This window comes from Mauremys reevesii, linkage group 2 (assembly GCF_016161935.1).
Source record: "Mauremys reevesii isolate NIE-2019 linkage group 2, ASM1616193v1, whole genome shotgun sequence".
Classification (NCBI taxonomy): Eukaryota; Metazoa; Chordata; order Testudines; family Geoemydidae; genus Mauremys; species Mauremys reevesii.
This window is the reverse complement of record NC_052624.1, coordinates 285,036,449-285,174,883: the sequence shown is the minus strand read 5'-3', so window position 1 is coordinate 285,174,883 and position 138,435 is coordinate 285,036,449. Positions and strand designations below refer to the sequence as shown.

At 57.2% G+C, this 138,435-nt stretch overlaps 5 protein-coding genes across 14 annotated transcripts; 2 read left to right on the top strand and 3 right to left on the bottom strand.

The window, feature by feature from the left end:
- Window positions 1-1,818: 1,818 nt before the first annotated feature.
- CYHR1 (cysteine and histidine rich 1) lies at window positions 1,819-47,023 on the bottom strand. Of its 5 annotated transcripts, XR_005594767.1 has the most exons (5): window positions 46,702-47,023; window positions 14,821-15,059; window positions 12,387-12,598; window positions 8,308-8,850; window positions 1,819-7,668 (listed from the first exon to the last, which is right to left on the bottom strand). XR_005594767.1 is itself a non-coding variant. In XM_039526637.1 (4 exons), exons 1-4 carry the CDS (start codon window positions 47,014-47,016, stop codon window positions 8,459-8,461), a joined length of 1,158 nt encoding a protein of 385 aa, XP_039382571.1. In that variant the 5' UTR covers window positions 47,017-47,023; the 3' UTR covers window positions 1,819-8,458. The 5 variants fall into 5 exon arrangements, 4 of the variants coding, with proteins under 4 accessions (XP_039382571.1, XP_039382574.1, XP_039382573.1 ...); XM_039526637.1 differs by having other exon boundaries at window positions 1,819-8,850; XM_039526640.1 differs by lacking the exon at window positions 46,702-47,023 and adding an exon at window positions 44,078-44,110 and having other exon boundaries at window positions 1,819-8,850.
- A 16,287-nt stretch (window positions 47,024-63,310) lies between these two features.
- On the bottom strand, window positions 63,311-72,542 carry LOC120398885 (ras-related protein Rab-30-like). Of its 4 annotated transcripts, XM_039526642.1 has the most exons (5): window positions 72,086-72,542; window positions 70,436-70,766; window positions 69,680-69,842; window positions 67,213-67,332; window positions 63,311-64,173 (listed from the first exon to the last, which is right to left on the bottom strand). In XM_039526642.1, exons 1-5 carry the CDS (start codon window positions 72,289-72,291, stop codon window positions 64,049-64,051), a joined length of 945 nt encoding a protein of 314 aa, XP_039382576.1. In that variant the 5' UTR covers window positions 72,292-72,542; the 3' UTR covers window positions 63,311-64,048. The 4 variants fall into 4 exon arrangements, with proteins under 4 accessions (XP_039382576.1, XP_039382575.1, XP_039382577.1 ...); XM_039526641.1 differs by lacking the exon at window positions 63,311-64,173 and having other exon boundaries at window positions 66,840-67,332; XM_039526643.1 differs by lacking the exon at window positions 63,311-64,173 and having other exon boundaries at window positions 66,840-67,332; window positions 72,233-72,542.
- An 8,961-nt stretch (window positions 72,543-81,503) lies between these two features.
- LOC120396466 (flap endonuclease 1-like) lies at window positions 81,504-89,951 on the top strand. 2 transcript variants are annotated; one of them, XM_039521383.1, is made up of 12 exons: window positions 81,527-81,562; window positions 81,618-81,771; window positions 82,107-82,197; window positions 82,634-82,736; window positions 83,130-83,175; window positions 83,712-83,797; window positions 84,225-84,361; window positions 85,877-85,937; window positions 87,620-87,751; window positions 88,137-88,288; window positions 88,982-89,135; window positions 89,467-89,951. In XM_039521383.1, exons 2-12 carry the CDS (start codon window positions 81,690-81,692, stop codon window positions 89,551-89,553), a joined length of 1,131 nt encoding a protein of 376 aa, XP_039377317.1. In that variant the 5' UTR covers window positions 81,527-81,562; window positions 81,618-81,689; the 3' UTR covers window positions 89,554-89,951. The 2 variants fall into 2 exon arrangements, with proteins under 2 accessions (XP_039377316.1, XP_039377317.1); XM_039521382.1 differs by having other exon boundaries at window positions 81,504-81,771.
- Window positions 89,952-103,190: 13,239 nt separating this feature from the next.
- On the top strand, window positions 103,191-132,134 carry KIFC2 (kinesin family member C2). 2 transcript variants are annotated; one of them, XM_039527681.1, is made up of 19 exons: window positions 103,191-103,212; window positions 110,123-110,204; window positions 110,495-110,673; window positions 113,008-113,260; window positions 117,216-117,412; window positions 117,829-117,894; window positions 118,436-118,573; window positions 119,293-119,490; window positions 120,019-120,192; window positions 120,566-120,713; window positions 120,961-121,091; window positions 121,471-121,582; window positions 124,046-124,227; window positions 127,264-127,368; window positions 127,794-127,924; window positions 128,603-128,726; window positions 129,060-129,189; window positions 130,014-130,243; window positions 130,699-132,134. In XM_039527681.1, the coding sequence occupies exons 4-19, from the start codon at window positions 113,035-113,037 to the stop codon at window positions 130,822-130,824; spliced, it is 2,418 nt and encodes an 805-aa protein (XP_039383615.1). In that variant the 5' UTR covers window positions 103,191-103,212; window positions 110,123-110,204; window positions 110,495-110,673; window positions 113,008-113,034; the 3' UTR covers window positions 130,825-132,134. The 2 variants fall into 2 exon arrangements, with proteins under 2 accessions (XP_039383615.1, XP_039383616.1); XM_039527682.1 differs by lacking the exon at window positions 113,008-113,260 and having other exon boundaries at window positions 103,192-103,212.
- Window positions 132,135-133,002: 868 nt separating this feature from the next.
- Window positions 133,003-137,437, bottom strand: FOXH1 (forkhead box H1). The gene is made up of 3 exons (XM_039523038.1): window positions 137,315-137,437; window positions 134,306-134,410; window positions 133,003-133,914 (listed from the first exon to the last, which is right to left on the bottom strand). The coding sequence occupies exons 1-3, from the start codon at window positions 137,435-137,437 to the stop codon at window positions 133,003-133,005; spliced, it is 1,140 nt and encodes a 379-aa protein (XP_039378972.1).
- Between the last annotated feature and the right edge of the window lie 998 nt (window positions 137,438-138,435).

Here is a 138,435-nt window from a genome sequence, read left to right as displayed (position 1 = left end):
CTCCAGAATGCCCAATTCTGGGATAATCTGCTCCTAGTTCTTCCTAACTCCCGGACATTGAGCTAGGATCTGAAACATCACGATCTTGGCTATTTTAACTACAAACATTGAGAGGCTCAGTCAGGATGAAGGCTCCAGTGTGCAGGTGTTGTACAAACAATTACAGAGATACAATCTCAACCCCAACAAGCCATTTTATTTTTAAATTGTGGGTGTTCCTGGTATCCCTACAAATGTCCAGTACTTTTTTGAATCCTGCTGAACTCTGGACTCAGATATCTTGTGGCAGTGAGTTTCAGAGACAATGCATTGTGTAAAAAAGTCTTTATTTTTTTCATTTTCTGTTGCCTTTCAGTCTGTCCCCTTGTTCTTGTATCAGAAAAGATAACAGCGCTCGAGTCACTTTCTCTATTTGATTATTTTGGACACCTACATTAGTCCTCTTCCTCCCCCCAGGCCTTTCCACTTCTGCTCGTCCAGAAGTCTCTTCCTGCCTCTAACCGTTTTCATTGTCCACCCCGTAACCCCTTCGCTTCCTGTTGGGTCATTAAGGGGATGGGGTGACCCACCCTGAACACAGCATTTGGGTTGAGGCCCCGCCATGGAGACATACAAAGACCTATGTTATTACCGTGATCTCTCTGCCATTACACGGCCTATCCACTTAGCTTTGGGTTCTTCACTCCTGCAGTCCTATTCTCCCCCAGACTTGGGCTGTGGGGCCTAGGACATGTTGTGATTCAGAGCCCCGGACCCTGGGCAGGTGAAGCAGGGATGAGAGGGGAGTGGCCATATTTGGGCTACTGGGTGGCATGGCTGTTAGTTCTCCAGACCATGGTGCCTCCATTCGGCCCTGTCAGGAACGTTACACAGGGCTGTCACTGGGTGAATCTGGCTGCTGGGGTCCAAGCCAGGTGCAGAACTGGGCCATGCCTAGCAAGCTTAGGGTGGGATTCCAAGACGTCCCTTTCCAATGTTCTCACCGTTCCTGGCTACCGTAACGGCACAAGTGGAATCAACTCCTTTGATAAAGTATGGGACCTTGTGGGGCTCGTTTCCTCCAGGGAGAGTCACAGAAACGTGGGGCTGGAAGGGACCCTGAGAGGTCATCTAGTCCAGCCCCCCACGCTGAGGCAGGCCCAAGGAAACCATACCTAGAATGGTCAGGAGCTGCCCCTGCAGCAAAGCTGATCTGCCCTGCGGGCCTGCTCCGTGGAACAGAGCCCTTGCACCCCAGATCTCCTGGAGTGCAAGGAGGATGATTGGCAGCACGGTTTGGTCAAGTAAACACAGACACAAGTGGTTTGGTTTGTTTTTTTACTACAGTTACATACAGAAACTATTCCAACAGAATGCAGACCACAAAAGGAAGAGAAGAAATCATTCCCGACGGCGTCAGAACCAGCCCTCTCAAACGGTGTTCCAGCGTGTAGTGCTCTGGCACTGGGAGGCGGCGAGCGGTAGCAGCAGCCAAGCCAGGGGCTGCACGTGCTCTCTTCCCAATGCTCCTCAGCCCTGACTTGCAGCAGTCCCCGCTACTCCAGTCCCGAGCCTCCCTGATTCGCCTGCCAATTGTGCCACATTGGGGGTGGTTCTGTGAGACAAGTGTCCAGAGGCCAGACTGACACCCACCCACCCTCACCTACTGTGAACACCACCCTCAAGCTGAGTCCCAGGCTCCGGCGTTGGAATTAACCCTCTCACCCACCCCCCGCCCCGCCCGTTCTATCCCCGCTATAGAGAATGAACTAAAAGAACGAGAACACAAATAAAATCAGGCCAATTAGAGAGAGGACGTACGATCCCGCAAACAAACCATTAGCTTTTAAATTATTTTAATTCTACATTCACTAGTTAAATAAATTACCCACAGTAAATACTGTAAGGAGGTTTGTGGTCTGCCAGTCTTCAGCCCTGGCATGAAGAGACATGCTACAATCTTTATTTGTCTAGTACTGAACTAGACACGTAAGGCTCAGCTATTGTGTATGAATTTTCCAATGTCCAGGAAGGACGGGGTGACCTATGCAAAGGAGTTGAGGGACGGGGGCGAGGAGAGAGAAAACAGCTTTGCAAAAAATTGATTATTTAGAATGTTTTGACCATCACACCCAGGAAATCCATTCAGTTGAGTCTGGCTGGCAGCTGGCCAGGGACTCCTGGACACAGACACTGATTCAGGAAAGATTTTAAAACCGCGACTCCAAAGGGAGCAATGGACACAGCTCTTATGGAACGCCATCTCTAGCAGCTGGACTCTGATGAGTAACCCCAGCTGGAGTCCCCACTTTTCCAGGTACTCCCCCTCACTGCAATGTGCCTTTCTCAGGCTAACGCTTCGGTCAGATGTGGATATACAGTTGCTCCTCCCTTCACTTTACACTGTTAGAACTAATACTAATATACAAGAACTTTTGTAATACTGTACAAGGGCCCTGTCTTTTGGCTTCCAAAGAGACTACCTGCCATTGTCTTAGTGAAAACAGTAACCACAGGGGAAGCTTGTGCAGTCAGTCCCATTCAGACACAACCTGGTCACGTCACTCCCCAGGCCTGGGCCACAAAGACTGGCCCAGGCTTACGCAAACTTAAGTCTGCATCTGACCAATGATCTCAGTCCCACCTTTCAGGAAGGGGAACACGTGGCTACTCCAAAGCACAAAGGAGAGAGGAATCTAGAGGCAAAAAAAGGGGACAGAAATATTCAGTGGCAACAAGAGAAGAGACAGAAGAGTGGCGGCAGCAAAACCTCTTCAATGAAAACCCGCAGACGCATTCATCCAACTAGCATCTGCAGAGGAACGTTGCTGGGAAAGGAACGGGTTCCACTTTTCCCAGAGCCATCCTTTGAAAACAATGGCCGGTATTAAAGGCACATAGCAAACAGTATGACACAAAAGAGGAGTAGGGAGAGGTCCACACACACGGGGAGGATCAGATGACAGTAATGGGTCTCTGCCCAGACAGGTTTGTCACGTGCAGCCCATGGCACTGTGCATGCTATTGGGAAGCACCCTATGGCGCAGGAGATGCAGAGTTGCATTAAATCACAGCTGATGGGCCGGATCTCAATTTGCTTTAATATCGGGAACTCTCAGAGATCGTGCCCGTTTCACTCGTAGTTGCTGTCTGACGACATCTTCTGCTCAACTCATGCAACTATCGCACAGAGAATAAAGGAATCTCGTTAAATGTGCAAAATGGAGGTTCCTGCCTGAATCTATAGAAGAGAGTTGCACCAAAAAAGTCTGTTCCATCTGAATTCAAGGCCTAACGGAGTTGTCTTTGGAGAGAAGACTAATATTTCGACATTGATTATCCCTGTGTTGCATAAAATGCCTGTGGCTTCCCTTATCTTCATGGGGAAGACGGGCCATGGAGATTACAGGCCTCTGGATGCAGAGCTAGACTTTGATCTAAGCAGCAGCGCTGTGTATTGGCAACCATCCTACCCGAGCTGCATCCCTCAATTAAAGGGATACGGATGGCTGCAGCCGTTTTAAGATTAATTAGGTGGGGCCCCCAACCCCTGCAAAGTAGCCAGTGTGTCACGCAGCTGGGCAAGCCCGGGGGCACCCCCCTTTGACAGCAGCACAGGAAAACTCCACCGCCACTGTGCATAATCTAAAACAAAGTGCACAAAACCTGCCAGATTCTTCCCATCAATCAAGTGAAGATAAGCAAAGCTAGCTCCTGCCATGGGACAAGAGTTACTAACCACAAAACAAGTTCCCTTCAGAAACGCACCAGCATTCACCCGACACACGCAGGGAACTGCAGGAACACGCTCAGAGATGAAAACGTGGTAACCTGGACTAGTGTGCTAAGACTAGGGCACAAACAAGTTCAGAGCTGCAGGATTATACCAGCTTTCAAATCACAGGGGGCGGGACGGGGAAGAGGAGACCTGGTAAAATTATTCTACCCTGAAAAGTTTGCAGGTTGCCACAAATTCTCCTTAGGTAGCCCAATGTACTAGAAAATGAGTAAGTCCACAGGACACTTGCTGAAAGGAGAAGCTGGCGTGGGGAAAACCCAGCCTGCAAACTACACATGGATCGAACCCAGAAGCGTCAAGAGCCGGTATTAAGAAATATCAAATGAGTTTTTCTCTTTAGGGGCACATGGGGGTTGAACATTTCCCATTTTTTAAAATGTGAATCATTAAAACAAAGCTGTACAAAGATCTCTACACCTGCCCATCCCCTATGCAGCAGAATGAACACTCCAGAGGATTTGCCTGAAATTCTCTAGGAGGATCTTCAAAGCTTCCTAATGGAATGACGTCTCTTTGCCATCTCTTGATGGGTTCTCGAGCCTCCTGGGAAAGAAGCTCCCACTGAACGAAGCCCCAAGTTGTTCTGAGCTTTCAGGATGGAAGGGGAACTCCTCGGGAACAGGATTTCTTCTGTTGAAGTTTCTCATAGGCTCCATTTAATTTGGAAAGATTTTACCCCTTAATTTAGGTCTTGGAGGGAGGGTGAGAACTATGCATGGCTTCAATAGCTCCTATTAATGCAGAGTGCCTTTGTGTTTCAATTCTGTGCTTATCAGTAGCCCGTTCCATGAAGCTGTTACTGAAGTTCTACCACTAGCATGGCTGATGCCAGAATTTGGATTTCTTTGGTTACCGGGTTCAGAAGCAGTTGCCTCAGTAGAAAGCACAGGAACATACCAGGTGTATTAGCACACCAGTGGTACTGGTTATAGAGTGATCAATGCTTTCTAGTCTATACTAAATGGAAAGTGTCAGATACTGCAGAACATGCCTAATGTGACCTTTAATGACTCTAGAAAATACTCACCCTCCTGCCTGTGCAACAGTGGGAAAAGGGCATTGGTACAAGAGAAATATACCTACCTTGCGCACTGATTAGTTTGCAAGGTGGCTTTAACTAAATTCTCATACTCTCAGGATTTAATGTAGCAACTCCTTCCAGATACATGCACTGTGCTTATCTGCCACACGTGGTATTTTCCAGTTACACTAGGACAGGCAAATCCTTCTTCAAGGTGACTCAACTCTTCACTCATGTGTGAGCCTCTTAGAGCCTTAGGAGAAGGCAAGTCTAAGTTTCACAAATGCCAGGGCTGGTGGTCTTCACTTCCCAAAGGTTATAGCTGAGACACCTCCAGATCACTGCTGGTCATTCCAACGATGCTACTCTGCAGATACCTGCCACAGTGTCGGTGTACTCTGCATAAAGTGAACAGAGGTCTAAGTGTCCATATAATCCAGCAGGACATGCTCTGTCATGCTGACATGTTACCCACATCTAGCCACCCTATGTTATTCTCATGGAGGGTCTGCAGAACATCGGAATCCCCGATACTCCAGTAGGATCAATAATCCGGTGGGTATCTAGTCCCGTTCAAAACAGTAAGTGTTAACAAGGACAGGCTGAAAGAGCTACTGCTGTTCACAGAAGGAAGTAGTGGCCTGTACCAGACTGCACTGGAGTTCTTGCTCCTCATAACAAAACAAGCTCTATTCGTGTGGCACTGCCTGAGCCAGTGAGCGATCACACAACGGCCCCCAGTGAGGGGAATTTTTGTTTCCTTGACAAGCCTTTGTGCATTTGACACCAAGGAACAAACTGGGCTACAAACTGAACAACTGCAGGCTGCGACAATGGGAAGACACCTGCATTGCAAGTTCCCTTACCATAACCAAGGGGAAGCCTCAGTCTGCCCCTGGTGTTTGACTCCACTCTAGACTTTGCCAAGCAAGGACTATGATCTTGGCCAACTTGTTCTGAATGGCTCCTCCTGAGGGGCCCATCTTTCCTGAACTGGCTTCCAACCTATCCTGTGAGTGACTAGATCCCAGGGAACAGCCCTAAATGGAGTCAGCCTTTGGTGATCCCTTCACTGTTGCTGAACAGAAGACAGGCAACCCCGAGACTATCCGTTTAGAAAAAATGTACATTCATCACCAAAAAAACCCGTTCCTCTGACGTTTTACAAGGTGGGTCTGTCCTGCCCTCCAGGCCCTGTAGTGTTGGGGTCATTCTTAGACACACAAAACCGTCACCAAACATAGACTGGCCTTTTGCAGGCTATTTAGTCTGTCAGTCTAACATGTAGCATGTGACAATAACGAAGCGTAACGGGGCTAACGGGAAAATGGCTCTTTGGTATTCAATCACAAGAAAGCTATAACAGATGTTATTCCTCTGACGCAGCGGCAAAGCCTACATACAATGACAGCTCACAATTCTAGCAATCAATCCGCGTTAGACATTTCACGCACCTGGAGCTCTAGGAACGGAGACTCTCAAGGTAAGGGAGGGGAGAAGTGAAGGAAGGGGCTGCGCCTGTCGCACTAGCTCAGGCTCCAGCCTCCGCACTAGACAGTAACAGCAGCAGCGAATGGAAAGTTATTTGTCCTTTGCAAATCTCACATCCATTCCCATTGGGCATTTTGAACAAACATCTTTTAACCTGGCAGTAATACCCTTCAGCCTATGAAACTCTAGGCCTCTTTAAAAGACAGACATCACTAAGATTTCAAGACACTATTAAGACTATTAACTAGGCTTCATGCTACAAACATTCTCCTATTCCATGGGGCTCAGCAGAAAGACTCATCAAGTTACCAATCAAAGGGCTCGAACTCCCATTGGCCGCTGCCTTTAGAACGGCCAGTGGGAGGTGAGAAAGCTGGGCTGGAAAGCTGACATGATTCAGAATGAAAACCCAGGTGGCAGAAAAAGCTTCATTACAGAAAGTAAAACAGTAATAGCTTCACTGTAGGCAGCATCTGCGAGAGGTTTTCACGACTTACATCATACCCAATCCAGTTATTCCGTAAAAATAAAATTAGATAGCCTGACTTCCATGGGCATATTTACTGGGTGGCTGGTCTTGAATACACTGCATTAATGAGCTTGTGACAGTTTTCATCCACCACCAGTAATACCCCACATTTACATTTCTTAAAAATAGTGTCAAGTGAAACATCCCTGTAGATCTCTTCACAATTTGGTGACTGGCTGCACTATCCCTGTCCTTAAACATGCTGTATATATTTCATATATAAAAAATATTCTCACACTGTAAAATTGCATAATTACTAGAAGAGCCTGCAACTCGTTTCTTTTTTCTTGTTTCACAAGAAACTCAAGTTTTGGCAAAACTGCAAAGGGACAGAATTTCACCCTGCATTCCGAAAAGTCTGCAAGAATTTAGGTTTGGTTTCTACATAGGTCCTCATCTTGTCTAGATAAAATCTCAACCTGTGCTATATTGCAGGGCTGGAGGAAGCATGAAACTGTAAAAATGACCTTGGGATTGTTTCTTCATGATGTGCAATACAAAATGAACAAGAGATACAGTATTTTGTCTGCAGCATTCCAGGGTGGTGTTTGTGGGGGAAGGGATGAAGAGGGGACAATGAACCGTTCTGATCCATTCGCCATGAGCACAGTCCTGACAAAAAATGCTCCACTAACCCGTTCTAAGTTAGTCAAGAACAAGAGCATCTTCGCTTGGGAATTACCAGGAAAGCCCACTCAGTCCAGGAGGTTCACGTCACAACCCCGTGAGAGATCATGCAATGCTCAGCGTCTCCGCTTTTCATAATCCTCGCCCTGCATCTTAACCGTCCATTTACAAACCATGGCAATGGTTAACTCCACCGGACCAAAAGGCTGGGGCGAAAGGAACCTGGAACGAAGGGTTAGTTTACACACACTGTACACACGTGGGAGTCTGGTTCTTTGGAATGCTTTCATAGGTAATGCACTACAGCGCCATCATTCCTCCCCACCTCCATCCTTGTCCCACAGAAGAGTGGAACGTCAGCCCAGCCCCCACAAGTTCCACAAACTCCCCCAAACACCTCATTAGTGTTTTCAGGGCGAGAGGGGGCCCCATTTGTTTTATTCTACTGATAAAATAGACAGAGGACCGGACTGCACAAGTAATAACGAACTAGGCTCTCCCAAGCCCTCGATCGCAGCTACACTTGTCTCTGTGCGCCCCACCCCAAAGCCAAAACAGGAAACTGAAATGTATCTGGTTCATTCAAGCCACGTGCTGCCTGAAGGGAGGGGCCTCCCTTACAGCCCCCCACAACTGCCACATGTAGACTGCGCACTTTACCATGACAACATAACTCTGTCTATTCACAATCTACTGAACTGCCTGGATCGCTGGCTCCCCAGCATGCCAAGGAGCTCCTGGTATGCTGCCAGCACCTGCAGGCTTCCCAGCTGTCACCCCTCGGCACGGACCTGGCTCCATTCTTGTCTGTCCCTGGGGAGGATGGGGGAATGGAAGGGAAGGAAGGCTGGGACTGCTTACGCTGTTGCATACACATGCAGACGTTTTGTTGGTTTTTTTCCTTTTAAAATGATCAAATTACTGTGAAATCACGACGGGCACAGGCAGCCGTACGAGGTAACTATGGTTCAGTGGTGCTTTCTTGGTAACTTCCAGCATAACCCAGCCTTGCCTATTTCTGTATCTGGAATATAAAAAGCCGCAAGTTGATGTTCTTGGCAGCCAGCAGTTTGTTACATTCCACAGAGTCGATGATGGGGAGCGGCACGTACTCCGTCTCATTGTTCTCATTGGTGAAGACAAAGTGATAGATCACGGGGTTGATTTTCACGTCGTCGTAGGGTCCCTTCAGGAGCAGGAAGGAACATTCCATGGGGGAGCTGATCTTGCTTTTCAGAATGAGCTGGAAGGAGAGGGTGCGCTTGCAGGACAGGTTGGGGTTGCGTTCGGAGTCGTTGACGCGGGCCTTTAACACCCAGGTCTGGTTGAGCACGGTGAACCTGGGCGTCTCGTAGTACAGGCGGGTGATGAAGTCATCAGTTCGATAGGGACGGAACTGAACTTCTGCAACACAACAAAGGAGGGCGGGGGAGAAAACACAGACAGACAATTAACCAGAGCAGCTGGCAGCCTGCGCAATCGAGCTCAAGTTACCTGTAGCTACTGTGCAGGGCCTTCTTGACATGGCATAAGGAGGCAATTGGGGTTGGGGGTGACCACTCAAAGCCAGCTAGTGTCAGGAGAAACGGGACTTCTTGGGAAGGAACTCAATGCACTTTAACAGTCCATCGAAAACCGTAAATATAGGAAGCACTTTCAAGATGCATAAAATTGAGGGGAGGGGAGAGGGAGGGGAATAAAATACAAACAAGGTTAATCAAATCCACTGAATACACCACTTTGTAAACAGAGGAACTGCCAAACTGGGTCGGCCCATCTAGTCTAGCACCCTCTCCCCGACAATGGCCAGAATCAGATGCTTGTGAGGAAGGCTGAAGAATCCCCAGTCTCTGGTGGGTTTAGGTCTGGAGGCTTGAGGGTTTACATGCCATAGATATTTGCGTATTTAGTGTAACTGTAGCTATTCTGAGTATCAGTGTCTCATCCTTTTCTGAACTCTTAGCCTTGTGGTAGAGTCTCACAAGTCAACTGGTTGTTGGGTAAAGAAGTATTTCCCTATATCAGTCCGAATTTGTTGTTACAAGGTAAACGACTCGCTAACATTAGCTTGTGGTGGGTGGGTGGTGCACACAGCACACAATTACAAAGCATCAGTCAGCTGCCTAAGTGGGTCTGACTGATGCAAATGACCGACATTAATTTGGTTATAAACCATGCCATCACGAATGGGCCTTTGCCACTTGTTTCTTTGTGATCTGGTGATGGAGAAGGAGCAGGCGGGACAGGCAATAAGCACGGAGTGAGGTCAGTGTTGTGGGAAGCTGCAGCTGATCCTAGGTATGAGGTCTGGAGTGCATCAAAACAAGCATCACACGCAGACAGGATACAGGTCAGATAACAAAGCACCTTTTATTGGGATTATCATACAAAGCTGTAATCAAGGTAATAAGGCACAATTATGCATTACCACAGTGCAAAACCAGAGAACAGGGCACGTGAAACACAGACCTTCAGGTTTGAAAAGTACAGAAAATTCCGGGTTCAGATACATAAAGAAATAACAATACATTGGGTAGAAGTGGTCCAAATTTCCTTTTGAAAATGCACTCTACAATCTGAAATCCAGCCCCGTTCAAGGCACAGTCCGCTGTCAGTCCAATAAACTCTTTGCCAGCACACAGACTTTGTCAAATCTATCACTTTCGAACAAGCACATAGTTTCAGTGATGTCTTTAGTGTACAAACCATGGAAGCTCACAGCATAACTACAGGTACAATGAACCTTTGGGTGCATTTCACACAGGGTTACATATTCTTCAGTTTCCAGAAGAATTAGGAAAGCACAAGAGGCAATACCTGGACAAAGGAGGTGAGCAGTTATTCAAGCTACACAGCATTTGTAACTCAGCACTTTGACATACACCATCATTTTACTACCGAATGCTACAGTAAAGGAGCTCAGAGTCCAGCTGTATCTTCAGGGATCAAGAGGTATTATTGCTAACACACATCTCTACCCAGAGAAGACGTTTTTCCTAGGCAGTAACTGCTTTAGGCGTAGGGGTGCCATGGAGAGCTGCTGAGCAGTGTTCTGCAGCACAGAATGCTGCTGCTCTGCCTCGCTCTCAAAGGTGCCCGCCGGAGCTCGCTTATCCTACCCGGGCTGGACCCGGAAAGCAGCATCAGGGCCGAGCTTGGGCTATCTCACTCCCTAGGCAACGGTTCTAACTCAGTCTTGTGCTCAAAGTGCAGACGCTACCATGGTGCACCACAGACCTTTGCTCCCCTCCTCAGCACCAACTACTTACATGTATCCGCAGGCAGCAACGGATGTAATGCTGGATCAGCTAACAAGACTGCTCCATTTTTCATGAGCTGAGCTCCTAGCACAATCCATTTGCCACACACCGGCCTAGGTAAGTTTCACTAAGGACTCAGCTCCAGATTTAAAAGCAAAGTAATCAATGCAGCAGGATGCTAGAGGGGCTATCACTGCAACTACAAAAATCACCTTTCTGCCTCACATGGGACAGGCAAGCAGAGACCTTGAACAGTATGAGGTTATCAGACGCTTCTGCTTCCAGCTCCCTTCTGGAACAGCAGAGCATCCATTGCTCCTCAGAGTGGAGGAGGAAAGCCAGCCGAGACCAGGAGATCTTCCCTCTACGCTTCCCTCTGTGGGGCTGCTAAATATTTATGGTAAGGGAAATGTGTTTTCCCCACCCACACCCTTCCCCCTCCATACCCGCTTTAGAGTTTCTCTTCCATATTATTTGCCTGCAAGTACCTCAAGCACAAACAAATCTTAAAGAGCAATTCTCAGGGCCAGACTTTAGCACTGATGTGCCAACAGATTAACCAGCTTCCCTGTGTGTTTCATTGCATTGGTTAGTTGTGTCAAAGGTGTTAATTCAAAGTTGATTTTCATTCCTCTTTTCCCCCATCCCCACCCTCACAAGTTGCCATTTGAGGCAGACAATAGATAGCTCTGCACTGGGGCTTTTCTTTACCCAAAGGAAAAGCAAGAACAGGAGACTCTCAAATATGAGAAATGACTACGTATTACGAAGAGCTCTCTCCAGGAGATGGATACAAAAGCACAGAGACCCCCGTAAAAGATAAATTAAGCTTTCTGACTAGCTCACTAAGTGTGTGACCCAAGAAGAGGAACCAGAACGGAATGTGAGGAGCTGTAATTCCCATGCAGTGGAAACGAGAGGCCTATCACGTAGGGTCAGTGTGTGTGGGCGGGTCACTTCAGTTATTAATACACTGGACTCCAGCTGGAAGGATGCATCAGATGACAGATAAGGGGTCTGTTAGCTGGACACTGTCAAATTTCATTTTCACTTGCAGTAAAACAAAGAAACATCACAGGCAACACTGGTTTTATATTCTTATTATTCTGGTCTTGTTCGTCAATCCAGTGGATGCAACTACAGCACCTTACCTGCAGCTAGGAAGTGGCCTTCCTCCACACTCGACACAAGTGCAGCTCCGTGGACTAGCCATCAAGGGAAGCAGTGCCATAAGAACTGAGGTCAGCTACTGTCCAGAGCCCAAGCACATAACCTGTGAAACAGGTCCAGTCTTCACCAGTTCCGAGGCCCTGGAATCCTGCATTCGCCTCCTGAATCCAAATCCCACCTGACGCCAGGTCAATGAAATCTGCTGCTGCTGAGCCAACTCTTAACATGTCTGACTACCCCATCCATCTCCGCCCAGCACCAAGCAAGGAACAGACACGAGCTAACCCAACTGCCAAGCAGACAGGGGAGGTTTCTCGGAGAGCACTACTGGGACAGACGCACTGCAGCTACTGTCTGCTCAGCAAAGCCCAGGCTCTTCTGATCTACAGACCGGCACTGTGCATTACATAAGAAAAACAGGCTTCATCAGTACGTAAATAACATGACTGCCAAAAGCAAGACACTGAAAATACTGGGAAGCGGCTGTGTTTGCCCTGGCTGAGTGATTACCTGTATAGCCAATCTTCTCAAAGCTGAGCAGGCTGAAGATGCTGTTATACAGCTGCATTTCTTTTTTATGGGTTTGGTCCATTTCATCCAGAATCTCCATCAGTTCATTCCCAGTCTTTGTGGGGTGAGTGCACTCCGCTTCATGAACTGTCAGCTCATGGTATGGACCCTGCCACGGGCACCCAATCCGCTTGTACCTGCACTGAGTCACCCTGTTACAAAGAGAGAACAAACAGGAGTACTTGCACCACGGAGTGAGATGCACGAACGGCCAATGACACTCCAGGAATGAGATGATTTATTGTCTGATCAGAATACAGCCTCCGAAAGCAAAACCCGACCAACCTGGTGGAACAGTAACGACATCACCAGCTACCTCTGGGCCTCGGCATCCCAGAACCTTCATCCGTGCCAAAGAGGCCTAGGCTTTTGCAAGCCAGCATGTTTGGCTGCAGTCATTAATGCTCCAACTAGCCAGCTGGTCCCAGCAATGGTGTTAGTAACCCTAATCTGGGGTGGCATCTTAGTGTGTCACTTGTACAGCACCTGACTCAGTGGGGCCTCTGGGCGCTACTGCAGTATAAATCTTCCCCAAGATTTATTGAGCACCTGTCATTTTATGAGATGCTAAAGAACTCTATGGACTGTTTGCAGGGCTCTCTTCACCCACCACTGAAATGCGGCACCCTCTGGGGAGCAGTAAAGTAGCAACTATCCCATATCAGCAACACTCCCTTTTAAAAGCACTGGTATAAAGTACAGAGCGTACAACTGAAGTGACGGGAGGTGCCTTTCCGACTGAATTTGAAATGGGGAGGGCACACACGTGGCTTCCCGCCAGGGGCCTCCCAGCCAAATCCTGGCACTCAACCCTGACTGGTTTATTAGATTTCACTAGATCGCAGTACTAGATAGTACAGCTGAAGCGCTCATGTGGCCGGGCAGGACAGTAAGTCTGAATTCCCAACAGCGCTGGGTAACCGGAGCTTCTGCCCCAGCTGACATGCTGCAGTCTAGCCAGTGCTCTCTGGGCTAGTGGACTCTGCCTGAGAGAAGCATCCCGCAGGCTTTTGGCGGCTCAGAACTACACGAGATAAGTAAGGGAGGGAGGGTGCATGCAACAGGCTAGGATGATGCGCTGCCTCTGCCAGTATGCTGCTGGGAAGGCTGCGAGACAGGAGCGACAGAAAGGAATCAGGTGCAAATCTCTGCGGTCTCAGTGCCGCTTTACAACTCTAGGGAAGTGAAGTAACTTGCGGCCAAGCCAGCCACAAGCTTCACTTTCCTGTCTCACCTAGCGTGACCTGCACCTTACAAACAACAAACATGAGAAGAGGGAGCCTGTTTTCCTCCAGCCCCACATCATGGGGCCAGCACACACTGTCTCCTTGTTTCAGATGCCTCAGTGATAGAGCTTCCACAGCATCTCTTTTGAAGACTATTCTGCAGCCTACCACATCTCACTGGTGGGGTATTATTGTTCTGATGTATTTTTCACACACGGAATCTCATTACACTTGCTGCCCATGTTCCTATTCTCTGTCTCTCCATTTTTCTGTCCTCCCTGGGGTTTTGTAACATCTGTCAGTTCAGGGTTACCTACATTCAGTGTGTTTAGCCCACCATGTCCTTAAGGAAGATGGTCTGTAAGACTGGAGTAACCGCCACTCTTTGTGGCAAAGAAATCCCCCTCCCCACCTTGCCACGCACCCAGAGGAGACACCCTTCACTGAACTAGGAAGCAAGCGAGAAATCTCAAAACAGCCTCAGCTGTAAGCAAGGGACAGTTCAGCTACCTTTTGGCCTGACCTACAGCAGTGACGATTTATCAGGAAAATGCAATTCTTGCTGTTTTGCAAGCTTTGGAAGGCTATTTTCCAGCAGACCAAAGGCCATGTGGGCCCTTCCTCCTGCCTTGTGCTGCTTTTACATTCGTCATTCAGTTCCCTTTAAATACTATGGAGGGGCAATCCAACCATTTAGTAGGGGTGTTCTGAATCTGCCCGCGCTAGTGTCTCTGGAAGGTCAGGAGAAGGTAGAGAACTGTCATGACTGGTTACGTGAGGGTTCGCTTGATGCCCCATATTCTTGAAGTGGGACTCAGTTTCTGTAGTGTGGAATGAGGCAAGTCGGCCAAACCCATTAGCTGAACCTGCTGCCACCAATGCTAACACTCCTGCCAGAAACTCACACGGCAGGTTAGTCTTGTTCACTAGTGTTCGGAATCACAGTTCAGAAGCACCATAAAAAATTCACACGCCAACTAAGCCAGGTATTTTAAACCACACTCTCTTGCTCTGCTTCGGACAATGCCGTCTGGCGAGCAGCCCCACCCTACCCAGCGGAGAAGGCTGCAATGCGCTAAGATGGGTTGTCCTTGCAGCGGTTATGAAAGCATCTCGTGCCTCACTGAATGGAAGGTGAGACTGTTTACCTGTCCTGGCACTCCTCTTTCTGGTGTCTCTCCAGAAGGGAGCGAGGAAATTGCCGCATGCAGAAGCCACACTCTGATGGCAGCTCACTCACTGCTTTTTCCACAGCCAGGTTTCGGCAGCATAGGCTCTTACTGATCTCACAACGGCAATTGGGGCACGTAGCCTGTTCCTCCTTCAGCCGGGCATCTGCTAGTAGGTGGATAAAACAGCCAGCGCACATCAAGTGACCATTAGTACACTGTGAAGAAGGAAAGGGAAATGAAGCTACAAAGACCTTGCGGGAAATGACCTACCAGAGGTTCACTCGACACCTCCGACAGGCTTGCTCTCTAGTCTCCCTTATATTTTGATTATAAACAGCTGTAATTTTGGCTGCATACATATAGGTACTGTTGCTCTCTGGTCCACTGACATGTTAGACAAGAGAGCAACACAAGGAGAATTTTTTTTTAAATGCACAAATGTGCGAAAGGTGTCAGGTAAACCAGAAACAGACCTAGCCACTTACATTAACACTGCAACATTTAATCTTTATATAAAGCAAAGGAATCTGGTTTGTTCCACTGTAATCTTGAGGGAGACACAGAAACAGCAATTCCGTAATAAGAGATGGGAGCCCACATTGCAAACTTGTCAAAACTCTTCCACACTGATAAGAACAATGCTGGACTGTACCCCTGGCAAAGATCAGAAACTAGAGAGTAGGAGACTTTCACTTCTGACTCATCAGCATCTGGGCTTCAAACCGACCAATGGGGACGGGAGGGAAAGATGTTAAACAACATTAATTTGTGACTCGGTGGTGCTATTATCCTGGATCTGCCCATCTGTTTACACACAGAGGATAGCACGTTAGGGGCTAAATGCCAAGGCTGGATTTCCCCCCACTCAGATAATCCTGTGGCCTGGCAGAAAGACTTACTGCTTTCGCTTTGTTTAAACATGGCGCAGCTTCAAAGCAGGAACAAACAAATGACTGACCAGCCAGAGACCAAACATGCTGAAAAAGGCACCTGGGCTCCCAGGATTTGGCCGGCCAGCCAGCCAGCCAGCGCCATTTTCACTGGCACTGTTCTTGTAGCTCCACAACAGAAAGTGAATGGCACCCCCCCTTCCGACTGCTTTGTAACAGCCTTGCGGGTGACACCCCCAGCCCCGAGGAAGGCCTGCGTTCTCCTCTGGCACAGCAAAAGGACAACAGCTCATTTCAGAACAGACAATTTTACTCTTCCTTTACTCAAATGTAGACTGAATGGAATCCAGGCATATGCCATTCCCAACCAACCTCTGTAACGCATGCTTAACTCACAGCAATTTATGAGCCTTGTAAGACAGAGGAGAGCTCTGGTCAGCTTGTCTACTGAAGCCTGTTAGCTGTGGACTAAACAGCACTCCTGACCACTGTCACGTTTCGGTTCACACACTTTCCAGCACGCTGGAGCCCTACTACGCCAGGAGCCAGCTATTTTAACTACTGGTTTCCTTGCACTGATGCTGACGACAATTTCACTGCTTGCATAGACAGGATGAAACTGGTTTCAACACCTTCACAAAAAGTGTTTTGGAAAATAAAGTTTCTTGAGTCTGAACCCAGCCAGAGAGCTTCCGATAAACTGTCCCTTTCCCATGTGACTAGGAAAGTGAAACCCGCAGATTGAGCCATGCGCTGCAACAGTTACTATACAAATCACACACAGCACCAGAAGAATACTGGTCCTTACATCAAAAATAAAACCCCACAGGCTTCTACCCCTGAAGCCAAGGAGACATCCCTCGGCCAGTCACACTGAGCCCCTTATCCTCGATGGGTGATGGCAACATCCCAAAAGCAGAATCACACCCCACCTACTTGTGCAATTCTGCACAATGGGAGGACGTGTCTTCTTGACCTCATTTAGCGCTAAACTTATGCCCCAAGGCATGAGGGCCATACGGCTGCATTGTTCGGTCTAGCGCAAGCCAGATTGCCACCAGTGAGTCCTACGATGTCCAGAAGAGCACGTCAATTACCACCAAACAACCAAAAGAAAAGTGTATGTTAACGTGTTAGCTGGGCAAGGTGAACCATGGGGGGAGTCTAGTTTTCACCTCAGCCTGCAGCACTTGGAAAGTGAGAACACATTAGTTAGAATGGGATAACAACACTTCGTAACACACCTTCTATCCCTGCCCAGGAAGGACAGCCTCTCCTGAGGAAGCCTGTGTTCCAACTCCACTTACTGAGTCTCTGAAGTGAGCAGTTTCCACATTTTCACACAAGTGTTTATACTAGTGTGACGCTGCACTCCACATGTTTTATGGAAATATGCTTAGGAGTGTGACTATGATGTAACTGGAATATGCTTTATGCAAAAGGTCTCTTGTAAGGTATCATAAAGGTTCTAACCCACTGAATATATTCCTCCTATCTGTCTGCATGTATCCTTCTTGTATCTGAAGCTAGAAATATGAAGTATAACTCTGAGGTCCTATTGTCATTATGCAAAGCGGGGGCCACTAATGGTGGTTTAGAATCTTGATGGCTCCCGTTGACTAGGACAACTGGTTGTAACTGGTTTATTTACCTGCAAGCCTTCCTGTGTAGGTGTGGGCCAACCCGGGAAGAATGGAGACCAGGGGTCTTACAGTGACATACGACCATGTCACCCAATACTGGAATCCATCTTAAACCTGGTACTTTTCCATTTAGAAGGAGAGGTGGGGACCCAGAGAGACAAATGATTCCCACCTTGTGCCAAAGCTGGGGGGGGGGGCAGGACAAAGGAGGCTGCCAGTCATGAGAAAACCCTTGCTTACCACCTGAGATGTCTGCGGGAACTAACAAGGACTGTACCAGGGGAAAGGATCGGGTCCAGACTAGGAAGGAATCTAGTCTGTGAAAGAAGCTTATTGGAACATCTCTGAGGGTGAGATATTACCTGTAAACAGTTTCTTAATGTATTAGGCTTAGACTTGTGTGTTTTTGCTTGATTTTGCTTGGTGACTTACTTTGTTCTGTCTGTTATTACTTGAAACCACTTAAAACCTACTTTTTATACTTAATAAAATCACTTTTGTTTATTAATAAACCCAGAGTAAGTGATTAATACCCGGGGGAGCAAACAGCTGTGTGTATCTCTCTGTCGGTGTTGTAGAGGGTGAACAGTTTATGAATTTACCCTGTCTAAGCTTTATACAGAGTAAAACGGATTTATTTGGGGTTTGGATCCCATTGAGACCCGGGTGTCTGGGTGCTGGAGAAAGGTACCCTGCTGAGCTGTTTTCAGTTAAGTCTGCAGCTTTGGGGGCTTGGACCAGACCCTGGGTCTGTGTTGCAGCAGGCTGGCGTGTCTGGCTCAACAAGGCAGGGTTCTGGAGTCCCAAGCTGGCAGGGAAAACTGGCTCAGAGGTAATTTCAGCACATCAAGTGACAGTCCCAAGGGGGTCTCTGTGACCGAACCCGTCACATCTAGAATGTGGCATTGTTCTATGTAGCAGCAAATCTAATTGGCTATTTCATTTTTGCCAAGCTACTCTGGAAATCAGACTGGTGCTGTGTACTTGACACTGGAAAGCTGCAGTAGGAGAGGGTGGCTACGAGCTTCCATGGACGTCACCTTTCCCTGAACAAGCGTATCATTAATCTGATCCATTTTCAGAGACATATCACCAGCATGGCTTGCAGCAGCAAGACCTACACTTCCTCTTTGCTGGTCCTCTGCTAGAGATCTGAATTTCAGGCAGAACCACAGGACTGAAATAAGCACCAGTAAAAAGATTAGCAGGAACCAATATAGACAGCACCTTTCTGAGAGACAAGTAGAGTAAAAAATACTGTCCCCTTAAAACACGTACGTTTGAGCCATTGTGTCACTTCCAAAGTCAAACAGCCGGAGGTGATCCCTATTCATGAACCAACAAGGCACCAACATTCCCTTTAGGCAGGCTCTAGGATCCCGCAGCTGGTTTTATGTTTGGCTACAGAGTCTAACGTGCTTCTGTCCATAACTGGACTCTTATTTGCAAGTTCCTGCTGGTTCTTTCCTTCCTCTTTGCCTTACGTGTAAAAGCTTATTTGTAAAAAATAAAGTTTTACCAAGTCCAAGACAATTAGAGAGACTAAAGCCTCTCACATGCAGTGATCCCTGGAAAGCTGAGGAGGGAATAACATAATTGCATCTAGCGAGGGCACAATCGTATTCGACCCTGACCATTGAGATTTAGAGAAATTTTATTAGTGCAAGTCCTAGTGTAAAATTCCTCAGAGTAGCAGAGTTGTGTTCAGCTGACCCGTGGCTAGTACTCGGAAGGCTGAAAGCTCTGGTGGAGAGAGCTGTCCTGTACAGAAGTTAAACGGAAGAGCTACTACAAAGCAACTATTCACCCATCGTGTAAAAACACACTGGAAAACAACACAATCCAGCTAGTAAGAAGCTGTTGCACTGCTAGTGAGCCAGCCTCTGTCCCAGCACTACTGGAGAGCTGCCACGTTACAATTCTCTGTTTTCCTTCATAAGTCAAATTCCCTTAGAGATTTAGCCTACGTGGAAAATTATTTAGACAGGCCTCCAGCGCCCAGAGTTACGGCTAGGTAGGATGTCAAGCAGTCTCCAGAGGAGGTTCTCACCTACCCCTTGCTCTTACGTGTTATTTATTATCTGACAGGCACCTAGAGGCCCCAACAGAGATCAGGGCCTCAGTGTGCTGGGCACTGCACAGACAGAATACAAGATTGTTCCTAATCAAAATACACAAGACAGATATGGAGTAAAAAATGGGGTGTAATCTACAAGCAGAGGGAACCGAGTGACAGTTCAATGGCATGTTACTGCCATGATTTATTTTTATATAAAGATGAGTGGGCTTACTTTGTCCCTTTATTTCTCTTTATTATATTAAGTTTTCGCAGGGGGGTTGAGAGAGGAGGGAAGGCACAAAGGGGTCAGCTGAACGGCAAACACCACAAAGGCAGGAGGAGTGGGCACTGAGGCCAGGGAAGGATGGAGGGGACCCACGCAGGGCAAAACGAGGTCCGAGCAAGCAGCCCATCAGCAGAAGAGAAAGACCGTCCTTTTGGGTAGCACTGCAGCTAACAGACTCTGGAGCTCCGAGAACCACCAGCTGACACAGCCCTGATTCTATTCCCCCAGTGCAAACCAGGTCAGAAACTAGCAAGTAAAGGTCACAAGAGACAGAACTGGTTTCTGCAGGGTGCCCGGTGCTTACTTTAAAGCAGACACATCTGACTGCATTCTAGCCAGGCCGTGGGTGCTTGGATTCGGCAGGTTTGTAGTTTAATTGCCTGTGGCAGGGCAACCCTTACTTACCGCCCACCCCTAGCCAGGGAAGAGAGAATGACTCCCAGATAATTGGTTTGGGGGGGTGGGGAGAAGCAGCCTGTTTTAACATGCTTGTAAATGATCAGATTACCAGTAGCACTGGAAGCCTTGCATAGCCTGAGAGCTAGTGCTGAGTTCTTGCCCACAAGAAGTTTCCTTGTGGTATAAACAATATGAAATTCACTAGTCTTTGTGAGTTTCAATCTTCAGCTGCCTCTATTATCAGAAAACATTAATGCAGGGGAACAATGGCACAATCAAATGGACAGTTATTACTTTGCAATTTCATTATCCAGGCTCATTTATATGCAGCTGCAGAAACTGATGGCTTAGCTACTCCTCCCCCCTCGGCAAAGCATCCCAATTTCCAGCAACCAGGGCGTTTTTAAAACCTGCTCCATCCTGTGTTTTGCATCATTGCCCTTGGAAAGATGAGTGCCACAACCAATGACACCGAGTGACCAAATTCTAAACCCCAGTTTGTCTGCCTCTGGCTAGTCCAGGTCTAGAGTATATGGACTCTCAAATGAGGGCTCTCCTCTGATTGTCAGGGTGCTGATGAGGAAGTCACAATGTTTCTACACAAAGTTTAGTTACAGATTTACCTTTGAGGGTCATTTTTCCTCTCTGCCCCGACTTTCCACAGGAAAAAGTACCTGTTTCCTAGGCTCTGCTCACTATAACCTGCTGCTGGCTTGTTCCACACTAAAGGCAGCAAAGACACTTCTCAAGCCATGGCCCACGCTCCGGAAAACATAAGGGCGTAACTATGGCAAATGTTCTAAAACTGCCGTCCACAAGAGCTGAGGAGGTACATGCCAAAAGTTGTCAATTGCAACAGAAATAAGGGAACACAAAAACTTTCCAGCCAAAGCCCCCAAATTTCCATTGGGGCTAAAAACTGCACAAATTCATCTTTCTCTGCATCAAATGGGAACCAATCGACTATCCGAGCCCTGCTCAACAGCTGGTCAGTTTTGCATCAGGTCTTAACATGCCCTACCTCACCTTCCTTAATGTACTGGCCTGTTTCAGCCAGGTGCTTCTAGGCACTCGTTCTGCTGTAAAAGTGACCTACAAATGCAAGTCGCGCCTGTGACCTTTTTGCTCCTGTGTGGTAGATAAACACTGAAACTTTTCTGCTTGTTTCTTACATTAGAAATATGAGGAGTCACCATTTTCTCTAATCCGTCAAATCACGGCAGATTGATTTAAATCAAGGTGCTTTAATAAGCAATTTAAATCATGATTTAATCACCAAGTGGAAAGCCTCGATTTAAATCATCCATTTGAATCAATTTTTCCATTTGTACTTTGGTTATTTTCTAAAGAAAGGTGCATTCTCACTGGTTAATATAACCGTTAAACCACGCTGAATTACAACTAAACAGAGCCTTTACACTAGATTTGGTACATCCTTTTATTACTAGGAGGGTACATTAGAACAATATATATTTAAGCAATTTTATAGCTTAATATTTTCAGATTCTTATTAACTAATTGTACATTTTAGTATGTTAGAAAATAGTGAATGAGACATTGCTTATTAACTAGATAATTAACTTTTTGCTCATGACTTGTGTCAAGCTGCAGTGGGATGGTAACTAGAATTTAAACAAACACACAAAACAGCGTATACAATTTATTTTTGTTAAACAAAACAAGCTCTTAATGTAGTACATGACCTGCTGTGCCATATTTATAAAGACTGACTTCAAACGTTACATGTTTTTCCCCCATTCTTTCTTTATATAGAAAAGCAGCCTTTAACACAAAGGTTTTGATAGAGGCCCATGTATTGAGCATGTTCATTTATTTAACTGTTTTAAGAATTATAATAAATTAGGGCCTTAATGTATTTTGAATTAAATTCAGATTGCAGTTTAAAACACATTTATTTTTTAAAAGGAAAAAACCTTAGAATTTAAACAATCAGAAAATCTAATTTCAATTTTTTTTAAAAAAATCTGAATTTATTTTTTAAAATCAATGATTTTTTCCCACCCTGCTCTAAACACTCTTTCAACAGAATGTTGGTGGACGTTTTCTCAGCACTCACAAGGGAAGGGGGTTTGGATCTTTCACAGAGTTTTTCTCCCTGGGGTTGTTTTTTTGTTTTGTTTTTTAACTTGTGAGCGGCCTGACTAAAAAACCTAATTCTCTTCCCATTACCCTGAGTTCAGTCTCACCTCGTAATAACCCTCATTCCAATTCTGTAGTCTGCCAGCAAAACCAGGGAAGCCGAAGCGAAGTGCTGACACGTCTAACACAAAAAGACTAGAAAAGGACCATGCTAAGCTTCAGAGGAAGCAAACCAAGGTAGGTGAACGCACAACATAATGTGAAAGAGTCCAATATTAATAAACGCAATGTAAGGCACATTGGAGGGGAAAAAAAAATCAAACTACTCACACACCATCCAGGGTTCTAACCTATCAACCAACTCAGGAAAGGAACCTGAGCATCAAGGAAGAGCTGAGCTCAAAACCCCCCAAGATACTAGCATGTACAAGGAGTGGGATTGCATATAATAAAGATAACGTTATAACGCCTTTATATAAGTCAATGGGGAGGCCTCGTCCGGATATTGTGTGCACTATGGGTCATCCCATCTCAGAAAGGATATTGCAGAGCTGGAGGGAGTTCAGGGAAGAGCAAAAAAACCGTTCAAAGGCTGGAAAATCTCTCCTATGAAGAGTAGCTGTTACCTCCGAAAGGAGACTAGTAAGAGGGGACGTGATAAAAGCACGTAAAACGAGTAGTCTAGAGGAGCAGTTATCAACCAGAGGTCCAAGGCCCCCAGGGGTCCACAAGCAGGTTTCAGGGGATCCGCCAAGCAGGGCCGGCATTACACTCACTGGGGCCCAGGGCAGAAAGCCAAAGCCACACCACCCTGAGCCCCGCCACCTGGGGCTGAAGCCAAAGCCTGAGCGGGGCTCAGGGTGGCATGGGGCCCTGGGCAACTGCCCTGCTTGCTACCCCCTAATTCCGGCCCTGGCTGTTATATGCAGATTGTGGCACAGGTGGGCCATGGAGTTTTTATAGCATGTTGGAGGGGCTGAGAACCCCTGCTCTAGCGGGTAGACCAAGAGCTGATGGGCTCCATCTCAAACACAAGAACAAGGGGACATCAACAATTTTTTTAAAAAGGTGGGAAATTCAAAACCCATAAAAACTCATTTTACAGGATAGGGCCAAGAACGTAGCAAGGTTCAAAAGGGAGTGGACAGTCATACGCATAACACAAGTATCCAGAGTAATAAGAGTTAATGCTTCCACGTTTTGGAAGAGATTAAAACTCACACCAAAATGGATCTGTAACTATTAGGGATTAGGACAAGACCTAATGTGGGGAGCAAGTTATCCCACACCTGTCTCATGGGAAGTTTCTTGCTCCTTCCTCTGAAGCATCTGATACTAGCCACTGTCACAGATACGTACTGGACTAGATGAGCTCAGATCTCATGCAGTCTGGCAACTCCTACATTCCTAAAAAGGTGACCCCATCAGGCCTTACATGGCATAAATCAGAGAGGGGAAAAAACCACTATTTTTTGCAAGCCACTTTTGGGTTCACTAATACAGAAAAACGTGTTTCACAAGTCTCTGCAGCTCCACTGTGTTCAGAGACAAGATCGTGTAACATAATCCAGCTTCCTGCTTTCATGAAAAGCATGTAGCATCATGACCTATAACCGCTCACATGATCTTCTCAGTGAATGGAGTCTGAGTGGAACCAGCGATGTGGTTACTCTAATCCACTAGGAATTCTACACTGAAGCATTCACAGGCTGAGAAACAGGATACTGCTCGGCACGGCTTTGCTCTAGCTGGCATCACTCTTCTGTCTGTGACTTCCGATTAAACGTTGTCAGGAAATAAAGACAGAACAGCCATGCCTGTGTGGAAGATTGATCCCCAAGCACAGAACACGGTGAATGTATCAGAACTCTTACACACACACACCACACAAATGGAGAAGATCAAAGACAGAGAATAACCCTATGTATATCCCAAATGCTCTGAGTAAGGATCCTGCTGGACCATGCCAGTGTAGCCAATGTAAACAGGGAGAAGCCAGTCACTCTGACCCGCTCCAACAAGGATAAGCCATAAAGATTACCCTCAACCCCATCCAACAGGGTTTTCCACACCGCTTACATACATGGCGACAGGCACAGCACAAGAACCTGAACACTTTGCAAGAAGTGTTCTAGATATTGGTAGCTAGGCTGCACAACCGGTTGGCCTCAATTTCCACAGCAGGACACTGGGAGAGACCTAATGATCCATAAGCACGGTAAGAGGTGTGGTTTCCAAAGAATCCTCTCAGAACCTCCCCCATGCCCTCAGGCTGCCCCCGATGGGTTGGGGGGTGGGCTTGTGGCAACACAGGGGGCAGGTTTGAAAGGCCCTGGGGAAGTAAGCCCAGCTCTGGCAGAGGAGTCTGCAGCAGAACTTCGGGGTCTGGAACTCCTTGCCAGAAGAGAGAAGACTGAGCCCAAGCCTGACTGTTTAGGACAAGAGCTGAAGCCATCTTTCGGAATAACCCGCCAATCCCAAGAATGGTGCTTGGCAAAGCAGGCACTCAGATACCATGGGGAGCAGATCCCAGACAGTCTCAGAACTTGGACACTGCACCCCCACTACTGAGAAGGTAAAGGGCTTACAAGGAGCATGTCTGCACACGGAACGAACCCTAAGGCTTGCACTGCAAGAGGATTCGCTCTTTTCACAATCTCCAGACACCCACATCCAGTCTCCCTGGGCAGGCGCGTCACAGAAAGGCTGCTGCCCAGGAACACTTTACACAAACGAAATCTGTTCTCCTCCAAGTCATTCAGTCTTGATACTAATTGGAATCTGAGTCTGACAAAGCAGTTCCCATTGATCACTCAAGTTGTTGAGCACGTGTACATGGATCGTTTGGACTGATTCAGAACATAAGCTCTAGCTAGGAACCCAGACGGGCAGCTTCAGATTCCACACCTGGAGCCTATCCCCATCCTGTGCTCATGTCAGCTGATCAAGTCAGGGGAAGCTTCTCTTCCACTTTCCAGGAGAAGGCTTAAAACCTGTGAAACTGGGACATTCCTGCTAATCCCAGTGTGCGACATACTTTTCATTCATTCCACTCCAACAGCTGTGACAGCAAAGTGCAAGGAGCTCAAGGCCGGAGCTAGCTCTCCACTGGTATGTCAAAAATATTGGGAATTGTGGGGCAGCCTGCAAAACTTCAGGCAGTTCAAAAATCACAAGGAATTTGGTAATTCTCAAAGGCCTGGTCTTTACTCACCTCAGGGTTCAGAGCTAAAGTGGAACATCTAGCAACCAGGGGCAGCGCTCTGCAGAAGGGGCGGCACTACAAGGCTCAGATGAAAGTTTCCAGACAGCCTGGAAAGCTTTAAGCAAACCTCAGGAAAAGTTTGACTTTTTTTTTTTGTTGTTGCAGTTGTGGGAAAGGCAAGCACGCCGGAGCTCAGTGACCCAGCACTGTATCACAGCAAGAAACTGAACAGAGGTCAGCAGCTGCACAATTTATAGTAACAGTAAAGCCACAAGACAGGGAGGAGAAGCCAGAATCTAGGTACACAAGCACTTTGAGTCAAACATGACCACAGCCCCATGAATAATGTGATTATTGGCTGCAAAAATAGCCACATCGCTCCGCTTTTAAATACATGCTGCCTAATTATACTACAGCAACTATGCTTCTAGTTTTGTAAAAGGGTTTCTAGTCCTTTTGGTTGGGGAAAACAAGCCTTGAAGTAAACCAGATTTAAACTCCCGTTATATCTGCGTGGGTCTGCAGACAGCCTAGAACAGCTATGACAAAGGGCCCGTGTTAGCCCTGGCTAGAGCATTTTAGGATAAACATCAACCTAACACATTTATCCATCACTAAGTGCAGTGATGGGGCAAGGGCTAGTTACTGGAAAGAGACCAGGGTGAGGAATGAGGAACAAACCTCCCCCCCCAGAACATTTAAAGTCACACCCACCTTTTGGGAAAGGGAAACATACATTGTAGTGCAGGGAAACAGCAGCAAGAAAAACCCCTCAAATACCTACTGTATTCCACCCCCCCGCAAACAGATGCCTTCCTCCCTCGCTTCTGGACACCCAAAGCCACCACCCATTGACCCTCTTCATAAGACAGCAGAGGGCTCTCAAAGCACCCAGCTGCCTCCCTTCCCCAAACAGTTTCTGCAATTACTGAAAATGTGTATGTGGAGCAAAATACATTTATGTTACGTTTGCACCAGGGACGCTGTACTGAACTGGCAGTAGGGCCATGGTTCCTGCCCTTCCACTGCAAAGCTTAGATTGACTGGGCTGTGGAGGACACAGAACCGTCAACATGATTTAACGCAGAAATAAACGGTTCTGTTCACTCCCTGACGAGGCCCCAACCAAAACTGCCAAACTACCCACCAGCAGTAGGCTGCTCTACTGCCTTATGCAGCAAGCGTCTATGACTAAAGATCCCAGGACTACAGCAAACCCATGTGCAAGCAGGGCTCGTTAAGAAACAGCCCTGTCAGAGGTATGGCTTGGACTGTCAGGAACCAAAGGCAACTCCCATCTTTTCACGAGCTGTGTATTTATACCTGCCTACTGTATTTTCCACTCCATGCATCTGATGAAGTGGGTTTCAGCCCACAAAAGCTTATGCCCAAATACATTTGTTAGTCTCTAAGGTGCCACAAGAACTTCTCATTTCTTTTACTGATGCAGGGCTTGGCTACACTTGAGAGTTGCAGCGCTGGTGGAGGCTTTCCAGCGCTGCAACTTAGTAACTGTCCACACCTGCAAGGCACATCCAGCGCTGCAACTCCCTGGCTGCAGTGCTGGCTGAACACTTGGTCTGCTTGGGGTGTAGTGAGTGCAGCGCTGGTGATCCAGCGCTGCTCGTCAAGTGTGGCCACACACCAGCACTGTTATTGGCCTCCAGGGTATTAGGAGATATCCCAGAATGCTTTTAAGTAAATTACTCTCTTTGTTTTGTTATGCAGCCTCTCTTTGTTTTGTTGTGAGCTCCCGGAGCTGCTTATCTAAACAAACACAGCTCCTGTTTGCTGTGATCAATCTGTAAGTGACTGTGAACAATCAAATGAGATAACCCCCTGCCTACCTCATTCACAGGGGCTGAGTGTTTGTTTGATGAGAGAAAGGGGGGGGGGGAGGGAGTCCCGTGCTGCTTAGCTGGTCTGCAGGCTGTTTGCAATTAAGAGTAAGGGGTTGGAAAAATTTTCTGATTTTCAAGGCAGGGAGCTAATGCACAGTGTTGGCTCCAAAAATCCACTCTCTCTCTCTCCCCCGCTCCCTGTCACAATACACCCCACCCCCTCTTTTGAAAAGCACGTTGCTGCCACTTGAACGCTGGGATAGCTGCCCATAATGCATCACTCCCAACAGCGCTGCAAATGTGGTCACACTGCAGCGCTGGTAGCTGTCAGTGTGGCCACACACCAGCGCTGTTCCTACACAGCTGGATGACCAGCGCTGTAACTCCCAGCGCTGCAACTCTCAAGTGTAGCCAAGCCCACAGACTAACACAGCTCCCACTCCGAAACCAGAAGCCAGAGAGATGCTCCCAAGTACCACTGAATTTCAATGGGAATTGAAAGCCTCACCCCCCCCCCCCCAAAGGATCCCCAGGGCAATAGTTAATTGCTGACTTGGGGAGAGAGGATACCTGACCAATGTAGCTATTTGAAGGGTGTAACCACTGAAGATGGAGAGAGGCTACAGCTGGTGACCTGCTCCCAGCAGATCCTGGGTGACTTGTGAGTTATCTGGAATGCCTGAGGGGTGCATTCTGAGGCCTCCTCTGTGCTGCTCTCTCCGGGGTTCAAGTACCCCCTGTGTCCCACTAGCCCCACTGTCCAGGTCCACCTCAGCTGGACTACTGCCCCCGCCCTCCAGGGGGGAACCCTCCAGCTGCAGGAAGGGTGTGGAGACAGTTCCGGCAGCATCTGCAAGAAGAAGCCAGATGTCTGCAGCACGCATGCACCCACCCTCTCCAACACAGCTGGGACACGTCTGCTCTTTTTGGAGGACACAGGTGCAATGCCAACGTTGGCTCCTGACCGTACACCATGGAGTAGTGGGCTGAAGTGTTTAATAGCAGAGATGAGACCCAACAGCTGCACACATTCACAATGAGGAAGCAAACCCACCTGGCCCCACTGCTAGAGCAGACCATGACAAGGCAAGCTCCCCTCCCCAGAGAAGAGTGGAGATTGCTCTTGGAAGCTGGCTACACCAGTTATCTCAGTGGCTCTCAAACTTTTGGACTGGTGACCCCTTTCACACAGCAAGCCTCTGAGTGCAACCTCCCTTATAAATTAAGAACACATTTTTATATATTTAACACTGTCATAAATGCTGGAGGCAAAGCAGGGTTTGGGGTGGAGGCTGACAGCTCATGACCCCCCCATGTAATAACCTCACAACCCCTTGAGGGGTTCCAACCCCTTGTTTGAGAACCCCTGAGCTACCCGGTACCCAACTCCTTGGCACCGTCAGTAAACCCCAGCAAACACTACTGTTGGAGTCATGCAAGGCAGTATGCTACTGCTGAAGGGGTGTATGATCAAGGTGGCCACTAGGCCAGAGCCCCTGCTGGAAGCCATAAGCCTCAACCCCACCCAGCAGTTTAACAACAGACCAGAGATTCTAAACTTTCATGTGTAGGCACAGGAGGACAATTCCCATTGTACACTGATGGGTTTGCTGTTAGCATGATGCGTAGGGACACACAGCAACTCCAATGTATACGCAGCAGCTAGAGATAGCAGGAGCATTCATGAGACAAGGCAGGATGAGAGCTCCTGACCTGCCGTAGCAGTCCCACACCTAATGCAACAATCCCAGATGCCTGTATCATGTTACGCAACAGGCAGAAGAGTTCAGTATCAAGGCAGCCGGACTGGCATTAACCAGTGCAGGCAAAGTTACCCATGAAGCTGTTAGCAGACAGCACGTGTTAGAACACACTTCTAAACTCCTGAGGGACTGGAGCACACATCAGTTACGTGAATAACTTTAGTAGAGTTTATTCTATGGGGGAGATGCAACTGGGTTTTTGTAAGCATTAAACATTCTTTATTATTTGTAGGGGAAAGTTCATGGAGGTGCTGTACTTTTCACAGATGGGGGCTTTATATTCCAGTACAAGGGAGCTGACAGAGGACTGAAGTGGAGGTGTCATAGCAGTCAACAGTAATTGGGAGGTGTAAAGTGTACAAGATTTGTTTTCAAAAACATTTATTACACAAAGAGAAGCTCACAGACTGCCTCACTATCAAAAAAAACCAACCTAACATGCATGAGAGCGAGAGCAAAAGCACTTCTTCCAAGGGTTGGTTGTTTTCAGACATTTTTCTTTCCCCTCCTCATGCAGAAGAGGTTGTGAGGATGCTTTAGAAGGGCAGAGCAATAGCTATTATCCTAATTCAGGGGTTCTCAAACTGGGAGTTGATACCCCTCGGGGGGGGGGGGGTCACAAGCTGTCAGCCTCCACCCCAAACCACGCTTTGCCTCCAGCATTTATAATGATGTTAAATGTATATAAAAAAGTGTTTTTAATTTATTGGGGGGGGGGGGTCACACTCAGAGGCTTGCTGTGTGAAAGGGGTCACCAGTACAGAAAGTTGAGAACCACTGCCCTGATACTCAGCACTTGGGCAGGTGCTTCTTTGGCCAGCCTCAGGGGCAAAGCAGCAGGATCTCATTTTGTTCCAGAACTCCCACTGGGCACATCTGTCCTTGCTGGGCATCTTCCTCATGTCCATATGCATCACGGCCTTGCCCTCCTGCCTGCACTAGCCCTGACGTTCCAGGAGTTTTCCAAACTTCGGGTCCTGCTGGTCAGTAGTGGCCCTCCTCTTGTGGGCCTGAGACTGGAGCACTCACTGCAGCTATTAAGTGGTGAGATTTTCCCTGTTCCTGCAGCTCATATTTTTAAGTGGTTCCAAAACTGGAATGTCATCACCCCCGCCCTGTACCTGCACTGGGATGTCCAGGCTGCAGGACTACAATTTAAAACAAGAGGAGTTGGTCACAGCCACACCCCATCAATCCCATGGAATACCAAGGAATGGGATCAAAGCAATTTCAATTCAGCACTGACTGCCCCTGCTTACTTAGACCCCATTACCCTTCACACCTACTTAGGGGGGTGTTAGTTTAGTAAAGGAGGCAATTAAGGGGAAGGGTGGGGAACAGGGTGGTCACTTCATTAAACACAGCCACATTGCACCATGATCCCTAGGTGCACCTTGGAGGCAGATGGCCTGATAAGTACACCAGGTACCAGCAATGTTTTGCCCCTAGTGCTCACTGTAATTTTCTGATGTGGAGGTTTGTTTCTTTGATGGCTTCTTGTCATCTGAACCAGAAGTCTGACCACATGGCCCAGCTCAGACAGGTACCCTGGGAAGGAGTCAGGCACTTCTACCCTGACTGCTAAGAGCAGCCCAAGAACCAGGAGCAGGGAATGTAGTGGGGGAGAGGCTCTGCAGCCCTGCTTGTGCCACGCGGCAGGCACAGCAGAACAGGGACAAGTGGGTACTCTGGCCCTATTACAAACACCAGGGGCAACATGCATCAGAATGGGCCTAGTTCTGCCAGGGACGTGCACGATAAGTCCCAGCTGTACAATAAAACGCTGCAGGCCTGCAGCAGAAGTGTCTTCTCCCCCCAATTCCTCCTCAAGCCTAAGTCCCTCGGCTGCCATCTCAGGATTCTAGGCCCCCCCAAAGAGATCCCAACACTCAACCCTCTCCCAGTCCCCATCTGGGTACGGAGGCTCCCTGAGCAGTGTTCTCACGCTGAAGCCAGAAGGAAGGTTGTGATAGGAAGGTAATGGCCTTGACATTTACATTTAGACTTCGGTAAGGATTTCGCTTGGTGCTGCATGACATTGGGTTAAAAACAATACAAAAATTAACAATCTGTCATATATCTGAGTTCAGTGGCCTAAGAACTGGCTGTAATCGTGAACAGGAAGTCATCAAGCAGGTGTGTTTCTATAAGGGCCCAGTGGGATCAGTTCTTGGCCTTACGCTGTTTAACATTTTTTAATTCCAGGTCCCTAAAATCATTATTGATAGTTTGCAGATGACAGAGTGGGCGAATAGCAAATAACGGGACAGACAGAGCGATCTGGACCTCTTGGTAAGCTGGGTGCAAAAAAAAATTATGCATTTTGATATGGCCATGTGTAAAGTAACATCTAGGAACCAAGAATGCAGGCCACACACTTTCTGGCTGACAGACTATCCTGGGAAGCAGTGACCCTGAAAAAAGACCGGGGGTGAGGGTGGATAATCAGCTGAACATGAGATCTTAGTGCAGCTCCGTGGCCAAAACGATTGGCATAGCAGGCTCAGAAGAGGCGTCGGTCCCAGATCTGGTACAGCTCATTGTACAATGAGCACGTTTGAGCTAGCTTGGACCCTAAGCCCATTTGCCTTTTAACAGCAGCGCTGCCTGCTGCTCCTGGCAACGCCCATCTCTGCTAGCGGTTCAGTTCTCTGGCTAGACACTGTGGCAGTGGTTCTAATTCAGGACCCATTTCTAAACCTTGCTGGCCTGTTGCAGCCCAGAGAGCCCCAGACACAAAGCTCCAGCCCACAGGGCAGGGGCGGGCTCTAGGCATTTTGCCGCCCGAAGCATGGCAGGCAGGCTGCCTTCGGCGGCTTGCCTGCGGAGGGTCCGCTGGTCCCGCGGCTTCGGAGGACCTCCCGCAGGGGACCAGCGGACCCTCTGCAGGCAAGCCGCCGAAGGCAGCCTGCCCGCTGCCCTCGCGGTGACCGGCAGAGCACCCCCAGTGGCTTGCTGCCCGAAGCATGTGCTTGGTGTGCTGGGGCCTGGAGCCGCCCCTGCCACAGGGGCCCGTATGGGGGCTCAGAGCTAGGATTCCAGACATGGGCCATCTGGGGAACACTCCACCAGCAACTGGAGGGAAGGGCAATGAGCCAAGACACCCTCCGCGAAGACTGCCACCCCCAGCATAGGCAGGCAGAGGAGTGTGTGGATGCAATGGAGGGGCAGTGAGCAGGGGTGGTGAGTTCTGTGGGTAAAGTGGGGGCTGGTGGAAGGAGTTGGGGACAGAAGGGGCTGGAGATATTGTGGGGAAAGATCTAGGGGGATGCCAGGATAGGTGTTATGCCAGAGGGGGCATTACATTGCAGGCTCAGGCTGGGGGCAGGACAGGGTGTAGACAAGATGGGGTGTCATACAGGGTCACAGAGCCACTCAGGTTTGGCCTGGCCCTGCTAATGGGGGGTGGGGAAACAGGCCAGGCCAAACTTGAGTGAGTGGTTCTGCAACCAATGGAAGGGAGGCTGTGCCAAACCTGGGCTGCACTGTAACCCATGCACCAAGCTGTGACACCAAGAGCAGGGAGCTAAGCCCAGCCAGCCCCTGCGACCCTTTGACACTTCTGCCACCCAATTTTGGGTTGTGACCCACAGGCTGAGGACTCTGCACCACGGTACTGCATATGGCTGAACTCAGCCCTCCTCCAAGATGAAAACTCGAGCCAGCTGGCAACGCACTCCAAGGACATACCCGCAATACCCTCCGTGGGGTCTTGTCACAAACCAAGATGTTCGCTGCTCTGAAGCTAGCAAACAACTGAGCTCCAACGCACGTGGTGCTATCGGGGTCTTCTGGCCAAGCTGACCCTTTAGGTCAGCAGAGTTTGGAAAGTAACAAGGGCCCTGCAGGATGGCTATTTGCACCTCTGGGTCTATTAGCAGTGAGCTCCAAGCACACAGGCACTGGCACAGTGAAGGACCACAAGGCATTCAACCTTGCTCACAGCAAGCCTAATGTAAAAGGTGGCTAAAACACTGGTCACCGCAGAGAGAACTTGGCCTGCAGCGAGACCACAGTGACCAGCAGAGCACATTATTCAGGCCTTGCTTACACCGAAGGGCTTAGCTGGACATCTGGTAGGCACTTCAGCATGGAGTCACAAGTTCAGATGTGAGAGATGTTTCAGAAGTCAGGGGAAGCTGGGCACTAATTCCCTCTGACACTTCTGAAAAATCTCACCCCTTGACTCCGTCCAGTAAAGCATCTCAATCCCAAGCACAGGTGCCTATCGCCCCTCACAACAATATACATACCCTGTTTGAAATGCAGTCCTCTCGGGAGCGGAAGGCAGGTGCCACCTGACGCACAGTAAGTGAAATAAGCAGGGAAAGAGAAAGTTGAGAAAAAAAAACTGGCAATTTCCTACCCAAAGCCCAGAGAACAGGCTTGTTTACGCATCCAATGCCAAGCCCTACCAAAGTAAGAGCAACAGACGTCATGAAATGCAGTAAGGCTGGGACAGAAACACCCAGCCTTGTGCAACAAAGTCCAAATACAGAGTGAAGTGCCTAGGCCCAGGTTAAGTGAGGAAACATCTGCTGTGAGAGTCCTGCCAGTGTCCAGGTAACTGAATTCTAATGGCCCGAACTTGAAGACTGGGTGTTCCAACAGCCCTGCTCTAGGAATGATCTGGGCCAGGTCTCCAGCCTGTGTTACACAGATCTGACAGGATCACCACAATGGTCCCTTGTGGCCTTGGAATCTACAAACTCCTGAAACAATTGGCAGATGGTAACTAAACTTGGGCTGTGACAAGGACAGCAGCTTGTCTGGAAGCATTCATTAACAGGAGAAGTGGGCCCTGATCCTCACCGAGGCCTTCAGGTGCAACCAGAGCAAACAGCTTTGCATTTTCTGTTTTATCCTCATTTCATTCAGGGACCTTTGCCAATGTGGAGAGAGCTGCATTTATGATTTGATTGGTAACATATACACCCACGGCCTAAGCCCCTGAACACATCTGCATCAAAATGTGAAGTCCAATACAGATGCACCATTTTCCCTCTACTTCCTACCACCCCTGGAAGGCAAATAAGACCATCACTGCTCAAGAAGGTCTCAGGGCCATGAGCAGCTCTCTGAAGACACCACTAAGACTGTCTTAGAGCAGTGGCTCCCAACCTGTGGTCCATGGATTAGTAACCCCTAGAGTCCTGCCTGAGGGTCAGTAAGAGAACACTGAGGATGAGCAGTTGGGAGCATGGATAAGGATTAGAAGTGGCTCACAAGGGCTCGTTTATGGAGCGGTCTGTTAAAGTAGCTGGGTAACCACTGTTTAGAGTAAATCCTTGTGCAGCACTTTAAAGTCAAGGGACAGCATTCACTCTTGTCCTGCTGTCTCACCTGGTGACAGCAATGAATTATTCAGAGCTGCACAGACCAAGTCCCTTACTGAATCCATGAGACAAGAGAAAGACATGCTGTGAAGAGTGGGTCTGCAGCTTGCCAGCTCATCTGCAGGCTGTGGAGAAGCGTACCCACTTCACCATAGGTGCTCTCCAAACTTTGTAGACTATAATGCAGTGGAAGCGGAAGCAGACCTCACATTCACAGCTGTCAAACGGCCTCACAAGGAGAGCCATCAGCAGTGAGTTTGGGCAACCTTCCTTCCACCTGGCTACGCCACTGACTGAAGAGGGGGAGTGGAAAAAAGGCACCACCCCCTCTGGCACTTTTACTGATGGGGCAGCACTCCGGGTCTTCGGTGGCACCTCGGCGGCAGGACCTTCACTCGCTCCACAGGTCTTCGGCGGCATTTCAACGATGAAGCTTCAGTGCCGCCAAAGACACCTGAAGCAAGTGAAGGTCCCGCCGCCGAGGTGTCGTCAAAGACCCGGAGCGCTTGTGCTCAGTGGGGGAGCGTCCGCTCCCACCTAGCTATGCTACTGCCTTCACTCTTACTCAGGAGAGAGCAATTCTTAGCAGGTGAGAGTAAGCGCTCAAGACGAAAACAGGGAGTAAAGAAGACAGTTCTAAAGATTCAGCCAGAGAGCCAACAATAAGACAAGCCAGTAGGTCAGCCCAGAGGAATTAAAGCTCTCGCCTACAGCAAATCACATCAGAGCTAGGGAAGCAGTTTAATCTTTCACTGCAGCAGAAAGGGAGATTGGAAAGGCTTGATCCCACAATAGTGAAGATTAGTGATTTATCTGCTTAAATAATTGTCCCAACCCTGAAAGGTTGTAAAGATTTCTGTAGATCAAGAGCACAGGCAGCACGGCAGAAGGAGAGAGTTGTAAAACATGAGACTCTTGCCCTAAAGACGATATCTGAAGAAGAAAAGCCATGTATCAAAGACCTCTGCAGCGTACAGAAGTCACGAATAGACAGTTGTCTTCTGCAACCACCACCATTCTCTCTCTTCCTCCAAACATCTTTCCACCACTAATTTCCTCTCTGGAAATTAATTGGACACACTTTATATGAAGCCTACATTTATAGTTAACGGCTTAATAAATTAATATTTAAATAAATGGTTATAGATTGTTAGAGTCCAACACATTCTCTAAACCTGTTTATAAAAAGGTTAATAAGTGACAGACAGCTTAAACTTTTTAAATGTACCCTTCATATAAGGTCGACACCTGCTATGAAACCCAGTCAGAGGACATAAAAACATACATGGTCCCCAAGAAGGGCACTCTTCTCTGGTGCAAGGCTCTCCTTTCCACTGGTCTTCTACTCTCATGGTCTCATTTCTTTACCTAATTTATGGCCTGACCCCCAAAACCCTGGCTATCCAAGACCCCTACTGCAGCAAGGTCTGGATGCTGATGGGTCAGGCCTCCAGGTTGTAAACTCCTAAATGCAGGCACAGGGTCATCTTCAGTATCAGAAAAACAGTGGCAAATGGGTGCCTGAAATCCAATAGCATTTACGTGCTTAATGTGAAAATATAGCTGCGTATCTGCATCTTTAGGTGCCTAAACACCTTTGAAAACCTAGCCCTTAGTCTCAAGAGACAAGTGTTGCTCACCAGTCAGTATTCCCTACACTCAGGATGTTTAGCTGAAAAGGATCACACTTAAAGTTCTAATATTTTCTACTTTAGTCTATAGTGCCAAAAAAATGCAGTAAGAGGTGGGGGGGTGTTAAGATTTCAAAAGCCAGAGCTCCCGCAGTAGCTTAACTGAACCCCAACGCGTATCTAGTAAATGCATATGTTACTGGGTATAGTGAGAAAGGTAGCAGAGAAAGGTATATCACAATTCAACGGCTGGAAGACAAATTCAGACTGGAAAAACAGCACAGTTTTAAGAGTAATTCCCCAAGGGCGGTGGTGGATTCTCCACCATTGACCATTTTTAAAACCAGACGGGCTGCGTTTCTAACAGCTTTGCCCTAGGAATGATTTGGAGGCAGGGCTCCGGCTTGTGTTACACAGGAGGTCACACTGGGCAATCACAGTGGTCCCTTCTGGCCTGGGAACCCACAAATCTCAGACTACACTTTACACACATGTAGTTCAGTAACACCTGGAGACTGCAATGAGGATCAGGACCCCAGTGCACCACGTAAGCTCAGGAAAGCCTAGTCAGTGGCTGTGGGAACCCTGGGATGGATTTTCCTAACTTTTCAGTTTTTCAACTATGAAAATCCAGTGGTTTGCAATTGTCTAACTAGATTTTAACTCACCATTCTGCCACTACAGAAGCTGCCAACAGAGGAGACTAAGCACTTAAAAGGTTAAACATATGCACTAAACTGCCTCAGTTGGAAAGCATTTCCTTCGAGCCCCACTCAACGGACCTGGGGAATCGGGGTACAGCTGCCCGTAGTGCTCTGGAGCGCTGTTGGGTTCCCAACCCCGTTAGTTCTCATTGGCCTGTGAAGTTCTCTGAGGAAGCATGAAACCACATGGGGTTAGGAGAGCCGAGTACATGGGGTGCACTAAACAGTGTGGCCATGGTCCTTACTGAGGTGGTCAGAGTTTGTAAAACCAGAACCAAGCCAGCTTAACAGCGGAGCCAGTTAAACACCAACATTTACAGACTCCATTGTCTAAGCATGCAACCAGCTCAGCTATAAGCTACTTTGCTCCTCCGAGCAGAAGCCTTAACACTCCCTTTTCTTCAAAAAGCCAGGAAATCCCTCCCCAGACTCACTTAGTTCAGACTATTCAAGCGACTGCTTGATTGTTTGGGTATCAAGTGTCTATGAGAGTCCCATTAAAAACCAAAGCACTGAAGCATAGAAATGCTCTATTGAAGTCACCTATACAACTCTCAACAGTACATTCAGTTTCCAGTACTGTTACAGTTACCTTACAGACGTCCTCGAGAGACCTAACTGAACTGTAATACCTATTTATAACCTCATCACACCTAGGAGTACATCCAGCTATATGAAGTACATGAGTAATGAGCTCAAAAGCTGGAGTATGTATGGTCATCTTGAATAAATATTAACATTCACTTTTAGCATCTCATGTTGACAACCTATAAAAAAAGGTTTATTTATAGATAAGGTAATTTATATAGATGTTAACTGGGTGTTTCCAGAATTAATACTTAGGTTTGGGATTTTTTTTAATGGGAATGCTGGTTATGCAGTAAATATTACCTTCACACACATCCCTTGAGCAACTTTAAGGTTTTATCTGGGCATATTAATGTGTGTTCTTTAGAGCTGTGCAAGATTTTAGTTGTTTTATGTTAGGATCTCAGTTAGAAGACCACAATCCCGGATTAGTGTGCTAATTAAAAACCGTCAAGTCTGCAGTGTACAGATCCCCTAGCGTATAGGGGAACATGGAGACTGGACAGGTCATCAGTGCTGACTTACAACGCACCAGTGTGACTACAGCATGCGGTGAAGGAACCACCCCAAATGGCTTCCACAGTTTATTCTGCTATACTAAAAATATCGTTATACCGACTAGCCAGAGCTAGTTGGTAACGGAACCAAAGGAGTGGGCAAAACAGCTAAATTATCCTACAAACACTGAAAGTTGCATTCTGCAGATGTACAATTACAGCTGTTCATAGCTATTCTGGCTGCCTGCAGCAGCTTATTGGGGATTTTCATTTTAGGCCTCAAAAAGTCCAACTAACAGCAGATGATACACCAAGGGAAAGGGGGGAGAGAGAGAGAACTAGAACATATTACCAAGACACTAGAAATGCACCCTATGGTATAATGGAGGCAGTGTGCTAAGGAAACTCCTGCTTGTTGTATATTTATGGATTAGATACGTAATAGGAATCCCAGGTTTCCTTAATAAGCACAAGGGACGGCCACCACTAAGAACAGACTTAGAACATGGTGATGGCTCCATATCAACACTAAACACAATAGCTGCGTACAATTAGTTTGTTTAAAGGCAGCTGTACTACTCCTTCCCTGAGACACCTCCCCTGTGATGCTCACAAAGTGACCCAATAATTATGGAAAAACAAACAGCTTGCTGAACCATCAAGTTGCACACACGCTTACTCAGTAATTAGATGATTTTATTGATGTCCCTCCCTACTCGGTTACACAGCTTGTTGTTACATGTCTAGAATTAGACTGTAAGGCCTTCAGGGCAGGGACCATTTCCCATCAGCATGCTTGGGGCTGTCTACACAGGGACAGACAGGAAAGTTAAAGTGAATTAACTAAAGGTGTGGAGTAAAAGCTCATTAACCTCTGTATGCATTTTTCTTTTTTCTTTTTCTTTTTTTTTTTTAAATTGGAGCTATACCGATCTCCTAGAACTGGAAGGGACCTCGAAAGGTCATGGAGTCCAGCTTCCTGCCTTCACTAGCAGGACCAAGTACTGATTTTTGCCCCAGATCCCTAAGTGGCCCCCTCAAGGATTGAAATCACAACCCTGGGTTTAGCAGGCCAATGCTCATACCACTGAGCTATCCCTCCCCCCAACATACATGCTTTCATTCAGGGAATTAAGTTAGGGTGAGCTCAAGTCCTTTTATGTCTGATTGAGAGGTCCACACAGGGATTAAAGTGATTTAACTTCACACCTTTAGTTAACTCATCCTGACTTTCCTGATCATCCCCATGTAGATAAATCCTTGAGAACTATACAAATTACCAGCAGCTAAAATACTCAGATAATCTATTTCCTGCTTTCAACCAGGAAATCAGCCATCCCAAGACCACCGTTACTGGGGGGGGAGGGGGGGGGGAGGGGGTTAAAACAAAAGCAAAGACCATGCACTCCACCTTATCCGCCCTGCTAGGCCACTCATTCGCCTGCAGGTAGGAATCCCAGCCTTCCACAACACGCAAAGGGATGGGCAGCGCTCAGAACATGGGTGGCTGCATATCAGCGCTAACACTATTATTGCTTACAATTAGTTGTCTCAAGGAAGCCGCACTACTCCCTCCTCCAGACACCTCTCCTGTGACGCACTGCAAAGCAACCTTGGAAAAACCTACTCTCCCACCCTACCTGTCCCAATCTCTGCTTGCCTGGGCTAACTACCTTTATATATAGATAAACTGAAGAGCAAGGTACCTGGGATTCCATTCATTCTCTTGTTGATCAGGTTTCACCAGCATCTATACACCTGATCAAAGACACTGTAAATAAAAAGCTTCAGACATTCAAGTGTACGTCATAGCGATGCCACGAGAAGGTTGGCACTGGCCTTCCTGCTTCTCACTCTGGACTAGTATTAGCGCCCCAGTAAGAATCCTTACAGCAGCCTTGGCACAAAGCGCATTTATCCTCCACCTCCACCCCCCTCCCAAACAGGGATTGCAAGCAACAAGCTTGCTCCTCAGTTACAATAAAGAAGGGTGCTCAGCCCAGGCAGGATGGGAGAGTAGTTGCTTTGCAGGACATTTTGCCAAATCTAGTTGGTTAATAAGGATTTCGAGTTCATTACACCGTAACAAAGGGTGGCCAAAGAACCCACAGAATTGTACAACAGTGCGTAGTACACCCAGCTACAACACTTCCCACACAGGACCTCAACTTTTTTTTTTTTTTTTTACCACACACACAAATTATGAATTAGGTCTCAACACTATGCTAGGTGGATATCCCCATTTTACAGGTGGAGACAGTGAGGCAAAGAAGTGACTTCCTCAGGATTATACAAAAAGCTGGTTGCACTGCCAGGACCAGGACCCAGCCCTGTGCTTTAAGCACAAGACCTTCCCTTCCTCATTCAAGTCAACCTTCATCTTTAATAGAGGAGCAGTCCATAATCACAGACAATGCACCATCTTGATCCCAAGCAGCTACCTGCAAGTCTCAGAACCGGGTAGCTGCAATCTGCTCCTTCTGGTAAGTTGCCAGTACAGCCCACACTTAGACAAGACCTGGGCATTCCATGTCAGAAAGCTCCAACTTTTCCCTATGTGCCAAGTCACTGCAGCATCTGAGCTCCTAGCAAGTATTCATAAACGTATGCTCAACACTGCCACGCGGGACCCCTAGTTTAGAGATGAGGAAACCAAGGCATGGAGAGTGAGGGGCCAGCCCAAGGTGCCACAGTAAATCCAGAGATAGAGGTTCAATTCCCACCTCCACCAGAGGCCCAGTGTGTTGTCTCAACCACACAGCCACCCTTCCCCTCAAACTCAGCCAGGGGGCTAGAGAGCCGTAGGAGACACCTCAGAGAAGAGGGCATATGTGGTTTTATTCCTCTTATATGCTCCCTGTGGCACTATTTAGCTGCCTTCCCCAGTACATACAAAGCTAGAACAAGCAAATCAAGCAGCAGCAACTAAACAGCGTAAGCCACTCCAGAAGACACGCACAAGCAAGCACCGATTTCATTGTGTGGGTCTCTGCAGACACAGGAAGACCTCTTGCTATTTATTCATGGCTGGTTTAGTTTCTCCCAAAACATTTTAAATGTTCCTAATTGATTCTGCCCAGGGAATTCCACAGCTACTAAAGCGCCACAAACTGGTTTGTACCAGCCGTTCCAAAACCTCACAACCATGCCTGCTTTGCTAGCCTGTAAAAGCAGCAGTAATTTTGTGGCAATCCAAAACCTCGAGTGCCCTCATCAATAATGGGACCATTGTGTGACGCTGCTGAAGGTCCCACAGCCTGGCAGCCAGCAGCAGCTTGTCCTGCTTTACCTATTCTCTGCAGGGAAGGAAGTTAAAACTGAAATATTTCGTCTTCTTTCAGGGAAAATAATTCTAGGGCACCAGACAAACACGACTGGAAGAGGGCCCAGAGGAGGAAAGGGGGCAGTTTTAGAATCGGCATCCAACCCGTATTCCCACACAACCCTTTTCTCCCAGTGAAGCCAAATACCTACAAAGGCTCAGAGAAGAAAGCCTGTTTTAGTATGTGTGCTTGCAAAAGAACTTGCACAAAGGCAAGAGCCATGGGTTTATCACCATTCATTCGGATTCAGTCTAACTGTATACCCAGACGTTTCTGCTCCTAAGAACACTGCTTCTCCTGAGAGCAAGCAGCCATTTTACAAGATCCCTTGAGCCTGTAACCCTTACCACGACAGACACAGTGGCACATGAAATAAACCTCACAGAACATAGTCCCCTTCCTTGAGACAGCACAGCTCTGCCATCTTAGGCCACTCTCACATCAGCAACAGTCTGCAGCTGAAATTATTAGGGCCTGATCAGCAAAGTGTAACATCACCAAGGCAATGACCTTTGCATTTAGGCTCTTGGCTAATTCAAGTCACACACTCCTCCCATTTCAAGGCTTTCAGCTCACACTCTGCTTCACAGCTCAGCTCTGTGACAATTAAATGCAAGTCAATCTTCCAAACACCAGATCTCTTCGATTCTCCTTCCCGCAGGGTTGCCAACCCTCTAGACTGTCCTGGAGTCTCCAGGAATTAAATATTAATCTTTAATTGAAGACTGTCATGCGATGAAATCTCCAGGAACATGTCCAAAATTGGCAACCCTACATCAAAATTCCTCTAGCCAGTCAGCCTGCGCAGCATAGAAGCTGTAAGCTGAGGAATGGCTAGGCCAAAGTCCATTTTGTTTTTCCTCTTGCTTGCCTGAAGAGGCCAGAATGGTTAGCATACCCCAGGAAAGCCAACTAACCCGGCTAAAAGATAGATTTGAATGAACTGACAGGGCTATCCAACTCTTTCAATTCTCAGTGATCCTCAGATCTAGAAAGGGATGGGTAGCCCTGCCTGACATGCAAAGCCTCAACTGCGCCAGGAGGTCCGTGTCCCACAAAATGGACGCTGGCTATACCAGGGCCACTTACAACTGTCTGCAGCTTAACGCATGTTCCTGCAGCACTATTACAAGGAGAAGTGGACGCTTTGCAGCGCAAGGAGAACTGCCTGCTTGCAAAAGAGGTGGTAAAATAAAAAGCAGATCTGAGTCTTGTCAACAACAAACGTGCACTGCTGGCACCTTCACTTGTGCTGTTCCAATGAAACCCTCACTGTGATATGAGTGTCTGTGTAGGAGACACAGCTGGCCCACAATCATTGCTTTCTACCAGTCCCACCCACCAGCACACTCAGGTGGCAGTAACACGGGGTTTTGGTTTTTTACGAGTAGTATTTCTGTTTCTATTTCAGAGAGGTTTGTCTTCTCTCTCTGGCCTGGCCCTGTTTCAGGCGAAGGGACCAGTCACTGGAGCCATTCAATGGGATCAAGTTATTTCACTAAAAGATTCAAAACAGGGTGGGATCTTCCCTGATTAAAACAAGGTACCCCTCCTTCCAGGGAACACAAGTCTCCCAGGGAAGCAAACACACCCTGACCAGCTGACAATTCCCAGGGAGAGGCACCGTAGCCCACTCCTTTCAATCAGAGCTCAACTGGATCCCTGTTTTCTTCTGCAAAGAACATTCTGGGAAGGAATGGGATGTATTTTGGGAGTTGGGGCCTGGGAGCCGTGGGGTGGGAGGAATACGCCCTGCAGGAGGGTGAAGTGAGGTTGCCTTGACTTTGGTACCGGGTGACCTAGAAAGAGCAAGGAGCACATCTCAGATACGAAAGGGCCTTTGGGAGTGACTATGGGGAAACACCTGCCCCCTTCGTGATCATCAGACTGAGGAAGAAATGACTCACTTCATCTTCTCTTTGGCAATCACTTTGCTCAGCGAGGCAGAGGAAGTGATAACCCAGAACAGAGCTGGAGGCTGGGTTTGGTAAGCGGAACGGGAGGCTGAGTGCAGGTGTGAACAGAGGCCTTGGGCAGGCTCAAGTGCACAGTCTCCAGAGCAACGGGGGGCTCCCCCCCCCCGAAGCAGGGTTGTGGTGTGACGGCCCTGTTCCCTGGAGAATGGAGGCTAGCAGACCAAGGCCATGGGCAGGGCCAGACACCATGACGGGGGTGGAAATAAGGTCTTCTTGGTACAGGAGGGGTCAGTTCTTGGCAGAGGAGTTCTGGAGAAGACAAGCTTGTCTAGATCCAGGCACAGCATCCAGAGGATGCCAGGGGGAGGGGGTCAGGCTTGGGAGAAGGGCCAGGAAGACAGAGGATATGGGCAGGTCCACGCAGTGGCAGCAGGGATGGAGAAGAGGTCCCAGGAAGGTATATAGTGGACTGAGGTCCCAAGGGTGGGTACCTGGTAGAACAAGATCATGGGCAGGTGCAGGGGTGGGGGAACACGGGATCACCGGGGGGAGGGTGGAGATCAGATCTGAGGGTACTTGGTAGATGAAGCCTTAGCCAGGTCCAGGCACACTGAAGGGAGGACAGGTAGAGGGTACCGTGTGGACAGAAGCACTGAGCCGTCCCCCAGGCACACCATGCAGGGGATGGGAGGGTCTCATCCCAGCAAGGATAAGGTCCAGGGGGCCAGTACCAGGCAGACTGAGGCTTTGGGAGGTTCAGGCACACTGTACAGGGCAAGGATGCACAGGGGCTGTGGGGGGCCCCTGGGGGGTCAAGGAGACTGTGGGGACCCCCCGGGGGGAAGTACCTTGTAGACCGAGGCCTTGGGCAGGTCCAGGCACACCGTGCGGAGGGAGTCTGGGGCAGTACCTGGTAGACCGAGGCCTTGGGCAGGTCCAGGCACACCATGCAGGGGCTGTGGGGGGCAGTACCTGGTAGACCGAGGCCTTGGGACGGTCCAGGCACACCATGCAGGGGGGGGCTGTGGGGGGGGGTCCCGGGGGGGCGGTACCTGGTAGACCGAGGCCTTGGGCAGGTCCAGGCACACCGTGCGGGAGGGCCCCGGGTAGCCAAGGCCTTGGCAGGTCCAGACACACCGTGCGGGGTGGGCTGTGGGGTTCCGGGGCTGTGGGGGTCCGGTACCTGGTAGACCGAGGCCTTGGGCAGGTCCAGGCACACCATGCGGGCGGGGGCTGTGGGGTCCCGGTGGGGCGGTACCTGGTAGACCAAGGCCTTGGGCAGGTCCAGGCACACCGTGCAGGCGGGGGCTGTAGGGGTCCCGGGGGCGGTACCTGGTAGACCGAGGCCTTGGGCAGGTCCAGGCACACCGTGCGGGGGTTGTGGGGGTCCCGGCGGGGGCGGTACCTGGTAGACCGAGGCCTTGGGCAGGTCCAGGCACACCGCGGGGCTGTGGGGTCCTGGGGTCCTGGGGCTGTACCTGGTAGACCGAGGCCTTGGGCAGGTCCAGGCACACCGTGCGGGCGGGGCTGTGTGGGGTCCCGGGGAGAGCGGTGTGGGGTCCCGGGGAGGGGGCAGTACCTGGTAGACCAAGGCCTTGGGCAGGTCCAGGCACACCATGCGGGGGCTGTGGGGTCCTGGGGCTGTGGGGTTGGGGTCCCACGGGGCGGTACCTGGTAGACCGAGGCCTTGGGCAGGTCCAGGCACACCGTGCGGGGGCTGTGGGGTCCCGGGGCGGTACCTGGTAGACCGAGGCCTTGGGCAGGTCCAGGCACACCGTGCGGGGGGCTGTGGGGTTGGGGTCCCGGGGCGGTACCTGGTAGACCGAGGCCTTGGGCAGGTCCAGGCACACTGTGCGGGGCTGTGGGGTCCCGGGGGCTGTGGGGTTGGGGTCCCGGGGCGGTACCTGGTAGACCGAGGCCTTGGGCAGGTCCAGGCACACCGTGCGGAGGGGGTTGTGGGGTCCCGGGAGGGCGGTACCTGGTAGACCAAGGCCTTGGGCAGGTCCAGGCACACCGTGGGGCTGTGGGGTCCCGGGGGCTGTGGGTTGGGGTCCCGGGGCGGTACCTGGTAGACCGAGGCCTTGGGCAGGTCCAGGCACACCGTGCGGGGGTTGTGGGGTCCCGGGAGGGGCGGTACCTGGTAGACCGAGGCCTTGGGCAGGTCCAGGCACACCGTGCGGGGGACTGTGGGGTCCCGGGGCTGTAGGGGTACCGGTGGGGGGGCGGTACCTGGTAGACCGAGGCCTTGGGCAGGTCCAGGCACACCGTGCGGGGGCTGTGGGGTCCCGGGGCTGTAGGGGTACTGGCGGGGCGGTACCTGGTAGACCGAGGCCTTGGGCAGGTCCAGGCACACCGCGGGGGGTTGTGGGGGTCCGGGGGCTGTAGGGGTCCCGGCGGGGCGGTACCTGGTAGACCGAGGCCTTGGGCAGGTCCAGGCACACCGTGCGGGGGGCTGTGGGAGGGCGGTACCTGATAGACCGAGGCCTTGGGCAGGTCCAGGCACACCGTGCGGGGGCTGTGTGGGGTCCGGGGGCTGTAGGGGTCCCGGCGGGGGCGGTACCTGGTAGACCGAGGCCTTGGGCAGGTCCAGGCACACCGTGCGGGGGCTGTGGGGGTCCGGGGGCTGTAGGGGTCCCGGCGGGGGCGGTACCTGGTAGACCGAGGCCTTGGGCAGGTCCAGGCACACCGTGCGGGGGCTGTGGGGTCCTGGCGGGGGCGGTACCTGGTAGACCGAGGCCTTGGGCAGGTCCAGGCACACCGTGCGGGGTTGTGGGGTCCGGGGGCTGTAGGGGTCCCGGCGGGGCGGTACCTGGTAGACCGAGGCCTTGGGCAGGTCCAGGCACACCGTTGGGGGTTGTGGGGTCCGGGGGCTGTAGGGGTCCCGGCGGGGGCGGTACCTGGTAGACCGAGGCCTTGGGCAGGTCCAGGCACACCGTTGGGGTTGTGGGGGTCCGGGGGCTGTAGGGGTACCGGCGGGGGGCAGTACCTGGTAGACCGAGGCCGTGGGCCGGTCCAGGCACCCCGTGCGGGGCTGTGGGGTCCTGGGGGCTGTAGGGGTCCCGGCGGGGGCGGTACCTGGTAGCCCGAGGCCTTGGGCCGGACCTGGCACACCGGGCGGGGGCTGTGGGGGGGCTGTAGGGGTCCCGGCGGGGGCGGTACCTGGTAGACCGAGGCCTTGGGCAGGTCCAGGCACACCGTGCGGGGTTGTGGGGTCCTGGGGCTGTAGGGGTCCCGGCGGGGGCGGTACCTGGTAGACCGAGGCCTTGGGACGGTCCAGGCACACCGTGCGGGGGCTGTGGGGGTCCCGGGGCCATGGGGGGTCCTGGCGGGGGCGGTACCTGGTAGACCGAGGCCTTGGGCAGGTCCAGGCACACCGTGCGGGGGCTGTGGGGGTCCTGGGGCTGTAGGGGTCCCGGCGGGGGCGGTACCTGGTAGACCGAGGCCTTGGGCAGGTCCAGGCACACCGTGCGGGGGCTGTGGGGGGCTGTAGGGGTCCCGGCGGGGGCGGTACCTGGTAGACCGAGGCCTTGGGCAGGTCCAGGCACACCGTTGGGGCTGGGGCTGTGGGGTCCTGGCGGGGGCGGTACCTGGTAGACCGAGGCCTTGGGACGGTCCAGGCACACCGTGCGGGGCTGTGGGGTCCGGGGGCTGTAGGGGGTCCCGGCGGGGGCGGTACCTGGTAGACCGAGGCCTTGGGCAGGTCCAGGCACACCGTGCAGCACAGCACCGAGTACAGCCGCTCCTCCAGCTTCACGCTGCCTCGGCCCCGCCCGCCCCGCCACCTTGAGCCGCTTCTTGGGCGGCGCGTCCGGGTCGGCGGCGGCCTCCGCGTGCGGCCGGGCCCCGCCGAGCAGCAGCCCCGGCTCCTCGGCCCGCCGCCGCCGCCGGCCCCGCCGCCTCCCAGCCCCGCGGAGGAGGAGGAGGAGGCCGCCGCGGAGGAGGAGGCGGCCGGGCCCCCACCGCCGGGCTCCCGCTCCTCCGCCCCGGACATGGCGCCGCCCGCCCCGCGCTGCTGCCGGCCCAGACTCCGCCGCTGACGCTTCACCCCGCCACCGCCGCCGCCATCTTTGTTTCCTTCCTCCTCCCCTCGGCCGCCCGCCAGCCGCCACGCCCCCCCACGGCGCCCGCCAATCAGCGCGCTGCGGGGGCGGGCCCTCTGCGCCCCCGACCTACCAGCACAATGTCGTCGCCCCGCCCCCTGGGGCGGCCCCGCCGCCGTCCACTGGCTTTTTTTATTGACAATTTCACGAACCCGGAGAAGGAACAAAACAGCGGGGGCGGGGCCTGATGGGGCGGGGCTAGTGCGGAGGGAGGCCCTAGGGAGGGGCGGGGCTAAGAGAGGGAAGAGGCTGGGGAGGGGGAGGAGTTATGGCAGAGAGGGCGGGGGAAGGGAAGAGGCTAGAGGGAGGGGCTAGAGGGGAGGGGCTAAAGGAGAAGGGGGCTAGAGATGGGAGAGGAGGGGCTAAAGAGAAGGGGCGGGGCTATATGGAATGGGGAAGGATAGAGAGGAGGGGCTAATAGAGAAGGGAGGGGCTAAAGAGAAGGGGCGGGGCTTGAGTTGAGAGGTTAGAGAGGGGAGCGGCTAAAGGGGAGGGGCTAACGGAGAAGGGAGGGGCTAGAGGGGGAGAGGAGGGGCTAAAGAGAAGGGGCGGAGCTAGAGAAGGGTGGAGGGAGGGGCTAGAGAGGGGTGGGGCTGAATGGGAGGGGCTAATGGAGAAGGGAGGGGCAGGGCTGGCGAGGGCGGTGGAGCTAGAGATGAGAGGGCAGAGCCTGGGGGCAGGAGGTGCTGCAGGCCTAGTGAGAGGGGGAAGGGCAAGGTAGGGTGGGGGGAAGGGTGGCAAGAGGAGCTGGGCAAGGGGCTGCAGACCCTGCAGCAGGCACAGCAGAGATTGGAGGATGACGGCAAAGCACCAACAAAGACATCGCACCGCTAGGGTTGTGTCTAATCACACAAACCCAAACACCCTTGCTCCGCCCCCTCCCTGAGGCCCCGCCTCTGGCCCACCCCTTCTCCAAGGCCTCAACCCCACTCACTTCATCCCCCCTCTCTCTGTTGCTTGCTTCCCCCCCCCACTCACTTTCATCAGGCTGGGAAGGGGATTGGGATTGGGGTTGGGGGGGGGTGAAGGCTCCAGCTGGAGGTGCAGGCTCTAGGCTTGGGGGTGGGTCCATGGGGTTCAGAGTGTGGGAGGGGGCTCTGGGCTGAGCCTGGGGCAGGGGGCTGGGGTGCAGGAAGGGGTGTGGGGTGCAGGCTATTAGAGGGAGTTTGGGTGCGGAAGGGGGCTCAGGGCTGGGGCAGGGGGCTGCGGTGCAGGAGGGGGTGCAGGGTGCAGCCTCTGTAACGGAGTCTGGGTGCAGGAGGGCTCAGGGGTGGGGCAGGGGTGCAGGAGGGGATTTGGGGTACGGGATCTGGGAGGGAGTTTGGGTGTGGGGGGCATAAGAGGGGGTGAGGGGTGCACACTCTGGCCAGGCATCACTTACCTCGGGCAACTCCCGGAAGCAACCGGTATGTCTGGCTCCTGGACTCAGGGGCAGCCTGGCGGCTCCACGTGCTGCCCCCACAGCTCCCATTGTCCGCGGTTCCCAGCCAATGAGAGCTGCGGAATCGGCGCTCGGGGCAGGGGCAGCGCGCAGAGACCCCCTGGCCACCCGTGCACCTAGGAACCGGACATACCGGTTGCTTCCAGGAGCTGCATGGAATCAGGGCAGGTAGGGAGCCTGCCTTAGCCCTGTTGCACCGCCAGCCGGACTTTTAACGGCCTAAAACCTCCCAGCCTGGCTTCAGAAGCCTGATCAAGCCTGATTCCCGGATGGGATTTTGTCTCCTTTCCCGGCTCTCGCCCTGCCCCCCGGCTGACTGTAACTGGGTGCTTTCCACAGGGCCTGCTCACCCCCACTCGGTTACTGGGATCAAAGCCCTCCTGGCTGGAAGAACTAAGCAGAGAGCTGAGCTGGTGGGAGCTGGCCCTGCAGCACCACACTGGAGAGCCTGCAGGATCTACTCTGTGAGCTGCTTCCAACCTCATTAAGATGTGGGGAGACCATGAGAAACGCAGGGGGCTGGGAAAGCGTCACTGTCCTCGCCCGCTCTCCCCAGCACAACGCACACCTGGCTCCTGCCCTGCCAGAGCTGAGGTCTCCTGCAGGGCGTGCGAGGAACCAGGCCAGCTCAGAAATGCTGTCATTGGAACTCCGTGCAAGGAGCCAGATGCACCTTCTGATCCCTCCCTGCCACCCCCATCCGGCCCCTGCACGGAGAGCAAGGCATTGGCTGGGTGGGATAAGGTCACGTCTGAATGTCCTTCATTTCCACTGAGCACCAAGCTGGGAGCAGGAGCCGCTGTGAAATCAGCCGGGCCTGCTGGCTCCCAAAAGCCTCCACCTGGACTCACATACACTGGCTGTCCAAAGCCTGAAGTCAATGGAAACTATCCCATCCGGTCCTTAGTGAGCGAGAGAAGGCTGGAACCAAGGAACCGCCCAGGTAGCGATTCCTACAGGACATGACTAAAGCCTCCACCTGCCACGCACACACTTATTTTTAGGGTGACCTGGAATTAGCTTGGTTCTCCCGGAGGCACAAAGCAGGAGTCAGACCAGCCCAATAAAGCCAGACTCTCTTGAAGCACTGGCCTTATCCCAGTCTAGCTGGGCGCTTCTGAACTGAACCCCAGGGAAATGGCCAGCTGTACTGACACTTAAATGGTCATGGTTATGCTGAGGAGTTTGCACCTCCCCGAAATTGATGGAGGCTCCTCTCTGGCTGGATCCCGCAGACTCTGGGGACAGCAATGCATTGGGGTCACTTCTGCAAGTGGATCTTGCAACCCTAGCAATTAGAAAGTTCAGGGTTGCAAAGGAAAGCTTAAATTCTGCAGTAAGTGCTAGAGCCTGCAGAGACGTCCAACCAGCACCTGCTACAGTTCAAACCCTGGCGCCTAAGTGATGGACTGGAGTGGGTCTCTTCTGAGGATCTGCTGGGGTATCTCATCTCCTACGTGCATCTTGTTTCACAGGGCGGTTTGGTTTGTGAAGCTCAAGAAGTAACTTCCCCTTCCCCGAAGGCGGCACGCGAGCTGATTTTCAGTGGCACTCACACTGGCCGGGTCCTGGCCACTGGTCCGGGGAGCTCTGCATTTTAATTTAATTTTAAATGAAGCTTCTTAAACTTTTTAAAAACCTTATTTACTTTACATACAACAACGTTTAGTTCTATATTATAGACTTATAGAAAGAGACCTTCTAAAAACGTTAAAATGTATGACTGGCACGTGAAACCTTAAATTAGGGTGAACAAATGAAGACTCGGCACAGCACTTCTGAAAGGTTGCCGACCCCTGAGCTAGTCAATGCAGCAATGCAATGCAATGGCTAGCCTAGGGGTCTGCACTGGGGCAGCTTTACCAGTGGCTAAAATCCCCAGTGCAGACAAGGCCTTGGCTAACAGCCCTGCTGGCTGTCAGAGGCCAGACCGTTGCGTGCTGCTACATGTCCCACCTTGGTTTTGCACAGCCTATGCTGGACATGTGCATGATGAGCTGTGGGCAGGCAGGTGCATGTGGCGTGTTAGAAGCTGTTCGGGCCCCAGGAAGAATAATGGCCGTTTCTGCCTGATCCGTGTTTTCCGCGGGACCTTTCTTTTGGCAAGGACACCCAGAAACCAAAATCCCCAACCGGCTGCAAAATAGCAGCGACCAGTCTAACCCGAAGCACTTTTAGCCTTTCAGGAGCTGTGTGAACAATGGCCTGTTGTTCCTGGCTCATTTGGATGCTCTTGTGCTTGGAGATGATATTCCTTTGATGTTGAATTCTGGAGACAAAAAGGGAGAGTAATTTGCATATTAATGACACTTATCTAGTCAGCAATCCCAATCCCATTTGGGACTGGGCCAGTTTTATACTAGAGTCGCAGAACCAAACAGGAAATGATTGCCATTCTCCTGGCCTGCAGCATTAACACAGAGTTGCTACTTTTAACTTTCCAACCATTCCCAGCTCTTCTCAGTCTGTAATCATCCGTCTGGCCGACATCCAGGGCCTGGTTCTCCTCCTAAAGAAGAAAGAAATGGCCCCAACCCTGAAAGATGCCCAAGGATCTCCTCTGTTCCTGTGGACTTTGCCCTGGAATGGTATTTTGTGTTAAAAAGTGACCAGCAAAAGAGTATTTTTAAAACTGACCTTTTGCCTTTCTTTATAATGGGGGAAAATGGTCTGAAGGATTTTTTTTTTAATATTTTCTGTTTACCTTTAGAAATACACCTCTACCTTGATATAACGCTGTCCTCGGGAGCCAAAAAATCTTACCACGTTATAGGTGAAACCGCGTTATATCAAACTTGCTTTGATCCGCCAGAGCGCACAGCCCTGCCCCCCGGAGCGCTGCTTTACCGCGTTATATCTGAATTTGCGTTATATCAGGTCGCGTTATATCGGGGTAGAGGTGTATCAGGTCTACCCCTGGTTTTGCTGAAGGATACAAGTGGGGGTGGGGATGGGAATGAAGGGTGTCTGGAGGCTGTTATGGTGGGAGCCCTCCCTCCCGAACAGATAGAACGATCAGGATCACTTGGTAAACTGGGCGCAAGCAAACAATACGCACTTGAATCTGACAAAATGTAAATGGAACTGTGACAGGCTGCCCCCTTTAGGATGCCACCTGACGTGCTGAGATACCACTGAGCCCGCCTGTTCTACCAGCCTGGGCCCCCTTTTGACCTGTCTTGCTGAGCATCCTCCAGCAAACACCCAGGCAGGGCCACACCCAACTGAGACAGACACTAAGATCAGCTCTGGGAAGATTCATCTTAAGGGACTTGCCCCGCACTCAGGTGTCCACCTCCCTTGAAGTGCAGCCCCAAAGGGATATTATAGGGCTGTCAATTAATCGCAGGTAACTCATGCAATTAACTCAAAAAAATTAAGCGAGACTAAAAATATTGATTGCAGTTTTAATCGCGCTGTTAAACAATAAAATACCAATTGAAATTAATTTAATATTCTGGATGTTTTTCTACATTTTCATATATATTGTATTCTGTGTTCTAATTGAAATCAAAGTGTATATTATTTTTTATTACAAATATTTGCACTGTAAAAATGATAAAAGAAATATAAATTTTCAGTTCACCTCACACAAGTACTGTAGTGCAATCTTTGTCATGCAAGTACAACTTACAAATTTAGATTTTTTTGTTACATAACTGCACTGAAAAACAAAACAATGCAAAACTTCAGTGCGAACGGCGGTGGCGGAGTCAACGGGGGAGCCGCGGACTTCGATCCTGCGGCATCTGGACAGGTAGGCAGTTCGAACTAAGGTAGTTCGACTTCAGCTACGCTATTCGTGTAGCTGAAGTCACGTACCTTAGTTCGACCCCCCCCAGTGTAGACCAGGCCTTATTTACAATGTCATCAGAAAGTGAGAACAGACATTCACATGGCACTTTTGTTGCCGACATTGCAAGGTATTTACATACCAGATATGCTTAACATTCGTATGTCCCTTCGTGCTTCGGCCACCATTCCAGAGGACATGTTTCCCTGCTGATGATGCTCATTAAAAAAATGTGTTAATTAAATTTGTGACTGAACTCCTTGGGAGGAGAACTGTACATCTCCTGTTCTGTTTCACCCGCATTCTGCCATATATTTTACGTTATAGCAGTCTTGGATGATGACTCAGCACATGTTGTCCATTTTAAGATCACTTTCACTGCAGATTTGACAAAACGCAAAGAAGGTCCCAATGTGAGATTTCTAAGGATCGCTACAGCACTCCATGCAACATTCAAAAATCTGAAGTGCCTTCCAAAATCTGAGCGGGATGAGGTGTGGAGCATGCTTTCAGAAGTCATAAAAGAGCAACACTCTCATGCGGAAACTACAGAACCCGAATCACCAAAAAAGAAAATCAACCTGCTGCTGGTGGCATCTGATAATGAAAATGAACATGCGTTGGTCCGCACTGCTTTGGATCATTATTGAGCAGAACCCGTCATCAGCATGGATGCATGTCTTCTGGAATGGTGGTTGAAGCATGAAGGGACATATGAATCTTTAGCGCATCTGGCACGTAAATATCTTGCGACACCAGCTACAACGGTGCCATGTGAATGCCTGTTCTCTTTCAGGTGACATTGTAAACAAGAAGCAGGGAGCATTATCTCTTGAAAATGTAACCAAAATTGTTTATCTGAGAGATTGGCTGAACAAGAAGTAGGACTGAGTGGACTTGCAGGCTCTAAAATTTTACTTTGTTTATTTTTGAATGCAGCTTTTTTTATACATAATTTTGCATTTGTAAGTTAAACTTTCATGATAAAGAGGTTGCACTACAGTACTTGTATTAGGTGAATTGAAAAAAACTATTTCTTTTGGGTTTTTTTAATAGTGCAAATACTTGTAAAAACAAATATAAAGTCTGCATTGTAATTCTATGTTGTAACTGAAATCAATATATTTGAAAATGTAGAAAACAACCCAAAATATTTAAAGAAATGGTATTCTATTATTAAGAGTGCGAATAATCGCAATTAATTTTTTTAATCACTTGACAGCCCTAGTATATTATGAAATCTGCCTCCTCCCTCAATGTGGAGGAAGATATGCACAGCCTCTTCCCTCCCCCGCCCCCAGTTATGAATTGTACAAATGGGGTTATATTATAAACAAGAAATAAGTTTATTAAGTACCAAAGGTGAATTTTAAGTGAGTATAAGAGATAACAGACAGAACCAAGCAGATTACTGAGCAAATAAAACAAAACACGCAAGCTAAGCGCCGTACACTTAAGCAACAGGTGACACAATGTCATTTCTTACCCTACATGTTGTTCTAGGCAGGTTGCAAAGTTTCTGTGGTTCAGAGTCCAGTTCTATTTCTTTTCAGACTGGACCCATCTCAGTCTGGACTCTCCCCCCGCCTTCCCTTCAGGTGTCTTTAGCCGCCTTTCTTCTCTGGCAGCCAGGCCATGGAGTGGAGTCTCCGTTGCCTCCCTCCCCACCCTTCGATAAGATTTACAGAAGGCGGGAATCCTTTGTTTCCCAAACTTGAGCCCCTTCCCTTTTAGTGTAGTTACGAGAAGTCCCAGGTAACGTGACAGGACCACCCGACCTAGTAGTGTCACAGGTTGGTCCCAGGACTCCTCCCAGGAGGGAGAGAGATTAGTATCCTCATGGTCTTGTTGTTCCTTCCTCATGGCCCATCAAATCTGATGGCTTGTCCTAGGTGGGTGTCTTCCCAATACACACCCCGTTGCAATGGTTACATAGTCCGTATGCCTAACGTTAGATACTGAAATGATACATGCACACAAATTGGATAATCACATTCAGTAAATCAGAACCTTTCCAATGATACCTTACAAGACCCATCTTGCTTAAAGTACATCTCAGTTATGTCACATCCATATCATGAGCATATTTCCATGAAGAATATGGAGCGCAACGTCACAGGAACATCTAGGAACAAAGGCTGTCAGCCATGCTCACAGGATGGGGGCCTCTATCCTGGGAAGCAGCAACACTGAAAAAAGATTTGGGGGCCAATCAGCTGAACGTGAGCTCCCAGCACTACGCTGTGGCCAAAAGGGTGAATGTGGTCTGGGGATGCCTAAAGAGTGAAATCTCGAGGAGGAGCAGAGAGGTTATTTCCCCTCTGTATTTGGCACTGGTGCGAGCGCTGCTGGAGCCCTTTGTCCAGCTCTGGTGCCCAAGAGGCAGGAAGGCTGCTGATAAATTGGAGAGGGGTCAGAGAAGAGCCATGAGAATGATTCCAGGATTAGAAAACCTGCCTTACAGGGATAGACTCAAGAGCTCGATCTATTTAGCTTACCAAAGAGAAGGTTAATGGGTGAGTTGATCACCGTCTATGAGTCCCTACGTGGTGAACAAATATTTGATGGTGGGCTCTCCGATCTAGCAGAGAAAGATCTGACCCGATCCAATGGCTCAAAGCTGAAACTGGACAAATGCTGACTTGAAAGGAGGCGTAACATTTTTACCAGTGAGAGTAATTAAACATTGGAACAGTTTTACCAAGAGTCGTGGTGGATTCTCCATCACCAACCATTTTAAAATCAGGATGGGATGGTTTTCTAAAGCTCTGCTCTAGGAGTTATTTGGGGGCAGGTCTCTGGCCTGTGTCACACAAGAGGTCACACTGGATGACCCCAGTGGTCCCTTCTGGCCATGGAATCTATGACTCAATGAACAGAAGGAGTTGGGCTTCCTCCCTCCAAAACTGGTTCCTCGTTGGAGTCTGACTTTTGGGAGCTCTGCTAACAAGACTTAGTTGGTTCCTGCTCCATTTAGTGTCGCGGCTTGGAATGGATATTCCAGCCATCCCCTTTGACACTAACAAAAACCCCACCAAATAATCACCCCCCAAAGTGTTTGAAGGAGCCAAGCAAATAAGGGTGCAGGCTCCATTTCCCCACCCTTGCAGGCCACCTTTACGAGGGACTTTTACAATGAATCCAGCTCTGAGTTTGGCAGAGGAGCCATGGCCTCGGGTTTAAGGATCAAGACACAGGATGGGAACTAATGGCCCAATCCTGCACCCTGTGAATGGTTAGAAGTGTCCATCTATGTTCACAGGAGCAGGGACAAGGCCTTACTAGCACAAAGCAGGCCTCAGTTTCCCCCTCCGTAAGATGGGATAATGGTACTGTCCAGCTCCCAGGTGGGTGAGGGTGAATGAATTAGCCCATCAGGCACTTTGAGATCCTTGGCCGCCAAGGAAAGGAGATGGTTTATGGGGTTAAAAATGGAAGATCCGTGGTTCAAACTGACACGCTCAGTGGTCAATGTCCTGGTGCAGCGAATGCAGATACTGGTGACTAAGAACCTCCCACACTCCGGTGGGTCCTGCTGTGGGATCAGCACCAGCCCAGTCAGCTGGCACCAGACTAGCGTCAATCCAGAGGGCTGGTTTCACTGCAGATGTCGCAGGAGATGGGGCGCAAGAGGAAATGCGGCGGGAACAGCTCTGCCCAGGGATGCTCTCCGGGCCCCAGCGGGAGCTGCCTTGCCTTGCTGTGACAGAGCTGGCAACGCCCCACAGCACAGGCACCGGCTTCTGGTTTTGCTGTTGGGGGCTCCTCCCCCCTTCCCCCTCTCGTGCAAGCAGCTGCTGGGGCCTCAGGGGGGAAAGGCTGAACAGTGGGTGGGGCCTCGGGATGGGGCGGGGCCCACAAAAGATGAATCCAGCCCTGCAGGTGCTGAGCACCCCCTATTTTTTCCCAGTGGGTGCTTGAGCCCGGAGCGCCCCGGGGTCGGTGCCTGTGCCTCGCAGTGTCTTGGGGAGCTCTCTGGATCGTTGTGGGCCAGGGACTGTCTGTAGTTCCATGGGGGGAGGGTGACCACAGCCCTCCGGGAACTCAGAGCAGCAGGGGGTGATTAGGCAAATTCACTCAGGTGTGACACCGCCGGGACAGGCTCGCGTAGGCTGCTTCAAACTAGCTTCTCCCAAGACCGATAAAGAAAAGTCCAAGTTTAAACGGACTCAGGGCCTGCTTCCTGCTCCAGCGAACGGCAGGACGCCTTGAGGGGAGCGTTGGAAGGAGGGACGCAGGCCGGAGCCCGAGGCTGGAATTGGGGTGACCTCTGGAAAGCTTCTTAGAAGCTATTTTTTAAATGTTTTCTGTCATGCTTCCACCAGAACAGAACTGTGCTCCCTTAGGAAGGGCTGGGTGGGAACTCGTAGCCGATGGCTGCTAGGCTGCTCATCGCTCCGGAGGACAAAGCAAAGTGCAGACGCTGGCCTGTTTGGGCAGTCTGGCTTGCTGGGGATATCGCAGTGCAGCCTGGAAACCTTGTCTGGGTGTCTTTTGTGTAATTACTTCAATGGAAAGAAACCAACAAACTCTGGCCGGGAACATTTAACTGCCTTGTGCCTCAGTTTCCCCGTCTATGAAACGAGGACGACGATCTCACGCAGGTGGGTTGGGAGGGAATGTTTCCAAGTGCTGGATACAGCCTTGCCCAAGCAGCTGCAGAAGGCAAAGTGCTCTGGGTCCCTTTGGCCTTTCCACTGCCTGCCTGATTGCTGAGTGTACACTGCAGTGCCCACGCTCTGCCAAGCCCTGAGCCCTGAAAAACATCCAGTGACCTGCTGCCTGCAGCCCCCGCAGGAGAGGCCCGAGAGGGGAAACCAAGTCTCACTGCAGAACCAGGGGGCTGCCTGGAAACAGCTCAGGCCTGCCCCACGCCGGTGATCTTCAGCAGCACATGGGGAGGGGGGCGGAGGGACTGTGGAATTGGAGGTTTGGAACCAGCCGCCTCCCACCACGTCACCAGGATGGTCCGTTCTCAGCCCCGACACCCGGCTGCTCACTCGCGGTTCACCAGCAGCTTCTCCGAGGTTACAGAGGGGAGGAAAGTTGCTCCCACTGTCCTGCTGCAGCAGGAAGCAAACCGGCCCTGGGCACAGAAAGGAGACAAGCAGGGCTGCTTCTGAGAGCGGGGGCACAGGCCACGGGGGGAGGGTGACCAGACAGCAAGGGTGACAAATTGGGATGGGGCTGGGGGGTAATAGGAGCCTATATAAAAAAGTTCCAAAAATCGGGACCGTCCCTATAAAATCGGGACATCTGGTCACCCTACACAGGGGTGCCTTGGAACCAAGAGTCTCCTGGCCTGGCGTGTTTTGTCCTCGTTGTTACCCCGCCCCGCAGGGAAGCTGCCGCAGCGCCAGGCTCGGACACAGCAGCAGGCACATCTGCATTGTACCTTTGTCACCCCAGACACCATTATAATAAATAGTAATTGGAGATATACCAATCTCCTAGAACTGGAAGGGACCTTGGAAGGATTGAGTCCAGCCCCCTCCTTCACTAGCAGGACCAAGTAATGATTTTGCCCCAGATCCCTAAGTGGCCCTCTCAAGGATTGAACTCACAACCCTGGGTTTAGCAGGCCAATGCTCAAACCACTGAGCGATCCCTGCCCCAGTCTAAGGCTGCCTCGCCAGTGACTGCTGTTACCAGCTTTGCCCGTTACTTAGGGGTCTGCTCATTTATTCCGGTTACTCTTCTGGAGGCAGGGGGGGTGGGATTCTGTAATTCTATCAATGTTCTGCTTGTGTCACGTGTGTTTTCATACGGAGCTCTACTTCTCCCTGCGGCAAGTCCCCTCCCAATGGAGCCATCCTGCAGGACCTGGGTTCCTCCAGCCCCAGAACTGGACGCACACACATCTTAACAGAGCGCTCAGTAGGCTGGGTCGAGCAGCACCGCCAGGCTGTCACCCTCACATGCCACGGGCACCGCACCGGAACAGAGCCCGCCTGAGCAGGCTGGGTGGAGCAGCACTTCCACGCCGCCACCGTCGTGTCCCAGGTTCAGCACGTCCCTACCCCCACCTTCACATTACAATTGTTCTGGCAGGAACCCACCTGATGAGCAAACCCCACGGGACTTTTGGGTGCTGAACCATGAAAGTTATTTATTGCCAGATAATAACCACAGGGGAGTCAAACAAACAGAACAGTGATGATGTTAAATCTAACAAACGTCATTGTAAAAGTTGGGTTTAGAAACTATCACTGATGACACAAGGCGGGGTCAGGCGGCTACACCGAGAGAGAGCTGGGTTCTCACCACTGCATGAAGCTTGAATCGATCGGGGTCCCAGGTGGTGGTGGTAGCTGAGGGTCCGGAGGGCTGGAGCAGGGGCGGCTCTAGGCACGAGCAAAACAAGCTGGTGCCTAGACAGGCAGAGCCCCCAGCCCGATCAGTCAGGAGATGAAGTCCTAGTGGAACTGGTGCAGATTTTGGATCCAGGCCTCAGAACACACTTGAGCGTGGGCAGGGGTTTCTGTAGAGAAACAACAATGGTTCAAGGGAGAACACGGGATTTGTTGATGTGTAAACAAGGGAGACACCAAAGTTGTTTTGTTCAGGCTAGACATGGGAGCTGCTCATTCCTGGCCATGGGCAGTGTCCCTTGGAGGGAGCTCACAATGCAGCTAGGCTGCTTCAGTGTTTGGATCCCAATCAAGGAGTCATGACTAGAATTGGTCTGATAACTGCTGAGCTGGGGGTGTGTAGCGTGGGTTCATTAGCATCTGGAGCAGAGATCCCCCATCATGCACTGCTTCCCTGCTTCGCTGGTCCCAGAGTTCAGTGTGGTTCTTGCCTTGGAGTCTCTGGTCTCCATTCTGTAGCTAATGGAGATGCCTCCCTGTCCCATCTTCCATGCAAATGAGCCTAGGAGAGTTTCCTTAATCCTGTCACCCTTGTCCCTGGGGTTGAGGTGTCTCCCATGGCCTTGCCATTGCTTTTTGTCTTTCTTCTGATGCAGATTCGGTTCAAGCAGAGGCTGGGGGGCGGTGTCTTTCCTGAGTCAGACAGGCTGGGTACTGCGCCCTGGTTCCCCAAGAACACATTGCTGCTAGGTAACACAGCCTCCAGCCCAAGGCTTCTCCACCAGCGGAGGGGCTGCTAGGGAACCAGGATCACCTGGGTCTCCTTTCTCCGCCATGTGCTGACATGCTCAAAGAATTCTAGCACATCGGAGAGGCGCGACTTTCCCTTGCAGAGCCCAGGCAGGCTTGTCCCTGGTGTTTCGTGATTGCTCTGAGACTGGAACAATCAACACAGGGAGAAGCTACCAAGCACTACGCGGAATCTCTCTTTTAGCAAAGACAGAACAAGAGACTGGGGCTGGAAGTTAAAGCCAGACAAATAGAAGTTAAAAATGTGTCGTCGTCTTTCTAACAGGCAGGGCAGTTAACCACTGCAACAAACCATCACCAAGTGGTGGATTCTCCATCTCTGCCGTCTTCACATCAACACAGGATCCTTTCCTGAAGGAGCTGCCTCAGCCAGACACAAGCAGCTGGGCTTGGAACCGGTGGAGCTGGGGGAGATCCTGCTGAGGAGGTCAGGCTAATGGTCCCTTCTAGCCTTAACGATCTATGCGTGAACTCCTAGTTCCAGGGAAGCCAGCAGGAACTTTGCCACTGACTTCCATGGAGCCAAATATTTCACCCAATGGAGCATTTCAGCTAGTTTCCTGAGCCCTGCGATGAGACTCGCTGTGGCTCCCCAGATCGTGGGCAGCACGGGTGCAACCAGGGTCCCAGGTACCACGCCCTCTGGTGCAGCTCACGTAGTATTAGTGGTGGCGTATCCCTCCTGGTGCTGGGGACTGTCAGTGCCTTGACAGCTTGTTCCCTCTCCGTCACCTCAATGCCTCCTCCCTTCTCTGCAGTGCTGGAAAAGAGCGAGTCTGGGATCGGTCCCCCAACCCCACCATGGCCACCTGCAAAGAAGTGACCTGCTGTGCAGCCTACTTTTCCTTGTTCGTTGCTCCCAGAGCCCCGCCCAGCCCAGGTGCTGGACGTGGCATCTGGCCAGGGCACAAGACAGTGGGGTTACCCTGTGACGTTCCCCTGGTGTTATCTGGACCGGTGATTGGCTGGGTCACTCCAATGCTCGACTCTGGGAGCCAGCCTTACCCTGCTCTAGTGACCTGGGCTGGTCACGCACAGCCTCTGGCATGTCAGCTGCTCCTTGGATTGTGCAACCAAATGACACTAGCCAATATCTCCAGTCCCAGACCCAACCCTAGGAACCTCCGTCTTGCAGGGTCCAGTTATACCCGCTGGACGCTGCAAACTTATATGAGTTCGTCAATTTAACAAAGAAATTGATATGTACCAGGCTTGTTATCCCAAGGGGAGACTCTGACACACTTCAAACCAAACACACTGCTCCAGGTAGAATAAACAAACACATTTATTAACTACAAAGATAAATTTTAAGTGATTATAAATCAAAAGATACAAAAGAGATACAAAAGGAGCATTTACAGACGATAAAGTCATTGTGGAGAAACTAAATGGATTCTTTGCTTCAGTCTTCACGGCTGAGGATGTTAGGGAGATTCCCAAACCTGAGCCAGCTTTTGTAGGTGACAAATCTGAGGAACTATCACAAATTGAGGTGTGTCTAGAGGAGGTTTTGGAATTAATTGATAAACTCAACATTAACAAGTCACCGGGACCAGATGGCATTCACCCAAGAGTTCTGAAAGAACTCAAATGTGAAGTTGCGGAACTATTAACTATGGTTTGTAACCTGTGGGGGGAGAGGGGGCAGACTGGAGTTGGCTGGGGGATAGAGGGAAGCAGGAGAGAGGGCTCTGATCCCGAGAAATGGGGACGGGGGATCCGGTTATCTGTGCCTGCAAGACCTGTGTTGGACTGTGTTCCTGTCGTCTAAATAAACCTTCTGCTTTACTGGCTGGCTGAGAGTCCTGGTGAATCGGCAGGGAGCCCGGGGGTGCAGGGCCTGACTCCCCCACACTCCGTGACAACCTGTCCTTTAAATCGGCTTTGGTACCCAATGACTGGAAGTTAGCTAATGTAACGCCAATATTTAAAAAGGGCTCTAGAGGTGATCCCGGCAATTACAGACCAATAAATCTAATGTCAGTATTGGGCAAATTGGTTGAAACAATAGTAAAGAATAAAATTGTCAGACACATAGAAAAACATAAATTGTTGGGCAATAGTCAACATGGTTTCTGTAAAGGGAAATCGTGTCTTACTAATCTATTAGAGTTCTTTGAAGGGGTCAACAAACATGTGGACAAGGGGGATCCGGTGGACATAGTGTACTTAGATTTCCAGAAAGCTTTTGACAAGGTCCCTCACCAAAGGCTCTTACATAAATTAAGTTGTCATGGGCTAAGAGGGAAGGTCCTTTCATGGATTGAGAACTGGTTAAAAGACAGGGAACAAAGGGTAGGAATTAATGGTAAATTCTCAGAATGGAGAGGGGTAACTAGTGGTGTTCCCCAAGGGTCAGTCCTAGGACCAATCCTATTCAACTTATTCATAAATGATCTGGAGAAAGGGGTAAACAGTGAGGTGGCAAAGTTTGCAGATGACACTAAACTGCTCAAGATAGTTAAGACCAAAGCAGACTGTGAAAAACTTAAAAAAGATCTCACAAAACTAAGTGATTGGGCAACAAAATGGCAAATGAAATGTAATGTGGGTAAATGTAAAGTAATGCACATTGGGAAAAATAACCCCAACTATACATACAATATGATGGGGGCTAATTTAGCTACAACGAATCAAGAAAGAGATCTTGGAGTCATCATGGATAGTTCTCTGAAGACGTCCACGCAGTGTGCAGAGGCGGTCAAAAAAGCAAACAAGATGTTAGGAATCATTAAAAAGGGGATAGAGAATAAGACAGAGAATATCTTATTGCCCTTATATAAATCCATGGTACGCCCACATCTCGAATACTGCGAACAGAAGTGGTCTCCTCACCTCAAAAAAAGATATACTGGCACTAGAAAAGGTTCAGAGACGGGCAACTAAAATGACTGGGGGGTTGGAATGGGACCATATGATGAGAGATTAAAGAGACTGGGACTTTTCAGCCTGGAAAAGAGGAGACTAAGGGGGGATATGATGGAGGTATATAAAATTATGAGTGATGTGGAGAAAGTGAATAAGGAAAAGTTATTTACTTGTTCCCATAAGAACTAGGGGTCACCAAATGAAATTAATGGGCAGCAGGTTTAAAACAAATAAAAGGAAGTTCTTCTTCACGCAGCGCACAGTCAACCTGTGGAACTCCTTACCTGAGGAGGTTGTGAAGGCTGGGACTATAACAATGTTTAAAAGAGAACTGGATAAATTCATGGAGGTTAAGTCCATTAACGGCTATTAGCCAGGCTGGGTAAGGAATGGTGTCCCTAGCCTCTGAGTGGATGGCAGGGGAGAGATCACTTGATCACTGCCTGTTGGTTCACTCCCTCTGGGGCACCAGGCATTGGCCACTGTCGGCAGGCAGATACTGGGCTGGACGGACCCTTGGTCTGACCCAGTGTGGCCGTTCTTTTGTCAAAGCACAATAAGTCGGATTTGGTCAAATGAATTAAAGGCAGGACGCATTCTAAGCTGACCTTGACACTTTTGATGCCCTTACAAACTTAGATGCTTCTCACCACGGGCCGGCTGGTCGCCCTTCAGCCAGGCTCTGCCTTTGACCAGCGCTTCAGCCGGTGTCTGTCGATGCAGGTGGAAGAGAGGGGACGAGCCTGGCAAATGTTTCTCCCTTTTATCATGTTCTTTCTTCCCTCTTGGCTTTGCCCCCCCCCCTTCAGAGGCAGGTGAGCATTACCTCATCGCAGTCCCAGACTGACCAAGGGAAGGGGGGTGACTCACTCCAGAGTCCAACAGATCCTGTGTTGCTGCCTAGGCCAGTGTCCTTTGTTCCTGTGAGGCTGGGCTGGGTCTGTCCCATACCTGCCCTGATGAGGTGTGAACTGCCCCTCTGCTCCTGGAGAGCTTTGCCTGGGCTTGTTTTAAGCCATGACGACACATTTTCAGCCTCGTAACTATAGACATGAAATTACAACCTCTAACATCACTGTAACAACACTGCTCAGTGCATTTCATGAGCCTTCTGGAGACACCCGACATGGCAAACTTTGCATTGGCTCCTACACAATCATTTCACAAGGATGAACATGGGGCTGCTGGGTGTTGCCCCGCGGTACTCAGTGCCACATACCCCTCCACCCTGCACAGAGAACAATGGGATTTGCAATGAGCACTCGGGAGCCGGGGCTGCTTTTCACACCATCTCTCAAACAGGACCCAGAGCCCCTCCGGCACCGGGTGGGGACATTGCTTCGCTGCCGGCCCAGAGGGCAGAACAGCCCCCATAACCACTGCCCTGGCTTCCTGCTGGGCCCAGTGTGTGCGCGTGGGTCTCCCAGTGACCGGGTGCAGCCCACGTGCAGGCCCTGGGGTCTGGCCTCCCCTTTCAGGGGACAAAGGTGCCTGCACGGCACGAGGTGCTTCACCACCCACGGCAGGGAGTATCCGGCAGCATGTTCTGGTACCAGGGCAGGAGGGTCTCTCCCAGGGTGGCTCCACGCCCGGCAGGAGCTGTGGCTGGTGGTGGCACAGTGACGGGATTCGGGGCTCAGGCTGCGCCCCCAGCAGGTTCCTGAAGCACAGAGCGGGTTTGCCAGGCATCCCCAGGGCTCTCAGCACGCACAGGGGCTGGAGGAGTCGGCCTCCTGCAGCCGCTCGGTCAGCCCGTTGCTCCCAGGACCGCTCTTGAGGACAAGCCGCTGCACCACGTCCTGCATGCACCTGTCCACGTTCTCTCCTGCAGGGCGAGACCGCAGCGGCTCGGCAGTGGGCGGCAGCACCAGGAGTCCCCCCCCAGGAGTCCCCCCCCCAGGGGACCCGCCTCATCCGCAGAGTGTGAGTGTGATGGGAGGGCTCTGCGTGTGTCAGTGCACAGGCGTGTGTCTCTAGGGCTGTGCGTGAGAACGGAGGCTCCATACGTGAGTGTGTACACGAGGGCCGGGTGTGCACAGGGGCTGTGGGTGGGGAAAAGAGCAGTGTGTGTCTGTGGGTCATACATGGGAACCCTCCCGGAGCCCGCACCCTTCACCCCCTCCCATGCCCCGACCCCCTGCCCCAGCGCGGAGCCCCCTCCCACACCCAAACTCCCTCCCAGAGCCCACACCCTTCACCCCCTCCCATGCCCCGACCCCCTGCCCCAGCACTGAGCCCCCTCCCACACCCAAACTCCCTCCCGGAGCTCACACCCTTCACCTCCCCGTGCCCTGACCCCTGCCCCGGCACTGAGCCCTCACACCAAACTCCTCCCAGAGCTTCACCTCCTCCCGTGCCTGACCCCTGCCCTGGCACTGAGCCCCCTCCGCACCCAAACTCCCTCCCGGAGCCCGCACCCTTCACCTCCTCCCATGCCCTGACCCCCTGCCCCAGCGCGGAGCCCCCTCCCGCACCCAAACTCCCTCCCGGAGCCCACACCCTTCACCTCCTCCCATGCCCCGACCCCCTGCCCTGGCACTGAGCCCCCTCCCGCACCCAAACTCCCTCCCGGAGCCCACACCCTTCACCTCCTCCCATGCCCCGACCCCCTGCCCTGGCACTGAGCCCTCCCGCACCCAAACTCCTCCCGGGCCCACACCCTTCACCTCCTCCCGTGCCCTGACCCCCTGCCCTGGCACTGAGCCCCCTCCCACACCCAAACTCCCTCCCGGAGCTCGCACCCTTCACCTCCTCCCATGCCCCGACCCCCTGCCCTGGCACTGAGCCCCCTCCCGCACCCAAACTCCCTCCCGGAGCCCACACCCTTCACCTCCTCCCGTGCCCTGACCACCTGCCACAGCACTGAGCCCCCTCGCACACCCAAACTCCCTCCTGGAGCCCGCACCCTTCACCTCCTCCCATGCCCCGACCCCCTGCCCCAGCACGGAGCCCCCTCCCACACCCAAACTCCCTCCCGGAGCCCGCACCCTTCACCTCCTCCCGTGCCCTGACCCCCTGCCCCGGCACTGAGCCCCCTCCCACACCCAAACTCCCTCCCGGAGCCCGCACCCTTCACCTCCTCCCATGCCCCGACCCCCTGCCCTGGCACTGAGCCCCTCCCACACCCAAACTCCCTCCCGGAGCCCACACCTTCACCTCCTCCCGTGCCTGACCCCTGCCCCAGCACGGAGCCCCCTCCCACACCCAAACTCCCCCGGAGCCCACACCCTTCACCTCCTCCCATGCCCCGACCCCTGCCCCAGCGCAGAGCCCTCCCGCACCCAAACTCCCTCCTGGAGCCTTCACCTCCTCCCATGCCCCGACCCCTGCCCTGGCACTGAGCCCTCCCGCACCCAAACTCCCTTCACCTCCTCCCATGCCCTGACCCCCTGCCCCAGCACGGAGCCCCCTCCCACACCCAAACTCCCTCCTGGAGCCCACACCCTTCACCACCTCCCATGCCCTGACCCCCTGCCCCAGCACGGAGCCCCCTCCCACACCCAAACTCCCTCCTTCACCTCCTCCCATGCCCCGACCCCTGCCCCAGCGGGAGCCCCTCCCAAACCCAAACTCCCTCCCGGAGCCCACACCCTTCACCTCCTCCCCTGCCCCGACCCTGCCCCAGCGGGAGCCCCTCCCACACCCAAACTCCCTCCCGGAGCCCACACCCTTCACCTCCTCCCATGCCCTGACCCCCTGCCCCAGCGCGGAGCCCCCACCCACACCCAAACTCCCTCCCGGAGCCCACACCCTTCACCTCCTCCTGTGCCCCAGCCCCCTGCCCCAGCGCGGAGCCCCCTCCCGCACCCAAACTCCCTCCCGGAGCCCACACCCTTCACCTCCTCCCATGCCCTAACCCCTGCCCCGGCACTGAGCCCCCTCCCACACCCAAACTCCCTCCCGGAGCCCACACCTTCACCTCCTCCCATGCCCTGACCCCTGCCCCAGCACTGGAGCCCCTCCCACACCCAAACTCCCTCCTGGAGCCCGCACCCTTCACCTCCTCCCATGCCCTGACCCCCTGCCCCGGCACTGAGCCCCCTCCCGCACCCAAACTCCCTCCCGGAGCCCACACCCTTCACCTCCTCCCATGCCCCGTCCCCCTGCCCCAGCACGGAGCCCCCTCGCAGACCCAAACTCCCTCCCGGAGCCCGCACCCTTCACCTCCTCCCATGCCCCGACCCCCTGCCCCGGCACTGAGCCCCCTCCCACACCCAAACTCCCTCCCGGAGCCCACACCCTTCACCTCCTCCCATGCCCTGACCCCCCGCCCCAGTGCTGAGCCCCCTCCCAGAGCCCACACCCCTCCCACACCTTGAACTTCTCATTTCCAGCCCCACCCCAGAGTCTGCACCCCCAGCCAGAGCTCGCACCCCCTCCTGCACCCCAATCTCCTGCCTCAGCCCAATGAAAATGAGCGAGTGAGCGACAGAGGAAGGGGGGGATGGAGTCAGTGTGGGCAGGGCCTCAGGGAAGGGGCGTGGCCTCAGGGAAGGGGCGGGGCAAAGGTGTTCGGTTTTCTGCGATTCGAAAGTTGGCAACCCCAGGGCAGCGGTTCCTGTCTGATGCCACTCAGCAGCGGGGGAGGAATCTCAGCACAGCACCGACCACGGGCACTCCCGTCCCGTTCCCCAAAGGTACTAACTCCCACCGAAATCCATAGCAGGGGTGGGCCTGGGCTGAACGGGCGAGAGCCTGAACTCGCTGCCCCGTGGGCAGGGTGGGGCACACAGCTGGGGCAGGAAAGCCGCCCGGCTGCCGCACCATGTTTCGGAGAGGGCTCCGGCTGCTCCCAGCCGTGCCGAGCCCATTTGGGGGCCCAGCTCCCGGGCTGCATGAGGCGAGGGGGGCAGCCCCGCCCTACCTGTCTTGGCCGACACGTTAAACCTGTCGACTACTTCGTGCTCCATGGAAAACCTCTCAGCCTTCTCCTCCGGCAGGCGTGGCTCCAGGTCAGTCTTGTTGCCCAGCAGGAAGATGAGGGCTGCAGGAGGCAGAGATGGGACGGGGTGATGGGGAGAGAAGGGTGGGAAAACGCGAGGGCTCAGGACCTGCCAAGCTGCAGGGTGTGACCAGGGGCCGGGCTGTACCCAGGGAGGCCCAGCCAGGGCCCTGTGCCCCGCGCACAGTAGGGAGGCCTGGACACATGTTCAGACCGGCGTCCACGCCCTGAACTCCCCTGTCCCTTGGCACTGCCTCAGCATCCGCGCCAACTCCCTGGTGTACAGAGCTCGAGAGCCCAGCGGGGCTCAGCTCACGGCAGGACTGCCCCCCCCCCCCGATCCCAGCCGGGTCAGCCGGGAACAAAACACGGGGGAACGGCAGAGCCCTGGCACTAAAGGTGCCACGTCCTGAAGCAGCAGTGCCAGGCTGTGGTGCTGGGGGCCCCCGTTCCTACTCACTCTGATGGGGCCCCCAGAGCCCTCCGCAGCCCTCGCGAACAAGGCAGGACATTGGACACTGGAGTGTGGTTTCGACCCTGCAAAACCGGCCGGGTGGGACCCCACCTGCCCTGCCAGCTCCAATGCCGGGCACCCGTGTTCCCTGCTGCCCTGTCGGTCAGCCCACTCCCCCTTTCCCCTCCAGATCCTGCCCCTGCCACGACACCTGCCACAGAGACAGCCCCAGGACCTAGCGCTGACCAGCTCTGCGGGTGGCCCTCGTGTTCCCTGTTAGCGCTTCGGGGCAGGACACGTCTCGGTACCTGTCTGCACAGCACCCAGCACCCTGGGGCCCGGCCCTGAACGGGGCCTGTGGGGGCCCGGCCAGCAGCATGTGAGCACCGGGCGATTCTGCCTCACGGTGCCTGCTTGGACAAGAGCCGAGGTGAGATGAGACGGCCTCTCTGGAGGGGCCTTTCCTGCCTGGTCGGCCCCCGCGGCTTCAGCATCCCACCGGTGCGCAGCCCAGCTGTGCGTGGGGAGCCCAGGCATAGGCACGGACTCCGGGGCTGGAGCACCCATGGGAAAAAAATAGTGGGTACTTAGCAGCCACCAGCCACCCGCTGATCAGCAGGTGGGAGGCGCTGGGGGGACGGGGTGGAGCGGGGCGGGAAGAGGTGAAGCAAGGGTGGGGCCTTGGGGAAGGGGCAGGGCCTCAGGGCAGAGCAGGGGTGGACACCCTCCTGGAAAAAAGAAAGTTTAAGTTGGTGCCTGTGAGCACAGGACTGAGGTTCAGCATTGAGGGGCACTGGCAGAGCTGGGGGGGGAGCCCAGGGCTGGGACAGCAGGGGGCTGCGGGTCGGGATTGAGGGGCACCAGCAGAGCTGGGGGTGGGACCCCAGGCTGGGAGTGAGGGGCACTGGCAGAGCTGGGGGGGAGCCCAAGGCTGGGACAGCAGGGGGCTGCGGGTCGGGATTGAGGGGCACCAGCAGAGCTGGGGGGGACCCCAGGCTGGGACTGAGGGGCACTGGCAGAGCTGGGGGGGAGCCCAGGGCTGAGCTAGCAGGGGGCTGCGGGCTGGGAGTGAGGGGCACTGGCAGAGCTGGGGGGGAGCCCAGGGCTGAGCTAGCAGGGGGCTGCGGGTTGGGAGTGAGGGGCACTGACAGAGCTGGGGGGGAGCCCAGGGCTGGGACAGGAGGGGGCTGCAGGTTGGGACTGAGGGGCACCGGCAGAGCTGGGGGAGCCCAGGGCTGGGCTAGCAGGGGGCTGCGGGTCGGGATTGAGGGGCACTGGCAGAGCTTCGGGGGGAGCCCAGGGCTGAGCTAGCAGGGGGCTGCGGGTCGGGATTGAGGGGCACCAGCAGAGCTGGGGGTGGGACCCCAGGCTGGGAGTGAGGGGCACTGGCAGAGCTGTGGGGGAGCCCAGGGCTGAGCTAGCAGGGGGCTGCGGGTTGGGAGTGAGGGGCACCGGCAGAGCTTTACATACAATACACGCCATTGTCATGAGCACTAAAAATCAACGCAGTGTTACAAACGTGTCTGAAGACAGCAGCACTCTGGCCAGGGCATCGTTAATTCACACACACACACGCACGCACACACACATGCACACGTGCTCTCTCGGCAGGGTGGCTGTTTTCTCTTTAACAATTTTCCGGCCTCCCTCTGTCTCCAGCCACTTTGCAAAGCTGCCAGGGAACCTCGTGAGAGCTGGCCTGGAGCCCAGGGCTTAACGAGCCGCTGCCCTAACGAGCGTGACCGGAGCCCAGCCTGGGAAAGAGCTGGGTGGCACAGGCTGGACGCCAGCCCTCAGGTGGGTGAATAGCTGGGGGGATGGGCAGGTCAGGGGGACCCGTTTCCGGGAGGGAGCAGAGTCGGGAGCAGCGCAGAGGGGATTGGGAACGTGGCTCTCCCTGGCCCCGCACTGTGGGAGCGGCCCGGGCCCCCCTACCGTCCGGGCAGTACTGCTGGGCCACGCGGACCCAGTGCGGGAGGCTGTCGAAGGAGAGCTGGCTCTGGGCGCTGTACAGCAGCAGCACGGCGTCCGCGCCCCGGTAGTAGCAGCTGCTCAGGGAGAGGAACCTTTCTTCACCGGCCGTGTCCCACAGGGAGATCTGCGCACAGCAGAGAGCACAGGGGAAGCCTGGGGAACTCACTGCCACTGGAGCTTGGCTGGAGCGTGTGAGCCGGCTGGGTTAGATGGTGAAGCTCTCAGGCTGCAGGCCCTAAAGCGCCTGGCTTGGGGGGGTGTCAGGGACGTGCCCGGCTCCCCCCCTCCCACGACGGCACTGCCCAGCCGGCTGGTTTCATCTCCCTCAGGATGCAGGCGGGATACCAGGCTAGATGGGCCCAGAGCCCCGGGTGCTGTGGTGAGTGGAGCGAGAGTCCAGAGGGGAACTCAGGAAAACCAGCTCGTTTATGGGATTCAGCCAGCCCTGCCCCCCCCCCCCCCGGGCTTGTGCAGCAGGGACCACCCAGGCACTCAGCCAACACAAGCCCAGCCCTGAGCCGCTCCCAGGGGGGATGGTCGCCGAGCAGCTCCCGACAGCCCATTAACCCCTTTGTGCCCTGGCTCCCCGGAGAGGGACAGGCTGGGTGCCCGTGGCAGGGCTCGGCGACCCCGGTGCTGCTGCAAGGAGCCTCGCTGGCGTGGCCGACACACCCAGCCCTGGGGGGACGGGGGAGGGACAGGCCCGCGGCCACGTACCTGCACCAGGCCGGGGCTCTGGGGGTGGCTGAGCCGCACGGTTCTCTGGCAGACGGCCAGGTGCTCGTTGGGGGCGAGGGGCCCCGGCACGAAGCACCCTGCCCGGATGCGGTGGAACAGGGTGGTCTTCCCCACCCCGAAGTCCCCCAGCAGGATGAGCTTGAACCTCAGGCCGGGCGGAGGCGCGGTCGCCATCACAGGGCGGGGGCCGGCTCCCTCCAGCAGCCGCGGGTGGGAAGTGCCCAGGCCTGGCCCATGGGCTCCATTCCTCGGCAGGACCCGTCCGTCCCACTGGGCCACCGGGGAGCCCGGGCCGGCAGACCTAGCAAGGCTGCAGTGGGAGGGAAGGAGAAAGCAGGGAATGGAGCATGTTTCCCCAGCTGGGGGAACCCCGCCCCACCCCCACTGCTGGCTCCAGCCCCGGGGGGCCCCATCCCAGGGAGCCCGAGCGGATTGCACCCCATGGACAGTGAACGCCTCTAGCTCTCCCCAGAGCAGGAACAGGCTCCCAGCACCCTCAGCCCTACCCCGGCGGGAGTCTGCCCCTTGGGAAGGCACCCTTAGCTCACTGAGACGGTGTGGGGTGAAATTCGGCACCTCCAGCGACTCAGGCCCCTAGCACTGCACTGAGAGCCTGCCCCGTTCCCGGTAGCACAGGCCCCTAGCACCACCCTGGAGCCAGCACTGATGGCTGGGTGAGAGCCCCCCTTACTGAGCACCCCCTGTTCCCGGTAGCACCACCCTGGGGCCAGCATGGACTAGGGGAGGGTGCCCCCATTAGCCCCCCTGTTCCCTGCAGCCCTGTGTCTCTCACTCAGCCCCTGGGCTCTAACTCTTGCTGTCTGGCTGGCCCAGGCGTGCCGGGGAGGGGCTCACGCAGTCGGGGTCCCCCCCCCCCAGCCAGAGTGTTTGCTTTCTGCACCGGGGGAGGGGCGGAGGGCTGGGCAGCCGACTGCGCGGGGTGGGGGGCGGTTTGGCAGAGCTAAGCGGGGCCTCCTCTACCTTGGCCAGGAACTTGCTGGGCCCACGAGGGATCTTGCCTCCTGCTTCCTGGTGCGTCGGAGAAGAGCCTGGGGAGGAGGCAGCGGGCCTGGCACACCCCTCCCAGGCGGTCAAAGTGCGACAAACAAGGAGGGTTGGGCCCCTTCCCCGTAAAGCCTCCACAGACCGGAAGCCCTGGTTTCACCTCCCAGCCCTGACCCCCACTCCCCAGCCTGGGGCAGGGCCCAACCCTGCTCTGTGCCTCAGTTTCCCTCCGTGTAACATGGAGATGACCCCATCTCACCCACCTAGCCAAGAGCTCCCCTCCCCCGTGACACAGGCTTGTCTGTCCAGTTGCCCCGGGTGGGGGATGAAGGTGACCCCTGGGCCCCGCTGCATTCAGCCCCTGCCCCCTCCTGCTCAGCAGGGAGCTGTCCGGGCTGCCAGGGAACTGCACTCACTGCCTGCGCATTCCCATCCCCCTTGGGCTGCTCCGCTCCTGCCTTCACCCATGTGCTCCGTGGCGGTTCAGTGCCCCCAGCGCGGGGAACTGGGGCCCCCTGGAGGGAGCTCAGGCTCTGTTCCCGGCTTGGCACCTCTGCCAGCGAGGGGGCTCAGCACAGTGGCAGATGCAGCAGGGACAAGACCCCCCCTCTCTGCCCGACTCACTCCACCGTGGCTGGCGAGAGGTTCAGCTGGTCTAGATGGGAGGCCTGAGTCACCCAGCCGCCGGATGGAGCGCAGGGCGTTCCCAGAGAAGGAAGCCTGGCCTCACTGCCTCCCCTGCCACCACCCTGCTCTGTGTCCCCCACGCACCCAGCCGGCTGTTGGGGGGAGGGTAACCGAGCACCGGGCGCTGGGCTTGGCCTTGTCATGGGCACAGCGCTGCAGCCGGGTCTGCCAGCACAGCCGAGCGTGCCCGGGACGGGCGCTGCAAGGGACTTCCTGTTGACGCTGCTCCCTCCTGCACATGGCCACACTCCTTCCCCTCGTGTGTTCCCAGGGCTGCTGTGCACAGCTCCTCCCCGCAGCTCCTGCAAGCCGCATACGACAGCGACAGCAGCAATCGTACCCCACGAGGTTCTGCTCTTTTAACTCCTTCGGCACAAATCAACAGCAGCAGATGGTTCCTTACCTGTCTGGTCCCTGCTGTTCTTCGAGGGGTGGCTGCAGGCACCTCTCCCACTCAGGGCTGTGCACACCCGCCCCAAAGCCAGGGAAATCCGCCCCCTGCCTCACAGTGCCTCCCTGGCTCTAGAAGGGCGGAGCTGCCGCGACCCCTCGGGGCCTTTGCACCAAAGCCCAGGCTGGAGCCTCTGTTGCAGAGGGGGTGCAAGGTGTGTCTGCAGCCACATCTCGAAGAACACAGGTGAGTAACAGTCTTTTCTTCTTCGAGAGGCTGCAGACATGTATTCCCGGGGCTCCGAGTCCATTTACACAGAGACTGCAGAACTGCCTCCCCAAAGCGTGCATCAGCCCTAGAAGCCACGGGGATAGCGCAGCACGGAGGGCCAGCCCAGCCCTGCAGCCATCCACCGGGGGAAATCGCTCTAAGAACCGCTGTTGATGTTGCTTGAGCGCTCGTCGAATGAGCCCGTAAGGACTTTGGGGGCGTAATCTGAGCGGCTCCAGAAGCTGCAGTAATTCACGGCCTTATCTACTTCGCGGAGACAGATGGTCCTTTCATCCGCTCAGCTCAGTGTAAGATACGAAGAGGCGAGGTGACGAATGAAAAGGGTTAGTCCTGTCCAGATAAAGTGCCGAGCACTTTCCCACATTTAAGGTCTGAAGGCGTCGTTCTTCTACGCCCAAGTGTGGTTTGGGAAAAAAAATACAGGTAAGTAAATAACCTCATTAGGGTGAAACACAGAGATCACTTTTGACAGAAAGTTCGGCTGTGGTCTTGAAGCTACCTTGCCTTTGAAGAAGTGGGTGTATGGGGATCTGCTGCCATGAAGGCTTCCCTGACTAGTCTAGCGGATGTGTTAGCTACCAGGAAGGCCATCTCCTGGGAGCGGAGAGCCCATGAGCACGTTGCTATTGACTCAAACAGACTCATCTGTGGCACGAGCACTGTATTAAGGTCCCACAACGGCACCATTTTCTTCGCTGGTGGAAAACGATGGACAATGCCTTTCAGAAACCTCCCTACCATAGGATTTGAAAATAGCAACTTTCCCCAAAGAGGAGGGTAGAAAGCTGAAATCGCAGCCAAATGAACTTTCGAAGAGCTAAGAGCCAGGCCCAAAGATTTCAACTGCAATGAATAGTCCAGAGCGTTCTGAATCCAAATGGACATAGGATGAATTCCCTCTGAGGTCCCCCAAATCGAAAATCGCTTCCACTTAGAGAAACGGGTGGCCCTCACAGATTTCCTACTCTAAGCAGAACTTCTTTAACTGCGTCTCTTCCTCATTGAGCCACGCAGCATCCACGTGGTAGGGAGTAGACTGCCTAGTGCTGGATGAACAACCTGGCTGTGATGTTGGGGCAACAGTTCAGGGAGGAGGAGGAGAGACTTGGGAGGCTGAACTGAACGCGTACAGAGGTTGCCCTAGAGTGGGTGGAAGATCGAGATCTGCAGGAACAAGGAACGTCCCCCAGATTCCCCTTGTGGATATGGGTACGGCCAATGAGGAGCGTGCCGAGAGCCCCTATGCCTAACGTGTGATTGGTGCTGATCCCAGGATGAGCTGTATGTCTGGACCAAGCTGTAAACCGGCCTCTGGGGGACAAAAGGGAGGGGGGAGAAGAATTCGAATTCAACCCCGATTAACCTCAAAGTCATCTGGGGTAATTGCGGGTCAGCTCCTGGCACTGCCTGCCAGCCACCATCCAGCTTCCTGCAAGGCCCACTATGCTGACTGCAGGTGGGCTCCAGGTCAGCAAGGAGCCCTATGGCTTGCAGGGGCAATACATTCTCGCTCAGTACGGACTCTGAAGGCAGCTCCAGCGCCGGCGTTGGCACCGGTCTTCACGTCTCAGTCTGTACTGACGTCGTCATTGCCGAAGAACCGGTCAGAGCTGGTACGGACACCGGGCGAGATATGGTACCCAGGCGTATGTGCGGTACCAAGGATGGTGTCGGTGCCATAATCATTGATGAAGTCACCGCAGCTGATGGTTCATTGGTGATTGGAGAGTCTGGGACTGATAGTTATGACTGGTCTGATGTCGCCCGGTAGGCCAAGGGCGTGGTCATTGTTGGTGCTGAAGACGGCAGTTCTGGACTCACACATGATGCTGGAGTTGACTGTACAGCCTCTCAATGTTGCCTTGGTAGCAGAGAATGGGTTGAAGGCCCAGCTCCTTCACAGGTACCCGAGGAGACACCGTGCCAGTCAGCACTGATCCCTGCAGAGAACAACTCTCTCTGCCAGCTGGAGGGGCTGTGTTCCCATGTACAGGTCCTTTTTCTCGGTGGAGCCCTCCTAGAGGCTGCCTCCGCGTTCTGCCACAGAACATCAGTGCGATGAGGCTCAGACGACAGCTGAGGAGCCGGTACCATTTCCAGTGCTGACACAGGCTCGTGGCTGGCTTACATCTCAAGTGCCTTGCTAACTGCACCCTTGTCCTGAAGCACCTGTCCTTACCATGTCCCTCTCCCAGGCACAACAAACACCTGTGTGGGGATCACTATTTGGAATAGTCCCTCATGTGATGGGCAATGTTTAAATCCCGGTGAAGACATTCCACCAGGAAACTACAACTAACTAACCCACCCACCACCTGAGGTACTAACTACTAAACAACTAACTATGAACACGAAGTTCTCAACAACTGAGAGATAAAAGAGCGGTGCCCACAGCGCTCCGACTCTAGCTGTGGGTGATGAGAAGGAACTGAAGAGGGTCAGGGCGATGCTGCCCTTATACAGCCGGGAGAGGCTATGAGTCAAGGGGCGTGAGCACTACCCCTACGGGTACTGCTAGAATTGCTCCGGCTTTGGTGCAGTGGGTGTGCACACCCCAGAGTGACAGGAACGCCTGTCAGCACTCGAGAAGGACAAAGAGCCGGCCAGAGCCTGTGGGGCTCCTGGGGCCTGTCACTTCTAGGGCAGCTAACTCCTACGTAGGGCAGTGGTCCCCAGCCTTTTTTGCCTGGCGGGCACCAGATGACGAGCCATGGAGGACCGTGGTGGTGGACGAGCATCTGCCGCCACCTCTGGATGACGCTGCTTGTTGGCAGCATTTCGGAGGCTGCTCGTCCGCCGGCAGTATGCGGCAGGGTGGGGACCCCTGACATAGGGGCTCATGCCCTGATACACAATGCCTGTCACCAGGGTAACGATTTATGCAGACAGACAAGGTCAGCAGAGTGCACTGTAAGTCAGGAGTTCCACCGGCAGAGCTGCGGGGGGGGAGGGGGGGCGCGAGTGGCACCAAGGGGTGGTGCAGAATTTACCTGACTCCTTTAATTTTATCGAGAGAAAAGCCCAGGAGCTGCTCTTGATGTTTTAACCTCCTTCATGAGGAAAGGCAGAAAAGTTCAAACTTATTATGCAAGGGTCTTAACTGCACAGTGAGGATCCCAGAGACAGGGAAAAGCCAGGCCAGGGTACAAGTGTGACTCCTCTAAACCAGCAGCAGCTACAACTCTCGATACCCAAATGGTTCAGGCCCAGTCAGAGCATTAATACGGGTAAGAAACTCAAATCTGCTTGGGGGGTTCCCCCCAGCTGCTCTTCCACACCCTGAATGGACGGCCTCTGCACACGGAGGCCAAGCTGGAGAGCTCAACGTTGCCCTAAGGGTGGGTGGGTGAGCTTTCCCAGGTGTTAAGAGGGACATTCAAGAAGATTTCAGCAGCTTGGTTTGAAACCTTCTCATGGGGTCTCCAATGAGGACCTGGCTTTGCCAAGCGATGGCGGAGAAGCAAGTGAACCCAGCGGCCAGGCCAGCTTCCGTCTGAGGGTGCACTCTTGGGTTACGCTTGTGGTGTGTGTCTAACCAGAGAGTCACAGCCACACAGCGCTCCCTCCAGTAATCGCCCAGGCAGAGACAGCCAGCGTGCTCGTGCGACTCCATGGGGACACATGCACAGGGTGGGAAACGCTTTACTTCAGCTGGTCTCACTTTTTTATTTTCCCTTTCAAGTGAGGAAATTAACTGTAAAAAACAGCTCGTGCTCAAGGCTTTACAGGCACAAGAGTCAGGACATTCAAGGCTGCACTTCCCAAGGCCATCAGACCTATAGGACAGTGAGTTATCATGGGACAGCCAAGATACTACAGGCCACTGGTAGCACCAACAGCACTTTGACATGAAAAGTTCCAAGTACTCAATAATAACATTATCCTCACAGAGGGGCTGAGTTAAACTGGGGCGGGGAAACAGGAGTCCCCTGAATTTAATACCCGTAAATTCACAAGAGTCTGTTAATGCCTGGAATGAAATGGTAAATGCAGACTGGTTGGCAGCAACAATACCCTGAGCTCCATCTGCTTAAGGAATGGGCTCCCAAGTGACGTGCTGGAGACGTGGGACCAGGCACTCTCACAGTCTGCAACAGTATCATGCAATGGGCTGCTGGGAAACGGACTGGCAGGTCCTTTCTGTCCCCAGTTCCCTTGAGCCTACGATGGAATAGCCAGCCTCTTCCCTAGGCGGCCTGTAACTCCTCCTGGAAGGCTGGGGGCATTGAACCAGCCGGCTTCCAAGAGGGCTCCATAGTCACCCTGCCTCTTCTCCCCACCCCAGAGACCGAAGAAGAAATTCGAAGCAGTTTGGAGCGGCAGTTGGGTGTATTTCTGCCCTATCGGGGCCCATTCCAGGGAACAGCAGCAAATGGAACAGCTCCAATCTTTGGAATCCTCCTCTCATCCAGCATCAATCAGTTACCCAAGTCACAAGCCGCTGCAGCGACTTACCTGGAGCCTGAGGGCTGAACCCAGTGCACTAATGTGCCATAAACGTGAAGGTTAACTCTACAGTCCAAGGGCCCAGGTCACACTGCATGCTGGAAGCTGTAACCTCTGCACCAAGGCTGACGGCAGCCACAGACCACAGTGAGAACACCACAGACAGCACCTTGGTAAGTCCCACATAAAATCAATCAAGGTCGAGGTGCTGTGTCTGTAAGGCCCACTGAAATGCTAAATTTCCTGCTGCCAGGAGACAGCTGAGGACGGCCTCCTTCCTCAGCATCAGCAGTGTCTCCACCTTCACCCCGGACAGGAGGCCAGCTGTGCTCAACACCAGGCTGCCCAGTATCCCATAGAAATTCATGGTGAAAATGGAAAGGATGAGGATGGTGATGGAGGCCACCATGGTGACAGACTGGGCAACCATGGCCCTGCTCTCTTCACTGAAATACTCCAAGCCCGTGGCCAGCAGCAGGGCTCCTCCCAGGAGGATGTTGGCAGTGGAGTGGTCACCGTTCAACCAGTGGAATCCAAAAGCCAGCAAAGGGAGGCCAATGACGGTGGAGACCCAGGTACCGGACTGGGAATCTGCTGCCAAGGTAAGCCCAAGAGGTGTCCAGAAGAAGCCAACTGCTCCCACAAGTGCTGCCAGGGCCTGGAGGAGGAACCCTGCGGCGGCCCCGCGATTTATCTACAAACACACAGAGGCAAGCAATGAGTGGCAGGCCACGGTCACAGGGAACTCAGCAGAACAGACACAAAGCAATAGCTTGGACACCCAGGGTAACAGCCTGAGAATCCATCCCCCCGGCTGGTACCCAGAGTTGCATCACACTGTCAGCGGGAGTCCATCCTTCACCAGCTCCACTGCTTCCTTCCACACACAGCTCCTCACAAAAACATCTTTGCCTGTGTTCCTTCCTAGCTCTAGTGCAACTGTGAAACCCCTTTTGTTCCACTGACAACTGCCCACCCCCAAAGCAGATTCCCCAGCGTCACAGACACTGCCGCTGCCTCCTGCCGTCACAAACAGATTCATCCTTCCCCAGCTTCTGCAAAAAAATCACCTGGAGCTGGTGAAGCAGGTATGGCGCCAAAGCACCGAGGAGTCACCCGGTAGAACAGAGCACATTAAACGTGGGCCCCAGGCCTCCTTATCAGACTCTTGACACGTGTAAGCGTTAAGCTAACTCGCAATCAAGTGCCACAGGAAGAAACCTGGTAAGTTATCACTGGGCCTGAAAATCTGTTTGTCCAGTAAATATGGGGGCAACCAGATGCGAACGAGGGACAACGCAGATGGCCTTTCGCTCGGCCACAGCGCTAGCGCGCAGTGCGTTGACTTGTTCTCTGCGCTGGCCGTTTCCGTTAACAAGGCCTGTCTCTGGCAGGTGGAAGAACATGAACAGCTGCTCACAGCTGCCACCTGGGCACGGCCATGGTCAGAGGGGCACATTGGTCCCTTCCTGAGCCCTGCGCCTCCCCGACACGATGCTCTCGGCAATCGCTCTCACCTGGAAAGTGCGGACGGCTGAGCTGAGACACACGGCGCACAGCCCCGCGCTGGGGAGAGCCGTGCCCCACGCTGCGGGCTGGCCAGCCATGGGGGCAGGGGCCCTAGCCAGCCTGAAAGGGAGAGCAGAGAGCTGGGTTACCGGGGGCCCGCAGCGCCCCCCGGCTGCTGAGCAGAGCCCCCGCCCGAGCCGCACAGGGGGGACACGCAACAGCAACTGCCTGGGCCGGGGCAGAGCCGTCAGCTGCGAAACCGCCTGAGAACTTCACGGCCATTGCCCCCCCCCGGGTGCCCCTCCCGATCCCAGGCTGGCGCCCCTCCCCCTGGGTACCTCCCCTGACCCCAGAGCGCCCTCCGGGTACCACTCTCCCCTGCCCCAGGCGCCCTCCCCGACCCCAGAGCGCCCCTCCCCGGGTACCACTCCCCGACCCCCAGGGCGCCCCTCCTCCGGGTGCCCCTCCCGACCCCAGGGCGCCCCTCCCTCCGGGTGCCCTCCCCACGGCACCCCTGCTCCCAGGCTGGCGCCCCTCCCCGGGTACCCCTCCTCCTCAGGGTGCCCTCCCCCACGGCAACCCCCGCGCCCCGGCTGGCGCCCCTCCCCCGACCCCCAGCGCGCCCCCCCCTCCGGGTACCACTCCCCCTCCCCCGCTCCCAGGCTGGCGCCCCTCCCCCCAGGTACCCCTCCCCCTCCCCCCACGGCACCCCCTGCTCCCAGGCTGGCTCCCAGGCTGGCGTCAGCCCCGAGAGCGCCGCGCCCCCCGCTCCGCGCTCACCGGCCCCCCCACCGCACTACACCGGGCTACAGAGTCCTGGGCTAGAGAGGCGCAAGGGGAGTCACCATAGAGAGGCTAGAGGGGCCCAGGACTGGGCGCGCTCTGTGCCCGGACACAGGCAGCGCTGCGCTTGGCGCCCCCTGCAGGCGCGGAGGAGTCATCGCAGCCCATCGGGCCGGGCCAGCCCGCACCGGGCACTGAGCGCCCCCGGCCTGGGGGTCCCCCCATGGGCCGGGCCAGCCCGCACCGGGCACTGAGCGCCCCCAGCCTGGGGGTCCCCCCATGGGCCGGGCCAGCCCGCACCGGGCACTGAGCGCCCCCAGCTCCCCATGGGCCGGGCCAGCCCGCACCGGGGTCCCCATGGGCCGGGCCAGCCCGCACCGGGCACTGAGCGCCCCCAGCCTGGGGGTCCCCCCCATGGGCCGGGCCAGCCCGCACCGGGCACTGAGCGCCCCCAGCCCCGGGGTCCCCCCCCCATGGGCCGGGCCAGCCCGCACCGGGGTCCCCATGGGCCGGGCCAGCCCGCACCGGGCAGAGAGCCCCCAGCCTGGGGGTCCCCCCCATGGGCCGGGCCAGCCCGCACCGGGCACTGAGCGCCCCCAGCCTGGGGGTCCGCATGGGCCGGGCCAGCCCGCACCGGGCACTGAGCGCCCCCAGCCTGGGGGGTCCCCCCCATGGGCCGGGCCAGCCCGCACCGGGCACTGAGCGCCCTCAGCCTGGGGGTCCCCCCATGGGCCGGGCCAGCCCGCACCGGGCTCTGAGCGCCCTCAGCCTGGGGGTCCCCCCATGGGCCGGGCCAGCCCGCACCGGGCTCTGAGCGCCCCCAGCCTGGGGGTCCCCCCATGGGCCGGGCCAGCCCGCACCGGGCACTGAGCGCCCCCAGCCTGGGGGTCCGCATGGGCCAGGCCAGCCCGCACCGGGCACTGAGCGCCCCCGGCCTGGGGTCCCCCCCATGGGCCGGGCCAGCCCGCACCGCGCTGAGCGCCCCCAGCCTGGGGGTCCCCCCATGGGCCAGGCCAGCCCGCCCCGGGCACTGAGCGCCCCCAGCCTGGGGGTCCCCCCATGGGCCGGGCCAGCCCGCACCGGGCACTGAGCGCCCCCGGCCTGGGGTCCCCCCCATGGGCCACTCTCCCCCTCGGGGGCATCAGCCGCCCCGCAGCCTCAGGCTCGCCCGGGCAATCAGGGCTGGAAAAGCCTCTTTGCTTCCAGGCAGCCTCCCCCCGCCCATCCCTGGGCGTCCCGCTGCCGGGATCTGCCTGCCCGGGGCCCGGCCCTGCGGCTGCCCCCGCCCGGCTCCCCGGCCGCGCAGGCGGCGCAGCTTCGGGGAGGTGCCGGGCAGCGCAGCCCCGCCCCGCTCCTTCCTTCCAGCCCGGCCCGGCTCCCGGTGCGCTCCGGCCTCCGCGCCTCCCTGCCCGGCTCCGAACCCAGCGCCGGTTCCGCTCCTGTGGCTGCCGCTGCTCCTAGACCCGGCTCCGAGCCCCGGCCGCGCTGCCCCTCGCGCTGGTCCCTGCTCTGAGCTCCGCTGCCTGCCGGGGGCCTGCCCGGTGTGTGTCCCCGTTCTGGGGAGTGTCTGCCCCCTGCTCCTCCGTGCCCAGCCCCCGGGGCACCCCCATCTGTGCCCCCCAGTGCACCCCTCTTCTGTGCCCAGCCCCAGGGGCACCCCCCATCTGTGCACCCCAGTGCACCCCCATCTGTGCCCAGCCCCAGGGCACCCCATCTGTGCCCCCAGTGCACCCCTCTTCTGTGCCCAGCCCCCGGGGCCCCCCCCATCTGTGCCCCCCAGTGCACCCCTCTTCTGTGCCCAGCCCCCGGGGCCCCCCATCTGTGCCCCCAGTGCACCTCTTCTGTGCCCAGCCCCGGGCACCCCCCATCTGTGCACCTCCCATCTGTGCATCCCCCATCTGTGCACCCCTCTTCTGTGCCCAGCTCCCGGGGCACCCCCCATCTGTGCACCTCCCATCTGTGCCCAGTCCCTGGGACACTCCCCATCTCTGCACCCCGCTCCTGTGCCCAGCCCCCGGGGCACCCCCCATCTGTGCCCCCCCAGTACCTCCCTCTTCTGTGCCCAGCCCCTGGACACCCCCATCTGTGCCCAGCCCCTGCAGAGATTCCCAGCTCGTGCCCATGGGCATTGCCAGGTTGGCAGATGTGATTAAGGAGGAGGCTGCGGAGGCCGTGAGCTCATTCCCTCTGCGGCAGTATCGAGGTGAGCGCCCCTCAGCTCTTCCCCAGCCTGGGGCACGGCTCCTCCTGCTGCCCCCCCGGCGGCAGGGGCCTGGGGGCAGATGGGGATTCGGAGCGCAGAGGAGGGTGGCAGAGGCTGAGATCGCCTGGGAATGGTGCGGGTAGTGGCTGGGGACATGCCAGGCAATTGGGAGGGGGGTGAATGGGGAAGGAGCCCTGGGGGGTGCATTGGAAGAGGAGGAGTGAGACTCCCCAGGCAGGCAGTTCCAGAGAGCCAGCCCCTTGGGACAGGATGTGTGGGGGGGGGGGTATGCCTGTTCCTGGGGGAATAACCCGGCTGTTCCCTTGGCTTCCCAGACCGTGTCATAGCCCTGGACGCATCCATTGCCATTTACCAGTTCCGCACGGCCATGCCGAAGCTCTTCAACCGCAACGGGGAGAACATCAGGTGAGTGGCCTGTGCCCCTGCAGTGCCCGGCTTCCCCAGGGCAGCTCCCTGCTCCCAGAGCCCCTAGGCAGCCCCAGCTCCGCGGGGTCGCTCGCTCACTCACACGCTGACTTGCAGTGCCGGGGGCCCAGCGGGGACAGGTCAGTGGCCTGATGGCTTGTGTGCGGGATTCGGAGCCAAGACCCCCTGGGGCCTGCCCTCAGCCTTGCCATGGACTTGCTGGGTGGCTTTGGGCAGCCCCCGGCCCGTGCCCAGGCCTCCGTGCGTGGGGCTACGGCTGCTGACACCCTCACGTGGAAACTGAGAGGCAGCTGTGTCGTTCCGGGCCTGCACCCACATGGGCTTCCCTCGTTCTGTTGGAGCAGCTCCCGCTGCCGGGCTCTCGGTCCCGCGTGGCGCACGGGCCGTGGTGGCAAGCCGCAGGCTTTTGTCTCAGTCACTTGCAGGGGCTGTTTTACCGGACGCTGCATCTCCTGGAAAATGGCATCAAACCGGTGTTTGTCTTTGACGGGCGGCCCCCTGACCTCAAACAGCCACTGGTTGGTATCAGAGACGTGCTGGGATGTTTGTTAATGGCGCTGGGTGGGCTGTGCCTTTAAGGGCTGAGCTTCCTGGATAGAGAGTCCAGGCGGGGAGCTTGTTGTTAGGTCACTTACCTGCGGGAGTGGCCCCAGGCGCAGTACTGTAGGCAGAGCTCCTGCAAGCACTGTGTGATCCCTGAACACGGCAGAGGGGACAGAACATGCAGCAATGGGGGTGGGGATACCCGGATTATCATTCTCTGTCACAGCCAGCAGGGGGCGCTGCTGGAACTGGGACAGGGGCTGGGGGAGTTCTGCAGATGTTCTCTGTCCCAGCCAGTGGGGGACGCTGCAGGGCCCGGGGTGAGAAGGGGACGCGCAGATCCTTGTAACAGATTCCTTTCCTTGCAGCTAGCCAGGCGGGCGGAGGCTGCCGGGGCTAGGAGAGATGCTGCAGGTAAATGCCCAAGGCGTGGGATTCTGCCGTGCCGCATTGTAAAGCAGCTGGGGTCCCTGGCTCACCTCATCTGCCCTGCCCCAACTAGGGTGACCAGATGAGAGGGAGAAAATATCGGGACACATCGGGGGGAGGGGCGGGGGTTCTGCCGGCAGAGCAAAAAAAAAAAAAAGCCGAGTGCTGCTGGCGGAACGAAATCTCGGGACAAATTGTGTCCCGACCAAAAATCGGTCGTGACGCGGGACAAACACCTAAATATCGGGACAGTCCCGAATCGGGACGTCTGGTCACCCTAGCCCCAAGCGGGCCCTCCCCCGCCCCTGCCTCAGAGAGCTCCCTGGGCCCGGCAGGGCCAGCGTTACCTTCTCCAGCAGCGGTCGTCAGTGGCCCCTGTCCGGGTGCCAGGCCTAGATCAGGGCCTTCGTTGTCCAGGCCTGGGGTCCGGTTTGGACATGCAGCGCCTGTTTGCAGCAGCAGGGGGCACTGGACCTGGTCCCGGGGCGACCCCCTGACCCACATTCCTCCGCTGGTTACAGAGTCCGGCCGGGCTGAAAACCTGCCGCGGCCCCTGAAGCAGGATTGCGAGACCCTGCTGAGCTACCTGGGTGTGCCATATGTGCAGGTAACACGGAGCGGGACAGCACGGGGTTGGGTCCCCCGTGGGTCCCTGGGGCAGCTGTCCGGGCTCCCCAGGAGAAGGGGAGAGGCCCCTGTGCTTGGGCGAAGCCGGTTGCTTTGGTTGCAGTTTCTTGCTCTGCAGGGATGGCCCGGGTGGCGCTTCTGGCCAGAGGGTCCATGGCTGAGTGTGACAGAGCTGCAGGGTATCGCTGGTGGAGATGGGGGTTGTTTATCTAGGGCCTACACAAAGTGCTGTTGGGAGGGACACGGACCCTTGACAAAAGCAAACCAGTTGCTGTGATTTAAAGGAAGCAGTGAAAGCTGGTCTGAGCGGGGAAGGGGGAGGAGCGGCCGTGTGCCCCCGGCAGGTCCCGTTCGGGCTCTGTCCCCACGGGGATGCTAGCAGAGCCGCTCTCTGTACCTGTGCGCAGGCTCCGGCTGAGGCAGAAGCCACCTGCGCAGCTCTGGTGAAGTCTGGCAAGGTTTGGTGCACAGCCACGGAGGACATGGACGCGCTGCCTTTCGGGAGCCTCCGCCTGATCCGCCACCTGAGCTCCAAGAACAACTGGTGAGTGGCGGGGGCCGGGCAGGGGCCTTGGCCGGTCTGAGCCCTGCGGGGGGACGTGGTAGAGAGAGGGGGATCCGGGAGCTGCTGGCACCGGGGAACTCGGGGAAGTTCCAGAAGTCTGGCATGAAGCTCATGTGCCAGGATTTTAAAGGGGCAAACAGGATGAGCAGGGTAATTACAGGCCTGTCAGGCTGACGTCCATCCTGGGCAAGGGAATGGAGCGGCTGACACGGGACGCAGGTACTAAAGAATGAAAGGAGGGTGATCGAATGAACGCCAACCCGCACGGGTCTGGGGAAACAGATCCTGTCAGACTCACTCGGTGTCTTTTCTGACCAGATGACAAGTCTGGCTGACAAAAGTGATAGCGCTGGCGTAACAGACTTACACTCCTGAAGGCGTTTGGCCTTGTCCTGCATGTCGGTTTGGTGAAGAAACTAGAACGATATAAAATGAACGTGGCACACAGTGAGCACATTAGAAACTGGCCAAGTGATGGTCTCACAATGGAACGGAAGCCAGGGGCTCCCCGCTGAGCGGGTGTTCGTAGTGAGGCCGCACAGGGATTGGTTCTTGGCCCTAGGCTGTTTAACATTTTTATCAATGACCTGGAGGAAAACACAAAACCGTCCCTGACAAAGGTTGCAGGTGACACGAGGATTGTGGGAGGGGGAAGTAACAGAACTGGTCGTTGACACAGAGCGATCGGCTCACTGGTGAGCTGGGCACAAGCAAACAACAATACGACCAGACGTAAAGACGTCCGTCTAGGGCCGAAGACTGGCGGCCATACTCACTGGGTGGGGACTCTGTGCTGGGAGGTTTGGCGGTGGGGGTGGATAACCAGCTGAACAGGAGCGACACTGTGGCCCAAAGGGCTCACGCAGTCCTGCGAGGTGAACACGGGAATCTCGAGGAGCCGAGCTTATTTCACCTCTGCATGTGGCCCTGGTGCGAGTGCTGCAGGAATCCTGCGTCCAGTTCTGGTGGCCACAATTCGCAAAGGCTGGTGATAAATTGGAGAGGGGTCAGAGAAGAGCCACGAGGATGATTGAAGGGTTAGAAAACGTATTTTCTAGTGAGAGACTCCAGGAGCTCCAGCTATTACCTTACCAAAGAGCAGGTGAAGGGGTGACCTGATCAGTACGTCCGTGGGAACAGAGCTTTGACAGCGGGTTTGTCAGCCTAGCAGACTAAAGTCTAACATGAGCCAGTGGCTGGAGGCTGAAACTAGACAAATTCAGACGGGGGGTGAGGGGCAGGTTTTTAACAGTGAGGCTTAAAACCATGAACCCCTGGAGCAGCAGCCCAAGGCTGTGGGGGATTCTCTCACAGGCCGTATTTAAATCTAAGAGCTCTGCCCCGGGTTTGTGCTGCACTGCACATGCTGAGCTCGCTCCCAGCGCAGGGGATGGCGGCGCGGCTCTGGGGGGTGCCGCAGAGGAAGCCGGGCAGGAATGGGGGCTTGGCAGGGGGAGGGTGCCCAAGCCTCACGCTGCCCTCCGTCTCTTGCAGTGAAGTAGAAGAGTTTTCCCTGCCTGACATCCTGCAGAAGCTGGGCATGACTCAGGAGCAGGTGGGGATGGACTGATGGATTTTGGGGTGTTGGGGTAACGCTGTGGGGCCCCCGTGGACAGCACAACCCCCTGCACTCGCTGCTGCCCAGACACAGAACAGCGACCGGCCCCGCCCAGAGCTGGAATCCGAGGATAGGAGACACCGGGTGGCAGCAGACAGCCCGACGGGCAGCCCAGGGGAACGGCGCCGACGCTGGCCAGCAGGAGTGTTTCGTCGTTCCCTTGGGCTGCCTGTCGGTCTGGGGCACATTGACCAGGTGGGGAGGGACCGTGCTGGTGAGGAGTGTAACGCTGCCTGCCGTGACTGCAGGGCGTGAGTGCCGGGAACCCGGCCCAGCCCCACATCGGCTGTGAGTTCTGTGTTCGATTTCACCCACCAGTTACCAGGTGTGAGCTCCTCAGCCCCCACGACAGCCTAACCGGGGAGTCACAGACAGGCCCGTGGGCGCCCCCCTCTCTCCTGCCACCTGTGCGATAGCCGGGCCCTTCCCCCAAGGATACAGCAACAGTCTGGGACAGGGCGTAACCTAAGGCCCCATCCTCACCCCCGGGCCCTGCGCTTCAGCTCTCACACCCAGGGCCGGCTTTAGGAAGTGCGGGGCCCAGTTCGAACAGTTTCGATGGGGCCCCGGCAGGGATGACTTAAAAAAAAACAAACCATGTGGGGCTTGTACCCACCGGGCGGTGCCGAGTCTTCGGCGGCGGGTCCTTCACTCACTCCAGGTCTTCAGCGGCACTGAAGGACCCGCCACCGAAGACCCGGAGCGCCGCTGGGTGAGTAAAAATTAAAAAGGCGCCTCTAGCCAGGGAAGGGATTCTCACTGGGCGCGGGGCCTGATTCAGGGGAATTGGTGGAATAGGCCTAAAGCCGGCCCTGCGCACACCAAAGCCCCCACTTGTAGCCAGCCCTATAACAAGCTGTCGAAAGCTCCATTACATGGGAAAGGAAACAGGAGGGTTCTTGGCAAGGTTCAGCCGGGAACCACAGAGACACACCGGAGTTACAGTCACAAGTTTCCAAAGGGAATAGAAGCGTCTATCACATGCAAGCTCCATACGTCCTTTCGGGCTGACCCAGGCTGAGCACTGGGGATCTCTTGCTTCTGCCTAGAAACCTGCCCCTCCAGAGTCCAAGCGGAGCATCATCATTTCCCTCCCTCTGGGGGTTTATCCCCCTCCCCCCACGTGCTCTGAGCTGCAAACTCAGCTGATGGGAGGAAACCACTTGCACGACTCAGCTTCATGGGGGGCACAGTAGGTGTGGATGGGCCCTTCCCTGTGGGGCAGGATGTGACACCTCCCGCTGGAGCCAGCACGTCACACTGGTTAGTGTCGCTCTCCTGCCCGGTGAGTTACAGGGTCACAGAGGCTCCCAATCCAACCGCTCAGATGTTCCCCGGCACTAGGGGATACGGATGTTACCCGTGAGATTGATGCCGGCAGGATTCCATGAAGGCTAAACAACATCTTCCAATGCTAACACCTGCTTGAACAATACTAACCCCAGGTGGGCCAGGGTGCCAGCCACGTATTTGTCAGGGTTCGGTTGTGGCCGCTGCTCTGCCAGCCTCTCCGGGATGTGGGGGGGTGGACAGGGACAGAGCGGGTGGCCACCCAGCTAACCCCCCGGTGATGGCTGTCTTCTGCTCCCTCTCCTCGGGCCGGGCCTGTCCTGGGGCAGTTCGTGGACCTGTGCATCCTGCTGGGCTGTGATTACTGTGGCAAGATCTGGCGGCTGGGCCCCAAAAAGGCCCTCAAGCTGCTGCAGCAACATGGGACCATCGAGCAGGTTCTCCAGAACATCGACCCCCAGGTACCGGGGGCGGGGCCTGGGCCGTGTGCTGCAGTGGGGGGGGGGGGGGATCAGGGGAGGGGAGGCTGGGGGGTCAGTGGGCAGGGCCAGGAGGGGTGACTGCCAGCGAGAGCCAGGTAGAGGGGGATGCCCGGGAAGTGGGCAAAGGAGCAGGGCTGGTTGGAGGGAACAAACCCCACGCCCCCTGGGGAAGGGAGCAGCAGTGACCCCCCGCCGGCCTGCGCTCCTGCGGTGTTGCTGTGCACTGGTAACCAGCTGCTGGTCCCTCCCCAGAGGTGGGTGCATTGCAGTGGGGTGCAGCCATTCCTGGGCGTGGCCACCAACGTGCTTTGGGATCCTTTGGGGGCACAGGGTGCCGCTGGCTTGTAAGCTGCTGCTGTTACAGAAGCACCCGCTGCCCGCCAGCTGGGACCTGGAGGGAGCTCGCAGACTCTTCCTGCAGCCGGAGGTGGCCGACCCGGGCCGGATAACGCTGGAGTGGCGCGACCCCGACCCAGAGGGGCTGGTGCGGTTCCTTGCCCACGAGAAGCACATGAAGTCAGTGCCCTGTCGGGATGGGGGGCAGGCGGGTGGCCTCGAACGGGGTGGAGCCCTGTGTGTGATGGGGGGGTCTCGCTTCATTGCGTGGCTGCCCCCAGTCAGACCCCACAGCTGGCAGCCTCAGTACTGAAGCCAGCAGCTGCACAGGCCTTGGCGACTCACCCCCTCTCTCCCGCCCATGGGGGACGTCCAGGGCGGGATGGGGGGAGGGGGGCACGTCTCCAGTGCTCCCGGCCCGGCACCTTTCGCACCAACATGGAGCTCGCCCTGTGAGCAGACTCCCCCCTCCCCCTTTGGGGGCGACACTCAGCGCCCCACACGAGTCTCCAGGCTCTGGCCTGTTTTGTGCATCAGCCAAAGAATTGTCCGTTTCGCCCGGCCCTGTCCCCAGCCCCAGCGTGACTCTCAGAGCCCCAGAGAGGCTGGACGTGGCCTTGGCGGTGGAGCAGATTTACTGCAGGGTCATTGGACACGGAGCTCGGGGAGCCCCCAGGCCCCCTGTAGCGGGGAGCTCGGGGAGCAGGCCTGGCACTGAGCCACTTCTGCTGAGATCCTGGCACGGGACGGGGGGGTGCTTAGGGGATTCTCCCCAACCCCCCTTGGTTTCCGTTCCTCTCGCTGTGATGCCCCCCTGGTCCAGATCCCCTCCAGGCCCTGCCCCCTCCCCGCTGACCCGAGCTCTGTTTCCAGCGAGGCGCGGGTGTGCCGGCGGCTGCAGCGGTGGCAGGAGGCCCAGGCCAAGCCTGAGGAGGCCCAGCCCAAGCAGCGAGCGCCCGGGGAGGGCGGGAGGCAGCGGAAGCTGGGCGAGTTCTTCCCAGCCAGCAAACGGGCACGTCCGCCGCAGGTAAGGGGGGTGCGCGCCAGGCCCCCGGCACCGGGGGGGCCCGAGGGATGGCACAGGGGGTTATCCTGTGTATGGGTCGAGATCTGCAAACAGCATTGAGCCAGTCGTGTGTGTGAGGAGGGGTGGGGGCCAGGCCTGGCGCTAGCCACCCGGGTTCCTCATGGCCCTACACGGATCCCTTTGCTTCCAGTCCTGCCCCCATTGGTCCCAGCCAGCAGGGGCCTGGGCACGTATCAGTCTGGCCGCCCTCTCTGCTGGGGGCTGCCCTTGCATCGACAGGACCCAGACAGTGAGACGAGCTGCTCTGATCTCGGCCACTTTCCTTCCCCAGGTGCCCGGCCCCCGGCCCAGCAGGAGGAGACAGAAACCGCAGGCAGAGATGCCCGGGGAAGCAGGCAGCCCGGAGCTGGGGAAGTGAGATGCTGCCTCGCTCCTGCTCCTGCCACAGCACCCATACACTGCCGTCTGCTCTCCCCCAGGCCTGCCAGCCACGCCCAGTGGGCAGCCGGGGCAACGTGCCAGGAGCCCAGTGGCTGCACCTGATGGGCGCAGACGGAACCAGATCGCAGCCGCTTTCCACTTTAATGCCCAGGTGCAGGCCATGCTCCAGCATGCAATACGGCCCAGGCGAGGCACTGCATGCTGGGAGCTGCAGTCTCTGCCGGCTGCCCACTGGCACTGTCCTTAGGTGGGTGGGTGGGTGGGTGGCAGGAACAGCCGGCTGGACAGGTTGGTTCAGTAGCCCCATCCTGAGAGCTCCAACAGATTCTGCGGGTCGAGAGTGAGGGGCACCGGCAGAGCTGGGGGGGAGCCCAGAGCTGGAATAGGGGGCTGCGGATTGGGAGTGAGGGGCACTGGCAGAGCTGGGGGAGAGCCCAGGGCTGGAATAGGGGGCTGCGGATTGGGAGTGAGGGGCACTGGCAGAGCTGGGGGGGAACCCAGGGCTGGAATAGGGGGCTGTGGGTCGGGAGTGAGGGGCACTGGCAGAGCTGGGGGGGAGCCCAGGGCTGGGATAACAGGGGGATGCAGGTCGGGAGTGAGGGGCACTGGCAGAGTTGGGGGGAGCCCAGGGCTGGGATAACAGGGGGCTGCGGGTTGGGAGTGAGGGGCACTGGCAGAGCTGGGGGGGAGCCCAGGGCTGGAATAGGGGACTGCGGATTGGGAGTGAGGGGCACTGGCAGAGCTGGGGGGGAACCCAGGGCTGGAATAGGGGGCTGCGGGTCGGGAGTGAGGGGTGCCAACAGAGCTGGGGGGGAGCCCAGGGCTGGGATAGGGGGCTGCGGGTCGGGAGTGAGGGGTGCCGACAGAGCTGGGAGCCCAGGGCTGGGATAGGGGGCTGCGGGTCGGGAGTGAGGGGCACCGGCAGAGCTGGGGGGGAGCCCAGGGCTGGAATAGGGGGCTGCGGGTCGGGAGTGAGGGGCACTGGCAGAGCTGGGGGGGAGCCCAGGGCTGGAATAGGGGGCTGCGGGTCGGGAGTGAGGGGTGCCGACAGAACTAGGATGGGGAAGTAACACAGTTCCTACGCGCTCTGTGCCTGTAGCAGCAAGTTGAGGCCGGCGTTGGCCGCCTTTCAGAACTCTCAGGTTTCTGCTGCCAGGCCCATCACTGTGGTTTCAGGGCACCAGGGCACAGAGCCACTAAACGACTTGCCCACGGTCACACAGGAGGCTGCAGCAGTGGCAGGATTAGAACCCAGCTCTCCTGAGCCCCCAGTGCATGGATCACAGGCTTGTCCTGCCTGTTGGCCTGGCCCCAGCGCCTGTTGGAGAGAGTCCGACCGGAGCGCCATCCCTCAGCTGCCTGGTGCGCCAAGCGGGAGGCGGCTTGTTTTCGGTACCCAAGGGAGCAGAATGGGGATGGGGCTAAGGAAGGGAGGAATGAGGGTGAATATCGGGAGTGACTCCACGGCTGGGAGATGGATCCGACTGTGGGATCATCCGCCAGGGACATTTCAGAGCAGGCCGGACTGAGGAACGGGGGGGGGGGGGCACACGCCATCCTGCCCCCAGCACGTGGACCAGGCAGGCCTGCTAGCGATAGAGGGAGGCCACGCCAGCGGCACGACCTGCCCCAGAGCGGCCCCGTCTCTGCCTGCACGGCTCGGCTGAGCGCCTGCGGCACCGCCCTGCGCTGCGCATCAGCTGACGATGGTGCCGGTTCTTGGGGTGGCCTCTGCTCCTCGCTGTAGCCTGGACTGTCCTCGGGGAGGAGCCCAGAGGTGGGGCGGAGACCCCAGGGCCCCAGGAGGGGACAGCAGAGATGGGAGGGGCCCAGCACAGGGAAGATGATTGAGGGTTTATTCAAGTACATCCAGGGGTGAGAACTCTCAGTGGCGGAGACTGGGTCTGACTTTATGGCGCTGCCATGGCCTGTCCTGGTGCAGGCCCAGAACTCCCCCCCGCCACCTGCTTTCGTTAGCTCTGCTGCGCCCAGATCTGCGTCAGTGCTGGGAGCTACCCCTGCCCCGGAGCCAGGCCCTGCTGGGCACGTCCACGCTGCAGCCGGCCGTGAGCCTCCCCAGTCCCTGACCCCCGGTGCCAGCGGCCCGCGTGCCACAAAGAGCAGGGGAGATGCTCCGGCTCGGGCTGGCACTCCGGCTCCCCAGTCCGGTGGTATCTGATAGGGCTGGGAGCTCGCTCCCGGCTGCTGCACAGAGGTGCCCGCTGCGGCTCTCCCGCTATCTCCGCCCTGCCCAGCCCAGCGGGGCACCAGGCACCGTCTCCTGCTCTGTTCTGAGAGCTCGGCAATAAAGTCGGAGGTGATACAATTCAGTCTGATTGTAATTGGTAAAGAGCCTCTGGCACCAGAGCTCCCGGGAGTCACAGCTACTGGGAGTCCCTGCGCTGCCATGCGAAGCTGCTGGAGTAGCCTGGAGCTTCCCCACCCCCAAGCTCCTGCCCCACTCCCCACAGCGCCCCCTGCTGGGAGAGGTGGGGACTGCAGTAACCGGGAGCTCCCCCCCAGCCAGCTCCTGCCCCACTCCCCACAGCGCCCCCTGCTGGGAGAGGCTGGGACTGCAGTAACCAGGAGCCCCCCCGCCAGCCAGCTCCTGCCCTGTTCCCCACAGCGCCCCCTGCTGGGAGAGGTGAGGACTGCAGTAACCGGGAGCTCCCTCCCCCAGCCAGCTCCTGCCCCACTCCCCACAGCGCCCCCTGCTGGGAGAGGCTGGGACTGCAGTAACCGGGAGCCCCCCCACCAGCCAGCTCCTGCCCTGTTCCCCACAGCGCCCCCTGCTGGGAGAGGTGGGGACTGCAGTAACCGGGAGCTCCCCCCCAGCCAGCTCCTGCCCTGTTCCCCACAGCGCCCCCTGCTGGGAGAGGTGGGGACTGCAGTAACCGGGAGCTCCCCCCAGCCAGCTCCTGCCCTGTTCCCCACAGCGCCCCCTGCTGGGAGAGGTGGGGACTGGAGTGGTTTTGAGCTCAGCCACCCTGATATCAGCGGCGTGACCTAGCCAGGCCCTGAGCTCTGTACCTCCATTGCGCTGCACGTGCAGCTGGCACCGGGAGTGGCCGGTCCCACAGGGGGTCGATGGGTGGGAGCCAGCCGGGATGGACCCTGGTTTGGCTGATGAGCTCAGTTCAAGTGGACAGGAAGCTTCTGGCCCCCTCCTCCTCCCCGGCCGTGGGAGCGCTCGTTAGCCCCTCAGGCCCAGCCCAGGTGGTGCCTGCTCAGAGCCAGGGGCCTTGCCAGGGAGCGTGAGGCGCTGGGCCTGCTTGCAGCGGGGAGGACGTGCCATGCGAGCCCAGGGACTTTGCCACCCCTCGCTGCAGAGTCCCAAAGGCGTGAGCCCGCTCTGGGCTGATGGCTGGGGGGAAGATGTCTGCTGGGGCCCGAGGGGAATTGCTGCTCTCCCCGGGGGGAGCGGGACCCGGGCCGGCCTGCTCGCCGTGCTGTTCCCGCTGCCCTGGCGGGACGGAGGCCCAGGGGACCCGTTCACCCCTGCGCTGGTGGGCTCAGCGTGGTGCACTGACGCGCTAGGCAGGGCCTGGCTGAATTGGTTCCTGGGGCCAGCGCAGAGGAGTGGGGACAGAGGCAGCCAGCGCGCGCCTGGAGACCCCCTCCACACCCCACAGCACATCACGCATCCTACGGGGAAACCCCAGATAACACGGGGCTGGGGCCGTCGCACCTCCAGCTGCACAGGGCCAGCTCGCTTGGAGGGGCTGCTGGGAGCCTGGGTCTCCTGGAAGGGGCTGACTAACTCCGAGCTCACAGCTCCTCACCCTGCCACCGCCCGAGCTCCTGGCTCGGTGACTCTTCCAGTGAGCGCGGGCACCATGGCCTGCCGGGCTGTACGGGAGCCCGGGCAGTCGGGGGGCTGTGGTCACACAACGCATTGCACGCGGCTTCTGCCATGTGTGGGAGCAGCCGCCCTGCCCAGCGACGCCCAGGGCGGGCGGGAATTGAGAAGCAGGCTCCTGCCTGCCCCCTGCCCAGCGCGGTGCGGCGGTGGCAGCAGGAGAGGGAGCTGGAATAGCAGAGATCCAAACAGCTGCTGGGCTCAGGTAAGAGTCTCCAGTTACGGGGGGTGGCAGGGACCCCGATATTTACACTGCCTAGTGGGTCCCATTATAGACTATTCCTGTGCCCCTGTCGCTGAGAGTCCCAGCCCGCCCCGGCTGCCAGCAGGCCTGCTCCCTGGCTAGGGACGGGCCCTGTCTGCCCCATTCAGGTCAGCTGAGCGGTGAGCTCTCAGACGTCCCATTTCCCTCCCCGCGACAACCTGCCAGCCTGGTAACGGCCATGGGGGCTGGAATGGGGGGGCTGCAGCACCCCCGGGCTTGACATGGCTGTCGTTAGAAACAGGGTTCACAGTTCGGTTCAGTGGCTCTCAGCCGCCCGGGTAACAGAACGGGCCCTGCTGTGCTGCTGGGCCAACCCTCCCCTTCCCCCTAAACCCAGCAGCCTGTGCCCGCATGGGGCTAACAAACTTCTTGTAGCCATCAGCAAAGTGAAGCTTTTAGCTCCAGCTGCCTGAATTCTTGCAATGAAGGTTGAGGGTTCAAATCCTGCTCTGGGAGGAAAAACACTCGAGGCCGTGATGTTATTTCAGGAGGCTTTTAGCAATGGGGCAGGGCTGGAGTCAAGCACTGGGAAGTGAGGACATGCCAGAATGCAGGCTGCCCCCGCCCCCGTCGCTCCGCCCCCTGAAGCATGTGCATTACGTGACACTGCTTTAACGACATGGGCATCAATGGTTTTTCCCACAGGGCCCAGCCTCACTCAGGGCACAGGACTCACATCCCGGGGCGGAACTAAGGTCGCAGGGAGAACCATACATCTGGCATTTCCTAACTTCTGCGTGTTGGACTTAGCCACCGAAAAATGAGCTTGTAACAGATATTTGCACATTATTTGACATATGAATATTAAGTAGTAATGGGCTGAATCTGCAGCAAGGGAGGTTGGGGTTAGAGACTGGGAACAGGTTTCTAACGCTCCGGGTAGCTAAGCTCTGGAACAGGCGTCCCAGGGGGTTGTGGAATCCCCGGCCCTGGAAGTTTTTAAGAGCAGGTTGGACAAACCTGCCGGGCAGGTCTAGGTTTGCACGGTGCAGGGGGCTGGACTTGACTCCATGAGCTCCCTCCCTGCCCCCATTTCTGTGGCCAGCGAGGCTGGTGCTGAACAAACCCATAGCCAGTGCCAGACTGTGCCCCAGAGAGCTTACAGGGCAAGCACCAGGCAGGGCCGTGGGGGTAGAGGAGACGGGTATCAACAGTGATAGGGCACATTCTTGTCGAAAGGGTTTGCCAGCCTCCCCCAGTCCCAGGCAGCACTCCGCTCGCAACCTCCCCAGGCCCCGCTGTCCCGCCACAGGTTAGCAATAGGCACACTCCTGCCCCGAGCATCCCGGGGTGCGCAGCCCTGAGCCGTTGGGGACTCTCGGATCTGCCACTCCCTGGGGAATGGTGTCCCCCACCCCGGCTTACCCGTGAGACCTCCGCAGCACCGCGCTGGTTTGGTTTGTGGTGAAAACAAGTCAAAGTCGATTTACCAAAGACCAGAGCTGTGAGAAGCAGCAAGTAGAATTAATGTAACATATCAACTAAAATCAACATGCTTCTGAGAGCCTGGACGTGACTGCCATGCCAGGCCCCGCTCACGGAGCGTAGCTCACCGGCTGGTTCTCTGCCAGCCTCCAACCACCAGACCGGCCGTGAGCCTTGGTTCGTAAGACCAGCCAGCTGGCGGCCTGTCCCCTCGGTGACGGCGACTGGGGGGTACCTCTGCAGCCCCAGCTACAGTTCCAGCCGGCCGTCGTCTTCACTTGGAGACAGGGCACCCGCTGCTGCTTGGTTGGTGCTGTCTAAAATATCTTCTTTGCAGTCACTCGATTAGCATTTTGCTCTGGCTGTAAATAGGCCTCCAGCGTGCAGCACACTCACTCCACCTACATGGAGCCAGGTAGAGAATCATCTCTATCACGTTAGGGTGGTCCGAGTGCATGGCTACGCAGGCGGTGTCGGAGAGAAGGCTTTGGATTCTTTCACCATGGGCTGTTGTTCCGGGAAGAAGGATTGCTAGGCAGAGACGGGCTCCACCTAACAAAGAGAGGGAAGAGCATCTTCACTTGCTAACCTAGTGAGGGCTTTAAACAAGGTCCGTCGGGGGATGGAGACCTAAACCCGGAGGTAAGTGGGGAAGTGGGATGCCGGGAGGAAACACAAGGAGAAGCTGCAACCGGGGAGGCCTCCTGATTCACACTGAGAAAGCAGGGCAATCGGCTGGTTGTCTTAGGTGCATGTGCACGAACGCAAGAAGCCTGGGAAACAAGCAGGAAGAATTGGAAGTCCTGGCACAGTCAAGGAACTATGATGTGATTGGAATAACAGAAACTACTGTCATGGATGGATATATACTGTTCAGGAAGGACAGGCAGGGCAGAAAAGGTGGGGGAGTTACATTGTATGTAAGAGAGCAGTATGACTGCTCAGAGCTCCGGTATGAAACTGCAGAAAAACCTGTTGAGAGTCTTTGGGTTAAGTTTAGAGGCGAGAGCAACAAGGGTGATGTTGTGGTGGGCGTGTGCTATAAACCACCAGACCAGGGGGATGAGGTAGACGAGGCTTTCTTCAGACAACAGAAGTTTCCAGATCACAGGCCCTGGTTCTCTCAATCACCCTGACATCTGCTGGGAGAGCAGTACAGCAGGGCACAGAGAATCCAGGAAGTTTTTGGAGAGTGTTAGGGACAACTTCCCGGTGCAAGTGCTGGAGGAACCAACTAGGGGTCGTGCTCCTCTTGATCTGCTGCTCACAGACAGGGAAGAATTGGCAGGGGAAGTAGAAGTGAGTGGCAACCTGGGCAGCAGTGACCATGAGATGGTCGAGTTCAGGATCCTGACACAAGGAAGAAAGGAGAGCAGCAGAATACAGACCCTGGACTTCAGAAAAGCAGACTTTGACTCCCTTAGGGAACTGATGGGCAGGATCCCCTGGGAGGCTAATAAGAGGGGGAAAGGAGTCCAGGAGAGCTGGCTGTATTTTAAAGAAGCCTTATTGAAGGTGCAGGAACAAACCATCCCAATGTGCAGAAAGAATAGCAAATATGGCAGGCGGCCAGCTTGGCTTAGAGAGAAATCTTCAGTGAGCTTAAACTCAAAAAAGAAGCTTACAAGAAGTGGAAATTTGGACAGATGACCAGGGAGGAGTATAAAAATATTGCTCGAGCATGCAGGGGTGTAAGCGGGAAGGCCAAACACAACTGGAGTTGCAGCTAGCAAGGGGTGTGAAGGGTAACAAGAAGGGTTTCTACAGGTATGTTAGCAACAAGAAGGTGGTCATGGAAAGTGTGGGACCCTTAATGACAGAGGATGTGGAAAAAGCTGAAGTACTCAATGTTTTTTTTGCCTCAGTCTTCACAAACAAGGTGAGCTCCCAGACTGCTGCACTGGGCAGCACAGTATGGGGAGAAGGTGACCAGCCCTCAGTGGTGAAAGAACAGGTTACGGACCATTTAGAAAAGCTGGACATGCACAAGTCGATGGGGCCAGATCTAATGCATCCGAGGGTGCTAAGGGAATTGGCTGATGAGATTTCAGAGCCATTGGCCATTATCTTTGAAAACTCGTGGCACTCGTGGGAGGTCCTGGACTATTGGAAAAAGGCTACTGTAGTGCCCAGCTTTAAAAAAAAGGGAAGAAGGAGAATCTGGGGAACTACACACTGGTCAGCCTCACTGCAGTCCCTGGAAAAATCATGGAGCAGGTCCTCAAGGAAACCATTTTGAAGCACTTGGAGGAGAGGAAAGTGATCAGGAACAGTCAGCCTGGATTCACCAAGGGCAAGTCATGTCTGACCAACCTGATTGCCTTCTATGATGAGACAACTGGCTCTGTGGACATGAGGAAAGCGGTGGACGTGACATACCTTGACTTTAGCAAAGCTTTCGATAAGTGTTAGGATATAGCTATTCAGGCCTGCCTGCAAAGCCTAGACTTTAAGAACTTCGGTGTATTTTTATCACTTAGCTAGTTACAGGGGTATAAAAACAAAGAATCAGAATCACAGTCCGCCTGTGTCTGGGCCTCCTCTCCCTAGGATAGTCTGAGGCCTTGTTCTTAGGTTAAGGCCTTTGGCTCATCCTCACATCCCAAACCAGCCAGACTGAAATAAGGTGCTATTGGGCTGTCAGGAAGATGATCCTGTCCTGATCGTGCCCATCACCACTAGCTAAAGAAACAGATCTTAAGATGGTTAAAGAAAACTTAGTTTGAGAGCATCCAGTCTGGCAAGAAATCACTGATCAATGGTTGTGCTTGTGAAACCCTCATTTCTGTATTGTTTTATCTTTTCTATCGTTAATCTGTCTAGTTCTCTACTTGTTTCTGTCTGCTGTATAATTAATTTTGCTGGGTATAAGTTAATTAGGGTAGTGGGATATAATTGGTTAGAGGATTATGTTACAATATGTTAGGATTGGTTAGTAAATTTCAGTAAAATGATTGGTTAAGGTATAGCTGAGAATATTACTATATGAACAGGTCAAACAGGAAGTGGGGGGAAGGGAAATTAGAATCGTGTTTCACTAAGGGGGGGTGGGAACAGGGACACAGGCAAGGCTCTGAGGCTTCGCAGCTGGGAAAGGGGACATGGGGAACAGACTCTAGAGATGAGCACTGCTGGTGCGAAGGGTTTTGGAATATGCTTGCTTGGAAACTAACCCTAATAAATATCGCATTGTCTGCACTTCAGACTTCTGGTCTGTTGCTGCTTGCTGCCTGCGTGACAAGAACCAGGGAAGTGGGAGCATTGAGGGAAAGCCCTCTAACAATACAGTCTCCCACAGTATTCTTGCCAGCAAGTTAAAGAAGTCTGGGCTGGATGAATGGACTATAAGGTGGATAGAAAGCTGGCTCAACAGGTAGTGATCAATGGCTCCATGTCTAGTTGGCAGCCGGTATCAAGTGCAGTGCCCCAAGGGTCGGTGCTGGGGCCAGTTTTGTTCAATATCTTCATTAACGATCTGGAGGATGGTGTGGACTGCACCCTCAGCAAGTTTGCAGATGACACTAAGCCCTGGTCTACACTGGGGGAGGGGGGGTAATCAATCTAAGTTACGCAACTTCAGCTATGTGAATAACGTAGCTGAAGTCGACGTACTTCCATCAACTCCGCCTGCGCCTCTCGCGGCGGTGGAGTGCAGGAGTCAATGGGAGAGCGCTTGGGGGTTGATTTATTGCGTCTAGACTAGACACGATAAATCGATCCCCGCTGGATCAATCGCTGGCCGCCGATCCGGCAGGTAGTGTAGACATACCCTAAGCTGGCGGGAGAAGTAGATACTCTGGAGGGGAGGGATAGGGTCCAGAGTGACCTAGACAAATTGGAGGATTGGGCCAAAATAAATCTGATGAGGTTCAACAAGGACAAGTGCAGAGTCCGGCACTTAGGACGGAAGAATCCCATGCACCGCTACAGGCTGAGGACTGACTGGCTAAGCGGCAGTTCTGCAGAAAAGGACCTGGAGATTACAGTGGACAAGAAGCTGGATATGAGTCAACAGTGTATCCTCATTGCCAAGAAGGCCAATGGCACATTGTGCTGCATTAGTAGGAGCATTGCCAGCAGATGGAGGGAAATGATTATTCCCCTCTATTTGGCACTGGTGAGGCCACACCTGGAGTATTGCGTCCAGTTTTGGTCCCCCCACTACAGAAGGGATGTGGACAAATTGGAGAGAGTCCAGCGGAGGGCAATGAACATTATTAGGGGGCTGGGGCACATGACTTACGAGGAGAAGCTGAGGGAATGGGGGTTATTTAGTCTGCAGAAGAGAAGAGTGAGGGAGGATTTGATAGCTGCCTTCAGCTACTTGAAGTGGGTTCCAAAGAGGATGGAGTTTGGCTGTTCTCAGTGGTGGCAGATGACAGAACAAGGAGCAATGGTCTCAAGTAGCAGTGGTCTAGGTTGGATATTAGGAAAAATTATTTCAGTAGGAGGTATCAGAGGGGTAGCCGTGTTAGTCTGGTTCTGTAGAAGCAGCAAAGAATCCTGAAGCCTCACTAGCCTTATAGACGTTTTGCGTTTTGCATGAGGTGAATACCCACTTCACCACTTCTAAGTGGTGAGTGGTGGAAAGGCAGGGGTGTGTATATAAGCAAGCAAGAAGCAAGCTAGAGATAATGAGGTACGAGGGTGGTGAAGCACTGGAATGGGTTACGTTGGGAGGTGGTGGAATCTCCTTCCTTAGAGGTTTTTAAGGTCAGGTTCGACAAAGCCCTGGCTGGGATGATTTAGTTGGGGTTGGTCCTGCTTTGAGCAGGGGGTTGGACTAGATGCCTCCTGAGGTCCCTTCCAACCCTGAGATTCTATGAGTCTATGAACTCACAGACCTTATGAGCAGGATTTTCTATACAGCTACACAGCCACTTACATAGTATCCATACATACACTGCCTGATGATACTGCTGCTCGGTGTGCTGCAGGCTTTCAGCAGAGACCTTATGTCACCATGTCTCAGCGGGTCACAACGGAGAATACCAAATTTAAGGCAAGCTGCTGGGATAAAGGGCAGATTCACCCCAAATCTGGAGGTTATTCTTCCATGAGATATACCAATCCAGCAACAAAAATAAACTTCTCTCTCACCACACCGGCCAACAAGAAGTCAGAAATGCAGCCTCCTTGGGTATTCCAGTCCTGGATCAACACACAGATGCTAGACTTAATGATGAGTGGTTATTTAAAACTAATTTAATCAACCAAAGGGTTCTTCTGATCCCAAAGGACCATCCACACACCCAGGTCAATATATAATTCAGATCTTACCCAATAATCACGCTGCTGCCAGTCCTTTAGTAGCTAATATCTAACGAACATAAGAACATAAGGTTTATTTATAAAAAGAAAGAAAGATGAGAGTTAAAATTGGTTGAAAGAATCAAATACATACAGTAAATACAAAGTTCTTGGATCAGGCTTGTAGCAGTGATGGCATAAACTGCTGGCTTGTTAAATCTCTGGTTGCTTCCAAATCATTGGAAGGTCCTCAGTCCCTTGGTTAGGATGCTCCCATTAGTATAAGTTCAGAATCCAGAAGTTTGAGCAGGAAAGAGGCAAAATGGAGATGTCTCCAGGGCCTTTTATAGCTTCTGCCAAGTGAAGGAAACGCATTGTTCTAATTTGTGGAAAATTACAGGTAACAAGATGGTGTTTGGAGTCACATGAGCAAGTCACATGTCCACACCTGCTTAGTCAAAGTAGAGGCCCTCACCCATACTCTAGTTAGAACCTTCACATGAAAGTCCATCAGGTGTGGATGGGCGTCTCCCATGGTCCATTGTGAGTTAAGTGTTCCCTGATGGGCCACTTAACTTGAATAGTCCCTTCAAGACGTGCAGGCTAAATACCTTGTGGGTGTTACTACAGGAGCAAACATTTGAAATACAGGTACATAGTTAATATTCATAACTTCAGATACAAACATGATACATGAATACAAATAGCACAGCCATATTCAGCAAATCATAACCTTTCCATAGACACCTCACTTGACATACTTTGTACAAGATTCGTTGCAATTATATAACAGTGGTAGCAACAATGATCTACATGGTCATATTTTAATCAGATAATGTCACACCTTACACGACCCCCGTTGATGAACTATAGACCCCAGCCCCAGGGGATCCCTGTGACCCTACAACACCTGTGCCCTATGCCAGCTGGCGCAAAGGGGTCCTCCGGTCACAGAACCAAGTATTTGATAAAGGCCTGATCAGTCCAGCAGAGGAAGGTCTAACCCCAGCCAATGGCTGGCCGGCCAAGCTAGAGAATTCGCCCTGGAAATGAGATGTACATTTTGCACAGGGAGGGTAATTCACCATGGGAACACCACTCTCTGCTGTGGTGCAAGCTCCCCTAGGGCTGGGGGGCAGAGAAATGGGCATGATGCCCACCCTGTCACAGCTCTCAGCATCGCCCAGAGCCCACGGCCCTCCCCATGGCCAGCAGCTCAGGCCCCCGGGTCAGGCCCTACACTCACCATGGCAGCCTGGGACTTGGGACTCCACAAGGTTTCTGTCACTACCCGCAGGGCCCGAGGAGGCTGCAGGGCACCTGTGTCTTGCAGATCCACACTGCTCAGGGCACAAGGAGTTGGCAGGGGCTGCCCATGTCTCACCCGTGCCCAGGGCGAGGGGAGCCGCAGGGGCTGCCCGTGTCTCCCCCGTGCCCAGGGCGAGGGGAGCCGCAGGGGGCGCCCGAGTCTCCCCCGTGCCCAGGGCGAGGGGAGCCGCAGGGGGCGCCCGAGTCTCCCCCGTGCCCAGGGCGAGGGGAGCCGCAGGGGGTGCCCGAGTCTCGCCCGTGCCCAGGGCGAGGGGAGCCGCAGGGGGTGCCCGTGTCTCCCCCGTGCCCAGGGCGAGGGGAGCCGCAGGGGGTGCCCGAGTCTCCCCCGTGCCCAGGGCGAGGGGAGCCGCAGGGGGTGCCCGAGTCTCCCCCGTGCCCAGGGCGAGGGGAGCCGCAGGGGGTGCCCGAGTCTCCCCCGTGCCCAGGGCGAGGGGAGCCGCAGGGGGTGCCGCTGTCTCCCCCGTGCCCAGGGCGAGGGGAGCCGCAGGGGGTGCCGCTGTCTCGCCCGTGCCCAGGGCGAGGGGAGCCGCAGGGGGTGCCCGTGTCTCTCCCGTGCCCAGGGCGAGGGGAGCTGCAGGGGTGCCCGAGTCTCCCCGTGCCCAGGCGAGGGAGCTGCAGGGGTGCCCGAGTCTCCCCGTGCCCAGGCGAGGGGAGCTGCAGGGGGTGCCCGAGTCTCGCCCGTGCCCAGGGCGAGGGGAGCTGCAGGGGTGCCCGAGTCTCCCCGTGCCCAGGCGAGGAGCTGCAGGGGTGCCCGAGTCTCCCCGTGCCAGGCGAGGAGCTGCAGGGGTGCCCGTGTCTCCCGTGCGCGCAGGGCGAGGGGAGCTGCAGGGGGTGCCCGAGTCTCCCCCGTGCCCAGGGCGAGGGGAGCTGCAGGGGGTGCCCGAGTCTCCCCCGTGCCCAGGGCGAGGGGAGCTGCAGGGGGTGCCCGAGTCTCCCCCGTGCCCAGGGCGAGGGGAGCTGCAGGGGGTGCCCGTGTCTCCCCCGTGCCAGGGCGAGGGGAGCTGCAGGGGGTGCCCGTGTCTCCCCCGTGCCCAGGGCGAGGGGAGCTGCAGGGGGTGCCCGAGTCTCCCCCGTGCCCAGGGCGAGGGGAGCTGCAGGGGGTGCCCGTGTCTCCCCCGTGCCCAGGGCGAGGGGAGCTGCAGGGGGTGCCCGAGTCTCGCCCGTGCGCAGGACCCGGTGAGGCTGCAGGGGGTGCCCGTGTCTGGCGGCCCGTGGGCGGCTCCGCCCGGCTCCTCCCGGTCCCCGCCGGTGCCGCAGCGCCAGGGGCGGGCGGGGGCACTGGGCATGCTCGGAGCCGCTGCGGCTGGCTCGGCCGGTGCAGCTGCCGGGCGTGCGGCGCGGAGCGGAGCGGAGCGGAGCGGGCGTGGGGATCCCCGGGCCGGGCTGGGCTGGGCTGCAGGGCGCCCCGGAGCCCCCCCCGCGCCCCCATGTTCGCCTTCTACTCGCTGCTGGTCTACATCGTGTACGCGCTGCTGCGCCGCGGCCCGCGGCCGCTCCCCCCGCCGCAGGTAGGGGGCTGGGGGGGGGGGGGCGCTCGGGCACCGGCTGGGGGGGACCCCGCCCCCCCACAGGCAGGGTCATGTCCTCCAGCGCTCCTGAGCCGCCCCCGCTGTAGTTAACCCCGGCCCCGGCCAGTCTGCCCCCGCTAGCAGAGCCTGGCCCCGGGGTGCGGGACACGGGGGCTGCCGGAGCCACCTCTGGGGAGGGCAAAGGATGGAATTATTCCCCCCCTGCACCCCCCCGACCCTGCCCCCAGCACCCCCCCCCGCTGTGCCCCCAGCACCCCCCGACCCTGCCCCCAGCACCCCCCCGCTGTGCCCCCAGCACCCCCCCACCCTGCCCGTAGCACCCAGCTGCTCTGCATGCCCCCAGCAGCACCTGCCCCTGACAGCTGCTCACCGTCACCGGGTGCTCTGCAGATACCTGCACTGGGGTTCCTGGCTGTCCCCAGCCCTGGTCCTGGTGCTCCCTGCTACCCCCCTAGTCTGCAGCCCCCTGCTACCCCAGCCCTGGGCTCCCCCCCACCCCCCCGGAGGTCTGTTGATGCTCCTCAGTCCCAGCTTGCAGCCCCCCAAGCCTGGCCGTCCCCTGAGCAGGCTCCCCAGGTGCCAGGCCGTGGGGTGGGTTTTTGTGCCGTGGTGGAGGCCAGGCTGAGCCCTCCCAGCTCACGGCAGGGATGAGAAGCTGCCACCCGCCCCGCTGGGATGGGCTGTTCCGCTCCCCTCGCACTGTTCACTTTGCTACTGACCCGGAGCAGCCGGGCCCTGTCCCCTGCCCGAGTGGGATCACTCTGTCCTGGGCCAGGTAGTCACTCCACTCCCAGCTCCACGGCCCTTCGCACTGCCTGCCCCGGCTCTCTGCCCCCTGCCCCCTTGGCGTGGTCCCCAGCAGCCTGGCTCCCGAGCCGCTGCGTGCCCGGGTCGCCGCAGCAGGGAGCCGGTTCACCCGTCTCTTGTGGGGATGCTGCTCCCTGATCAGTGCAGAGATGAAAGCCCATCTGGCTGCAGAGATCCAGATTTGCTGTGGTTGTCGTGTCTGCCTGGCGGGCCGGGGCCGGGGGCTCTTCAGATTGGGGGAAACCAGGTCAGTTTTGGCACTGCCGGATCCAGCCCTGGGGAGTGATATGGGACGCTGATCGTCTGCCGGCATGGGAAGGGGTGGAGGGAGGTACCCAGTCCTAGCCATGCAGACTTGGGGGCGTCTACCCCTGACCGGATGGATCCCCATTTTTCCTGGCATGCTGGTGGAGGGAGGGGGGTACCCAGAAGTAACAGTCGATCTGTCTCCATCATTCTGTGGTGGAATTTCAAAGGCACGTGTTGCCATGGTAACTGTGCAGCCGCTCTGTCTCCGTGGCAGCAGGCGCCTTTCCCAACCAGCTCATAGCAAAGTGCATGGGGAGTCCCCCTGTCCTGGGGTCTCGAGGAGAATGTAAAAAGCAGCTCAGTCCTTCTCCCCGTGCGGGTCGGCTCCCCACTCCTGACTGCTCAGCCCACACCCTAGGTCCTCTCCCGCTCCCGGTGCACTAAGGAGCCAGCTGCCTGAGTGAGTCCACCTGCCGCTCCCCAGCCGGGCAGCCCCCGTTCTCAGGCTAGGTGGGGTCCAGGCAGCTCCCCCCCCCCCCCCGCTCACCATGCCTTGCTGTAGAGCTGTGATCCTTTTCAGAATGGGGTTAGTGGCCCCTCCGGTCTGTCTGGGTCAGCACTCGGGACATAGGAATGGGCAGATTGAACAGGCCAGGGATCGTCTCAGTCTGTCCTGTCGGTGACAGGGACCAGCCCCAGCCATTCCAGAGGAAGGCGCAAGCACCTGGTACTGGATGGTTATGTAGTAACCTGTCCGGGGAGGCATCTCTTCCTAATCCTCCATCATTCAGTTAGGGACTGCTGATGCCCTGGACCAAGAGAGATTATGGGTAACTGTGGCTGGGGTAATGATCCTTAGAAGGGTCTGGCCCTGTTTTGAATCCTGCGAAGCTCAATAATGTCTGGTAGCAGTGAGTTCCACAGGTTCACGACACGTGTGGGGAAAGAGTCTCTCAGCTCAGTTGTAAATGTGCTGTATTTCAATCTCACGGACAGTCCCCGGCTCCCTGTATCCTGAAGGGGGGCTAAGTGCTGCTCAGTTTGCCGTCTCTATCCCCTGGCTCAAGCTCTTGGAGATAGCAAGAGATTCGTCCCCTGGAAAAGAAGAAGGCAGGAGTCCCAGAGCCAAAAATGGGCACCAGCCCAGAGCGGCCCCATGGTCCAGATCCCATCGGTGCTGGCAGAGCAGCGCCGGGCACAACTTGGTTCTGGAGATGAACTCGGCCAGCAGCTGGGGCACTTGGCAGTACCAGTGAAGTGACTAAAATTGCAGTGGGGAGGGGGAAGGCATGAGGGCAGCTCAGCCCTGCTGGAGGGGGAATTGAACCTGCCGACCCAGCTGTGCACTTGGCCCATTGACGTTATCCTTGTCCAGGCTGACAGGCAAAGCCCATGTGACATCTCTGGGATCCTGCACCCAGCGTGGTGGGGTGAGCGCTCTCGGGGGCACGTGGGGGACAGGTGCCCTCCCCCAAATGTTCTCGGTCCTGTTGACGTCCCTTCCAAGGCCGCTGCAGGACTCTGGTGTTTTCACTCCTGGGCCACTAGTGATTTCCTGCTGTTTTTTCCATCGATTCTGAGAGCCTGGGGCCTAGATCAGGGGCGGCTCCAGACCCCAGCACACTAAGCGCGTGCTTGGGGCGGCATGCCGCGGGGGGCGCTCTGCCGGTCACCGGGAGGGCGGCAGGCAGGCCACCTCCTGCGGCATGCCTGCGCAGGGTCCGCTGGTCCCACAGCTTTGGTGGAGCCGCGGGACCGGCGACCGGCAGAGGGCCTCCCATGGCATGCCGCCCTGCTTGGGGTGGCAAAATGTCTAGAGCTGGATGGATCATTGTGAGATCTCTGTATCTATCGCATAGGCCCTAGGAGTGCCCCGCATTAACTCCTGGTTGGGTGCTTTTCTGAAAGATCTGCTCGAGGTCAATCTTGATTTTAAAATGTCCAGGGATGGAGAACCCAGCGCAGCCCTCGGCGGCCGCTGGAGATGCCGGTGCTGAGGCTGTGCCCTGGCTGATGGATGGCCTGGATTTCCCACGTCCCATGCTGGGGCCAGGTGGAATCCCTGTGCCAGTGCTAACCCTACCCCTGTTTTAACACAGGCTTGTTATTGAGGGTTGGCTGGTAACACACGGACTAATCCCCAAGCTGGCTGTGCATGGAGCGTGGGAAGGGATGGCAGCACAGGCGTTCGGGTCCCTGTTTGGGATCCAGTTCCGTGACGTCCTTTGCTGTGGATTCAGCACCAGTGCGTAGGTCCCTATCACTTGAGCTAAAGGAATCCCTCCGTCAGCCAACAGCAGCAGTAGGCTCTTATCCTCTGTGAGCACCAGCCCCTAGAGACATGGCCCCTGCTTCGCTAGCGTGTTACGACAGCACCAGGGAAAGGAAGCGGGAGAGACTGGCGGCACAAGGGACGTGAGTAGGGTTGGGGGAGGGAGTGGCTTCAGGGGCAGGGGCCCGGCTTGCTAGGGCCTGCTTGGAGCAGGCACTGGAAGGCGCCGGGATTGAAGGGGTCGGTCTGTCTGCACTGAGGGGAGGGGAAGGAGCCTCCTGGTCCCAGTCGGACCCAGCGCAGAGGACAGCAGATTGGGGTTCATTCACCCCTTCCCTCGCTGGGGTGCCCCATGCTGCCCCAGCTGGGGGCACGTTTAGCCACTACCCTGACTCCCAGCGCCCGAGCTCACCCCCACGGGGTGTGGCATCCCTGTGCCCGGCTCAGCCACCCCAGCAGATGTGCAGATGGCAGCTCAAGCTGGCTCCCAGGTGCCAGGCCCTGAGGGAAGGGATCCACCCCCCAGGGGAAGGGGGGGCAGCCCTGCTGGAACCCATGGGGCATTTCCCTGCCCCCAGCTTCTGCCACCTCCCCTGGGGCCCAGTCTGAACACATGGGGTGCATGATGGGAGAATTGGGGGGCCAGTAGGGCTGGGTCCAGATCCTCTCCCCGGCTCTCTGGGTGGCAGTACTGCCCCTGGATGCTACACCCCCCGCAAAGGTTTAGCTGGTGGATCAGGATAGTTATGGATTTGCTGGCCCCCTTCCCCCACTGTGCTGCCGTGGGTTCCCCCCTCCATGTACCCCCCCAGCTGCCCCCTGCACAGGGGAACCGCATGGGTCCTGACCGCACAGAGGGGGGCTGAGGCGTGTTTGGGTGCAGGCGTCTCTGTTGGTACCTACTGGGGCGATTCTGCCCCCTGCCCAGGATGGCAGTTAGTTGGGGGGCACGAGGGGGGCTGGGGCTGGGTCTCCCCCTGCCTGTCAGCAGGGTGCAGGACCCTGGCTTTCCCTGCCCGCTTTGCCCTGGGCCCCTGTTTGGCACTGGGGGCAGCTGGGGGCAGGGGTGTTGTCTGTTGGTTGAATAGACGTTGATTGTTCCAATCTCTGACCCCTCCTCAGCTGCAGGCGCGGGTCGGCGCCCAGCCCCGCTGGGCCTTGCCAGACACGTCTCCAGGGCCAGGAGCGTTGGCCGAGCCTTGTGCTCCCCTGGCAGAGAGCTTCATGCGCCGTTCCCAGGCTGGGCCCCTCTGCTGGGGCGGGATGTGCGCGCCAGGTGTGCCCGGGCTGCCTCTGTTGGCGCTTTGGCAGCTGGGGGGTCGGTTCTCTCCAAAGGGGCCTGGCAGCACGGGGCCTGACCCCTCAAGGCCGCGTGATCTCCCCTGCCAGAGGGCTGATTGGATCCATAGGGCGGTGCTGAGAGCCTGCCCCATTTCCGCCCCTTGGCATCTCGGCTCTGGCGCTCTGCCATTTCCCTGTTTGGCTCCGCGCTGCACAGCTGCCTCCGAGGTTGGCCTGGCTGCAGCTTGTTAGCAGGGAGCTGATGCTGTTTCCAGCCGGGCTGTATTGATTGTCCAGGGAGGCCTGGCTCAGGCTTTGACTTGCCGCGCTGTGGGTCTGTCTCCCTGGCGGGGGCACAGACTCCTGCAGCAGGGGGGCCAGCTGCCCACTGTGAGGACAGGCAGCACCGTCGGGTGCCCTGGCCTTGCTGAGCTCAGCCCTGTCGCCGGCCCCAGACCTGGCTCAGGCCCCCAGACCCACATGTATTGGACAGTTCCTGAGCGTGGGGCTGGGGCCTCTGTCACAGCTATTCCCTGTGGGGCTGGTGAGCTGAGCCCGCGGAGACGGCACCTGGGTGGCCCCATCAGCATAGCCGGGCGAGGGGCTGGGCCGAACCAGAGCTGTGTGACATGAGTTAAAGAGCCGGGCTTGCCACTGGGGGCTACGCAGCTGCTCGTCCTCTGTGCCCCTGGCACCGAGGGGGAACGGGCGTGTGCCCTCGCCCTGGGGAGCGCTAGCAGGGGCAGCACCCGGGCAGGGCCGGCTCTGCCCCATTAGGAGGGTTCCCATCTTGCCAGCTCAGCACCTTGCTGTGCCCCAGCCAGGCCTCGTAGGAGGGGGTCGGGTCTTGGGGTGTGATCAGGGCCCTGGGCACGGGGTGCCGAAGGGAGCGATCCAGGAGCGTTCCCGGTGTCTAGACAGCTTCAGCACGGAGATGGATCCGGTTCAGGGCATCAGTTGCACCCAGCAGGGTCAGCTCTGTGCCGGGCTTGGGGAGGGGAGCTCTATGGGGCTGTCTGTGGTGGGGGTAATTGAGGGGGTTCTGTGGGGCTGTCTGGCGGGGGGTAATTGAGGGGGTTCTGTGAGGCTGTCTGGCGGGGGTAATTGAGGGGTTCTGTGGGGCTGTCTGGCGGGGGTAGTGAGGGGTTCTGTGGGGCTGTCTGGCGGGGGTAATTGAGGGGTTCTGTGAGGCTGTCTGGCGGGGGTAATTGAGGGGTTCTGTGAGGCTGTCTGGCGGGGGTAATTGAGGGGGTTCTGTGAGGCTATCTGTAGCCAGAGGTGTGTGTGGGGAGACTGTCTGTGGTAGGGGAGTGCTTGAGGGGGGCTCTATGGGGCTGTCTGTGGTAGGGGTTTTCTGGGGGGATCTGTAGGGCACAGTGGTGGAGGGTGGCATGGGGGAGGCTGTCTGTGCCCAGAGAGGTTCGGGGGCAGCCATGGTGGGGAGTGTTCGGGGGTGGGAGCTCTGGGGTGCTGTTCATAAAGGGGTGGTGCCATGGGGGCTTCTGTGGGGCCATTTGTGGTGGAGGGAGGTGTCGGGGGGGCACTGATGTGCCGTCTGTGGCAGAGGGGAAGGTTGGTCAGGGGGCTCTGAGACACCATCTGTGAAGGAGGGAGAAGTTGGAGGGACTCTGAGGTGCTGTCCATGGTGACGGGGAGAGCTCTGAGGACCCATTTAGTTGGGGGGCTCTGAGGACCCATTCATGGCAGGGGGCAGGGGGCTCTGAGGACCCGTCTGTGGCAGGAGGCGGGTTGGTCAGAGGGCTCCGAGGACCCATCCAGGGCAGGTTGCTCGGGGGGCTCTGAGGACCCCCCTGTGGTGGGGGGCAGGTTGGTCGGGGGGCGTTGAGGACCCCCACGAGGCGGGGGACGGGGCGGTCGGGGGCTTTGAGGACCCGTCCGTGGCGGGGCGGGCGGGGCGCGGGGCTCTGAGGACCCGTCCGTGGCGGGAGGCGGGTTGGGTGGGGGGCTCCGAGGACCCATCCAGGGCAGGTTGCTCGGGGGCTCTGAGGACCCCCCTGTGGTGGGGGGCAGGTTGCTCGGGGGTCTCTGAGGACCCCCCCGTGGTGGGGGCGGGTCGGTCAGGGGGCTCTGAGGACCCCCCCGTGGCGGGGGCGGGTCGGTCGGGGGGCTCTGAGGACCCATCCGTGGCAGGGGGGCGGGTCGGTCAGGGGGCTCTGAGGACCCGTCCGTGGCGGGGGGGGCGGGTCGGTCGGGGGGGCTCTGAGGACCCCCCCGTGGCCTGGCCTCTGACAGACGTTTCCTTTCCCTCCTGCTCTCCAGGGCCCGGATGCCTTCTCCGTGGAGCCGCCCAGGCGGCGCAGGCTGTGTGAGGAGCTGTGGCCGGAGCTGCCGGAGCTGGACAGTGCGTAGCCTCCTCTCCCGTCCCCGGGCACGGCTCTGAGCCGCAGTGGCTGGTCTGGTTGGCACGTGGCCCAGCAGCGGGGGAGGGTGCTGGCTGTAGATGGGTGCATGCCGGGCTGGTGAGCTGGCACAGGTCTCCCCGTGTCCTGAAGGGGGTCAGGTGTTGGGGACGATGGATCTCACACGGGGGGGTGCCACTGGGCTGGGGCACATCTGTCTCGACAGTGGGGGAGCCAAGGGGCGCCCTGGCGCTGCGGCTCCCCCCCCCCAGCGCTGTTCCCCCCTTTGCAGGCAGCTCCGAGAGCGACCGAGGCAGTGGCACGGGGGAGGAGGAGGAGGAGGAGGAAACTGGCCCTGACAGCGGCTTTCTGGAGGATGCCACCACCCCGCTCACCGAATTCCTGGCCCTCAAGCGGGAAGCTGCCGAGGGGAAGCTCTGCCCAGTGGACACAGAGGCCTCTGGCGGGAAGGTAAATCTGGGCGCGTTCCCCATCAGAGCTGCTGCCTCCCTGTCGCCATGGCAATGAGGAGCATGAAACACAAACAGGCGTGGCCAGGTGTGACGGGTCTCGGGGTGCCCAGAGCTGGGAGGCGCCTTGGTCTCTTGTGTTGGGGGAGTCTTGCTTGTGCTTAGCTGGGTGTCCACTCCCTGACCCCACCCTCCTGTCAGCCACCCAGGCCCTCTCCTCCAGGCAGAGCCAGCCCTTACCTTGCCTCGCAGGTTAACAGGAGCTGCACCCAGTCCCCGAGCCCGTCGGGCCCAGCCCGGTCTCCACGGGACACTCCCGCAAGTACCAGGCCTGCTGTCCTCCAGGGGCCAACATGTACACCTCTTTGTGAGAGTCAGGATCCGCGCTTTGGGGGCCATCACAGCACTGAGGGATTTTATAGTGAAAACAAGGGTGAGATCATTGCCAGAGAACCATGAGCTGGTGAGGGAGAATAATAGAAACGAAAGGTCACCTATAAAACAAATCATAGCACCTTTTCTGGAGCCTGCACTTCACTCAGCAGGCTAAGCTGCCGGCCAGTGAAGCGTATCTCACCCCCAAACTCCTCTGCTGAGCCTCAGACAAGGAGGGTTCAGATCCCGTTTTCGGGACCGTAAGCCCTCAGCCCGCTTCCTTCCTAAGTGCAGGGTGCGGGGTGTCGTCCCTGCCTTCTGCTCACGTCCCCAGAGTTCAGTGTCTGTTCTCAGATCAGGATAACGCAGGATAGGGGCTTCTTTTTCCTGCGTGCCACTTCCCCGGTGATTGCACATCTCCCTGCTGGCTCTGTATGTACGTGGGTATCCGCTGTGTTAGCTTATGCTGCTCGCGTCCCGCCCGAGAGCCAGGTGAACAAAGATCCCTTGTGTGGCAGAAAACCCGCACGCTGTCATTGGACATCCACAGCCCCTTACGCAGCATCTGTGTGGACATTTCACTCTTTGGGGACCCAGACCGCACAAGCCAGCATGGGGACCTTGCTGGGACCCTCTCGCCAGTTGGTGTTATGGGATTCTTGGGTTACCCCAGGACCCACCGCATCAGATCTGAACTGGCCACGTACCGGCCCAGCAGAACCATCCATCCAGACAGCTCCCAGGGCTCATCTGTCCCTGTCCTCCTCTCTGCTCGCTTTGCTGCCCTGACCGACCTGCTGGCTATTTACCAGGCAGTCGCCAGCACTCCTGTCCCCCCGGGAGCTTGTCCAGCTCTCGACTCTCCCCGGAAGGGGGTTGCTGAGGCCTGGAGCAGAGAAGGAGGGACCCAGTCCCTGTGTCTCCTTGGTCACCGTGAGTCTCAGACCACAGAAGGGACCAATGGACTTAGTCTGGAGCACGTGTGGGTTTCTGGAATCCGTCAGCGGTGCCCATCCCTAGCTCCATGTCCACCTGCCTGGTCGTGGATAGTGCCCGTCACGGGGATACCAACGGGCCTGGCGCAGCCTGGCAGAGCGTGGGTAGAACGCTGCCACTGGGAGCGCTGGCCTCTGACAAGACACAGGGCAGCCATGAACCGGGCCTCCTCTGCCCCTGACGTTCCCGGTGCCGCTGTCCCGGTGCCACCTGCTAGGAGCCCAGGCTCTGGGGCGGCACTTAGCGCACGTCTGGGTGTGAGCCGGGAGGCGATTCCCAGCCACGTGGGCAGCTCTGCTCGCGCTGGTGCTAAACACGGCAGTGTAGCTGGGGAAGCACGGGCGGGGGGGCTTGGTCTAGCTGTCAGAATGCCGACCCGCCCGGCCCCCCTGGGTCTGTACTCGGGTGGCTAGTCTGAGCTGCCGCCTTTCCTACCCCGGCTACTCGGGTGACCCTGGGCGAGTCCCTTCTCCCTGACTAAGTGTGCGGTGGCCAGCGCACGGGGCCCCTGCTCTTGGTGTGCGATTGCCGATGGTGCCAGCCAGCCGCAGGGGCTGCGCAGGCTGCTGGGGGTGGGGGTACCTGTCTGGGGTTTCCTCTGGCCCCTGGGCGTAGTGCCTCACCGTCGCCGATGGGGTCTCTCGGAGCCAGCCCCGCTGCACGCGTGGGGGTCCGAGGTGCAGTGGATGAAGTGACCCACTCCAGAGTCACATGGGGTCTGTGGCAGAGCACCAGGGCCGGGTCTCCTGAGTCCTTGGCCCCAACCCTACCCACTAGGCAAACCATTCCCACCCTCCGCCTGTGCTAAGTGCTTTGTCTTCTCTTTTCTCCTTCGAACCACCCCCCTCATCCCCCCACATCCCATGTGCTCCTGCGACCTGCTCTGTCCGCCCCTCCCTCCCCGTCCCACCATCTCACTCGGGTCTCCCTCTCCCCCTGCTCCTCCCACGGGTTCCCACGCCAGCTCCCCGACTCCCCTCTCATCTCGGTGATGTCCCACCTCCTCTCCTTCCTGGAGCACTACGGGCAGATGCAGCGGCTGCAGGAGCAAGCCGGGGAGTACCGCTCCCGCCTGTGCCGGGAGGAGAGCCGGCGCCGGAAGCAGCTGCGGACGCTGAGGAGGGCCTACAGGCAGCAGGTGCAGGACAAGCTGAGCGTCATCGAGAGCCTGGAGGGCGTCATCTGCGAGCAGCAGAACGTCATGGAGACACTGCATGGTGGGGAGTCATTCGCCCCGACCGCAGCAACGCCCACGAGCAGCAACCTGGGCTTCGGGGGTGAAATTCACAAGGCCTGGGCACCACTGGCTGGGGTCCCGCCTCCCGCCACTGGCTGGGGTCCCACCTCCGCTGAGGCCTGGGCACCCCTGGGTGGGGTCCCGCCTCGTCCCATAGTGCCTACGCCTTTGTCAGGCCTTGTGTGAATTTCTCCCCTCTGAAGACAACAGAGTAGAGAAGCTCCTGAGGTTGTCACTGAGGACCAGGGTGATGGGCCTGCTGCAGACGTGGAAATGCAGGAGGGTGGCTGCACTGGTGATGGGAGGGAACCTGGCTGGCAGTTGGGCATGGAGAGGGGTTGATATGGGGGGTGGAGGGTGGAGCCCCTCACCTCTAGGATGGTGGCTGCTCAAAGCCATACGGCCGCTGGAGGCAGAGTTTGCTGGAGGGTCTTGGCTAAGGGGCAGCGTCCAAACGAAATGGTGATGAGTGGTGGTCAGTCGGCCCCTTGTTGGCAGCCTCTGGAGAGAGGACAAGGACTGAATGAGTCATGGAGACTGATCTGCAGGGACCATGCTCTGCTGGAGGGAGAAGAGACTTCATCTTCTGAAGTGACCAATGAACCAGTGAACCCCAGCTCACACATCCACCTGTCCATCTAGCACACCTGTCCATGCACCCAAAACACTCATCCACCCAACACACCCACTCATCCAACACACCATCCACCCGTCTGCCTGTACGATCATCCATCTGCCCGTACATCCAACACACCCACCCATCCAACACAACATTCACCCACCCAAAATACCGATCCACCCTCCCATCCAACACACCTGTCCATTCATTCATTCATTCATTCATTCATTCATCCAACATACCTATGCATCCACCCACCCATCCAACACACCATCCGTCTATCCATCCCACACACTCATCCATCTGCCAATCCATCCAGCACACCTGTCCATCCACCCATCCATCCAGCACACCCACCCATTCAACACACTCACACCCACCCCTCCATCCAACACACCATCCCTCTATCCATGCAACACACACATCTATCTGCCAATCCATCCACACACCCTCCCATCCAATACACTTGTCCATCCATTCATCCATCCAGCACACCCACCCCACCACCCAAAATACTCATCCATCCTCCCATCCAACACACCTGTCGATCCATTCATTCAGCACACCCATCCAATACACCCACCCAGCTGCCCAGCCATCTAACACATCCAGACATCCAATGCACCCATCCACCTGCCCATCCAACACAGCCACTCATCCAACCATCCATCCAACACACCTACCCACACATCCATCACACCCTCCATCCATCCACCCAAAATACTCATCCACCTTTCCTTACAACACACCCATCCACCTGTCCATCCAACACAGCCACTCATCCACCCATCCATCCAACACACCCATCCACCTGTCTGTCCAACACAGCCACCCACCCATGTATCCACCTGTCCATGCAACACACCTACTCACACATCCATCACACACTCCATCCACCCAAAATACTCATCCACCTTCCCATCCAACACACCAGTCCATCCATTCATCCATCCAATATGTCCACACGTCCAACCAACACACCATCCATTCATCCGTCCGTCCATCCAACACACTCATCCATCTGCCCAACCATCCAATACACCCACCTATCCATTCACCCATCCAACACACCCACCCAGCTGCCCAGCCATCTAACACACCCAGTCATCCAACACACCCATCCACCTGTCCATCCAACACAGCCACTCATCTGCCTGTCCATCCAACGCACCCATGCATTCACCCATCCATCCAATACACCTACCCACACATCCATCACACCCTCCATCCATCCACCCAAAATACTCCATCCACTTTACCATTCAACACACTGGTCCATCCATTCATCCATCCAACATGCCCACACATCCACACATCCAACCAACACACCGTCCATCCATCCGTTTATCCAAAACACTCATCCATCTGCCCATCCATCCAACGAACCCATGCACCCATCCAATACACCTGTCCAGTCATTCATCAATTCGACACACTCACCCACCCATCCATCCCCCTGTCTATCCTACACCCCCCCCATCCACCTGTCCATCCAACACAGCCACATGTCCGCTGATCCATCCAACACACCCATCCACCTGTCCATCCAATACAGCCACTTGTCCATTCAACACATCCAACATACCATCTATCCATCCACCCAAAATACTCATCCACCCTTCCATCCATCCATCCAACCAACATGCCCACGCATCTGCCCAACACACCATGAATTCATCCATCCATCCATCCATCCAACGCACTCATCCATCTGTGGTTAGATGTTGATAGATATTTGGCTGCGTGTGTGTGTTCCCTCTGTGTGCCACCCCAGCCCTGTGCACACAGCTGTTACAGCAGACCTTGAGTGAACCGCCCAATGAGCACAAGATCTGTTAGGGGATGAAGGCACCCAGCCAAGTTTATTGTCGATGAAGCACAGTACTAGAATCCCGCAGACTACTGGACCACTAATACATGTAAGCCTATGACAATGGACCAGCTCAGTGAATGGTGGGACTTTCTGTTCCTTCCTAGACCAAAGATACTCCCTCTGAGGTACCATTTTATACACCGATACAAACAAGTTCCCTATTTCCCCTCTGACATAATTAGTTGTTGCCCCTGATGTGGCAAATAATCACCCATCACCTTGTACATGTTGGTTCGATCAAAACATCTCTATTACATACTACAGAAGCAGTTTCTCCTCCCTTGGTGTTCACACCTCAACTGCTAGAAGAGGGCCTCATCCTCCCTGATTGAACTAACCTCGTTATCACTAGACTGATTCTTGCTTGCATATTTATACCTGCCTCTGGAAATTTCCATTACATGTGTCTGACAAAGTGGGTATTCACCCACGAAAGCTCATGCTCCAATACATCTGTTAGTCTATAAGGTGCCACAGGACTCTTTGTTGTCTACTACGTACTGTCATCCTGACCTTATCTTTTAGGAGGGATCAGTGTGTTCCTGTTATCCTTGGGGAATGTTTTTGTACCATCCTTGATATTGGGATGTTCTGGTACCACTTGATATCGGGATGTGTTTGTGTGAGTACTCTGTGACTAGCACTCCTTAGGAATGTGTATTTCTACAATATCAGCCCTGTTCTTGGCAGATTGTGTGAGCAGGTCCTGCCTCATACCAGGCCTCTGATACAAGCGCTTATGTCTCAGGCTCTCTTCCTACTACACCATCCAACACCCACCCATCCATCCAACACACTCATCCATCTGCCCAACTATCCAACACACCCATCCGTCCATCCATCCAACACACTCATCCATCTGCCCAACCATCCATTCAACACACTCATCCATCTGCCCAACCATCCAACACACCCTCCATCCAACACACTCATCCATCCATCCATCTGCCCATCCATCCATCCAACACACTCATCCACCTGCCCACCCATCCAACACACTCATCCATCTGCCCATCCAACACAACCAGCCATCCATCCAACACACTTGTTCATCCATGCAACCCTCACATCCACCTGTCCATCCAACACACCATCCAGCCATCCACCCAACAAGCTCATCCATCATCCATTTGCCCATGCAATGCACCCACTCATTCATCCACCATGTCCATCCACCATCCATCCATGCAATACACTCATCCATCTACCCACCCATCCAAAATATCTGTACAATGTCCCCCCACATCCATTCCCTCCCTCTGAGCACTTACCCACCTGCCCCTCACTGAGGGGGAGGGTGATTCTGTCTCCAGTCTGATTCTGTGGTGGGCTGCATCTCCCCATCCCCCTCGTCCCTTCCCCAGATGGCCCACCTGCCCCTGCAGGAGTTCTGCGCCCACATGGATGTCCTAGGAGTGACTGCCTATGTCCCCTCCTCCCCAGGTATGAAGCCACCCTCCACTTGCCCACTATACCCGTGTCCGCCTGTGACCCCCGTGGGCGTGCACCGGCTGGTGGAATCCATCAGTGCCCTGCAGGGGGAGAGGAACAAGCTGCTGGAGGAGATCACAGGCCTGAGGCAGCAGCTGGAAGAGGGGGAGAAGGAGAAGCAGCAGCTGGCAGGGAGCTTCGACCTGCAGGTGAGAACCAGGGGCCGGCGCTGCTGGTGGAGCCACGGCAGGTAGGGGCGCCAGCGGGAATGATGCTCTTGCTGAGGAGAGGCTGGCGGGGCCCACAGCAAAGCCCCAGGAAGGGGAGAAGACCCAGAGGATGGAGACGACTCCACAGGTGGGATCTCCGCTCGCAGGGCAGGGATGGATGAGCCCCTGGGCTATAGAGGAACCCTGGCTAACAGGCACCGTCCTCATCCTCACGGCGCTCTGGGCCAATGGGGGCACTGGGCTCACACCCGCCAGCCAGCCCCTTATGCCCTGGGGCTGCCCCTGCCCTGCCCCTGTGCCCCTACATTGGCAGTCCCCCTGTCTATGGGGAGGGGGCCGTGGCGCCCAGCCCTGGGAGAGGGGGGAGCCTCACATCGGATGTGTCTTTCCCCTAGGTCCAAGAGCTGAAGCAGCAGATTGAGGAGCGAGAGGAGGAGCTGACACGGCTGCGCACGGGGATGGTGAGGAGAAGGACACTCCCACCCCACCACCGTCCCCTTTGCCTCTGTCCCCCACCCCAGCCCCGGCCCCTCTGCCTCCTCCCCTAGGCCTGTCCCTTCTGTCCCCCCACTGCAGTCCCCCACCCCACTCCCTAGGCCTGTCCCTTCTGCCTCCCCTCCCACTGCCTCCTCTCCAGGCCTGTTCCTTCTGCTCCCACCCACTGCATCCCCCCAGCCCCACATCCCATCTGCCTCCTCCCCCCACTGCACCACCTAGGTTTGTTCCTTCTGCCCCCACACTGCATCCCCCCTCCCCACCCCTGTCCTCTCTGCCCTCTCCCCCCATTGCCTCCTTTACAGGCCTGGCCCCTCTCCTGCTCCCCAGGGCGGGGGGAGGAAGAATGTGGTGGGGAGGAAGATGAGAGAAGCGGGGGGGGGTGTGCCCGCGGGAGAGGAAAGCTGGCAGCTGCTGTGGGGGGAGGGTGTATGTGTGCGGGTGCCAAGGCTCCTGGGGGCAGCGTGTGGGGGGGCCCAAGCTCCCTGACCCCCCTTTTCCTTCCAGGGGGTGACGGATTCGGAGAAGCGGATCCACAACCTGACGGTGGAGAACGAGGGGCTGAAGCAGAGTCTCAGCGTCACCCAGGGGCTCCTGCAGCAGCTGGCGACCGTGTCTGCCCAGCCCTCTGCCACACTGGCCAAGGTGAGGGGCACTCCCACAGCCCCCCCGTCGCTGACCCAGCACCTGCCCAGCCCCCCATCACTGACCCCTAGAGCCCCCCCATGCCCACCCCTCTGCCACACTGGCCAAGGTGAGGGGCCCCCCCTGCAGCCCCCCCGTCGCTGACCCAGCACCCGCCCAGCCCCATCACTGACCCCTAGAGCCCCCGTGCCCACCCCTCTGCCACGCTGGCCAAGGTGAGGGGGCCCCCATCGCTGACCCGTCCCCTGCCCTCGCCCAGCCCCGTCACTGACCCCTAGAGCCCCCTATGCCCAGCCCCCTGCATCACTGACCCCTAGAGCCCCCCTATGCCCAGCCCCCGCGTCAGTGATGTCTAGAACCCCCCTATGCCCAGCCCCCATGTCACTGACCCCCTAGAACCATGCCCCCACCCAGCCCCATGTCACTGAGCCCTAGAGCCCCCTATGCCCAGCCCCATGTCACTGACCCCTAGAACCCCTATGCCCAGCCCCCATGTCACTGACCCCTAGAACCATGCCCCCACCCAGCCCCATGTCACTGAGCCCTAGAGCCCCCCTATGCCCAGCCCCCGTGTCACTACCACTATGGGACTCCAAGGACCCGCTCCAGGCTGGCGCCCCTGTGTTCACACACATGCAGTGCACCGGGAGATCAGGCCAGGTAGGTCACCGAGGAGCCTCCTGGCACATAACCACGACCTGCCCACGGCCCCTCTCCAGGAGAACGAGGGCCTGAGGTCGAGGGTGCAGCACCTGGAGACGTCCCTGCAGCAGAAGCTGGAGGAGCTGGTGCGCCTGGAGGGGCAGGTCAGCGCCCTGCAGTGGCGGAAGGAGCAGGAGGTGCACAGGCTGGACGAGCGGATCCGGGAGCTGCAGCTCACGCTGGAGACCCAGCAGAACCGGCCCCCCGACGTACAGGTGAGCCCAGCTCAGGGGCCGCAGTTTGCCGCTGTGGCCACTAGAGGGCAGGAGCATCCTCTTGCTCTCACACATGAGTGCACAGGCCTGATTCGCCCAGCAGGGGGCAGTGGCGTGTGTGCGCACACACAGGGCAGTGACACACACATGCACACATCCAATTCCCCCAGGAGGGGGCAGTGACACACACACACACACCAGTCTCTCTCTCTCTCGCTCACACACACACACACACACACACACACACACACACACAGAGGTCCGATTCCCCCAGCAGGGGGCGTGCGCGCGTGCACGCACACACACCAGTCTCTCTCTCGCGCTCACACACACACACACAGATCCGATTCCCCCAGCAGGGGGCAGTGACACACACACACACACACACACACACACACACGATTCCCCCAGCAGGGGGCGTGCGCGTGCACACACACACACACACAGACACGTACGTACAGGTCTGATTCCCCCAGCAGGGGGCAGTGAGGTCCTCAGCCCCTCACAGCATCCATTTCACATCTCTAGTACGTGACCCAGACGGTGGAGGTGGAGTCCCCCACGACCCTGAGGTCTCTGGTGGAGGCCGAGGAGCGGAACCGGGGGCTGCTGGAGCAGCTCTCCAGCCAGGGGGAGCGGTGCCAGCGGCTGGCCGAGCAGCTGCAAGGCTCGGAGGAGGTGACTGCTGGGCTGTGGCACAAGGTGAGCAGGAACGGCACCGTTGACAGGGTGGGCGGGATTCGAACTTGTGCCCCCGCAGGCAGAATACCGTGGCCCACAGCTCCTTGCTCCTTTGCTGAGAGACCCCTCCCTGGGGGTGGCCATTGGGCACGGGAGGGTAGCCCAGACTCCATGAAAGAGGGGGCAGGTCCCCGGCATGGCAGGTGGAGATGGGGGAATGGAGCTGCTCCGTCCAGCCCCCAGAGCAGGCGCTCACCTGTGGAGGGACCGACCTCCCCCGTCCCTCTCCCCAGGCCATAGCCAGGAGCCCTGCCCCTCACTCATGGGACCCCTGCAGCCCCTGGGAGGGGCCGACGAGCCCTCCCTGGTGACCCAGGGGTCTCCCCGCCTGCAGATCTCTGCCTACGAGTCCGAGATCGCCAAGCTGCGGGAGGAGCTGCTGCGGGAGATCAGCCACCTGGAAGCCCAGAAGGAGGAGGCCGTCAAGGAGGCCTCGGAGAGCTCAGAGCAGCACCTGGAACAGCTCCGCGAGCAGCTGACAGGTACCGCAGGCCTGAGTGGGGGGCTGGGGAAGCGTCTGCGAGAGCCCCTCGGAGGGGATCCTGAGCCGTGAGCGAACAGCACAGATCCCTGCTGGGAGCAGATCCCTGGGGAGCGGATCCCCTGCACTTGATGGGAGCAGATTCCAGCCCTGTGGAGTGGATCCCTGGGTAGGGCAGGGGTGGGGGGATGGACTAGCGAGGGCCTGTTTCTGAGGGCAGCTGCCCCCGGTCTCTGCTCCCCTGGCAGGTGTCCAGAGGCGCCTGGCCACGCTGCAGCCCATCCTTAAGGGCATGAAAACCAACTACTCCAGCCTGCGCAGCCAGGTGTGCGACTTCTCCGAGTTCTACGAGGCGGCCATCCGGGAGGCCAGGAGACAGGTGAGGCTGCTGGGGGCCAGGTCTGTCGGGGAGAAGCGGGGCTGGTCCATGGGGAATGGAGGGGGCAGGGGAGGCCCGTCCAGGGGAAGGAGGCAGTTGCTCCTTGTCCCCCAGTCCCTGCCCCCAACACCAGCGGTGCTGGGCGCTCAGCCTGGCTCTCTGGGCGCGGCCCGGCTGGGGGCTGAGTGTCCCTGTCCCCCAGTCCCTGCCCCCAACACCGGCGGTGCTGGGCCCTCAGCCTGGCTCTCTGAGCGCGGCCCGGCTGGGGTCTGAGTGTCCGTGTCCCCCAGTCCCTGCCCCCAACACCGGCGGTGCTGGGCGCTCAGCCTGGCTCTCTGGGTGCGTCCCGGCTGGGGGCTGAGTGTCCCTGTCCCCCTAGATGTGCTCGGCCGTCAGCGAGGCGTCGGAGGCCAGCCGGGACCTGCTGCAGAAATACCAGCATGAGATGCTGCTGCGCAAAAAGTACCACGCCCAGCTGGTGGAGCTGAAAGGTGCGAAGGGCCGGGGCAGGGGGATGGATTCCATGTGGGGGCCACGGCCAGGGCGGGATGGGCCCCGCGCCCCACCCAGCAGAGGCCCCAGGGAGCCTGAAGCAGCCGGTCGCTCTCCTGGGTTGGGGACTTTCAGAGCCGAGCATGGGGGGTGTGGCAGGCGTGAAAGGGTTAACTGGCTCTCAGGTGTCACCACCTGCCTGCTGGGTCACTGAGCAGCCAATGACAGCTTGGCGCAACTACGTCTTGTCTTTCATTGGCTGAGCAGCTGTGTGGGAGGAGCCAAGACATTCCCGCTCCACCTCCTGCTTCGGTAGTTCCCATTGAGCAGGGCCAGCTGGGTTCAGACCCCATGAAAACCAGGTGTGGTCCTGGCTCCAGGCCACCAGGATCCTGTGACCCACCCCCGGCCCACGCCCCGGGCTCAGCCTCCTGCGCCGGCCCCCAGAGCCCCCGGCCCACGCCCCTGGCTCTGCCTCCTGCGCCGACCCCCAGAGCCCCTGGCCCACGCCCCGGGCTCGAACACCTGCGCCGACCCCCAGAGCCCCCGGCCCACGCCCCGGGCTCGGCCACCTGCGCCGACCCCAGAGCCCCGGGCCACGCCCTGGCTCAGCCACCTGCGCCGACCCCAGAGCCCCGGCCCACGCCCGGGCTCGGCCACCTGCGCCGCCCCAGAGCCCCCGGGCCACGCCCCTGGCTCGGCCACCTGCGCCGACCCCCAGAGCCCCGGCCCACGCCCGGGCTCGGCCTCCTGCGCCGACCCCAGAGCCCCGGGCCACGCCCAGGCTCGAACACCTGCACCGACCCCAGAGCCCCGGCCCACGCCCGGGCTCGGCCACCTGCACCGACCCCCAGAGCCCCCGGGCCACGCCCCGGGCTCGGCCACCTGCACCGACCCCCAGAGCCCCGGGCCACGCCCTGGCTCGGCCACCTGCGCCGACCCCAGAGCCCCTGGCCCACGCCCGGGCTCGGCCTCCTGCGCCGGCCCCAGAGCCCCGGCCCCGCCCCGGGCTCGGCCTCCTGCGCCGACCCCCAGAGCCCCCGGCCCACGCCCCGGGCTCGGCCTCCTGCGCCGACCCCAGAGCCCCGGCCCACGCCCCGGGCTCTGCCTCCTGCGCCGACCCCCAGAGCCCCCGGCCCACGCCCTTGGCTCGGCCTCCTGCGCCGACCCCCAGAGCCCCCGGCCCACGCCCCGGGCTCTGCCTCCTGCGCCGACCCCCAGAGCCCCCGGCCCACGCCCTTGGCTCGGCCTCCTGCGCCGACCCCCAGAGCCCCGGCCCACGCCCGGGCTCGAACACCTGCGCCGACCCCAGAGCCCCGGCCCACGCCCGGGCTCGGCCTCCTGCGCCAGCCCCAGAGCCCCGGCCCACGCCCGGGCTCAGCCTCCTGCGCCAGCCCCAGAGCCCCCGGCCCACGCCCCGGGCTCGGCCTCCTGCGCCGACCCCCAGAGCCCCCGGCCCACGCCCCGGGCTCTGCCTCCTGCGCCGGCCCCCAGAGCCCCCGGCCCACGCCCCGGGCTCTGCCTCCTGCGCCGGCCCCCAGAGCCCCGGCCCACGCCCGGGCTCTGCCTCCTGCGCCGACCCCAGAGCCCCCGGCCCACGCCCCGGGCTCGGCCTCCTGCGCCAGCCCCCAGAGCCCCCGGCCCACGCCCCGGGCTCGGCCTCCTGCGCTGACCCCTGGCCCACGCCCAGGGCTCTGGCTGCTGTGCCAGTCCCTGGAGCCCTCCCTGCCCAGGCCCACACCCGGGGGCTGAGCCACAGAAGCCTCTTTAGACGTCCCTTCCAATGGGTCTGGGCTGGGACATGCCTGGAGGAGCCAGGGCTGCACCCCGGCGGTGACGGGAGCATACTCTCCGAGCGTGGGGGCAGGGCCCCGGAGAAGGCAGTGCCCACTGGGCTGAGACCCGAGGGTCCCCCAAAGAGCCAGGGCTCTTGCCATTAAGGGACTTAGCTGCGAGTGGAGAGCCCGCCCCAAATACCGGGGACCCTGGAAGTGCCCTGCACCCCCTCCCAGCCAGGCTGCTGCCCTGCCTGTAGCTGCAGCCTTGGGGAGTGGGCTGGCAGGGCGGGGGGGGGGGGGGACGTCTGCAGGCTGGTCGCTGCCTGGTCTCTAGGGCAGCTCAGGCCTTGGCACCGCTGGTGGGTCCCACCTTGCTGTGCTGCCGCTCGGGCTCAGGGCAGGGATAGGATCGACTGCGTCCCCCTCCCCAGGCTGGCCTGGCTCGGGGACGCTCGCTGTGGGGTCACACAGGGCTGGCTTCGGCCCTGCCCCTGGCTGCAGGGTGAGCCCGGCTGCAGGCGGCCCTGGGGCTGGGGGTCTCAGCCTGGCTTCTCATGGCCAGGCAGCCGTTGGCGCTGATTGGCCAGGGGCTGGCTGGGCCATGGAGACAGGGGGCCCCTGGCTGTCCCGCGCAGAGGGCTCCGGTCTCCGGGGCCCTGCAGTGACCCTGTGTCTCCCCCCCAGGGAACATCCGGGTGCTCTGCCGCCTGAAGCCGGTGACGGAGGCGGACCAGCGGGAGGGGGAGGTGAGCACGGCTGTCAGCACGGAGCCCGGCAGCGACAGCAGCGTCACCGCCCGCTACAAGGGCAAGGAGAGGACCTTCGAGCTGGACAAGGTCTTCCTGCCAGAGGCCACGCAGGAGGAGGTGACCCGCTGCCCAACCCCCTGCCGCGCCCCATGCCCTCTGTGCCAGCCTGGGCACCCTGCCCCTGAACCCAGGGTGGTCCCAGCCTGAGCCGGGGGCCAGGTGCCACCCCAGCCCCTGGCAGTCAGGGCCCCGGGGGCATTCTGGCAGCAGGACTGGGTCTGAGCCACCCCGTGCCTGTGTCTCATGCCCGGTGACTCGGTGCCCTGGCTGGGCTGCCCCTCAGAACTGGCCAGGCCCACGGGCATCTTCACCTCAGAGCTGTGGCCCCCCAGGCCAGGGAGGGGGGGTCTCAAGGCAGCAGCTGCAGCCAGACACTTGCTCTCCCTTCCCCTCATTGTGCCCGTGCCAGGGGTGCTGGGCCCCTTAGCCATGTCCGTGCCGGTCTCCGCGCTGGGCTGGGAGGCGCAGGCACTTTGCCTGTGGGGCTCGGCCGAAGGGCTGTCCCCTGGCAGCCACGGGGACAGCAGCAGCCCAGCGATTGGGGCAGTTATGTGGGTGTGGGGATGGGCTGTGTTACCAGGAGCCCCTCCACAGAGCTGCTGTGCGGCCGGCAGGCCCCCACCGGGGAGCTGCACGGCTCGGCAGCACTTGGGAATGAGGGAGGGCAGGCCGGGGCGTGTGCCCCCTCCAGCCCCACACCTACACTGTGATGGGATGAGGCAGTGGCTTGCCAGGGGAGCAGAGCCTGGAGCAGCCCAGAACGCTGTGGGGAGGGGAACGGAGCTGGAATGCTGGAGGGGCTTGGGGGACTCCAGAAGGCTGCGGGGGAGGGCAGAGAGTTCCAGGGCGTGGGGCGGTGCAGCGTTCGAGAGGAACCGGGGAAGTGAGACAGGCAGAAGGAAGAAAAGCATTCTAGAAAGTGGAGCATGTCAGAGCAGTGCTGGCACTGGGGAGCAGCGGAGGAGGAGGAGGAGGAGAGGTATTCTAGACCACTGAGCAGCACGTGTTCCAGAACAGCAAGAGTCGCCGGCATTCTAGATCAGCATGCAGACCAGGTTGTTCTAGATTGGGGTGTGGGGGGAGCAGTCTAGCACGGTCTGGGTAGGGCATTCTAGGACAGCACGCCTTTCTGAGTGTTCTACAGCGAGACACATGCTGTAGTGTTCTAGATCAGTGCATGGCATGGGGTTCTATAGTGGCCTACAGAGCTCTAGAATAAGAGGTTTGTAGCAGGGTGGACCCCTGCTCCGGCCCTGAAGGGGTTAAAACCAGCCCTGGGAAGGGGCTGTGGCAGGAGAAAACAGCCTTTCAGCTGGGCTGATTGGGGAAGTGGCTGCAGCTGGGCCACGCCCCAATCAGGCCCAGCTGGCCCCTATAAGAAGGCCAGGGAAGCCAGCAGCCTAGTCAGTCTCTCTCTGCCTGAAGAGGGAGATGGGCCTGGCTGCAGGGAGCTACAGACAAAGTACCTGAGTGGAGCAGGGCTGGGACAGGCTGAGGAGCTGGGCAGCTCCAGCCTGGAAAGCCCCAGGCTGTGGCCTAGCATTGGGCTAACAGGTCCTGGGGGTTGCAGAGGGCAGCCCAGGGGTAGGCCAAGGCAGCAGGTCCAAACCCCTTTGCCTATGATGAGTGGGCTGATACTGCAGCCTGCCCCAGGGCGCGGGGCTAGACAATGACTGTCAGTGGCCATACACTGAGGTGAGGTGAGGATAGTGGGTGGGGATTCCCCGGGGAGGGGAGACCCTGAGAGAGGGGTTACTGCCAGGGGGCAGCACCCCATGTAAAAGGGCACTGGGGTCCAGGGAGGGACTCGGGGCCAGAGGACAGGCGGATCGCCAGCCTGCAGAGGGCGCTCCGGAGCTGGAACAAGCTAATTCCTGGAGTCGCCAGCAGGAGGCGCCGCGGGGGTGAGTCCGACCCGTCTACAAGATTATAGTGAGCTAGGTGAGCATTTATGGCCCAAATGTGCTAGAGAATTGTCTTTGGGGGGTGGGGGGGATATTCTAGAGTCGTTAACAGCGGGTTGAAAAATGCCACATGGATTATAGTGTTCTAAGTAAAGGTTCTAGACTCAAAGTGCAAGGGGGTGGTGTCCTAAAACAGCATGAGGGGGTGATGTGGAGTGTTCTACAATGACATGTAGGCTGTGGTGTTCTGGGTCTGTCTATGGGAACAGTTCAGATTGATGGATGACAAAGTGTTCCAGAACAACGTGTGGGGCACGGTACTCCCACTGCATGGATGGTGCCGGGTGTTCTAGAGCAGTGGGAAAGTACTGATTGTGCGAGTGGACTGGTTTAGAGCAGAGTGAGGTCTGGCTGCTCTAGATCAGTGAATGGCCTGTATGTTCTAGACTGGTGGCTGGGTGGACTGTTCTAGAACAGTGCGTGGATGGCCTGTTCTAGATCTCTGTGCGTATTTGTGGGGTGGGCTGTTCTAGAGTGGTGTGCAGCTGGGCCAACATGACATCTGTTCTAGAGCGCTGCGCAGCCGAACTGTCCTAGAGCCATCTGCTGTCTGTTCTAGAGCGGTGTGCGGCTGGACCGTTCTAGAGCCATTTTGCAGTCTGTTCTAGAGCGGTGTGTGGCTGGACCGTTCTAGAGCCATTTGCAGTCTGTTCTAGAGCGGTGTGCACCTGGGCTGTTCTAGAGCGCTGTGCAGGGGGTGTTGTGTTCTAAGACGGCGTGTGGCGGAGCTCCGTGGTCTGGCAGAGCATGCTAGGGCCCATCGCAGCAGGGGAGCTCTGGGCACTGTCTCCCGCCTGCGGAGGGCTCGTTAATTCTGCGCTGACCTTTCCACCTGGTGCTTTGTGACCCCTTGATCCCCAGGTGCCTAGCCAGGGACAGGACCCTGGAGCTCCTCCCGGACCACCAGAGCCATGATTGCCGGGCCGCAGGTAACTGGCTTTCCCCCCGCACGACCGGCAGCCTCAGCCCCCAGCACTCACCCTGCCTGCTCAGGGCACCCCCTGCACTGCACCCCTCCCCTCACAGCTCTGCTGGCTGTCACCCACACTGGAGAACCTGCACCCCGCCCCGGGACACGGGTCCCTTGGCCCCCTGCTGACGCGCGTCTGTTTGTCTGCCTCCCGCTCAGGTGTTCCTGGAGATCGAGCCCCTGGTCCTGTCCTGTCTGGACGGCTACAACGTGTGTATCTTTGCCTACGGGCAGACCGGCTCAGGGAAGACGTACACCATGGAGGTAGGTGGCAGGGCCATGGGGCCGAGGAGGGGGCCAGTCTGGGTTCGGCCCCACATGTTCCTGGAAGGGCTGGCGCTGGGGTGGGGGAATGGAGAGACCCTACTCTGCATCCCAGGCCTAGAGCCCTCCAGGGACGTGGGTATCCTGCTGCCCCCCAGATAGTCTCCGGCTCTTGGGAACTGGGATCCCTTGGGAAGGGGGGCGTCATCTGTGGGCGTTTGGAGTCGCCTGGAAGCACGGGGCTCAGTGCAGGGGATGACCTGCACACTCCTCCACATGGCTACACACGCGTGTGCTAATGGGCTGTGACGCGCATGGACACACACCTCCATCTTGATGGGACTCTGAGGGGGCCTAGGTTGCCTCCGAAGCCCCCAGCTCTGTGCTGGGCAGAAGCCTGAGGCCCCGTCTCTGTCTGGCTCCAGGGCGTCCCCGAGGACCCTGGCATAAACCAGCGGGCGCTGCAGGCCCTCTACCGGGAGATGGAGGCCAGGGCGGGGCTGTGGAAGTACTCGGTGACCCTCAGCGTGGTGGAGATCTACAACGAGGTGATCCGGTAAGAGGGGGGCCTGCCCCACGCACCGCTAGGAATGCCCTGCCCCCCACAGAACCTTCTCACCCCACTGCACAGGCCGGACACCAGGGAGGTGTGGGCTGAGCCTGGGTCATGGCCCTGAGCACGGCAGGCTCTGGCCAAGGGACCTACTCAGCACTCCACAGTGACCCCAATACCCAGCATGGGACTAGGGGGTGCTGTGCTGGGACGGGGGAGGGGGTGCAGCAGGAGGTGATCTCAGCACTGATTGACAGGGCCCCAGAGTGCACTAGGGGGCGCTGTGCTGCAGGGGGCGCTCTTGGCACTGATTGATTGACAGGACCCCACAGTGCACTAGGGGGCGCTGTACTGCTGGAGATGCAGATTTAAGCTGAAACATAAAACCACCTTCAATCTTCCTGTTGGCTTCAGTTGGATCCAGGATTCCTCGTCATTTGTTCTAAGCTGCTGTTCAGAGCCCCACTCCAGAGGTGGCTGCATTTCCATGGAGAGGGCAGTCATTGCTCTGTACGGTTTGTGAAGCCCTAGGTCCTAGACTCCCCATGGCCCGTCCCCTTCCCTAGCATCCCTGTCTGCAGACTCGATACCATCTCAACCCACGCTGAGGGACCCAGAGAACCCAGGGACCATCCTGGGCATGGAGACCCAGCCTGAGCCAATGTTCTCACCTCCCTGCAGGGATCTGCTTGGGAAGGAGCCGCAGGAGAAGCTGGACATCAAGCTGAACCCTGACGGGAGTGGGCAGCTCCATGTGCCGGGCCTGACCAGCGTGGAGGTGCAGGGGCTCCGGGAGATCCGCAAGGTACCAGGGGACAGGGCAAAGCCACACATGGCCTGCGGGTGCAGAGGAGGAGTGAGGGGGCGGAGTGGAGCTAAAAGGGGCGGAGTCAGTGCTCATGAATTGGTGAAACCTGGTCCAGCCGCCCCTCTGCTTCCTCCCTTTACTGGCGCTACTGACTCAGTCGGTGCTGCCCAGACCGGTGCTCTCCGGGCACTTTGCCGATCAGAGCGGGAGGCTCCCCGCGGCTGCCGCACGTCACTGCACCTTGGAGGGTGGGGCTGGGGGCTGGGAGGTTCTCTCCAGCTCCGCCCATTCCTGGTGGGTTCATTCCCTCGGCCTGTGGCTCTGTCTCAGATGCTGTCGCTGGGGAAGAGGAACCGGGCAACCTACTGTACCAACATGAACGAGCGCAGCTCCCGGTCCCACGCCCTGCTCACCGTCACCATCACCGGCACCAACTGCAGCACCGGCACCAAGACCTCAGGTACCCACTGCCACGGGCCTGTGCCACAATCCTCTCCTGGATCCCCGGCCTGCTGTGTGTCGCCCCCTGCTGGCTGCACCGCGACGGGGAGAGACGCCCTGGGACAGCCTGGGGGCGGCAGAGCCGCTGGAGACAGTCTGTCCATAGCAGCTGATGGACAGGAGGCGAGGAAGAGGGCTGGGGGCCTTGGACGTCATGGTCAGTGCCGGGGACACACTGATCCAGGATTTCCAGGGTGGGGGGAGGCGGCTTGGTGTTTGTGGGAGGCCCCTGAGCCTTCCTCCAGCCACCCCCACGCAGGGGCAGAGGTCCCCCAGAGGCTGCATTGAGGTCAGAGCAGGCTTCTCAGGACAATGTGGGGTTCTTAGGCAGGAATGGCCGGCTGAGGAGGTGGCTTGCTCAGGGGAGGGCTGGCTCTGATTCCAGGGCAGGGACCGTCCGTCGTTCCTGGCTGCCAGCTGGCCTGCGCAGGTATGTCTGTGCTGCACTTTGGCCCATGTCAGCTGGCTCTGGCCAAGTGGTCTGAGTTTAAGGCTCAGATTTATCACTGTTGATGCAAAATTGTGCTCCCATCTGTGTGCGGGAATGGAGAGGTCCCAGCTCCTCTCTTGTGGGGCAGTGTTAGGTGTGGTTCGGTTCTGGGAGCCCAGTGCCAGCTGGAGGGGGAGCGAGGGGATCTGGAGGGCGGGCAGGGAAGGGCTGCAGCTCCCCCAAGAGCACCCCAGCCCTGGCCCCTTCCTGGCAGGCCCAGCCTGGCTCCCCGGAGCCCGCCGTGCAGGTCCTGCTAAAGCCCAGACTCTCCTCCTGTGTCTCCGGCGCCCCAGGGAAGCTGAATCTGGTGGACCTGGCGGGTTCTGAGCGGGTCTGGAAGTCGGGGGCGCAGGGCGAGCGGCTGAAGGAAGCTCAGAGCATTAACAAGTCCCTGCTGGCCCTGGGGGAGGTGATCCAGGCCCTGCGAGCCAAGCAGGCCCACGTGCCTTTCCGCAACTCCAAGCTCACCTACCTGCTGCAGGACTCCCTGGGCAAGGGCAACAAGACGGTAATGATGGTGCAGGTGGGTACCGCCAGGCCTGGGGCACGCTGGGGAATGGCCGCACTGCATGCTGGGCGTTGTAGTCTCCGCAGGCCGCATCTCCCACGCGTGAGCTGCTGCACCCGAAAGGCCTCATGGAAATCCGCCGTTCTGTGGCAGAAAAAAGGGGGAATAGCCGTTGCTGTTTGTGTAGGACCTACATTATTTCACCCTGTGCTGCTGCCTCTGGCCAGCAGGGAGAATGCTGCTGACTAACAGACGTCCCAGTCCAGGGTGATATGGGGGTCGCCGAGGGCTCTGTTGTTTCTGCTCAGCTGAGCAGTGGGCCCATGTCGTCCCACCCCGCACACCCCAGCCATGTCCCTTAGTACCGTGCTGAGGGACCCCTGTGTGGGGGGATGGGGCCCGCTGTCCCTTGGTGGTGGAGGCAGGTTATTCTAACCAGGCCCCCTTACTCCGGCCGTCTCTCCCCCCAGATCTCGCTACTGGAGAAGAACGCGGGGGAGACCATGTGTTCCCTGAAGTTTGCCCAGCGCGTCTGCAAGGTGGAGCTGGGCCCGGCTTCCCGCAGGATCGACTCCTGGGGCCAGGGCGAGCTCTGAGCCCGTCCCTGTGCCCAAGACACAGGCAGCAACCCCACCTGTCTCCAGCCGTGGCAGAGCAAGGGGGCACCAGGGCAGGGTAGGCAGGGGCTGTCAGCTGGGAGGGAGCAATCACCTCCAACAGCCAGCGTGGTCCCAGACACCAGGCTGCCGGTGGAGCCCTGCCCCCCGAGCCCAGCAACGGGGCAGAGAAGCAGGCGAAGGGAAAGGCCTGGCCTGGGCTGACCGTGCTAGGCTGGTTCCCTCTGCCCACCAGCGGGGACCCCGGCAGTGCCCCCAGCTCGGCAGGGCAGGGCTGCTACTCCCCCCACCCTGGGCGAGGGGCTGTGATTTGCTTCAGCCAGGGGGGGGTCTCTTGGCCAGGCACACGCCTGAGCAGGGCCACTCTGGGCCCATTGTGACTAGATGATGTGCCCCCCTCCATTACCCCTGTAGTACAGGTCCCCCAGCCCCCCATGCAGCCCTTGCCCTGGGCGAATGAAGTCTTGGCCCAGGGGAGGGGTCCTGGGTCTCCCCTCTGACTCGTGCTTGCCTCTGAGGAAGGCTGTGTGGGACAAAGGGCTCCCACCCTGCAACTGTTATTGTAGGGCCTATCATAATGGCCGAGCACGCTCCCTGCGTGTGCGTAAAGCACACGGGCAGTCGCCCTGCCCTCTGTATGGGTGAATAGGGGGCCTTGCCCCTGCCCCACAGCAACGCTCCCATGCACTGCCTGACAATTGCAGAGCAGCCGCTGCCTTGAACAGTCACGCATGCTCCTCCGCATACGCATGTCCGAATGCACATGCAAAGCCAGGCACATGTGCCCTACATCCCCCTGGCCACCCACTTGGGGGGAGATCACGGAGGAATCCTCTTCCCCTCCCCTTTCCTCGAACCTGAGCTCTGGGCCAGAAGTTAATTAGCGCAATAGCCTGGAGGGAGGCATCCTCATGCCCATGCTGCTGGCCACCTCCACAGCACCCCCTGCTGGAAAAACTAGGAGCCTCCCCCCGCCGGTGCTGCCCCATTCCCTGCTGGAGTAGCTGGGCACTCCACTCCCAGCCAGTGCTCCTGCCCCACTGCCTGCTGGGAGAGGCCCTTCACGCCCTGTCCCCAGGTCTGCGTCCAATGGGGCAGAGGGGCTGCTGGGGGAGGGATGGGGCCCCAGGCTCTATTTCTGCTACTCGAGCCCCATTCGTGCTGGACGCTTGCAGGGGCAATAAAGAGGAACCTTTGCACCCCAACCTGCTCTCGATGCTGCCTCATTAGGGTGAGGGGCCCAGGTCTGAGACATCCCTCCTCCTCCCAGCCCATCTCCATCCCTGCATCCGCCCTGTCTCCTGCACCCTCAGAGCGGTGGGGTCACGGGCTACCCATCTGCTGTCCCCCTCCACTGGCCAGCCTCTGCCATCCCCACGGGAATCCCTGGCCCTCTGCTGGGGGGGCCCAGCCCCAAACACCCTCTCACAGCCGATGCCCATGGCCCTGTGCCCTGGCAGAGGGGCTCCGCGTTGTATTTCCTGGCATGGGGTCCCCCCACCCCATGGAGAAGAGCATGGAGGAAGGGGACGGGCTGCGGAGCACAGCAGGGGGCAGGTTATGAAGCCTCCCCCCCCCCCCCCACTGCCTGTGGTTGCCCTCACCGTGCTCCTATTCTCCCCCCACCCCGTAGTGAGGAGTCGCGGCAGGGGTGGAACAGGACAGGCTCAGGGAGCCAGGATAACAGAACTGGAGCCGGGGGTAGCAGGCTGTGGGTCAGCGTAGGGCAGCGGCAGCTGATGGGGTCAGCGCAGAGAGCGGCACGGCCGAGTCTCCATTCACCTTTATTTATAGCTGTGCGTGCGCACACGTTACACACATACCCCCCCCACCCCAACCCCACCCGCTCACCTTCCCACTGGGGCAGGCCCGGCCCCTGGAGACACCCCGCCTTTCCTCCAGCCCAGGCTCTGGGCCCTGCTCCCCAGCTCCCAGGCCACGCCCCAGCATGCACCGCTCCCACCGGAGCCCAGTGGCCAAGCCATGCTGCGCGCTGGGCCTTCCGGCTCCGTGGTGCAGGCCAGGGGCTCGGGAGAGGCTGGGCTCCAGGGCAGGGCCCGTGGGGAGCTACCCGTCCCCAGATTTTGGCCTTTATTGCACATTTAGTATCAGCCATGGCCCGGCAGCCGCGCCGGAAAGGGGCTGCCCCCGTGCTCCTCAGAACCCCCCGTACTGTGGCAGCACCAGCTGCTGGGTGTGCCAGGGCGGAGGCGCCTGGTGAGGGGTGTGACTGGCCTTGCTGGGGGGGAGGGCCGGGAAGGGGCCGTCCAGCAGCGGGGGAAGGGGCGCCGGCGAGGGCTGAGGCAGGAGGTCCCAGTACGCCGGGCTGACGTAGGCAGCGGGGCAGCAGCTGAGGTAGGGCAACCCGGGGATGGGGGGAAAGGCAAAGCAAGTGGGGATGAGCGGGGGCAGGCCCATGGCATAGGAGGGGGGGAGCTGGGGCCCGGGGGACACCGGTGGGGTGCGGCACGCGGAGCCCTCAGAGTCGGAGCTGCTGCCCGGGAAGGCGTGGAGCAGCCGGGGGCGCTTGGCCAGCGCCGGGGCCTGCGGGCTGCCTGGGCTCTTTTCATCCAAGGGCAGTGCCGAGGCAGAGGAGGAGCGAGTCCTTGGGATGCCAGGGCACCTGGAGGGGCAGCTGGGGCTGCCAGGGGCCCTCAGCGCAGGGGGGGAAGGAAGCAGGAAGGGAGAGGGCTCCTGGCTCCTCCCAGGCCTGGGCAGTCCCTGGCCCCCAGGCTGCTCGTTCAAGTCCACCTTGTGCAGGTTCTGCAGCAGGGACTGGATGGAAAAGGACGTGTCCAGCCGGGGCCTGGCCTGTGGGGCCTGAGTCTCTGGATCGGCCCCGGGGGCGGGGGCTCTCGCGTCCACGCTGGCTGCAGGCTGCAGCTGCTGGGGGCCCCCCCTGTAAGGCTGCCCGTGCAGGATGAAGGGGGCCAGGTCGCTGGCGAAGGAGGCCGCCTCCTGCCGGGAGATGGCCGTGTTCTGCAGCTTCAGGGCGTCCGGGGGGATCTGGCTCACGTCCACCGTCCAGAAATTCCCTTTGGCCTTGGGCTTCGTGGGATCCTTCAGCAGCTGCCGGGGAGAGAGCGAGACGGGCTCAGTGCAGGGATCGGCCTCAGGGGAGCCACGGTGCAATCCTGAGCGTGGGGAGGCCCCAACCCCAACCCCAGGAGTTTGGGAAGTTGGGACAGAGCTTCCCTGTGTGTCAGGCCCGACCGATTCGCCCCTCAGAGCCTAGCGCCCCCACCAGGCTGACCCTGCCCCCCACTGCCTCATCCTTAGCCCTGGGCTCTCCCCCAGCCCCATCAGCCCTGTCCTGGGGCCTGACAGTCCATCACCGACACCCAAAACTGGCTCCTTACTCCCCCATCCCATCCCCCTACTCTGGGACCCAGCCCCCCCAACACATCGTATCTCCAGAGGCCGTTCTCTCCCCCAGCCCTGCCCCATCCCCCGCACTCACCTTGGCGAAGCAGCGGTTGGAGGACAGGTTGTGGCGGATGGAGTCCTTCCAGCCCTGGTAGCCCGCCGTGAAGAAGGGGAAGAGGGCGCCGATCTCCTGGATGATCTGAAACCAGAGAGAGGCGGTGAGAGCCCCTGGCCATGGGCGGAGCCGGGCCCTGCTGGGGGACCCCCACGCACCCCTCCCGCTCCCGGACCAGTGACCCCCAAACCCTCTCTCCCAACCCAAACCACTGACCTCACCTCTTCCCCCAGCACCCCAACCCCAACCCAGCGAGTCAGTGACCCACCCCAACTCCTTCCTCAAACCCAAACCAGGGACCCCCCCCCCACCCGGAACCAGGGACCCCCACCTCCATTTCCTCCCCCCGAAACCATCCCCCACCCCGAACCATTCCAACCCAGTGACCCCCCCAAACCACTGACCTCCCAACCCCTCCCCCACTCTATACCAGTGACCCCCAAACCACTGACCTCCCAACCCTCCCCACTCTATACCAGTGACCCCCAACCACTGACCTCCCAACCCCTCCCCACTCTATACCAGTGACCCCACCCCAAACCACTGACCTCCCAACCCTCCCCACTCTATACCAGTGACACCCCAAACCACTGACCTCCCAACCCTCCCCACTCTATACCAGTGACCCCCAAACCACTGACCTCCCAACCCCTCCCCACTCTATACCAGTGACCCCCCCCAAACCACTGACCTCCCAACCCCTCCCCCACTCTATACCAGTGACCCCCCCAACCACGGACCTCCCAACCCCCTCCCCCACTCTCTACCAGTGACCCCCACCCCAAACCACTGACCTCCCAACCCTCCCCACTCTATACCAGTGACCCCCAAACCACTGACCTCCCAACCCCTCCCCACTCTATACCAGTGACCCCCAAACCACTGACCTCCCAACCCCTCCCCACTCTATACCACTGACCCCCAAACCACTGACCTCCCAACCCCTCCCCACTCTATACCAGGGACCCCACCCCAAACCACTGACCTCCCAACCCCTCCCCACTCTATACCAGGGACCCCCAAACCACTGACCTCCCAACCCCTCCCCACTCTATACCAGTGACCCCCACCCCAAACCACTGACCTCCCAACCCCTCCCCACTCTATACCAGGGACCCCCAAACCACTGACCTCCCAACCCCTCCCCACTCTATACCAGTGACCCCACCCCAAACCACTGACCTCCCAACCCCTCCCCACTCTATACCAGTGACCCCCAAACCACTGACCTCCCAACCTCCCCACTCTATACCAGTGACCCCCCAAACCACTGACCTCCCAACCCTCCCCACTCTATACCAGTGACCCCCAAACCACTGACCTCCCAACCCCTCCCCACTCTATACCAGTGACCCCCAACCACTGACCTCCCAACCCCTCCCCACTCTATACCACTGAGCCCCCAAACCACTGACCTCCCAACCCCTCCCCACTCTATACCAGTGACCCCCAACCACTGACCTCCCAACCCCTCCCCACTCTATACCAGTGACCCCACCCCAAACCACTGACCTCCCAACCCCTCCCCACTCTATACCAGTGACCCCCACCTCCATCACCCTGAACCAGTGACCCCCTCCTGAACCACCGAACCCAACCCCATCCCCAACCTGGACTAGTACCCCCGTCACTGCCCCACCCCAACCCAGCAGGGGCGGCTCCAGGCCCCAGCACGCCAGGCCGAAGCCGCGGGACCGGGCACCTCCCGCAGGCAAACCGCCGAAGGCAGCCTGGCTGCCGTGCGTGGGGCGGCGCAATGCCTAGGGCCACCCCTGCAACCCAGTGACCCCCACCTTCACCACCCCGACCTAGTGACCGTCCCAAACCAGTGACCCCCTCCCCAACCACCCCATCCCCACCCCAAACCAGTGACCCCCGTCCCCAACTACCCCATCCCCACCCCAAACCAGTGACCCCCTCCCCAACCACCCCAAACCAGTGACCCCCTCTCCCCAACTACCCCATCCCCACCCCAAACCAGTGACCTCCTGCACCTCCACCCCTCAAACCAGTGACCCCCTCTCTCCCAACCACCCCAAACCAGTGACCCCCTCCCCAAGCACCCCATCCCCACCCCAAACCAGTGACCTCCGCACCTCCACCCCTCAAACCAGTGACCCCCTCCCCAACCACCCCAAACCAGTGACCCCCTCTCCCCAACTACCCCATCCCCACCCCAAACCAGTGACCTCCACACCTCCACCCCGTCAAACCAGTGACCCCCTCTCCCCAAGCACCCAAACCAGTGACCCCCTCCCCAAGCACCCCAAACCAGTGACCCCCTCTCCTCCAACTACCCCATCCCCACCCCAAACCAGTGACCTCCGCACCTCCACCCCTCAAACCAGTGACCCCCAACCACCCCAAACCAGTGACCCCCTCTCCCCAACTACCCCATCCCCACCCCAAACCAGTGACCTCCACACCTCCACCCCGTCAAACCAGTGACCCCCTCTCTCCCAAGCACCCAAACCAGTGACCCCCTCCCCAAGCACCCCATCCCCACTCCAAACCAGTGACCCCCTCATCCCCACCCCAAACCCGTGAACCCGCAACGGTCCCCAAACCTGAACTAGTGACCCCCTCCCAGAACCACTGACACCCCGAACCAGTGACCCCCAACGACCCCTCCCCAAACCAGTGATCGCCCCCGCCACTGCCCCTGTCACTCCCAAACCGGAGACACCGCCCTGCCACCACCGCTCCACCCAGCGCCCCCCATAGCGCCCCCCAGGTCCCCGCAGGCAGCCGGCAAGAAGCCGAGAGCGGAGCTGACCCCGCGGCTGGTGACCCTAAACTGGGCTCCCCGCCCCCCAGCTCCCGAGCCCCACGGCCTCCTGCAGGGCCCCCAAGGGGGGCAGTGCAGCCTGGGCTTGGGGGTCGCTGGTTCGGGGCGGGGGTCTCCTCCCGGGGCACCAGCCCGCGAGGGGCCCCGATCCGGGCCGTGGCGAGTTGCGCGCTGCGCTGCCCGCGCCGGGGGGCCCGTACCTGGGACAGCTTCAGCCTCCTGCCGGGCGAGGCCTGGATCACCAGGGCGATCATGGCCAGGTAGGTGTAGGGCGGCTTGCGGTGCCGGCTGTAGCGCTTCTTCTTCGGCGGCGGCTGCTCCATGGCGCGGGGTGGCCGGCGGGGCCCGGGTCCGTCCGTCGCGGCCAGGCGCCCGGAGCGTGTGAAGGGGCCGGTCCGGCGCCGGCGGCGGCTGTTGGGAGCTCTCCGGTGGGCGCATCAGGGGCCATCGCCGCCTTTGTCATGCTGATGGGCGGCTCGGCCCCCGCTGGAGCCAGCCCGGCTGGGTGCGGCCCAGGGCAAGGGGCTGGGCGCGGGGGAGGAGGCGGCCCTGGGCTGATTGAGGTGAGAAGTGGCCCCCGCCTCCCCCCCACAGCTCACGGTGCAGCCCAGCTCAGTGGGGCCTGAGACAGCGCTGCGGGGGGGGGGGGCACCCCCAGCCAGCTCCTGGCCAGAGCCACCTGCCCTGCCTGGCTCTGGGGTGACCCCGCCTGGCAGGGGGGCACCTGCCGCCCTGGGGCACTGCCCTCCTATTGAGCCCTGGGGTGACAAGCAGCCGCAGGTGAGCTGAGCTTCCCCCGGTACAGTGACAGCGCAGGGCTGGGCCTGGCTACCTTAGGGTGCTGGGTGGGGGCCTAGGAGCCAGGAGCTGGGGGGGACCAGGAAGAATCGTAGCTTGGCAGGGCTGGAAGGGACCTCCCTGGCGGGACTGAGCATCGTCTAGTCCAGCCCACGGGTTCATCCAACCTGCTCTTAGACAGCTCCAGGGATGGAGATTCCACAGCCTCCCTGGGCCATTTATCCCAGTGCTTCACCACCCTGACAGTTGGGAAGTTTTCCTAATGTCCAACCTAACCCTCCCTTGCTGCAATTTAAGGCCATTGCTTCTCGTCCTGCCCTCAGAGGTTAACGAGGTCAATCGTTCTCTGCTCCTTGTAACAACCTTTTATGTACTTGAAAACTCTTATCATGTCCCCCCTCAGTCTCCTCCTCTCCAGACTAAACAAACCCAGTTTTTTCAATCTGCCCTCATAGCTCAGGGTTTCTAGACCTTTACTCATTTTTGTTGCTCTTCTCTGGACTTTTGAATTTGTCCACATCTT

Excerpts from the sequence above, each read along its gene's own strand:
- CYHR1 (XM_039526637.1), bottom strand. The coding sequence starts at position 47,016 with ATGTCCGGGGCGGAGGAGCGGGAGCCCGGCGGTGGGGGCCCGGCCGCC. Across the intron at positions 15,060-46,701 it reads CCAAGGCCTCGGTCTACCAG|TGTACTAATGGTCACTTGAT; the intron begins GTACCGCCCCCG and ends CCTTCTTCACAG. Across the intron at positions 12,599-14,820 it reads AAAGAGGAGTGCCAGGACAG|GGTGACTCAGTGCAGGTACA; the intron begins GTAAACAGTCTC and ends TCTTTGTAACAG.
- LOC120398885 (XM_039526641.1), bottom strand. The coding sequence starts at position 72,291 with ATGACAAGGCCAAGCCCAGCGCCCGGTGCTCGGTTACCCTCCCCCCAA. Across the intron at positions 70,767-72,085 it reads CTCTCGCCAGCCACGGTGGA|CCTTGCTAGGTCTGCCGGCC; the intron begins GTGAGTCGGGCA and ends CTCCCACTGCAG. Across the intron at positions 69,843-70,435 it reads AGAGCCCCGGCCTGGTGCAG|ATCTCCCTGTGGGACACGGC; the intron begins GTACGTGGCCGC and ends TGCTGTGCGCAG.
- LOC120396466 (XM_039521382.1), top strand. The coding sequence starts at position 81,690 with ATGGGCATTGCCAGGTTGGCAGATGTGATTAAGGAGGAGGCTGCGGAG. Across the intron at positions 81,772-82,106 it reads CCCTCTGCGGCAGTATCGAG|ACCGTGTCATAGCCCTGGAC; the intron begins GTGAGCGCCCCT and ends TTGGCTTCCCAG. Across the intron at positions 83,176-83,711 it reads GGCTAGGAGAGATGCTGCAG|AGTCCGGCCGGGCTGAAAAC; the intron begins GTAAATGCCCAA and ends CGCTGGTTACAG.
- KIFC2 (XM_039527681.1), top strand. The coding sequence starts at position 113,035 with ATGTCCCACCTCCTCTCCTTCCTGGAGCACTACGGGCAGATGCAGCGG. Across the intron at positions 119,491-120,018 it reads ACCGGCCCCCCGACGTACAG|TACGTGACCCAGACGGTGGA; the intron begins GTGAGCCCAGCT and ends TCACATCTCTAG. Across the intron at positions 120,714-120,960 it reads GCTCCGCGAGCAGCTGACAG|GTGTCCAGAGGCGCCTGGCC; the intron begins GTACCGCAGGCC and ends CTCCCCTGGCAG.
- FOXH1 (XM_039523038.1), bottom strand. The coding sequence starts at position 137,437 with ATGGAGCAGCCGCCGCCGAAGAAGAAGCGCTACAGCCGGCACCGCAAG. Across the intron at positions 134,411-137,314 it reads GGAGGCTGAAGCTGTCCCAG|ATCATCCAGGAGATCGGCGC; the intron begins GTACGGGCCCCC and ends CTCTGGTTTCAG. Across the intron at positions 133,915-134,305 it reads CCAACCGCTGCTTCGCCAAG|CTGCTGAAGGATCCCACGAA; the intron begins GTGAGTGCGGGG and ends TCTCCCCGGCAG.